Source organism: Ascaphus truei, chromosome 6, assembly GCF_040206685.1.
Source record: "Ascaphus truei isolate aAscTru1 chromosome 6, aAscTru1.hap1, whole genome shotgun sequence".
In the NCBI taxonomy this organism is placed as follows: Eukaryota; Metazoa; Chordata; class Amphibia; order Anura; family Ascaphidae; genus Ascaphus; species Ascaphus truei.
Genome location: NC_134488.1, coordinates 116166388 through 116290155, shown reverse-complemented (window position 1 = coordinate 116290155; position 123768 = coordinate 116166388). Strand labels below are relative to the sequence as shown.

At 46.3% G+C, this 123768-nt stretch overlaps 3 protein-coding genes and 1 long non-coding RNA gene across 7 annotated transcripts; 3 read left to right on the top strand and 1 right to left on the bottom strand.

Annotated features, from left to right (window-relative positions):
* The first annotated feature begins 2393 nt into the window (after positions 1-2393).
* Positions 2394-45143, top strand: FBXO42 (F-box protein 42). Its single transcript, XM_075605954.1, has 10 exons — positions 2394-2488; positions 4254-4517; positions 6751-6867; positions 8775-8909; positions 36309-36462; positions 37593-37703; positions 39461-39557; positions 41193-41249; positions 42078-42194; positions 43918-45143. Exons 2-10 carry the CDS (start codon positions 4271-4273, stop codon positions 44971-44973), a joined length of 2091 nt encoding a protein of 696 aa, XP_075462069.1. The 5' UTR covers positions 2394-2488; positions 4254-4270; the 3' UTR covers positions 44974-45143.
* Positions 45144-46839: 1696 nt separating this feature from the next.
* LOC142497729 (uncharacterized) lies at positions 46840-57690 on the bottom strand. 2 transcript variants are annotated; one of them, XR_012802310.1, is made up of 3 exons: positions 57662-57690; positions 55088-55319; positions 46840-47225 (listed from the first exon to the last, which is right to left on the bottom strand). It is a non-coding gene; the product is annotated as an uncharacterized LOC142497729 (long non-coding RNA). The 2 variants fall into 2 exon arrangements; XR_012802311.1 differs by having other exon boundaries at positions 55088-55296.
* On the top strand, positions 56714-65543 carry CPLANE2 (ciliogenesis and planar polarity effector complex subunit 2). Its single transcript, XM_075605955.1, has 6 exons — positions 56714-56809; positions 58512-58655; positions 59769-59921; positions 61390-61514; positions 64089-64225; positions 64797-65543. Exons 2-6 carry the CDS (start codon positions 58544-58546, stop codon positions 65029-65031), a joined length of 762 nt encoding a protein of 253 aa, XP_075462070.1. The 5' UTR covers positions 56714-56809; positions 58512-58543; the 3' UTR covers positions 65032-65543.
* A 5258-nt stretch (positions 65544-70801) lies between these two features.
* LOC142497726 (anoctamin-7-like) lies at positions 70802-118844 on the top strand. Of its 3 annotated transcripts, none has more exons than XM_075605949.1 (23): positions 70802-71762; positions 72324-72435; positions 74959-75137; positions 75871-75978; positions 77508-77644; positions 79759-79816; positions 80707-80817; positions 81573-81738; positions 88475-88565; positions 88669-88765; positions 88864-89007; positions 89257-89394; positions 93033-93131; positions 94501-94603; positions 98074-98185; positions 98854-98908; positions 102203-102300; positions 108814-108950; positions 109924-110129; positions 110320-110462; positions 111091-111181; positions 113069-113228; positions 117044-118844. In XM_075605949.1, exons 1-23 carry the CDS (start codon positions 71628-71630, stop codon positions 117076-117078), a joined length of 2715 nt encoding a protein of 904 aa, XP_075462064.1. In that variant the 5' UTR covers positions 70802-71627; the 3' UTR covers positions 117079-118844. The 3 variants fall into 3 exon arrangements, with proteins under 3 accessions (XP_075462064.1, XP_075462065.1, XP_075462068.1); XM_075605950.1 differs by having other exon boundaries at positions 70805-71762; positions 72330-72435; XM_075605953.1 differs by having other exon boundaries at positions 71597-71757; positions 72330-72435.
* Positions 118845-123768: the final 4924 nt, after the last annotated feature.

Sequence of the window (123768 nt, the reverse complement as noted above, 5' to 3'; positions counted from 1 at the left end):
CTTTTCTCACTGCTAATTGCCATCCACTCTCTTTTGCTGTCCTCTGGGACATGCGGAAATGAGCCTCTTTCACATTAGTGCTAAGATTATATGGCACACATCCTTATCCCCAGCTGTGCAATTCACTGTGAATTACAACCCGTCGATTGCTGCCAGAGGAGGCTGTGTCGGAGGTTATTAGTTGGACCGTGTGTGGGAATCGGCACCATGTGATAAATATGAAGTCTGAACACCAGTGCCGGATCACATCATTAGATGTGTCAGCGCATGCAGACCTGGGTGCAGGTGAGTTAGGCGAGTCACAGTGTGTGCTGCTATGAGGGGCTTCTTTGCTGATCCGTTCTGGGATGGGGCTGTAGACTATGTAGATAATCATTGGTAAATCTTTAACGGGACCACATTTTTACATTCTATCTGTCGTCTCTTCCAGTGATTTTGTGTTAAAGTAGAAGCATTTTTGTACTGTGCTGGGCTCTCTGCTAGTTGAGGGTTAATACAAACTTGATTTGCCCCTTTATTAACCCCCTTTAAATCCCGGTGCTCTGCTTTGCAATGCATTACAGGGCCATCTGACAGAAACAGCTCAATTTGAAGGGTGTCTTTAAAAAAAAAAAAAACATTCTTAACCCCTTGATGCTCTTAAACCGTTGCCCCTTCTGGGGATATGTAAGTACAGTAGTTAAAGATGGAAGTTAGAAAATAGTTCCTATGGAAAGGGGCGTCTTGAGTATTGGGATCCACAAGCAATTCTGTTGTTTACGTAAACAAGAACCATTGTTGTCCTTTCCCATGTTGTGGGCTGAATGAGTATCTCTTTGGTAATTTCACTGCTTTTGAAGCAGATGATCCCAGGGTTGAATCACACTCTCTTTCCCTTGAAGAGCTTGCAATCATTGTGTGTGCACATGCTGCGTACACTCTCAGCACTGTAAAAGCAGGAAACATATCGTGCTTTGTGCCCATTTCTTGAGCTGATCAGTCTGTCTGGCCGGGTTGCCTCTAGCAGGTATTTCAAGTCCCTGGCTCCTCAGCAAGAGCAACTGTGCCAGGAGAAATATTTGTGTCTGCTTTTCCCGTCTGGGAGTAAGAGCGTATTCTGTATGTTCAGAGCAGTGAGAGAACTCTATATGGTCATAGAACGATTTGGGGATCTGAAACAGAAGGGGCAGAATTATGGGTTTCAGCTACAATAGCTTGATTCCCAATTTAGTGATGTACCTCTGGAATTCTCTTCCCCTCAATACCCGACTAGCACCCTCTCTATTCACCTTTAAGACACACCTTAAGACACTTGCTTAAAGAAGCATATGAGTAACACTGTGGCTAATACTATACACGTTACATAAAGCTTGGCCCCCTGCAGACGCACTTACCTGAATGCCCTCCTACTGTCTTTGTACGTTCTCCCCACCAATTAGATTGTAAGCTTCTCGGAGCAGGGAGGAGCACTTATTCCCATGATCTGTTATTTGTATTTGTTATTTATATGATTGTCATGGATATTACTGCTGTGAAGCGCTATGTACACTAATGGCGCTATATAAAGACATACATACATGTGACTTTACCCCAACTGTAAGTTTCCTGGCTGCAAAACTGGAGCAAACAACTGCACCATGTTTATCAAAAGCCTCAAATCCCCAAATATCCAATAGGACCATTTTATTTGAAACTGGTGCAGCTTTTTTGCTCTAGTTTTTTCCCCCAATAATTTCTTAGCCAGGACACGGATACATAATTTTACCTAAGGTGGGTGCTGAAGTTGATGGCCTTAAGAAATATACTTAGAAATAGTGTGTGTATACAGTATATATAATGTATATGTTCTCTTTGTAAATTCTTTATACATTTACTTTGATTACTGTAACTTTGGCACTGCATTTTATCCGTATATAAGAATGTGCCTATACATAGCTCTCAGGAAATGCATACTGCCGGTCCTTTAATGTACGTGCTATTTAATCCACATTTGTAAACCTATTAGACCAATCTTATTTGAAAGTTGTCATTTGTGTAGTCAGTGTTTACATAATTGCATCATTTAACACTTTATTGTGTTTTTTGTATTTGTTGCCAAGTTGGATTTCCACTTTATTCATAAAATATCCCCTTTATGGTTTGTGTCTGCAACGCCCCCGTAAATCCCAGGCAGGATGACATGTCTCCCTTCCTGGTCTCGGTATAGTGCAATACATCCAGCTCTGCCATAGGACTGCTCCTGTGTGGGCATCGTATCAGCTGTCCCTAATTTGTATATCCGTTCTCTTGTTGATCACCGCCTCTTTCCCAGGGTTGAAAAGTTGACGTGCCCCAGGCAGATAATGTATTGTTGTTCCATGAAATGGGACAGATCACAAACTCGAGTTTGAGTTTGCTAGGACGTGCAGAGCACTGCTGTGCTGGATATGCAGAATATTAGCATTACTTTTAGCTGTGCAGGAACTGATAATTCAGCAGTGGGAGACATGTTTCTCACCCCTCACCACAAGTAAGTAACGTGTCGGAGATCCTCTGCAAGGAGTATAGTTAAAGCAGTACAGAATGTGAAAATGTTTCACATCTCCAACGTTGAACTGCTTACCCTCATGCCTCTTAATTGCTGTATCATTAGAGAAACGGTGATGCTTCTTGTTAATTACTATTTGGGCGCAACAGTAAGTAAATCAACATTTCAACCACTGCAATTATTCAGGCTGTGGCTACGTTAAGATTTACTTTTAGATGGACTCTAGGGCATCTGGATCTGTATTTAAAAAAAAAGCCTCTTTCATATTGACGTTTCGGGAACAGTACTGGAGATGAGCACCGCTGAGGGCAAGTATTTCTATGAATGAATGGTTTTTCATTTGGTGCTGGGAATGTTTAAAGGTTTGTATGTAAAATTTTGCAGAGAAGTTCCTGTCCCGAAGAGCTTACAGCCAGATCTTTGGTGATTGAGGTACAGGGAGGTTGTGACTAGTTGAATATCACAAGAAGTTGACACTGGGACTCAGTCTTGGTTCAATCACTTCAAAGAAAGTTTTGCACCTTCAGTATCAAGCTGATGTGTTCATGTTCTCGGACAGAGCTGCAAAGCGGTCTCCACAAAACCACTGCACATCCCTAGTTTCCTCTACAGGAAAGCCAGTCACTGGAGCAACTGTGGGTACGGATCTTCTTGATCATACCATTGGTTCATGTATTGCTTCTTCCATTAGCATAGCTGGATCAGGTGTCTGGGGAGAGAGAACATGCCGTGTGATGGGTTCATTTTAACACGTTGGCTGCATTGTAACAAATTGTTTAAAATGCATTGTTGTGGTTTGGAGGATGTTTGGTTTATTCACATCAAGGTGATTGTCGCCTGAAAGAAGTATGTGTGTATTTTAGAATTGATCCCTAGATGAGAAAAAGTGGTGATACAGTTGGACGTATATTATGTAAATGAATGATGCCAGGTGTTGAGCAATTCCATCCTGCAAGTACTAAATATCTGCTTAGACCAGTGGTTTTTCAAACTTTTTTTTTTTTGGTTGAGGAACCCTATAATTATATTGTCAAATTCTGGGTAACCACAACCCTTTCTAATAGCGCGTCTGAGATCCGATGCATTGTATTTGTAGTCTTCTGTGTTTGGTTCAATGTTTTTAATGAACTTGAAATTGCAGGGAAACTTTTAGGGATTTCTAGGGAATCCAAGTGTTCCTAGCAACACCTGTTGAAAAACTGCCTTCGACCAATGTGAAATCTCTTGTGCATGGACTCCCTTCTCCTAATGTTGTATTTTACAGGATATGACTATATTGCATAACTATTCCCGTAAGTTTTGCATTGCATGTTTGCTTGTATTACAATGCTGTGTTCACAGCTGCGCCATATCAAAATAAAGCAGTATCTGTATTTTGAGGAGTTGCTGCTAGATTATAAGGACAGCCCTATGCAAATGATTTCACATGACTAGTATAGATAATTAAGCCACGTTTATCAACATAATCACTGGCATATGTCTAACTGAGGAAAGCGTGCAGCAGCAGTTCTAATGTTAGTTTTAAAACAATTCAACAGCCTCTGCGAAAATTAACTGCAGTTTTAACTCCCTCAAAGCATTGGAACCTGGAGTATGTTGCATACCCTCCTTGCGGGTGGCACGGCATCTTTTGAAGCCATTATTTCTGCCATGTTTCTTTTTATACCCCATGGCCTCTAGAATAACCCAATGTCCTTCTCTTCCCCGCCCCCCCCCCCCCCCCCCCTCTCCAATCATTTATCCTCAGGGAGTCCGTGGGATGCCATGGCCAGCTCTTCTGAGAGTGAAGATGATGCATTCATGGCCATTGATGCAGAAGAAGCGCTAGAAGGAACGATGGAACAGGACGACGAGCTGCATCCTCAGACAGAGCTGGGGCAGACCAGGCATAACCGGTCAATGTCAGAGCTACCGGAGGAGGTTTTGGAATACATCCTGTCTTTCCTGTCTCCATACCAGGAGCACAAGACGGCAGCCTTGGTGTGCAAACAGTGGTACAGGCTCATCAAGGGTAAGTTTATGACTGTGTAATGTAGGCTTTTCAGAAGACTTACTCCTGTTCATGCCAGAGGGGACTAAAGGTTTGCAATGTGTTGCGGCCGCTCTAGCCATGAAGGGACTAGACAGTATCCATTCTAGCACTGTATGCACAATTAGGATGCATGTTTACAATTCTCTGTGGCATGAGAACTATTTTAAACGGAAAGTATTCTGCCAAAGCAATGAGATTAACTTCTCACAGCCATCTTTGGTTTTATTACGCATGCAATACCTTCCCACCTGACATGAAAGTGAAGTAATAGAGCTGATAAGTTTAACGGGATAGAAAGTATCTTAAGAGTGCATGCAACAAGTGGCAGTACGGGTTATCGCACCCATCCCGGGGTTATCCCCCTTACTTGTCTTTATTCTACTTCAAAGAAACAAAAATGCACAAAGATGGGGATTAAAAGCACACAACACTTTTTTTTAAATTTTATTTATTAGGTTTTTGTCTGGTAAATTGACTGGTCCAGAAATTACCCGTGTAATAAAACCTTTTGTAAAATGCCTAATCGCTGTTGTGGCTGTGCATGGATTTGGGATATGGGAAGCGAGGTTTCACATAAAGAAGGCACTTTATGTTGTGGAGGCTCATATGATAAACGTCCATTTTGCAGCCTCCCAACACATACCTATGTAACGGTTTTGTGTTCACTTATACCAGGAGTGGCCAACTCCAGTCCTCAACGGCCACCAACAGATCCGTATTGAAGGATGTCCCTGCTTCAGCACAGGTGGCCCTGTCTTTGACTGAGCCACCATTGCTGAAGCAGGGATATCCCGAATACCTGCCCTGTTGGTGGCACTTGAGGACTGGGGTTGGTTACCACTAACTTATACCAACATGGCCACTGCCTTGATGCCCTATTCCCAAACCTGGGCAAAGCAGCAACACCATGAACAATAACCGTGTGGAAATCTGCTTTGTCTTGCGCTGGTCATTAGAAATGAATCATTTTTGTTGCTATTTCTCTCCAGCTGCATTGAGTGAATCCTTCAGCTTTCCCCCCAAACTGAGTAAATCTGTTTTGTTGCCCAGCTTCTTCCAGTTACCAGACCACATTACTCTGGCACTGGAAGAGTTTGAATATCAGTTTTTCATTTCTTTTTGTCAATGTTGTTTTTGTCCATTAAATATGTTTGTTTTGTGGCTTTAAGCCCATTTTCAGGTTTATTCCCTTTTAAGGCTAAAGTCAAAATAAATGTTGCTCTGTAAGATGGAATGGTTTTATGACCCATTTTTTTTTTTTAGCTGTGGGCTGCTGTGCACGGAGAGAGAGCTCACCTAAAATAAAACCCTGTCATTTTATCCAGAGTGGTGCACGCGCACTGCCTGGAAACAGTACTAAAAATGTTAGCATGAAAAACTACTACTACTATTGGGTGGCTAGAAATGTCTAGAGATATTCACTAGTATTAAAAAGGAGCGGTTCATCCTATAGGTTTATATTTTGTCAGGGGGACCTGGGGCCCACCTGAGCCAAACGCCATTTTTTCACAACTACGGGGCCCCCAGGTTCCCGAGATTCAGGTTGCGTTACTTGTTCCTTATTTTAGTTAAGGATTGAAGCAGGGGGTCTCCGGAGCTGAAGCTCATTAATTTCAGCTCCAGGGAACCCCCTGCTTCAAAAGATACTTGCCTCCGTAGCGGGTGCTGGTATCTCTGCAGCGAGGGAACTTGTGTGACTAACGAAATTGCGGCTTAAATGTCCTGCGTCACGCTGGCCAATAGGAAGCCGTGATGTCATCCCTTTCTGCTTCCCATTGGCCCACGTGTCCTGGACATTTAAACTTCACATATACCGGCACCCCCCTGCAAAGGCAAACATCTCTGGAAGCAGGGGGTCTGCGTAGCTGAAATGTATGGGGTTCAGATCCGTAGACCCCCTGCTTCAATTCCAAAAACAAAAAGCAAGAAATGCCCCCTGTATTGCTGCTTTAAATTAGAGCGATAAAATCTCCCTCCACATGAACCAAATGAAGGTTCATTGGATTGCTCCTTTTAAGAAGTGTTCACTATTAAAGTATATTTCTTCCAGACTGTGAGATGTTTCCTTCTCACTGCTAGGGGATCTGCGGCACATGTCAGCGCAATGCATAGCACAACTCACTGGCATGGAGTGGATTCAATGGGGGGAAGTTCTGGTCCTGTGGTAAGACATTTTGTTCTTTGTTAATTTACACCTCTCTCGTTCCTCCAGGTGTTGCCCATCAGTGCTACCATGGTTTTATCAAGGCAGTCCAAGATGGGAACATCCAGTGGGAGAGCCGAACCTACCCCTACCCAGGGACGCCCATCACTCAGCGCTTCTCTCACAGTATGTACTGCGTGCGTCCTCCCCTCTAATCCAGAGGAATAGTAACAATGGGAACTGAAATAAGGACACCACAAGATAAGAAAGAATCCTTGTCACAATCGTGACCGTGTACACAGCACATAGTTTCAGGCACAGGTCCCTGCTTGTGGAGCTGGCAATCTACTTTTGGTGTCCAAGACGCAGTGTGATATATTAATTTGTCGAAAGAGCAGGCTCTGGGATTTAAATATGGTTTACCAGGCACTGACATTACTATTTAATAGTTTTTTTTAATGCATATTTTTCAGTGGTTGCTCTTGAAATGAGAAATGTGATTATTAGAGACAGAATGATCAGAACGCAAAAATGCAACCCTGTATTTCCCCATTGTCTCTTGGCATACAGTGCTTCCACTGTAGCCAGGGATTCTGGGTAATAACATGCAAATGAGCCCAGTGTGTCGCTCTTTACTACTTATCCATTTTAACATGGAGCCCAATAAGCTTCTGCCTGCCGCATTACACAGCTGTTCAGCACAGCCTGGGTTAAATAAGTGCATAACCAGTAACCCTGCTATTTGGGTCTCATCAGTACGAGGTTGATTGTTGGCTATGCAACGGGAAGCTGGTACGTGGATAGAACAAGACATTAAAGTTATGGTGGGTAAGAAAAGTGACAAACTCTCCACCGTAGAGGGTACAGCAAATGAGAAGCAAATATAGAACTCGAATTCCTTAATGGGGCAATCGGAGAGAGTGGAAGGCTCAACTAATAGTCTCAAATGGTCTCGAGGGCAGCACTAGCAGGAGCATTGTTGCTTCTTATAAGGTCACTGGGTGGATGAGCTGTGCTTTCTATCGGTGTGAGGTCACTGGGTGGATGAGCTGTGCTTTCTATCGGTGTGAGGTCACTGGGTGGGCTGGAAGGAAGGGAAATGAGTTATAGATGGCAAGCTGCATCGGTCAAAGTCAAGTTCATTCTCCCCATGACTGGGGCCTGACTACAAATAAATCGTCTGGGTGTCAGCGGCTGTTGTCTCACAAGACACCAATTCCCTTTTCGCATGCAGATTCGCTTTATACCTATTGTTGTTTATACTTCAAATGCTACCATGTGTTTATTACTCAAATATATTACAATCATAACATAATTCACCAGATCTGTTTGATCCACTACTTTCTCCTGGGGTCCAACAGGAATCATTTGTTTTTGTTTCCTTATGTTTCTGTGGGAAGAGCGCGGAATCAAAAACAGACACCACAATGTGCACAATGGGTTAAAATACGTTTCATCTAGTCCAGGCGTGGCCAACTCCAGTCATCAAGGGCCACCAACAGGTCAGCTTTTAAGGAAATCCCTGCTTCAGCACAGGTGGCTCAGTCAACAACTGAGCCACCTGTGCTGAAGCAGGGATGCCCTTAAAAGCTGACCTGTTAGTTGCCCTTGAGGACTGGAGTTGACCACCCCATGTCTATTCATAGAAAAGCGAGATGTTACCTGCTAGATATGTTTCAAGCAGAGAACCTACCGGAAGGTTGGATTGCAGTTTGTGGTTTTGCACTTAATGAACCAGCATGACAGTTGGTCAAAATAATTTTATACATGACCTTTTTTGAACTAGAAATGCTTAACTTTCTGAAAGTCATGGTTCAAAAGTTTAACAAATAAGAATTTGTTCCTATTTAGGGTTTTACAGATTTGCATAAATGTACAATATTTATATCTAGTGATTATGTACATTAAGGTTTACATGGGCAGAACTGAAACTAAAATGTACCTACAGTTCACATCCTTTTTCCGGGGTTTGGGAATTAAATCACAATGAATTTCGAGTATATGATTCTGGCTTAGCAAACAGTTTATCAGTAAGTTTCTGCTACCTGTGCAGCAATCGGAAAATGAGGTTCCACTTCCTGTTTCCTGTTCAGGTGCATGCTATTATGACTCCAACCAGTCCATGTACGTGTTTGGCGGCTGCACACAGAGTAGCTGTAATGCTGCATTCAATGACCTGTGGAGACTCGACCTCAACAGCAAAGAGTGGATCCGACCTCTAGCCTCAGGTGAGCTCACACTTTTTACGTCTGTATGGTGTAGAGAAAAAGGCTCTTTGCAATGACCATTTTGTGAAGTAGCAATTAGTTTGAAATCACCTGAAAATGAATGTGGTGCAGTAAAAGGTAATTGTGAATGATCTTAGCCCTACTACTTATTATTTTTTAATTTGTTTTATTGGAGAAAAGGGCCATCTTCACCTGATGACTCTTAATGGCACATAATTAATTACCTCTTATCTCCTCCTCCTCTTGCCCCCCCCCTCCCTGCCACCCAAACAGCAAGAGATAAATCCCTGCTGCGGAGATGGCCTCTGGGTCTAATTATTTCTGAAAGGTAATTGTGGGACCCCATAATTCACATGTCGAACGTCAGACAGAGTCCCTGTTGTAGCAGCCTTATAAGTTCAAGTCTCTAATTAGAAGAGGGACTTTGGGATCTGGATAGGTGGGAAGATTCCCTTCCTATCCAAAAATGAAGCTGCAATCATTAGAAATGTAACTATCTTCTCTGTATGTATTAATCACGTTCATATCGGTGGAGAGTTGCCTTTGTTGTTGTTCTGCAGAAGTACCTACGGTACTGCTTGATCTCTCACGATACGCTAGCTCCTATTCCAGTAACTGTGTGTAGAAGTATGCGACAGCAGAGCAGTGGTGGTTTCAACTTTTTTGTGGTTAAGGAACACTATAACTATATTGTGACATTCTGAGGAACCCCAAACCTCTAATAGCGCGTCTGAGATCAGATGTATTATAAGTAATCCCAACCCTCTCTAATAGCGCGTCTGAGGTCAGATGCATTGTAAGGAACCCCAACCCTCTCTAATAGCGCGTCTGAGATCAGATGCATTGTAAGGAACCCCAACCCTCTCTAATAGCGCGTCTGAGATCAGATGCATTGTAAATTCTTCTGTATTTGATACAATTTTAAAATGACCTGAATATTGCAGGGAACCCTTTAGGGATGCCCGGGGAACCCCTGTTGAAAAACACAGCAGTAGAGCGTTAATCTTTTGCAACCTGACTCTTTAAATGGGAGATTGCGCACAAAGTGTTACTAAGACGGTGCAACATTTACAGCATAAGGTTTATCTGGAAAGACTACAAAACCTTAGAAGCAATCCAAGTCATCAGATTATTTTTTATATAAATATATAGCATTGAAGCAAGGGGTCTCCAGACCTGAACCCCATTAATTTCCACTCCGGGGACCCCCTGCTTTCAGATATACTTGCCTCTGAATTAGGTGCTGGTAGCTGCTTTCCTCGGCCGCCAGGGTTCACAATATGTCCACAGTTGAAACTTTTCGCGTCCTGCGGGCCAATAGGAAACCGCAACGTCATCGGTGCGGCTGCCTCTTGGCCCACGTGAGGCGGGAGTGTTGAACTTTAAAGCCCCGCTTGCTCAGCCAGAGCGGCTACAGGCACCTACTTCGGAGGGAAGTATCTCCGGAAGTACGGGATCCCCGGAACTGAAAATAATGGGGTTCAGCTGCGGAAGCTCCCTGCTTCAATGCTATATAAAACAAATCTGGAAACAAATTGTCTTACATAGTTACATAGTTACATAGTTACATAGTAGATGAGGTTGAAAAAAGACTTCCGTCCATCAAGTTCAACCTATGCTAAATTTAGACAACAGATACTTTATCCTATATCTATACTTCCTTATTGATTCAGAGGAAGGCAAACAAAAAACCCCAGTGTCATATCATCCAATGATATCTCATAAGGGGAAAAATACATTCCTTCCTGACTCCAAGAATTGGCAATCAGATTACTCCCTGGATCAATATCCTTCCCATGTTTGCTTATTTGGTATATCCATGTATACGCGTCCTTTCTAAAAAGATGTCCAACCTTTTTTGAACAAATTTATTGTATCTGCCATCACAGTCTCCATGGGTAATGAATTCCACATTTTAACTGCCCTTACTGTAAAGAACCCTTTCCTTTGTTGCTGGTGAAATCTCCTTTCCTCCAGCTTAAAGGGATGACCCTGTGGTCTTACTAATGCTTTGTAAAAGGACATAATTATGTTTACTTCCGTTCCATCCATTGCCCGTTTAATGCAAGATAAGATTTGTTTGCCTTTGCAGCTACTGCATGACTTTGGGCACTATTGCTAAGCCTGCTGTCTACAAGCACTCCTAAATCCTTCTCCAAGGATTCCCCCAATTTATCCCCATTTAACTTGTAATTGCCTGCTTTATTCTTGTTTCCCAAATGCATAACCGTACATTTATCTGTATTAAACCTCATCTGCCATTTACCTGCTCAAGCTTCCAGTCTCTCCAAGTCCTTCTGGAGAGAAATTACATCCTGCTCTGATTTTACGATCTTATACAATTTAGTATCAGCAATGATGAAGACTTTGCTCTCGATGCCAACCTCAAGGTCATTAATAAACAAGTTAAAAAGCAGTAGTCTCAGTACTGATCCCTGAGGTACTCCATTCACGACCTTAGCCCAACCTGAAAAAGTTCCATTTATGACAACCCTCTGTCTATCCTCCAACCAGTTTTCAATCCAGGTGCATATATTTTTACTGAGTCCAATTTGCTTTATTTTGTGCACCAACCTCGTGTGGAACTGTATCAAAAGCCTTTGCAAAATCTAAGTAGACCACATAACTGCATTACCCTGATCTAAATTTCTACTTACCACCTCAAAGAAACTAATAAGGTTAGTTTAGCATGATCTATCCTTCATAAATCTATGCTGACCATTACTAATTTTGTTTTCCATTAGGTATTCCTGAATATTATCCTGTATTAAACCTTCAAGTAGTTTCCCCACTATTGATGTCAGGCTTACAGGTCTGTAATTTCCCGGTTGTGATCTAGCTCTCTTTTTAAAATATAGGCACCACATCTGCTTTACGCCAATCTTGTGGTACTGAGCCTGTGGAAATGGAGTCATTGAATATTAAATGTAATGGTTTGGCTATTACTGAACTTAACTCCTTGAGAACTCTTGGATGTATGCCATCGGGGCCAGGTGCACTAGGCCGTGCTTATAGTGCCGGCAACGCTGACGCCACACTGCGGTTGCTGGAAAAATCAAATTGAAGTGACTTCCAGCGATCGCGATAAGCAGTTGCGTCGCTCCTACTATAAGCGCATGTGACGGCGTCAATACATGTGTTTTGACCCAACGTCGCTGTCGCCAGCACTGTAAGCGCAGCCTTATTTACTTTAATTTTTTCAAGCTGCCTATGAACTTCTTTCTCAGTTAACCAATTGTTCATTACTATGGAGGTTGTGGCTTCCTCCTGCGGCACTACTATTGAACTTGATTCTTCCCTGGTAAACACAGAGGCAAAGAATTTGTTTAATCCCTCAGCTTTTCCCTTATCTCCAATATTCTGCCTGCCCATCTCACACTGAAAGGGTCCTATATTTTCTTTTCTCATTTTTTGTTATTAATGTACTTCAATAACTTTTTAGGGTTGATCTTACTTTCTTTTGCAATCCTTTTTTCATTATCCATTTTTGCTAATTTGATTGCCCTTTTGCAAATTTTGTTACATTCCTTATAATTCTGATACGATGTCTCCGTCCCTTCTGACTTAAAGACTCTAATCGCCTTCCTCTTCTTGTCCATTTCCTCCCCTACCTGTTTATTTAGCCAGCTTCCTATGTATTTGACAGAAAGTTGTCTGTTTGGTATAGTGTTTTTTGTGCACACAGTGATATGAATTCTCTAGCTCTCCTGCCACCCTGAGAATGCTCTGCCGGCAGGTATCCCACGGGAGGGGCTCATAGCACAATCCCACCCTTGCTTCTCTATTCAGGGCAGGGGCCTTGCTACAGGCAGGTTTCCCATAGGAAGGTTGGCTCACTCATTCGCTAATCCTCTCTGGAAGGCTGCCTGCAGTGGTGTGTTAGAACATGTGGCTCAGGTAGAACATTCCTGGGAAGTGAGTCACCGTGCTTGGTCAACACACAGCAAGTCGCTCGCTAATGGGTTAGTTTGGGGAGGGATTGTCCACACAGTTGCATTATGAGGTGCATAGAGAGGGACTAGTGACGCTGTATAAGGCCGCGTCCATAGTGTAGGATGCGGCGCAAGCTACGTAGATCGAGCCGAAACAAACACTATAACGCCAATGCATATTTGCATAGCGGTCTTCGCAATACAAATAAGTTTGTATTTCAAGCGCGGCGCCGGGTCACAGTGCGTGGTAGCTAGCGCGTTCCACTATGGACGTGGCCTAAGGTAGTGTAACTTCTGATGTCTCATTGCAATAATCACTGGAGCTGTTCATGAGTGTAGTTCTGTCCTTTGTATCCTAACTCTAGAGCAGGGGTGGCCAACTCCAGTCATCAAGGGGAACCAACGGGTCAGGTTTTCAGGATATCCCTGCTTCAGCAAAGGTGGCAGTCTTCAAGGACTGGAATTGGCCACCATGATATAGTGGGTTATATATTGGTGGTTTTCTTTGACTGTGTGAATACTTATGTCTCCTAATTCCTACCTTCTTTACCCTTTACACCTAATTTTAGCTGTTCTTTGCACTTGTAAGATAGTTAGCAGCGACACTCTTTTATATCCGAATGTCAAGCATATTTATTTGTGTATTTAGATTTATTTCCATGTAGTTCTATGTCACTAATTGAACTGCACTGCATATTTGCTGGTATGTACGAAATAACAATATATAAATACACGTAAGAAATAGGCAAGCAGACCGGTCTTGTTATTCAATAGGGCTTTGTTACATAATTTTACCGGTTTTTATTCTTTGCCTTAAAACATTTAATTACCAATTACATTGACACTGAAATTAATGTATATACTGTTTAATACATACAAGATATTTATTTAAAGTAAGAGACCAAATGAAGACTGCATTTCCACAGGCCAGTACCACAAGATTGGCGTAAAGCAGTTGTGGTGCCTATATTTAAAAAGGGAGCTAGATCACAACCGGGGAGTTAGACCTGTCAGCCTGACATCAATAGTGGGGAAGCTACTTGAAGGTTTAATACGGGATAATATTCAGGAATACCTAATGGATAACAAAATTATTGGTAATAGTCAGCATGGATTTATGAAGGATAGATCATGCCAAACTAACCTTGTTTGTTTCTTTGAGGAGGTAAGTAGGAATTTAGACCAGGGTAATGCAGTTGATGTGATCTACTTAGATTTTGCAAAGGCTTTTGATACGGTTCCACACGAGGTTGGTGCACAAAATAAAGCAAATTGGACTCTCTAATAATATATTCACCTGGATTGAAAACTGGTTGGAGGATAGACAACAGAGGGTTGTAATAAATGGAACTTTTCAAGTTGGGCTAAAGTTGTGAGTGGAGTACCTCAGGGATCGGTACTGGGACCCCTGCTTTTTAACTTGTTTGTTAATGACCTTGAGGTTAGCATAGAGAGCAAAGTCTCCTCCTCTTACCGTGCACCCCAAAACTGGAACAACCTACCGGAGAGACTCACATCCACCACCAGTTTAAGTTCTTTCAAAACTAAGGCTGTCTCACATTTTAATCTGGTCTGTAACTGTTACGTAAGCCTATAATATACATCTTCTCTAACTGTGCATGCAATGTATTGTATATAATGTATACCCTGTTCATTTATGTAACTGTATTTGTAACCATGTATTATTTGTCATATTAACTATGTCAAGGACATACTTGAAAACGAGAGGTAACTCTCAATGTATTACTTCCTGGTAAAACATTTTATAAATAAATAAATAATCTTTGCTGCTGACACTAAATTGAATCAGAGCAACATGTAATTTCTCTCCCGAAGGACTTGAATAGACTGGAAACTTGGGCAGGTAAATGGCAGATGAGGTTTAATACAGATAAATGTAAGGTTATGCATTTGGGAAACCAGAATAAACCTGACCTGTTAGGGGGAGGGGGGCTTGAGGAGTGGAGTTGAGCCCCCCTGTGTTAGACAACCAACCATGTGTGAGATTTTCTGCCACCGCAGCACCTATATTCCATCACATTCACAAGCAGTATTGCTACAGCTTATAACATATTCTATATATTGGTATGTGTACAAATGCACGCAGGTCAGTGTTAAGTTACATGGATCCTATCTACAGGAGCATGCAGAATAATTAATTAATTGCCCATTGAAAAGCACCATATGAACTATGTGAAGGGTTAAGAGCCCAAAGTTTGACATTCCTATCTCATGGTCTCTACTCATTATGCTGGGAATCGGCCTTCCCTGGTTTGGGAAAATGTAAGCCCCATACACACAAATGATTCTTAAATCTTCCCTGGCAAAAGCAGGCTGGCAGCGAGCAGAATGGGCAGGGGCAGCTGTTCTGTTGAGTGAGTTACAAGAGACTGACCGTGTTATTGGGCTAGAAGTATTAAGTGCAGCAAAATGTGAAACGCAAATAGTTTCTCTGTTAGCTCTTGAAGTTGTTTCAGAAAGTAAAGGAAAGTTTCCAGCGCTTCGCAGGACACATGCAGTGAAGGGATCCTCTCACTTCCCAGTCCCCAAACGCATTGTTATGCAGAGTACCCACGCTAGGCCAAAGGGGACAGGCCGCCCCCACTCCTCTAAATGAATGGAATAGGAAGCTTTGTGTTTGTTTCCCCAGCATGATCAGGGTTCCTTTGTGTCTCCTGTCTAGGGGTCTCTGACAGAACTCTACATTGACTGCCATTTAACCCATATACTGACAGAGGGACTGGCGCTAATTCAGAAGCTATCAAATGGAAGGGTCTAAGGCAGGGGCTGCTAAACTCCACTTCTCAAGCCCCCCCAACACTTCGGGATATCCCAGCTTCAGCACAGGTGGCTCAATGAGAGGCTCGTATTCTGAGCCATCTGTGTTGAAGCAGGGATATCCTGAAAATGGGACCTGTTTTGGAGGTGGAGGGAGGGGAGTTGAGCTGGCCTGATCTAAGGGAATGCTGAGAATGTCGCCCTGTTTTCAGTCATGGGAAATGGTGTCCTGCTCCTCCTATTCTCCAGCCTGGAGACTTTAAGCCAGGACATCAGAACAGACATGTTAGGAGTGCATTAATGTTATTGTTTTTTTTTATAGAACTCTGTCCTTGGTACTATTTGGGTATTTTATTGATTTATAGCGTCACAGCACTTTGTGTCAATGCAGGCAAACCTTTTTATTTCTTTTTTGGATAACATGGGGGTAGGGTGTGGGTACAGAAAAAGCAGGATGGAGGGGGGGGGGGTGCAGCCCCATCATAATCAAAACCATAAACAGTGATAATATCTTTAGTATAGTTTTAACAATCTTAATAGTTAGTCAAAAAAAAGGAAAAATAAAACAACCATGGGAGGGAGGGGATGGGGTTTGTGGGGGGATGGGCAAGTGGTCCCTTTGGTAATACAGGTAGTCCTCGCTATCCAACGTTTCACTTTACGAGTGGCATATCCAACACTTTACAATGCAACCCTATGGGCCGTTATCTGACGCCTGAATGCGTTATCCGATGTCTGAATGCGTTATCTGACGCTCACGCCACTGATTAACATGGGACTCACTTTACAACGGTGTCACTATCCAACGCTACTTTCAGAACGGATTCCGTTGGATAACCGAGGACTGCCTGTAGTCCTTTTATTTTTCCTGATTCATTGATTATTTTAATTTTTTGTTTTTAATATATGGTTTCGTTTTATTACTCTCGGACAACTTCTCCATTCCTCGCAAACATTTTAAATTATTTTTAGTATTTTCCAAATAGTTTAAATTTCTAAGTCTTGTAGTGACGCTATGTCTTCTGCAAAAGCACTTAACCAGGGATTCCAGATATTTTTTCAAATTTATCCGTAGTATTATTCATAAATGCTGTCAATGTTTCCATTTCTAAAACATGTTGCACCTTCTCTTTAAGTTGATATGATATGTTAATTAGCTTCCATTAAATTGCTTCCATTGAAGTGCTAATGTGCATCTGGCTGCTGTCAACAGATGTGCGATACATTTGTTTGTGCATTCGGCACATTGGCACTGGTTTCCCTAGGATCAAAATTATGGGGTCATTGGTATTGAAACATCAAACACCCTGGTGATCCTTTTTTTTTTTTAAATATAATTTTCCTCCAGAAGAGAACAACCTTTGGGCAGGTTCAGAATCTATGAAAGTGTTCCTCTACAGCCACAATTTCTCCAGCACAACTGCGCTTGCTCACTTATAAATATGTGCAATCCTATCTGGTGTTAAATACCATCTCATCATAATTTTATCCCTATTTTCTTTGATAATGGTGCAGAGAGATGAACTCGCCACTGCCTCCCGGATCTCTGCCCAATCTTATTTAGAAACCTCTGCTCCTATATCTTTTTCCCATTGAGTCGTGTACAAGTGGGCTTTTTTCATTTTTGTCCCGAGAGCACAGTCTAGAATATATATTTGATATCAACCCTCTTTGGTGCGTTTGTACTGTGCACCTTCCTTCAAATTTGGTTAATTGTGTATCCCCTTGCGGGAAAGATTTTGAAATGATAAAATGCCTGATTTGTGTGTATCTAAAATACTCAGAGTGGAATTATATTTCTTTCGTATTTCTTGAAATGTATATATTTTCCCCTGAAACATAACATCTTTAATCCTAAATATTCCTCTTAAAATCCAAATATTATTCCTACCCGGTATACATCCTGGGGGAAATCCTCATTCCTCCATAGAGGGGTCATAAGTGAGGGGTGTCCCTTTAACCCCCTTTCACTCCTGCCTCCTCCCTCTATGCCTAGGGATCGTGGTGGGGCTGCTGGTGGAAGTGCTGGCTGGGGGGGAAGTGCTGGCTGGCGGATCGTGGTGGGGGCTGCTGGGGGAAGTGCTGCCTGGCGGATCGTGGTGGGGGCTGCTGGGGGAAGTGCTGGCTGGCGGATCGTGGTGGGGGCTGCTGGGGGAAGTGCTGCCTGGCGGATCGTGGTGGGGGCTGCTGGGGGAAGTGCTGCCTGGCGGATCGTGGGGGCTGGGGGGGGGAAGTGCTGGCTGGGGGGGGAAGTGCTGGCTGGGGGGGAAGTGCTGGCTGGCGGATCGTGGTAGAGGCTGCTGGGGGAAGTGCTGGCTGGCGGATCGTGGTGGGGGCTGCTGGGGGAAGTGCTTGCTGGGGGATCGTGCTGGAAGAAGTGCTGGGGCTTCTGGGGGAACGTGCTGGGGCTGCCGGTGCCTCACTCCTGCCTCCTCCCTCGTTCCGATTGGGCGCGGGGCGGCCATTTAAAAAAAAAAATTAACGCGACCCCGGTTATAACGTGGTCTTATCGGGTGGCCCCCGAGGACCGCGTTATAATGGGGTTCAGCTATATTTATATTACACCAGAGCTGATCACGGCCATCTTTAATGGAGCCCCTGGTTGGTTATAGAGCGCTTTAATACCATGTAGTATATTTCCCCTGATTCAAAATTTCTCTAGGGTTGTAAACATATACAACCAGTCCACTTGGTCAAATGCTTTCTCGGCATCCACTGAGATTAGTAGCGTAGGTATTTTTGATATATTTGTTAAATGTGTGAGATTTCTTGCTCTCCTTTATATTATCGGCTGCTTGTCTCCCTAAAATAAATCCCACCTGATCTGGGTTGATTATTCTAGGTAACAGTTTATTTAATCTTATTGCAATAATTTTACTATAAATTTTAATATCGGTTTTGATCAGTGAGAGGTCTATAATTACTACAGCAATTATGACCCCTACCTGGTTTTGGAATCACAGAAATTTGTGCTCTCAACATTGAGGGAGGAATTTTTTTACCCTTCATAAAAGAGTTAAAGTTTTCCCAAAAAAGGTACTAAAAGTGATTTGAGTCCGTCTGGGCCAGGAATTTTTGTATTTGAGTTCCTTAATCACTGCCCACATCTCCTTGTGAAAATCTCTGCATTTAATAAAACACTTGCCTCATCTTTCATAGTTGGTAATTGACATGAGTCTGTGTCTAATTGTTTAAATATATCTGGGTTTTGTTTGTTTATTTTGTAAATTATACAAAGACTAGCTGAGAGACCCGGCGTTGCCCGGGATGTAATTTTGGGGGGCGTACGACAGGGTTAGGCTTCCCCCCACCCTTGACAGCTAGGTGGGTGACTGAGTTGACTGAGTGTGTGGGTGACTGTGTGGGTGGGTGACACTTGACTGAGTGGGTGGGTGGGTTGGTGACTGAGTGGGTGACTTTGGGTGGGTGACTTTGGGTCGGTTTGACTTTGGGTCGGTGGGTGGGTGACTTTGGGTCGGTGGGTGGGTGACTTTGGGTCGGTGGGTGGGTGACTTTGGGTCGGTGGGTGGGTGACTTTGGGTCGGTGGGTGGGTGACTTTGGGTCGGTGGGTGGATGGGTGACTTTGGGTCGGTTTGACTTTGGGTCGGTGGGTGGGTGACTTTGGGTCGGTGGGTGACTTTGGGTCGGTGGTTGGGTGGGTGAGTTGGGTCGGTGGGTGGGTGAGTTGGGTCGGGGGTGGATGACTTTGGGTCGGGGGGTGGGAGACTTTGGGTCGGTGGGTGGGTGACTTTGGGTCGGTGGGTGGGTGGGTGACTCTGGGTTGGTGGGTGGGTGGGTGACTTTGGGTCGGTGGGTGGGTCGGTGACTGGGTGACTTGTTCAGGGTCGGTGACTGGGTGGGTCAGTGACTGGGGTCGGTGACTGGGTGGGTCAGTGAGTGGGTAGGTGGGGTCGGTGAGTGGGTGGGTGGGGTCGGTGAGTGGGTGGGTGGGGTCAGTGACTGGGTGGGTGAGTGAGACTGAATGGGTGGGTGAGTGTGAGACTGAATGGGTGGGTGAGTGTGAGACTGAATGGGTGGGTGAGTGTGAGACTGAATGGGTGGGTGAGTGTGAGACTGAATGGGTGGGTGAGTGTGAGACTGAATGGGTGGGTGAGTGTGAGACTGAATGGGTGAGTGGGTGGGTGACTGACTGGGTGAGTGGGTGACTGACTGGGTGAGTGGGTGACTGACTGGGTGAGTGGGTGACTGACTGGGTGAGTGGGTGACTGACTGGGTGAGTGGGTGAGTGGGTGAGTGGGTGACTGACTGGGTGAGTGGGTGACTGACTGGGTGAGTGGGTGACTGACTGGGTGAGTGGGTGACTGACTGGGTGAGTGGGTGACTGACTGGGTGAGTGGGTGACTGACTGACTGGGTGAGTGGGTGACTGACTGGGTGAGTGAGTGGGTGACTGACTGGGTGAGTGAGTGGGTGACTGACTGGGTGAGTGAGTGGGTGACTGACTGGGTGAGTGGGTGACTGACTGGGTGACTGGGTGACTGAGTGGGTGACTGGGTGACTGACTGACTGGGTGAGTGGGTGACTGACTGGGTGACTGACTGACTGGGTGACTGACTGACTGGGTGACTGACTGACTGGGTGACTGACTGACTGGGTGACTGACTGACTGGGTGACTGACTGACTGGGTGACTGACTGACTGGGTGACTGACTGACTGGGTGACTGACTGACTGGGTGAGTGGGTGACTGACTGACTGGGTGAGTGGGTGACTGACTGACTGGGTGAGTGGGTGACTGACTGACTGGGTGAGTGGGTGACTGACTGACTGGGTGAGTGGGTGACTGACTGACTGGGTGAGTGGGTGACTGACTGACTGGGTGAGTGGGTGACTGACTGACTGGGTGAGTGGGTGACTGACTGACTGGGTGAGTGGGTGACTGACTGACTGGGTGAGTGGGTGACTGACTGACTGGGTGAGTGGGTGACTGACTGACTGGGTGAGTGGGTGACTGACTGACTGAGTGGGTGACTGACTGAGTGGGTGACTGACTGACTGACTGGGTGAGTGGGTGACTGACTGACTGACTGGGTGAGTGGGTGACTGACTGACTGACTGGGTGAGTGGGTGACTGACTGACTGACTGGGTGAGTGGGTGACTGACTGACTGGGTGAGTGGGTGACTGACTGACTGGGTGAGTGGGTGACTGACTGACTGGGTGAGTGGGTGACTGACTGACTGGGTGAGTGGGTGACTGACTGACTGGGTGAGTGGGTGACTGACTTACTGGGTGACTGACTGACTGACTGACTGACTGGGTGAGTGGGTGACTGACTGACTGGGTGAGTGGGTGACTGACTGACTGAGTGGGTGACTGGGTGAGTGGGTGGGTGGGTGACTGACTGGGTGGGTGACTGACTGGGTGGGAGACTGACTGGGTGAGTGGGTGACTGACTGACTGGGTGAGTGGGTGCATGACTGACTGAGTGGGTGACTGGGTGGGTGGGTGACTTACTGGGTGGGAGACTGACTGGGTGAGTGGGTGACTGACTGGGTGACTGACTGGGTGACTGACTGGGTGACTGACTGGGTGACTGACTGGGTGACTGACTGGGTGAGTGGGTGACTGACTGGGTGACTGACTGGGTGACTGACTGGGTGACTGACTGGGTGACTGACTGGGTGGGTGACTTGGGTGGGTGACTGGGTGGGTGGGTGGGTGGGTGACTGACTGGGTGGGTGGGTGGGTGACTTTGACTGACTGGGTGGGTGGGTGACTGGGTGGGTGGGTGGGTGACTGGGTGGGTGACTGACTGGGTGGGTGGGTGACTGACTGGGTGGGTGGGTGACTGACTGGGTGGGTGGGTGGGTGACTGGGTGGGTGGGTGGATGACTGGGTGGGTGACCTTGACGACTGGGTGGGTGGGTGACTGACTGGGTGGGTGGGTGACTGGGTGGGTGGGTGGATGACTGGGTGGGTGACCTTGACTGGGTGGGTGGGTGACTTGACTGAGTGAGTGGGTGACTTGACTGAGTGAGTGTTTGACTTGACTGAGTGAGTGGGTGACTTGAGTGAGTGGGTGGGTGACTTGAGTGAGTGAGTGGGTGGGTGACTGAGTGAGTGAGTGGGTGACTTGAGTGAGTGAGTGGGTGACTTGACTGAGTGAGTGAGTGGGTGACTGAGTTTTTGGGTGACTAAGTGAGTTGGTGGGTGGGTTACTGAGTGGGTGGGTGACTGACTGAGTGGGTGGGTGACTGACTGAGTGGGTGGGTGACTGACTGAGTGGGTGGGTGACTGACTGAGTGGGTGGGTGGGTGACTGAGTGAGTGGGTGGGTGGGTGACTGAGTGAGTGGGTGGGTGACTGGGTGGGTGGGTGACTGGGTGAAAGTGACTGGGTGGGTGTGTGGGTGACTGGGTGGGTGACTGGGTGACAGTGCGTGGGTGGGAGACGGTGGGTGACTTACCTTGACCCCGTGGCATCTGGCTGGGGCAGGAGGTGAGTTCGGGAAGCGGGGGCAAGAGTGGCAGGAGTCCCGCGCCGCGCTTCCCTTCTCCGGTAGCGGCGCACGTGAGGGGGAGTCCCGCGCCGCGCTTCCCCTCTCCGGTAGCGGCGCACGTGAGGGGGAGTCCCGCGCCGCACTTCCCCTCCGTCCGGGCGCCGGCACACGTGAGGGGGAGTCCCGCGCCGCGCTTCCCCTATCCGGTAGCGGCGCACGTGCGGGGGAGAGCAAAAGGCCCGGGCCGTGCATCCCCTCTCCGGTAGCGGCGCACGTGAGGGGGAGAGCAGGAGGCCCGGACCGCGCCGCGAGGGGGGAGGAGCCTGGAGTTTGCTGCTGAGCAGGAGGGCCGCGGCGCACGGTGAGGGTGATGGTGCGGCTGGGGATGTTGCGGAGCGTGGGGATTTGGGTGAGGTGGGGGGAGAGAGTGAGGGGCACCGGGAGAGGAGGGGGGGTGTGTGTGTGGAAGGTGAGCTGCGGTCCAACTGACGGGGGAGAGTGAGGGTGTGTGTCTGTGTGTCTGTGTGTCTGTGTGTCTGTGTGTCTGTGTGTCTGTGTGTCTGTGTGTCTGTGTGTCTGTGTGTCTGTGTGTCTGTGTGTCTGTGTTTTTGCCCATCACTCTGCCTCAGGCCAATGAGAGGTGCGGGGGCGGGCAGGCCAAGGGACCAATGAGATTGCCGCTAGGGACGCAGACATACAGTGCTTTCAGAAATATATAGTAGATGAGAAGTGTGCTATAAGTTCCTCGTCTCTTACTTTTGGGTCAAATGCCGTATCTCCATTTCTCATTTGAATTGATTTAATATTGGAGGAAATGTGGATCTTTCTCAGTTTCTGAGCTAATAGTCGGTCTTCTTTATTACCTTTTTGATAGAACAATTGTTTGGTCCATTTTAAAGCTTTTTCTGCTTTGTTAATTTTCAGAATTCTCAAATCACCCCTTATTTTAAGCAATTTTTGATCGTTTGCACCTGTGGGGTTCTTTTTATAGACACCAGCCCTCTCTAGATCTATTGAACATTTAGTCAGTTTATACTCCTTTCGCTTCTTCAAAGAAGCAGTGGTGCCACGGTAACTTATGACAAGATATAACAAACACCAAATATCTGGGTTGAACTGAACGAGGCTTAGATATAATAAAATATATTTATTCCTTAAGGTGAACACAGCAATATAGTACAATTAACAGGCAAGAAGGTAACACTTACTTAGGGTTGGGGAATGGAGAAGTATCAGCTAGCAATTCTCCAGCAATCCGGTGACATTCAAGGTGAAATCAGAAGAACCAAAACTGTAGGGTTGACACAGTTTATATACCTTTGTAACCCTATTCTTAACATTGAATACAGACTATTGGTGAACAATTATCTGTATCCAATCCCTAACGTGGAAACACAGTTTAACTCATACCCCCCAGCTAGTTAGCCCATGCGTACTGGGACTCTGAGGGTCTTATTTCTGTAGCCCCATAATTAAATCAGGGGCGACGACCAGTCTACCAGATGAAGTATCTGGCAGGATCTTCATTGTTTGTAGGTGTAGATATAACACTTACAAACCACTCCAGTTTGATGCTTCTCCGCCCTCAGGTAAACAATTAGTGGCAGAGTCTTTTGATCAGTACTTGGTTCCTAGACTTTGGGTCGCCCCCCTGACCATTTGCATTCCTTTGTGTGAAGGAGACTGTGCGGGTTTTTATCCCCGCCTTGGAATACAATATTAAAGTTAAAACACAGACATATTAAAATATCCGGTTCCGTTAGGTCCAGCGGGTCCAAACTTTCCAGATCTTAATGCCGGAACTGGGACATCATATGATCCAAGTTTCAGCCTGCTGCGACCTTCAGAACCGGAGATACACAAATACCACTTAAACCGTTTCATACATACCTTAACACAAAATTCTCCGCTGTAAAATAAATCCGTTTGAAACTAAATCCCCATTGTGGTGCAGACACTGACATTATAGTGAAACATGGGAACAGGGGAACATACAGTTTCCTGACATGACAAGGTGAAAACCACATTCCTGGACCGCAGTCCAGTTAACCCCTTGCCTCCCTGGTGAAGTCAGGGGGTGGCCATATGGGGTGCAACCCCTTTAATACCGAGCCAACCCCCCTCTCCCTCTACAAGTGGCAATAAACTTTCCCCTTATACATGCTTTTTGTGCTTCCCAAATTGTTGTGAGTCATTCCCGGTGTATTGTTAATAGAGAAATTCTATTAAATGTGAGTTTATTTCGTTAATTACACCAAGATCTCTCAGAGGGGAGTCTTTAAGCTACCACATATCTCACCCTACTAGGATTGATATCTTTTAGCGTACATGTTACAAGTGCGTGATCAGACCAGGTCATTGGATTGATCTTTGAGTGTCACAGCTGGGGTTAGTGAGTGTTCCATAAAATTTTTTTATCTCACCTTGAGAATACTAGATTAGGTGCTGAGTGAAATGTATAGTCTCTCTCTGTAGGGTGTTGAATCCTCCATATATCCCATAATGCTATATTTATTTATAAAATGTTTTTTTACCAGGAAGTAATACATTGAGTTACCTATCGTTTTCAAGTATGTCCTGGGCATAGTTAATATGACAAATACATGGTTACAAATACAGTTACATAAATGAAATAGGGTATACATTATATACAATACACCGCATGCACAGTTAGAGAAGATGTATATTATAGTCTTATGTAACAGTTACAGACCAGATTAAAATGTGAGACAGCCTTAGTTTTGAAAGAACTTAAACTGGTGGTGGATGTGAGAGTCTCTGGTAGGTTGTTCCAGTTTTGGGGTGCACTGTAAGAGGAGGCGTGGCCGGATACTTTGTTGAACCTTGGGAACATGAACAGTCTTTTGGAGTCTGATCTCAGATAAGTGCTGCATGTGGTAGGGGTGAGGAGCTTGTTCAGATGGGTAGCTTGCCCAGAAAGTATTTGAAGGCAAGACAGGAAAGGTGAACTTTGCGCCTAGACTCGAGTGATGACCAATCTAGTTCTTTGAGCATTTCGCAGTGATGTGTGTTGTAGTTGCATTGGAGAACGAAACGACAAATAGAATTGGAGAGGGTGTCAAGTTTGCCAAGGTGGGTTTGGGGTGCCAAGCCATATACTGTGTCTCCATAGTCAATAATTGGCATTAGCATCTGCTGTGCAATACGCTTTCTGGCCACGAGGCTTAGGGAGGATTTGTTCCTGTAAAGTACACCTAGTTTGGCATAGGTTTTGGATGTCAGGGCATGTGCATCCCAAATGTTAGGTGGGAGTCAAACCATATGCCCAGGTATTTAAAACTAGTAACAGGAGTTAGGGTGGTGGTAGCGTTGGTTCTGATCTGGAGCTCAGTCACTGGAAGCTTTAAAAATTTAGTCTTGGTCCCAAATACCATTGTTAGTCTTGTCAGTGTTTAAAAACAGTTTGTTTTGGGAAATCCAGTTTTCGAGTCTCAAAAAGTCAGACTGAAGTATGTGTTCAAGGTCAGAGAGGCTATGGCTGTGTGCATATAGGATTGTCATCTGCATACGTGTGTATTGAGGCTTCCTTACCAGCTGTGGGAAGATCATTAATGAACACTGAGAAGAGTAGGGGCCCCAGAACAGAGCCTTGCAGGACACCACAGGTGATTGGATTTAGAGTCTGAGATGGACACATGTTGGACACATCTTGTATACATCTTGCTTGATTTGTATCTTTAGGATCTTGCACTTTCAGAGTCCTTTTGGGGGGGTTGGATTTATCTAGCTTTATATCGTAAACTGCATTGAAATCTCCTGTCATAATTATCAAGGGAAGACTCATTAAAAATCTACCTGTTTCTCATTGAGGGCGTTAATGTTAGCCAGTGTGACCATTATGTTTCCCAATTTGCCCCTCAGGAACAAAAACCGACCTTTGTCGGAAGTCGCTTTTCTCAAGAGCAAACGGTACGACCTTCTGACCAGTATTGCCGCGCCTCTTTTGTACACCCGTGTGCATGTGAAGAAACTCGAAGAGAAGACTCTGTCAAAATCTGGGTTGATCCTGTTTCCTTAAATGAGTTTCATGTATAAAAACAACTTCCAACATTTGCTTATTAAAATCTTGCAAAGCTAACTTACTTTTTCTGGGATTGTTTAAAACTTTAACATTTAGCGTACCTAGTTTTAACATATTAAAATGAAACCATATTTCCTAGCCATTTTTGTTATTTTGTATGTGTTCTGGGATTTCGATCTATTGTCCGAATACGCTCTCTTGCCTCGGGTGTATGAGGGAAGGAAAGGGGTAAGAGAAGAAAGTGGGAAAACATATACTTGTATATAACCACATTTACTTAAATGTTTTAAGTTACTTAACCTAAACTACCCCTGTGGAATTTCCGGAGAATAAAGGACAGTAATTTAGCCCTCTGAGACTTCCAAAGGGAAGGGGGTCTGAATGAGGGCGGGGGTTCCCTTTTTTCTCTGTTCTCTAAAAAAGAAAGAGACAGAGAGGGGGTACAGATTGGGAACCCGAACAAAAAAGACAAAAAAAATCAAATACCACCAGAGAGTAACTTTTAGGGAAAGAGTCCTCTTCTTCTCAGGATCAGGGTATTGGATGAGTCGCAGCTGGGGGGCGGCTCTGATGTCACTTCACACCTCCGTATCAGCCGACCTTTCTCGTCTCCTGGGCAGGGAGGAAAAAAGATCCCGTGTGGGGTCAGATATCTAGTCCTTTTCTTCATTCTTTGTGTGAATTCTTCTGTCTGGTAAAACCTTTGGTGACGGACCAGTAGTAATTTTTCAGATACTTTTTGGATACTTTCTCTGTCTTTTTGCTTGTTTCCTTACTGGGTCCTGCCCTGTGTCCAGACGGGTATCCGGGTAGATTTGCTGGGTCACGCGCAGCCGGTGGGGATTTAGATCTTTGTATTAGACCCAGTTTGATTAGTGCTTTTTCTCCTTCCGGATTCTTCCCCACTACTGTTGAACCATTATGCCAGATCACTAGCTTAATGGGGACCCCCACTTATATCTGATTTGGTTGTCCCTCAGCATCTTTGTGACCGGTTGCAGTTCCTTTCTTTTTAGCAGAGTGGAGGGAGCCAAGTCACTGAATATTTGGTTCTGGTGTCCTTCAAATCCTAGTGGCATAATGGCTTCTTTCACCGAATAATAGTGAACCTTCAATAAAACGTCTCATCTTATTGGGGTCATGGTTTAGGACCCAGAGCCTTATGCACTCTGTCTAGTAGCAGTCTCTTCCGTTTAGTCGGGGAGCATGCTCTGGAGTAGTCGTGTGACAAAATCTGTTGGCGCCTCAGGCAATACAGTCTCCGGTATATTTCGTAGTCTCAAATTATTTCGTCTAGTGCAATTTTCTTTATCATCCAGGGCCTCTGTCAGGGTGTTTACATGTAATTTTAGGGCTCGCAGTTCATGCTCAGTGACTGTTTGGGCTGATGTCAGCTCATCAGCTACCCCTTCTAGACAGTCAGTTCTGTCGCCCAGTCCATGCAAATCTCTTCTCAGTTTCGACGCTACTTTGGTCATTTCTGTTTGCATCTTTTGAACCATACATTTCGGTAAGTTGTCAAGATCACCTTTTTGTATTGGGTCTGGTGTTTTCATCCATACCTTCTGCAGCGAACATAAAGAAAAATCAAAGCGCTAAAATGTGAATCCTAAATATACAGTATACAATAATATATTAATATGAAATATTCTGCTGCCTGGGTGAAGTGGGGGATCTCACACCCTCAGAGTGCTAGTAGGAAGGGAGAGGCACCTTGGCGCATGAATATTGATCTGATGATATCTAGAAGCACTGATGGTGTACCAAATGTCCCACAGAATATGCAGTAATAGCCATTTTAAACAATAAACATTTATTAAAAATATATTTAAAAAAATACAATATTGCAATCCAACCTTGGACTCATTGCTACAAGTATCCTCCATCTTTGTAGCACAGAGGGGATATATATCTACTTCTCCACCCTAGTCCAACATTTGGACATATCTGTTTGCGTTTTATATTAAGTTTGTATGTTATTATGCGGGTTGATTAAGCTTAATCAAGATACAGGGTGTATATAGGAGCTATTCAATTGTAATTTTTTTTTTTTTATTATTATTACTTAAAAAATTTTTATTGAGTATTTTCGAACATACAAAATAAGGTAAACACAACATACTACACAAAAGAAAAAGGGGAATACAGTAATACAAATAAATTGGTTGTGAAACAATAGAAAAGAGGGAGGTCGGGAAGGGGGGGGAGGGGTAGCATTTGTACCAATATCTCACTGTATTCAGCAGTTTAAATACCACATGTATCACTCTGTTCAAAGTATTCTAGTCTATATATGGGGATATATATGGGGATATAACTGCATGGCGGAACCAAGAAGGCCAAATATCAGAGAATTGCGAGGTAGAGCCGTTCAGGCTGAGAGTTTTTCCATATAGACTATATGCCAGATTTTGTTGTTTATTTGATTTATGGATGGGGGGGCAGGTTGTTTCCAATTTTTGGCAATTGTACACCATGTAGCGTTTAAAATTTGGGATCTTACTCTAGCTTTTTTTTTGGAGATCTTAGCCATTGGTTTTCCTAGTATTATATATACTGGGTCGTGTGGGACAGAGATTTCTAGTATCTTGTGTATTAAGGAGAACACTTCCGTCCATGTTTGTTGGATTTTGGGGCATGACCAGAATATGTGCAGTATATTCCCCACTTCACCACAACCACGCCAGCACAGAGGGGAAACGCCTGGAAGAAAAGAGTGCAACCTGGCAGGAGTCATATACCATCTAAATATTAACTTGTAAATATTCTCCTTAATTACAACGCATGATGAATTTTTGGAAGCAGCTTCCCAAATGTCTGTCCAGGTATCGAGATCTATACAGACGTTAAGATCCTTTTCCCAGGATACCATATAGTTATCGGGGGTTTGGTTGTTCTTGATAGAGGATAAACTGTAATAAATTCTGGAGATAATGCCCTTTGTGTGGGACTGGTGTAGACACCAGTCCTCATACACAGTTAAAGCGTGGGGTTGACTTGGCTTGTTAATTGATTGGATATAGTGCCTAACCTGGAGAAATCTAAAGAATTCGGAGGAGGGGATATCATGGTTTGTTTGTAGCGAAGCGAATGGTGGGCTTTCCCATGGGTGAGGATATCCTTGACTCTTGTGAGTCCTTTTTGAATCCAGGTATGGGAGTGCGGGTTTCCTGTGTAAAAAGGAAGGGAGGGGTCCGAGAATAGTGGTTGCATAAGGGAAGGGGAATCGGTTAGTTGGAACTTTAGTTTTGAGGGAGTCCTAGAGATTACAGGCAAAGGATATCACCGGGTTCTTGTAGATCTCAGATGGTCTAGACCAGGGGTGGGCAACCCATTTTTCAATGTAGTCACAGGTGTGGCGAATTAGAAGTGAAAATAGCCACACCATGTAAAAATTGAGGTATTATGTTGCGCATGCGAAAATTTTAAACACACACTGTTTGAACAAGTTTATAAATTCTCAGGGCCGTTCTATAGTGTGCGTGTGCGTGCGTGTGTTATAAAATACGTTTGAAATAAAGAAATACTTTAATTATTTATTAACATTATACATGCGTACATACATAAAAACACACACATACAAACACATATACATACATTTCAGCAGCGGTAGCGGCGCAAATTCTTTATTTTCCTCATCCTCTCCCCTGTCGGCCGGTTCCACGCTCACTGCCGTGCGCGCGCGCGGCACCATTATAGAAAGGCTGCTAACCTCAGCCAACTATAACTGCCGCGCGCGCAGCAAGTGCACGCACTATACAACGGCCTTCATACTGCAACCCCCCTCATCCTCCCACCCCCTCCTCTCACCCCCCCTCTTCATCCTCTAACCACCACCACCACTACCCTCCTCATCATCTCCTAACCCCCTCATCATCATAATCTCATTTAACCCCCCCTCATCACCATCTCATTTACCCCCTCCTCATCACCATTTCATTTAACAACCCCTCATCTCCCCCAGCACCCTTTATCTCCCCCAGCACCCTTTATCTCCCCCAGCACCCTTTATCTCCCCCAGCACCCTTTATCTCCCCCAGCACCCTTTATCTCCCCCAGCACCCTTTATCTCCCCCAGCACCCTTTATCTCCCCCAGCACCCTTTATCTCCCCCAGCACCCTTTATCTCCCCCAGCACCCTTTATCTCCCCCAGCACCCTTGATCTCCCCCAGCACCCTTGATCTCCCCCCAGCCCCCTTGATCTCCCCCCAGCCCCCTTGATCTCCCCCCAGCCCCCTTGATCTCCCCCCAGCCCCCTTGATCTCCCCCCAGCCCCCTTGATCTCCCCCCAGCCCCCTTGATCTCCCCCCAGCCCCCTTGATCTCCCCCCAGCCCCCTTGATCTCCCCCCAGCCCCCTTGATCTCCCCCCAGCCCCCTTGATCTCCCCCCAGCCCCCTTGATCTCCCCCCAGCCCCCTTGATCTCCCCCCAGCCCCCTTGATCTCCCCCCAGCCCCCTTGATCTCCCCCCAGCCCCCTTGATCTCCCCCCAGCCCCCTTGATCTCCCCCCAGCTCCCTTGATCTCCCCCCAGCTCCCTTGATCTCCCCCCAGCCCCCTTGATCTCCCCCCAGCCCCCTTGATCTCCCCCCAGCCCCCTTGATCTCCCCCCAGCCCCCTTGATCTCCCCCCAGCCCCCTTGATCTCCCCCCAGCCCCCTTGATCTCCCCCCAGCCCCCTTGATCTCCCCCCAGCCCCCTTGATCTCCCCCCAGCCCCCTTGATCTCCCCCCAGCCCCCTTGATCTCCCCCCAGCCCCCTTGATCTCCCCCCAGCCCCCTTGATCTCCCCCCTGCCCCCTTGATCTCCCCCCTGCCCCCTTGATCTCCCCCCTGCCCCCTTCATCTCCCCCCTGCCCCCTTCATCTCCCCCCTGCCCCCTTCATCTCCCCCCTGCCCCCTTCATCTCCCCCCTGCCCCCTTCATCTCCCCCCTGCCCCCTTCATCTCCCCCCTGCCCCCTTCATCTCCCCCCTGCCCCCTTCATCTCCCCCCTGCCCCCTTCATCTCCCCCCTGCCCCCTTCATCTCCCCCCTGCCCCCTTCATCTCCCCCCTGCCCCCTTCATCTCCCCCCTGCCCCCTTCATCTCCCCCCTGCACCCTTCATCTCCCCCCTGCACCCTTCATCTCCCCCCTGCACCCTTCATCTCCCCCCTGCACCCTTCATCTCCCCCCTGCACCCTTCATCTCCCCCCTGCACCCTTGCGCGTCACAAGTACTGTAGCAGGCTCGGAGGAGAGGGAGCGCGCGCGTCATGCATGTGCTGGAGCGGGCAGGGGTGTGGGAGGGAGGGGAGCGCGTCACACCGCTGGAGTGCACTCCTTTCCTACCAAGGAAGGGGAGGGGGTTTGAGGGGGCCGTCGCAGGCCGCACAGGGAGTCCCGGCAGCCCTGTTCGCCACAGTTTCAGTGCCAATTCGCCACAAGTGGCGAATGGCGACAGGGTTGCCTACCCTGGGTCTAGACTTTTTGTTGAGCCAGAGAAGATTTTTTATTTTACATGGGGAACAAATCAGGTCCTCCATCTCGACCCACCTCCTTTCGGTTGGGTTTGAATGCCAGCTAATGAGTTGCCCTAGCTGTGCGGATCTATAGTAGCTTTGTAAGTTCGGGAGAGCTAAGCCTCCTTCTGATTTGGATTTATAAAGAATATCTCTACGAATTCTGGGTCGCCTATTTTGCCAGACAAACTTCAAAATTTTCTTCTGTATATTATTTAGGTCTTTCTGACAGATTTTAACCGGGAGAGTTTGGAAGAGATAGTCTAGGTAGAATATTCATTTTAATGGTGGTTATTCTCCCAAACCAGGATATTATATATGAATTCCAAGTGGTTAAATCCAATTGTAATTTTTTTTAAATATATTTTTTAATGTTTATTTAAAATTGCTATTACTGCATATTCTGTGGGAAATGTGGTACGCCATCAGTGCTTCTAGATATCAGATCAATATTCATGCGCCAAGGTGTCTCTCTTTTCTTTCTATACCTCCTGCAGCCCCTGCTTCAGCATCTGCTTCAGCCTCTCCCTCTGATCCTGAAGGGGGTCTTGTGCGGCTGCCATCTTGGGAACCCTGTTGATTCCGCAGCGTTCTTTTTATATTATTTATTTATTATTTATTTATATTTCCCTGCCCGGGGATCGGAGGAGCTCCGTGTTAGGCAGCCATCTTGTCGGCCCGCTGCCTTTAGAACAGGGGTTCTTAATTCCAGTCCTCGAGCCCCCCAGACAGGTCAGGTTTTCAGGATATCCCTGCTTCGGCATAGGTGGCTCAAACAGAGGCCTAGTCTTCGACTTCATAGAGACCTGGTGGCAAAAGAGTTTTGTTTTTCTAGTTGTACTGTTTATTTTGGGGAGCAGTCTTACGGTAACACCATTGCCTTTTAAAACCTGTGAACTTGGTGTGAATCCCAGTGTTGAATCTTTGTGCTCTTTTTCGAATCTCTTGAAGCACCTCGGGCATGGTACATTACGTTGGAAGCTTTGTAAGGCAGGTGACTTATCTGAAGAAACGGGAGTGCATTGCAGAGCTACATAGAGATCTTATATTCCAGACCGCTGGACCTGCCTTGTAGAGCTGTTTGACTTGTAGATTTGGACATTGGGTTGTGTACAGGTTTGAGGATTGACTAGTGGAGTGGGTTGGAAGAATATTCCTTCCCTTCACAACCAGGCTTTTCAGAGTCTCCCTGCTCACTCCCCACTCTGTCTGAGAACATTCCCTGGAGTGCCCCAGTCTGACTGGATCTCGACCCCGCCTCCTCCCTGCATTGTGTAAAGTCTCCTTATCGGTGTGATTCGAGGCAGTTCCCAGGCTGGTGGTACAGACCAGGATCTCGGGAATGTTCTAATCTCTGGGTAAACAATCCTTGTGATTGCTGGGAAACAGGAGGCAAATTGCCCCAATTTGAGGGTTTTTTTGTGCGTGCGTGTAACTATGAATTGAGGCATGAGATGTATGGGCTAAATGACTTTAAATATAACATGACCTCTTGTCTAACGTTATCCTTTCTGTCCCCACCAAACTACTGCCAACTAATGTCCACCCTGCCCTTCACAGCTCCTGATATTCCAGTACTGGTGATTTGCATCAACAGTCCTGCCACTGTACCTCAGTCCTCCTCTTCTTCTCCTCTGTCATATTATTACTTCCATACACTTGAGATACAGTACAGCTCTGCACGATTGCAGCACATCCAGTCATTCCGTTGGTAGTGTATTCCCCCCACCAACCCTGCCACTTACCACCCTGCAATCCTCCTCCTATAACAACTGAAAGCTTTCTTCTTTGAATTCCATTACAGACCCTTTACCCCACCGCTGTCGTGCTGCATCTCAACCAAGACCCGTAGCCCCTACTATTAAACCATTAATCTGCACACACTCTGATGTGCTACTGCACATCCACCCGACCTTGCATTGCTCCAAGTATTTCCAGTACTGTCCCTACCAAACCTCTCTGCTTAAGTCTAAGGCCCCGGTAACTCAGCTGCAACGCGCGCCCGCGAGATTGGCGGCGCGTGCAGCCGATTACCTGGTCTGCAGGGAGCTGCAGGAAGAGAGACCGGGGGGGAGTGACGGGGGCGCGGCCATGACGTCACCCGGCAGGTTCGCGCTCATTGGCTCAACCGCCGGGGGGCGTGCCGTATCGCTCGACGCGAGTCTTGCTCTCAATTCTATTGAGAGCAGGAGCAGCTCTCGCCCCAGCGCTGCGGCCCCCCCCCTCGCAGCGGGCCCGGCGCCATTGAGGGGAGGGCTCACGTCCCTGCAGCGTCCGCCACAGCGGAAGCTGTAGTAGGCAGCGGGGTCAAGCCCTTAGGCACAAGGAGGTAAAAGGACTTTCTCCGGGTTTACAATGAACTACCATGGGCATTCAAACACACTGCTTTACCACAAGGCCATGTCTCCAAGGTATCTCATGCCCTCGCAAGCACTTATAGCTGCACCTCCATCCAGGACACATTCATATTGTCTCCTCTCTAAAGGATCTGTATTTTTTTTTTAATGCTTGTTGGATGCCCTAGGTCTGCATTGTATTTCCCAATGGGTGTGAGGTTCAGCAGGGAGGCACGGACAGCATGACAAATGACTGCTGCTTTTAACCTCAGGGCATATTTAGATTGTCGCTGCCTGAGAGTCCCCCAGGACCTGCCAGGAATTTTTCCCACTGTGTGCTGGCATCGGTTCACCAGGAAAACTCAGTAGAGCATTACTGCCTCTCTTCCTAAAGGGTTTAACCTATTGGTGGATTGTCCTGGGACACTACTCCATGTGGCCATGAGAAAAGTGTGTTAACTTTTCCCTGGAATGAATGAGATACTTTATTATCTTTTCCGTGCGCAGGTCAGGCACTCTTCAGTTGTCCAGCTTTACAACTTTGTAAGAAAATAATCTATATTTCATGAAGAAACCTGTGAGATTTCAAATGCTCTTCGCGTGACAATTTCATCTATTAAAAACCTATTGGTCTATTAACATGTGCAGTGCCTGTGAAATGGATTGCAGGCCCCTCTAACATGGATGGTGTTTTTATATCCTATGGCAAATCTACACATCCAGGACCAATATGGCTTCTTTGTGCTTTTGCTGGTAAAATATTAGGCCGTGTCCTGTTCTGCTTTAAGAAATGAACATTTGGGCTTCATCCTAACGAAGAGCTATTTCAGGGATCACTAGGACCCTATGTCAGCTTCCCATGCAGTGCACTAGCTTGGGGGCTGTTGGAGGCCAATTCTACTATATATCTGCAGAAGCAGCCGACCGGGCCATTGAAGTAAATGGGGAATTTCGTTTGAAAATGGGACCCCATGTTCCGAAGCGGCAGATCTAGAATAGGCCAATTAGTGTCTTTTGTATGCCCCGTGCACCCAAGTGCCCTACACTAAAGGATACAATGTAAAGAATTGAAAACCTAATTCACTGTTGGAAAAGATTCAGTATTTTGTTTTTGCTGGAATCTGTATTTGTGGATGGTCCCGGCATTTGCTGAGCTTTTCATTGAAACAATTGTTAAAATGAGTTTGCCAAGTTTCGTTTGACAGCAGTACGAAATGAATGTCCTGATGTGTGCTGTGTCCATAGGACCTCTTCAATGGTAACTTGTCATTCCTTCCTTTTTATTTTTTATTGTGCAACTCGCTGAAACTCTTAATTTTCTTACTTGCATCCATGTACAATTTGACCATTGTTAATATTCCAATTTGGTTTTTAGATCCATGTTACTACTTCGCTCCAGTCCTTAAAATCGCTTCTTGAGACTGATATTTTCAATCTGCTGTTTCATATTGTGCGAAGTGGTCTTGATTGCTTTACCTCGTGTACTTAAATTCAAGAAAGGGGCTGTCAAAAAAATAAAAAACACACACACTGAAGTTTAAAAAGAGCGGTTCTGCAGGATTTGATCTGTTTTTGTGTGTTTTTGGTTTGTTTAGCATGGATCAGTAATTAACCATTTTGGTTTGTTTTCTTAAGAGTAGCAGCCACTATTATGGTTCACATTTCGTATTGCCCTACGGACATGAGATTGTTCTGCTAGTAAGTCGGTAAATGGCTTTCTTCCTAAACCGTTATCTTTTGAATACACCTAGCTTTTGGCGACGGCTCCGTACCTGTTACAGCAGGAGACCGTTTTTTCTTATTCTGCACTCTTTACTGGGTGAAAATGCGTTGGTGAAAATGCGTTGGTGAAAATGCGTTGGAGCGACTGTTTAGTTCGATATTACCAATGCTCCATCAAATATATATGAACCCCTTTTGTCGTCTGTAGATATTCCCTGAACTACAGAAACCAGACATTCTGCAATGGAAGAGGGGTGCAAAGTCTGAGCCGTGTGCTCACTCGGTAGCCAAAATGAGTGGTGGGACTTGAAAATTAAGCTTTCCTTTTGTCATCAGTTTAGATTGGTTCCCAGCACCATTTAGTTTCTGTAGAGTTACTTTTCTTCTGGTTCCTCCATGCCAGTACAAACCAGTGTGGGGGTCAAACGCTCCTCAAATCAGGATGCACCATTCCTGTATGACGCCTCCCATCTCCTTGCCACCACACCTGACCATCTAGCAAACCAATGAAAATAAAAACGGACAAGCAAAGCAGACCAATCTAGAATGAATTCCTCCTGTGATCCGGTTTTCAGAGTCGTGCAAGTTCTACTTCACCCCGTGACAGGTCCATTTTTTTTTCTGATATTCCAGGTTCCTATCCGTCCCCCAAGGCTGGCGCCACACTTGTTGTGTACAAGGAGTTGCTGGTGCTGTTTGGAGGCTGGACCCGCCCCAGCCCTTACCCCCTACATCAACCCGAGCGCTTCTTTGATGAAATACACACTTATTCACCTTCCAAGAACTGGTAAGAGACAAAAGAAGGGACATATTGCATATATTATCCCTCACTAGTGTTACACACGTCCATACATAATGAGCAACCTTGGTCAACCTGATTCTAAAAACACACAGGAGTCTGTCTTAAAGCCAGATATCCTAGTTCACAGGCCTGTCATATAACAACCAGGAAAGAGCCTCCTATTACGTTATTGGTGTGAGCTGCTTGATCAGCACTATGTCCAGGGAGACCTGTTGTAGAGCAAATGAGGTCAAATCTCTCACGGGGTTATCTGTTTTTTGTTTTTTTTTAAATCCGGTTTTGCACAATGCGAGCGAGAACCCTTTCCCATCGTGTTATGGTCTTGCAGCACCCCAAAATATAAGTTTACAAACTGCCATTATTTTGCCTTTCCCATGCTGATCACATACTTTATTGGGTAGCCTCCATTTTATGTGAATCCCCTTTATCCCTTTGATTGGTAAAGCGTTCCTGATCCCTCTGGCTGCAAATGGGTCAATTGCAGTAATTTGTAATGGCTTCATAACAAGCCCAGTAATGAAAGCAGCATGCATTTGTCCTCTTGGGATACTTGTGGTTGTTTGTTTTATTTTTATTTTTTACCCCTTGCACTCGTCACCCTGTCACGAATGCAAATATCAAATTTGTATATGTCTACATCGCTGTCAAGTCTCTGATTCCATGTTTCTTATCTTGGGGTGGCATACGATAGTCCCGCCACCCTGGCAATCCATAAACCTCTTTCAGAGAATGATTTGAAAAATCTTTTGTTTGTCAGAGTCTGTCTGGTAGAACATATGCCCTTATTTCTAGAAAATATCCGTTTTTACCACTCGGCCTGCAAAAGGTGTTGACATATCATAAACCCTCTCTGTGTACTTTTTGCAACCAATTTCAATCAAGCCCCTTTGAAGCGCCCACAGATTCATGACAGGCCAAACCCCAAATATTGTATTTTCAACTTCAAACTGTAACTCATTAACACCTGAAGCACCAGAGGGATTAAAATACCTAACCTCATGATATCATGACATGCCATTAGACTTTTGTGTGCAAAATTTGCAAAGCAACTTTAAAACCTATTGCCGAGAGTAGCATCTGGGGTGAAACACCTCCTGTGCCTTTTTCTCTTCTAGGTGGAACTGTATAGTGACGACTCACGGACCTCCTCCTATGGCAGGACACTCGTCCTGTGTCATTGGGGATAAAATGATCGTCTTCGGAGGCTCTTTGGGTTCTCGGCAAATGTGAGTAAACTTTGTACTGTTCTCGCCCACTGCTTTTGTTTAATTGTTTGTCTTTGTTTTTTCCTGAAGGAAATTCATAAAGGCACGGTCCCAAATTGACATACTAGCAGTGGCATGTTTGTTTGGTTAAAACTTAATGAGATCTGATAGATATATGTATTGTCTCTTTAAGGAGTATCCTGCCGGTGCTTGTTTAACTTGTAACAGACATACTAGCTCAGGGGTGACCAACTGCAGTGCTCCGGAGCTACCAACCGGTCAGGTTTTCAGGATATCCCTGCTGGTGGCTCAGTAGAAGACTGAGCCACTGATTGTGCCACCTGTGCTGGAACAGGAATATCCTGAAAACCTGACCTGTTGGTAGCTCTTGAGGACTGCAGTTGGCCACCCTTGCACTAGGGCAGGGGTGGGGAACCTTTTTTCTGCCAAGGGCCATTTGGATATTTATAACATCGTTCGCGGGCCATACAGACACAGACAGGCAGGCACACGGCAGGCACAAAGCAGGCATGTAGGCACACAGAACTCTGCCCCCCTACCTCTGGTAGTTGCTGCGGATGCTGGGGTAAGTGCGGGGGGAACTGCTGGAGAATCATGGGGGAAGTGCGGGGAATGCTGCGGGGGATGTACGGTGGCTGCTGGGGGATTGCTGGGGCTAGTACGGTGGCTGCTGGGGATCGGGTAGGGCTGCCGGCGCCTCACACCACCTCCTCCCAATTGGGCGCGCGGCGGCCATTTTGTTTTTTTAAATTAGCACGACCCTGGTTATAGCAGTTGCCTTAGCAGGGCCAGACCAAATGATTTCGAGGGCCTTACCAAATGATTTCGAGGGCCTTATACGGCTCTCGGGCCTGACGTTCCCCACCCCTGCACTAGGGTGGGTTCACAGCCCCCATTGCATGCTTCTGTTCCCTGCTCCGGGCTTCTCCTGTCCCATTTTCCTAGTTGATATCAAAGATAGAATGTGCATAAATATGTTGAAAGTCCAAAGCCACAAAAGAAAAGTCTTTGGTGACCAAAGCACTTGCACATATCGTCACCACAATAAACGTCTATTGTGTTTGTGCTTTGCTTCCTCTACACGTAATGATGGATGTGTAACTGATGCTACATGAGCAGATTGCACACGGGGAGTGTACCACGCTTGCATGCATCTATTAGATGTCTTTTTGATGCATATAGTTTGAGCAGATATTTAATCTTCTGTGTGCATACAATTCGATCAACAGGGTGGAGAAAGGTACTTTAAAATTCATCATCTTGCAGAATACACACTGTAATTTGAAACCAAAGGAAACCTTTTAACACGTTAAACAATAGTTAAAATACACAATGTTTAGTAAGTCTACTGATAAAATAATTCACTACACGTTCAGAAGATAATAGGCAATAAGTCTTCACCTCTGTTGGTTATTGGGCTTGGCAGATCTCCTCTGTCATTGAAGGACAGAATGTCCGGTCTTTGGGTACCCATTACCCATCAGATAATACTCTTGGAAAGATGCACCATTCCGTGCTTAAACAGCCCTGTTGGGGGTACATATTTTACAGTACGCCACAACCCCCCTCCCAAAAATTTTTTTTTTTTTTAGTTCAACAAGACAGTGTTTATCTGCCCAGTTATGATGTAACTTTATTACATTCATATCTAACTTGGTGTCACTTTTTTTGTGTTTGGACTTTTGCAGGCCTTGTTTAGCATGGTAACAACCATTTATATATATATTTTCCCCTTTTCTCGTGCGTCTTCCCTGCAGGAGTAATGACGTCTGGGCGCTGGATCTGGAGCACTGGTCATGGTCCAAGCCCAATATTACCGGGCCGTGCCCTCACCCCCGAGGAGGCCAATCGCAGGTAACTGCTTTGCTTGCAATTTATTGATAAATAAGCTTTGAATGGGGAAGAGCTGATGGAGCGCCTCATCCTCCTAGTTTGGCCATCTTCCTACTTGCTGTAAACCCGTAGACCAGGGGTGGCCAACTCCAGTTCTCAAGGGCTACCAACAGGTCAGGTTTTCAGGCTATACCTGCTTCAGCACAGGTGGCTTAGTCATAGACTGCGCCATTAATTGAATCACCTGTACTGACGCAGGGATATCCTGAAGACCTGTTGGTGGCGTCCGAGATATCTCATGAGTGCTACTTAAACTTAAAACAAAGCATCCCTTTAGAAAGCATGAACATGTTTGCTAAAAGGTTACAACAACACTGTGTTTTTGCCAGTGGGAGCCTTCAAATGCAGCATAGAAGGTATTCTGCGCCATAATTAGGGCTTGGGAGAGATGCTGAGGGGTGCTGTCTGTATCCGGCCTGATACTCCAGGGGTAGTGGTGTACTAAAAGCTATTTTAAAAATCACTAGAAAAATAAGAGGTGCAAAATGCCTTGATTATTTTTTTTTTTTTCCCCCTCAAGAAATGGAGCCCAACTCGCAAGTAAAAACAAACAGTGAAGGAGAAAGAGGCGTGGTAAGAAACCGTCTGCACTTAGAATATAGTTGGGAAAGTTGCATATTTTAGCATTATACAAGTCCAAAAAAAAAAAAACTACAGGGATCACAATGTAACTGCAATAGTACAATATAATATAAGAAATCCTCCGTTTCAGGATACAGCCCTTTTTTCGAGAGAAAATATGATTGCCACTTGCTAATGGGTAGTATCCCGAAATGTTGTTTCTCAGGTGTTGGCCCTTTTTTGTATTTTTAGACGTCACTATTTATACTGTTACATTGTGTTTTCTGCACTTTTTTTTTTGACTTGTGTAATATGAAAATATACAATTTTTGCAAACTACATGCTGAATGCAGACTGGTTTTGTATATCAGGCCCAGTGATGATCTAATCTTCTAAAGTTGGGGAGAGTAGAATAAAAGACACTGTTACAGCAAGGTGTACAGACGGTTATATGTACAGCATGTAAATTAGCATTTGTTTATTCTCCTGTTTATGCCGAGTAACCTCCAGCTAGTCCCCCGAATTACAAAAGCACACTGTCTTGAAGCCATATATCCTAATTCACCGGCCTGTGATGTTTATTTTTATTTATCATGTTCAGGATACACAGCCCTTTCTATTGAATGGCAGGGTGCTTTCATTAATTTGTATTTTCAATATGTTGCTTCTTGGAAAAGATTATTTTACTGAAAGACCCAAAGTGAGTATGGTCGTCCGGCACTGTTTCCACACATCATGCAGTAACGTCTGTCACTGCTGTTCACTCGTCTCCTAAGAAGTTTACCCACTAGTCCAGGAGTGACCAACTCCAGTCCTCAAGGGCCACCAGGAGGTTAGGTCCACTACTGAGCCACTGATTGAGCCACCTGTGCTGAATCATGGATATCCTTAAAACCTGACCTGCTGGTGGCCCTTAAAGACTGGAGTTGAGGCCCCCTGCTCTTGTCTGTCTTCTCTGTAACTGTAGGCAGACTTCCCCTCCATCTCTCCCCCTTCCCAGGGGATTTTCTAATGCTTTGTTTCTCCATCTTCCAGATTGTGATAGATCATGAGACCATTCTTATCTTGGGTGGCTGTGGGGGACCAAATGCTGTAAGTGCAAGTTTGGGATATTAGGGTTGTGTTGTTTTTTTTTAACTTTATCTTTCGTATATTCTAGTAATAAGTGTACCTGCACTTTTAATGTTTCTGCATATCCCATACAACTTGGGAACGCCATTTCCAAGTGCCGGGAACTCGCCCAGTACCCACCTTGTAATGCTTCAGATTATGCTGTGGAAACAATGTTTCCGTGAAGCTGTCCCCTTAGTCATTTACAGGACTTGGGAGATACTGAAAGGGGCAAGAGCCTGCTCTTCAAATAGCTGTCCATGAAATGGTATGGAGGACTGGCAACCATGTACAGTTTGATACCGCAACTAGTTGATCTACTGCAAAAGAACTGTATAGACCAGAGGTGGCCAGCTTCGGTCATCAAGGGCCATTAACAGGCTATGTTTTCAGGATATCCCTGCCTCAGACCAGCTGGCTGTCATTCTCCCTGAGCCACCTGTGCTGAAGCAGGGATATTCTGAAACAATGGCCTGTTGGTGGCCCTTGAGGACTGGAGTTGGCCACCTCTGGTGTAGACGCTTGTGAGATTTCTGCTGTATAATGCAGATTTAACCTCAAACAATACAGAAAAGTAGCACTGGGGACACGAGCTACCAATAATAATCCCCTTTTCAAAGTCTGCAGCGCCTGTTGGGTTATCCATTCCTGTATTGTGATAACGAGCCTCTAAATGCCAGGGTTTTAACCCCAAAATGATGCCTCATTTGCCACTTGAAGTTTTAGCTACTGTCACTTTCTGATGACTGAGGGGATCTGTTTAGCACAGGAATGTTAATGGCTCTGCTTGTCTGCCCTTTGTACTTGCAGCTGTTTAAGGACGCCTGGTTGCTGCACATGCAATGTAATCCTTGGACCTGGCAACAGCTGAAGGTGGAGAATGAGGAGCACGGAGCCCCCGAACTCTGGTGTCACCCAGCCTGCAGGGTAAGATTGCTTGGCCTTGCAGATAAGACAGTCTGTAGCAGGGGGGTGGCCAACTCCGGTCCTCAAGGACCACCAACAGGTTCACTGATTGAGCCACCTGTGCGGAAGCAGGGATAGCCCTAATAACTGGCCTCTTGGTGGCTCTTGAGGGCTTTCCTTGGCCACTCCTGGTCTACAGCATGTTGCGGTGTGGAAGTCCTTAGTAAGAAATGTTCCATGTAAGCTATTGTTAATCATGCAGTTGTGCAGTTTTCAAATCATTCCCTGTAGTTTTAAACCCACAAAGTCCTGCAGCTGCCCACTAACTTTACATATTTTAAAAAAAATCACTATTTTACCTCCCTCGTGTCCTGAAATCTTGGCGTCTTTGAGTGCACAAACCTACTATTGTATTAAATCTTTGTCACTCAGTCGTTCTGTTTTCTGTGGCCGCTGCTCACCCACAACTCCTCCTACTTTTACGAAACTTGTCATTGCTGTTTTTGAAGAAATTGTGATGAGAATTTTTTTTCCCCAAGGCCTTTGAGAACAGCAAACCTTTTCACCTTTGTTGGAAATCCTCTGTAACTTGGTGCCTGTGAGTCTGGAATTAATGAAGCGTTTATCCGACTAATAAAATCCACATTAGTGTCAATCATGTGGTATCTGTTCTGCTTTTCAGAGTTTGCTGTCAGGTGTAGATTTGTAGTTTTACCGCAATGGCTGTGCGGGTCCTGGAGAAGTGTAGTCTATTAGCACATTGTGGCTTTTTAGGGAGACGCCATGAGAGGTTTCTCAAATTATAGTGTTCACGGCTTTCCAAAAATCCCCTCTGGTCTCCTGTTGTCAGTATATGGCAAGAAAAGACCTGTGGGGTTTCAAAGGCTCTGTACACTTTCATTTCATTCATGCAGAATGTGTTTCCCTAAAAGACATCACAGGCCTATATGTGGAAACCCTTTAAACCAGTCCTCAAGGGCCACCAACAGGTTAGGTTTTCAGGATATCCCAGCTTCAGCACAGGTGGCTGTCAAAGAATGAGCCACCTGTGATGAAGCACGGACCGACTGAGCCTCCTATGCTGAAGCAGGGATATCCTGAAGACCTGTTAGCGGCCCTTGAAGACTGGAGTTGGCCACCCTTGCTTTACACCAGTGTTTCCCAACTCCAGTCCTCAGGGAACCCCAACAGGTCAGGTCTTAAGGATATCCCTGCTCCAGCACAGGTGGCTCAGTCAAAATGACTGAGCCGCTGATTGACCACCTGTGCTGGAGCAGGGATAGCCTTAACCTGACCTGCTGGGGTTCCCTGAGGACTGGAGTTGGGAAACACAGCTTTACACCAATGTATTAAGCACCAATGTATAAAACCAACAACATAAATAGTAGACAGTGTATTTCAACACTTCACTGCAGCTCCAATATGCTGTGCCTAGTAGGATTTCACATATAAATAACTTCCCCTTATAAGGAATACAGTATTTCATGTTGGCAGGAGCTGTTTAGTTTTGAGATGTATGAAGGCTAGTTTAGCGTTCAAATCCCTGATCATTTCCAATTCCTCTGAGAGGAAGCAGTTAAGATAATTTGTCTCGGTATGAATGTTAAGACTCTAAACCAAAAAGTGCTTGTGGCACAAAGTGACAAAGTGTACAGTTAAATGTGCAAATAAACCCAGTGATAAATGGCACTGAAATACACAAAATACTGTTAATGTTAAGACTGCCTGTTTCTCTCTTTTGAAGGTGGGACAATGTGTGGTGGTGTTCAGCCAGGCACCCAGTGGCCGTGCTCCACTCAGCCCCAGCATGAACTCTCGTCCCTCTCCAATTAGCGCAACGCCCCCATCTCTGGCTCCTGAGACTCGGGAGTACCGCTCCCACTCGCCCGTCATAGCCCCAGATGAAGCCCCCTGCGTCAACGGTCGCTGGGGAACTCTGCGTCCCCGGTCTCAGAGACAGACCACGTGTGGGTCCCGCGAGGGCAGCCTGTCCCCGTCACGTGGCGACACCCTGTCTCCTGTCCTTAACGGAGGCAACATATCTCCCGCAGCAGCTCTGGACAGCCCCCTTCAGGTTGTTTCACCCCCTGCTGCCGAAGGTTGTGATCCAAAAGCAGTTAACCCACTGCCTGGCCGCAGGGGCTCGCTGCCGGAACAGAAAGACTTGTGCCTCGAGGCTTCGGCTTGCACATGGGAAAGGAAACCCGACTTGGAGATAGACTCTGCAAGTAGGAATGCGCCAGAGCAGACCAATGGAGTACACTCCCCCCCACACATCATTACCACCCTTTCTGAAGCCGTATCACCGGGAGCGCTTCGACGGGGACTGGAGGCTGTCAAAGCTTTGACAACTTCTCCACCCTCTTCATCGCATGGTGGGGCTGCCCAGTTAAGTCCTCCCACACTCACCTCTCCCAGCTCGCCCAGCAGCGTAGCCGAAGCTGCAGCTGGCCGTCCAGCACCGGCCCAGGCCGAAGGACACTCCCTGCCCCCCATTGCCCGTCGTTTAGCACACCACCCTCCTCAGTCACTTAATGTGGGCAAACCGCTGTACCAGAGCATGAACTGCAAACCCATGCAAATGTACGCCTTGGACATTCACAGTACCCGGGAAAGGGGGCGCGTCAAGTGGAAGGTCTTCAGCAACAGCTCCGTGGTGGGTCCCCCTGAAACCAGCCTCCACACGGTGGTGCAGGGCCGGGGGGAGCTCATCATATTCGGGGGGCTCATGGACAAGAAACAAAACGTCAAGTACTACCCCAAAACCAACGCCTTGTATTTCGTACGAGCAAAGAGATAATGAGATGAAGGAACCAAACACAGAGACCCTCACCTTTAAAAACCATCTGACCAGTCCCCGATTCTCCCTTTCTGGTTTCCTTTTTACCTGTTTTACATTACTCTGCCCCTTGTGTTTTTAGCCCTGGATGTGGGATATGAAGCAAGAAATAAAAGCACCGTTCTGATAAACAGGCCGAGGCCTTTTAGTTTTCCCAAGTTTATAGACCTGATTTAACCACCTTTCTGCCACCGGTGCCTGCAACGTCCGTGCAATGATGGCAGAGGGTATCCCCCTCTGTTCCACAATACTTTGCAGTCCCTTACAGCAGCAGAGTGGTTAAAAAGCTGACCCTACAGGCAATACGCACCATGTTTACAATGTAGCCTTAATCTTAACTATGTGTACACTTACGGGTTTATAAAATGATTGAGATATTCTCTCCTTGGTCGACAGGAGAGAGGAGGCATCATTGGGTATGTTACTATAAAAACATACCAATGTGTAAGGTGCACCACTACGGTGGCGTGATGGGTTTCAGACTAATCCAATGTGTATTCATTCTGGCTTCTGTAGAACAAAAAAGGAATATCTCAATCATTGTATTTTAAATGTCAGTGTTTGCCTGAAGCGTATATATACATTAACATTGTATGCTACATTCCAGAACAGGGGTATCCAGCCTTTAAATTTGCTGAGCCAGATAGTTGCCTTGAAGGAATATAGTAATATGTTATTTTGGGCCTCAAAAGCCTTTTTTTGAGAATGGCTGGTCCTTTTTTTTTAATACATTAAAAATTGCCTTCCTCGCCTTATTCCTTCCATCCTGCAGCAGAGATTAAGCAAAACTTTATTTTTTTTTTTTTTTTTTTCCTTCTCCCAAATACTGATCATAAATGCTAACCGGTCTAGGCTGTTTTGCCGTGACCAAATCTCAGCTGGTGTTTAATCGCTGCCGGCCACTTTGTCGTTGAGGTAAGTCCCTAACCTTTACCTCTTACCCTAAAAACCTGAACCCTGTATCCTAAAACCCTTACCCTAGTCCCCTACCCTAAAAACCTAGCCCGTTACCCTAAAATCCCTATCCTTAACACCCTGCTCGCTTAACTTACCTTGGAGAAGCGGGCGGCTGAGCGTTGCAGTGCTGCGGCGGAGGGTCTCTGCGGCCGAACGCCAGTGGAGACTTTGGTCGTGGCAAATGTCCGATTCCGATGCCAACGGAGTAGACCTTTTATTACATCTCGTAATTTAATACAAATAATATAAAGTTCTCCGCTCTCCATAAGTGTTTAGTTGTACTCAAGCATATATCGCAGATATGAAAAGATAGGAAGAAGTTGGTAGGTCACAAATGTACTTAAGGGCAGGGGTCCCCGACTCCAGTCCTCAATACCCCCTCTCCAACAGGTCAGGTTTTTAGGATATCCCAGCTTCAGCACAGGTGACTCGAGCCACTTTGACTGAGCGTCTGAGCCATCTGTGCTGAAGCAGGGATATCCTGAACCTTATCTGTTGGGGGGGGGGGTGTCTTGAGGACAAGTTGGTCACCCCCTGTTTCAGGGTATTGCCCTTTAGGAGATTTTAAAAGGGGCAATAAGCTAAAACATTTTTTAGATTTTTGCTTCTTTAGAAAACAATGCATACAGATGAATCTTGACCAGTAAAGTATGTTTAAGCACATCTTGTATCATATTATGGGGTGCAGAGTGCTTTATATGTTTTGGATGTCTTTAATCCCTCATGCGCTTGCCTCTCTTCTTTGAATTACACACGAGCTGTCATGGCGGTTACGTTAAGCTATTTGCGTCTAACAGTGCCTAAATCAGCACCACACTAACTGACAAAATTAAAAGATTAAGAACCGTAGTGTTTCAAAGTCATGGTCTGCATCAGTTCTTTCATTATTTAATGGTTTGGGTTAAGATAGTCATGGTGACGACAAAACTCGGACGTCGGACAACGTCTGCATTTAACTCTGCTGGTGGAAAAAATGCCTTGAATGTCATCAGGTGTGGAGTCGTGAACTTTGGAAACCTCTGTGGCAGGAGGAGAGTCCCAAAAAAACATGAAAGATGGGTCGTGTTCTAAACAGGATTTTTTTTTTTTTAACAATGGTTTTGCTTTCTAAATTTTTTTTTAAAAAAAGGAACAAAAAGTGCAATGTGGAGAGCCCGAGAGGGGTGGACCTGGAGGATATCTTGTATAGAGATTCCCACAGGAACTGCGCTACTGTCACTATCCCATTATCTGCAAACACGCTGCTGCCGCCAAACCTGGGATGGAAAAAGGAGATGACCAACTGTTATCTGTTTTGTTAGTGAGGTATCATACTTGTGTGAAGCCAGTCCCGCCCCCCCCTCTCCCCCCCCCCCCCCCCGAGCAGAAGGGAAGTACGGGTTATGTCCGTATTCAATATGCTGTAAAAATGCCACGTCATGGAATCTCTCCATTCATTTTATTGCAGTTCAGAGCTTCCGTGATACGGAAATGTCTTCACAGTATGTTGAAAGGGTATCTGCCTTCCAGCTGGGTCACAGACTATTGACACAGGATCAGGATTGTACTTTTTCACACCAGACATTTAAATTGGTCTAAAAAGCCGTTTTCTAGATTATAGACTACAAGCTTTTAAAATGTTCTCTCTATAAAACATAAGTGTGTGTATTTATATACACACATGCATATAAAGGCAGCTATTAATCCATTGTCATTTACTTATGTTTGAGGTGACACTTTAAAAAGACTAGCCTGTTGTAGATAAGAATTAGGCTTAATAAGTGATGTTATTTGAGAGCTTGCAGAACACACAACTGGTAATTTACATGCCAACGACTACTTGCATGCATCAATTTGAGATGCTCTTGGCAACAGGCGTATCCAGCCTTTCACATGTACACGACTCGCTCATTCAGGACAATAATGCATCATTTGTTACTTAGGCTTTATTAAAGTTGGGTTACCATCAAACAGTTGTATATGTCCCCCCAATGGTAGATTAATTCAGTTGCCAGACTGCTAAATGCCCAGATCCATGAAGAGGTGTGAAGGTTTAACACACACCAGTTCCCATTCATATAAAAGGGAGTAAGGATGTGCTAAAGCGTTGCATCCTTTTGTGGATATGGGCCAAAGATGTTTATCTGAGATACATTGCAATCTCTAAATATTAATGCCAAGGATGGTAGTTATATACTGTAAATACTGTCTCAGAAGTTGTTACATGTATGTATATATTTATATAGCGCCATTAATGTACATAGCGCTTCACAGCAGTAATACACCTGACAATCATATGTATTATTTATAACACATAAAGGGAAGGGCTTCAGACATAAAAGTAACATTTAGGAAAAGATGTCCCTGCTCCGAAGGGCTTACAATCTAATTACACGGTTGTATAAGGGCGGATGTAGCGTCCCATAATCTGCACTAAACTCAGTAGACCGTGGCACTGTGGCAGACGTCAGCTGATTGTGTGCATTTTTATGGGAAATCATGGCAGACCTGTCAACCTCTTGGCACCCAAGTCATTTAGCTTTTGTGGGTTCTCGACCAAAACTGACATTTTTATGGTACAGACTTCTACCAGTGAGACAAGTTTATGGGACTAGCGATACTAAACAAATCAGCGATACTAAACAAATCAGCGATTCTAAACAAATCAGTCAGCTGTCATTGATTAATCGTCCCTTCTATAAAGTTATAATTAACCTAGTAGTTCTATAAAATGTTGACTTAAACTAGTGACATTTCTCCGGTTATTGGGGGGAAACTGAAAATAAATTACGTGCTAAATACAGTATCTGCATAATTGTTGCTGTCCAAGGTGCTGGGATTCCTGTATTCATTTCAATGTGAAAGAAGCCTAAGGCTACGGCCCCAGTCACTGCTTGCACGTGCGCACCTGATGGCGCATACACCAGTTTAAGCTGCGGTCAAAGGGCAGCGATGGGACGCACGTCTCGAGTAGAGCAGGGGGAGGCGTGGCGGGGGTGCGGTCATGACATTAATGCGGCTGGTTCGCCCTCATTGGCTGAACCGCCACCGTGACGTGGCCAACCCTCGGCTGCTGTGCCAAAAGACAAAAAGCTTGTCTTTTGGCAAAGGCGATGGCGCTTTGTGTGTGCACACACGCCGACTGGGACCTCCCCCATAGAGGGCTGTACTTTGTGTGCGGCATGCCAGCACGCGCGGCCACCGGGGACGAAGCCTAACCCCTTTTTCTAAATTAGAAAAATTAGTCTTTTAGTAGGGTAGATGAAGATAAAGTAACTTCCATGTTTAATTCAAGCACCCATCTTCCAAAAAAGGAGACTGTTTCTTACCCAAGGGCTGTGGTGGATTTATTTTGCCTATTATTAGCGTGTGTGTTTTTCACAAAATCACATTCATTATTGGATTGTTCACTGTTTGGACAACTATACAGTGGCTGTACAATCTGTCATTGGATTGAGGGGGGGAGGTGTGTGTACGTTCATGTTTATTATTGTCACTGGTCACTGTGCTCTGGGAATGCCACCTTAGACCTTTTTGATTCATCACTCCAGCAGATGCCTTTAACTTAACATAATTAGCTTTGGGATGTTATCCCCTTTGGAGAGACCTGGGATGCTTATAATATATAGAGCATGGTCTATATCTGAATCATGTATCTGCCGTTTTTTCCTACTCTTCAAGAGGAAGCCCATCTCAGGACGTAAATTAACTAATGCCAGTGTCCTGTTTAAAGGAGCAAATCACCCAAACTAACCTCCACAGCAGAACTGCACTATTTTCAGCTCTGCCCCTAGGGGATTTAAATGGCTATGCCTCAACAGATCATGTTGCTGCTTCTTATTGGCCTGAGATTTGGCAGCCATTTTGTTTTCCCTGAGGGAGATTTAACACCTAGTACTTTCACTTGTAAGTACCTAAGGGAACTGGAGATTCCCCAGAGCTGAAAATAGCTCGTTTTGACTAAAGGGGGACCATTTGTTCCCAACCATCTGCAATTGATCGCTATTTAACTTGTACTTAGACAACACCCTGTTTAGAAAAACCATCTGTTTTAATGTCCCTCACGTGCTAATTAAGTTGCCTGGGCTGTACTTAATTCTGGTGAGATTTTAGAGCTATATAAGGCAAGTTCTATAGTGCCGGGCATGCGGAATTTCAGTTGGCTGACATTAGTCAGCCTTTCTATAGAAGGGCCGCGCGTGCGCACGGCAGGGAGAGGGGAGCCGACAGACAGCGACGAAGATGAAGAAATTCATATTTTCGCGCCGCTACCTGCGCGTGCGTGCGTGTCAAGGATTGTAAAACAAAAAACAAAAATATTTATTAAACTTTTTTTTTTCTTTAAAAAAAAATCTATCTAGGACTTACTTTCACTCACACAACCCATGCACACACATATACTCACATATACACTAACCTGCAGCTCCCAGCTCTATATACATTAAAAGCATGTGGCACGTGCACGCACGTTCGCATAGGAACGCACGGCCGCGTGCTGTATAGAAACAGTCATGGGCTGCAATGCTGTTGAGTAGCCCGTTTAAGTAGCAAGCATAGTGGGATTTAAAAGGGAGTTCAAAAGGAGTGAACAACATCTACTGGCCCTGATTCCTGTATTTGATCTACGCTGGAAAGGAGGAAATTATCTACTTCAGATTGCACATCTCTGCTGTGATGCCACCTCTACTATTTATATATGCTATGACCTTACTTCTTTTCAAATTATGCACTTCCTTCTACCAGCCTCATTATGTCTCCAACTCTATTCATATATCTCCATCTCTCCTCTCTTTGCCAGTTCTCAGTTCAAATGAACTACTTTCTTACCTGTGCCCTCTGACACTACACAGCTGTACACCTTGCACTAAAACACACCCCTACAAATCAGCCTCAAACATTCTCTTTCTATCCATGCTTCTCCTCTTTGCTTCTGGGGATATCTCTCCCAATCCTGGCCCCTGCCTTATTTCTACATGCTCTCGTCCTCGCCTGCCAAATGCAACTTCTACTGCATCTGGTGTCAACCCCTCTAACTTCATACCCATCCCCTGCCACCCTCTTTCCTGTGCACTTTGGAATGCTTGCTCCCTCTCCAACAAGCTCCTCTCTATGCATTACTTCTTTCTCTCACTCTGCTCCTCTTTGCTATAACAGACCTGGCTAACTCAGTCTGACTCTGTAAGCTGCCCTCTCTTATGGTGGCCTTTCTCCCACACTCTGCGCCCTGATGGCAGGGGTGGAGACATGGGGCTCCTCTCTCTGCCGTTACCGAACCCTTCCTATTCCTCCCTCTTGCTTTTCCCTCCTTTTGAGGCTCACACTGTCCAGATCTTCTCTCCCTGTCCATGTGGTGGTCATCTATCGCCACCTACCTCTACTCATACCCCTTCTGTCTTTCTCACTTTGAATCCTGGCTCTTTCTTTCTCTCCTCAGACTCCCCTGTTCTTCTCCTTGGTGACTTCAACTGCCACATTGATGACCCCTCTCTCCCTTGGACTTCCCACTTTCTCTAACCTCTTCCTTTGGCCTTCAACAGTGGACTGCAGCCAGCACAGACTAGGATGGCCACTATCTAGACCTGGTTTTCACTAAAAACTTCTCTCTCTGATTTCTCCATTTCCCCCTTTCCTCACTCTGACCATCGCCTTGTCTCATTTTCTCTCTCTCGCTTTTCTTCTCCATCTCCCCCTTGTTTCTGCAGAATCCTGCGCTCTATTAACCTACCAGCATTTGATTCCACTTTACGCTCCTTCCTCTCCTCCCTCTCCTCCCTCAGTTCTGCTCCAGACCCTGACAACCTGGTCAGGAACTACAACTCTGCCTTATCCTCCTCTCTTGATCTACATGCCCCGCTTTCTCTCTGCCGTCCTCTCCCTCCTAACCACAGACCCTGGCTAAATTCCCACACGCGCATGCTGCGTTCCTCTGGATTCTCGCAGTCTTCCTTCACTACAAATTTATGCTGTCCTGTTTCAACTCTGCCCTCAGGCTAAACAAACCTACTTTTCTTTACTAATCAACACGCAGAAGTCTAACCCACGCTGACTCTTTGTCTTTGACTCTCTACTCAGACCACCCTCTGCTGCCTCCTCTTCTTCCGCCATCTCACCTCAGGACTTTGATGACTATTTTAAGGAAAAGGTGGAATCCATAAGTCAGAACATCCCCTCTGTTTCCTCCTCCCATCCCACACAGCTTCCTAACTCTCCTCCTGCCTTCCTTGACTCTTTTTCCACTGTCTCGTAGCAGGATGTGTCACTGCTGATCTCTTCTTCATCTACCACTTGCCCTCTTGACCCCATTCCCGCCCATCTCCTAAAACCTCTTGCTCCTACTATAATCCCTACGCTCAATAGAAGAGAGAAATGGTAGAGCACAACCGGAAAGATTTTTTTTTTGGATAATTCCGGTTGTGCTCTACCATTTCTCTCTTCTATTGCATTCTATCTTCACGGACGGAGGCACACCTTGAAGGTCTGATGGGAACAACATGGACGCTGCTGCAGATTCGTGAGTTTTTCCTGCCTGCTACATGGTTATATCATTCTATTAAGGGATCAGGGTATCTATTGGGGTGATTATTAGCTCTTGGGTTCCTGGATAAATTGAGTGCCATCTATGCTGGCTTACCAACTAGGATACCACACCCAGTACCCTCCCTACAATCAAGATACATCCCAGACGTCGTACAGGATTTACCATCATTATTTCATCATACCATGACTGTATACGGTTCTTAGCACCACACATTATATTCCCAATCCCTACGCTCACACAGATTTTTAACTCTTACCTCTACTCTGGTACCTTTCCCTCCTTCAAACATGCAACAGTTATACCATTACTCAAAAACAGCAAGCTTGACCCTACCTGTCTTTCTAACTATAGACCTGTCTCCCTCCTGCCTTTTGCCTCTAAACTCCTTGAACGTCTTGTATTCTCTTATTTGCTCCATTTTCTCAACACCTATTCTCTCCTAGACCCTCTACAATCTGGCTTCCGCACTGCTCACTCCACTGAAACAGCCCTCACTAAAATAACTAATGACCTCCATGCTGCCAAAGACAGAGGTCATTACACTCTGCTCATACTACTTGACCTCTGCAGCATTTAATATCGTGGAACACTCTCTTCTCTTTCACATTCTCCATATTCTTGGTATTTGTAACAAAGCTCTATCCTGGATTTCCTCCTACCTCTCCCATCGTACTTTCAGTGTCTCTTTTGCTAACACCGCCTCCTCCTCTATCGATCTCTCTGTGGGGGTACCCAAGGGCTCTGTCCTGGGACCTCTTCTCTTTTCTCTGTACACACTTTCTCTAGGTGACCTAATCGCATCCCTTGGGTTTAAATATCACCTCTATGCTGACGACATACATTTACTTTTCAACCCCTGACCTTACACCTGCTGTACAGACCAAAGTTTCTGAATGTCTCTCTGCGTTATCATCCTGGATGGCCCACCACCGACTTAAACTTAACATGTCAAAAACAGAGCTCCTTATACTTCCTCCAAAACCTGGCCTTACTACCTCCTTCCACATTACTGTTGGTAGTATTATTATATATGTGTGCTCATTTGCATGTCATTTCCCAGAATCCCTTGCTGCAGTGGACGTGCTGTATGCTGGGTGATAATGGGGAAAGGCGGGGTTACAGACCTGCCTAAGACATGCAGATCAGCATACAGTTGTATTTGCATATTTGCTTTCCTGTGGAGGGTTTTTGTCACTTTTTTTACTCACCATAACTTAACTCAGTATTATGGTATAGCCTATCCCATAGCCTCTTTGCATACCCAGTTAAAATCAACCCCACACTGATGAGACCCATTAAGGTCGAAACAGCTGTCTGTGGGTGATTTTCTGGGTATGCACCTTAACCCTGGCTGTGCTCAAAGCTGTGACCATGCAGCAAGCTTAAGCCTATAGGGAACCATGTTAAAAATGTTTTTTGAGGCATAAAGTGACACTGTGTGCTCATTAGCATGTCATTTCCCAGAATCCCTTGCTGCAGTGGACGTGCTGTATGCTGGGTGATAATGGGGAAAGGCGGGGTTGCAGACCTGCCTAAGACATGCAGATGAGCATACAGTTATATTTGCATATTTGCTTTCCTGTGGAGGGTTTTGTCACTTTTTTTAATCACCATAACTTAACTCAGTATTATGGTATAGCTTATCCCATAGCCTCTTTGCATACCCAGTTAAATTCAACCCCACACTGATGAGACCCATTAAGGTCGAAACAGCTGTCTGTGGGTGATTTTCTGGGTATGCACCTTAACCCTGGCTGTGCTCAAAGCTGTGACCATGCAGCAAGCTTAAGCCTATAGGGAACCATGTTAAAAATGGTTTTTGAGGCATAAAGTGACACTGTGTGCTCATTTGCATGTCATTTCCCAGAATCCCTTGCTGCAGTGGGCGTGCTGTATGCTGGGTGATAATGGGGAAAGGCGGGGTTGCAGACCTACCTAAGACATGCAGATGAGCATACAGTTGTATTTGCATATATATATATATATATATATATATATATATAGCGCTGAAAGAATAACACAAACTAAAAAACAAACAAATACACTTAGAAAATGCACAAAGGTCCTAATAGAAACCTCAGAGTGTAGGGGATAATATAAATCTAATAGAAACACACTACTCATACGGCCATGTGTGAGCACACATCTGGTAAAGGTGTCTTTCTGGGGTCCTCAGCTCAGTGTCTTTGTCCTGGAACCATGTGTGAAGTGAGCATGAAAAGTCAAAGTGGCTGAGGCATCTCTTACTCACTAACTGCTCAAAGATATGTAAATCCTGCTACTGCTGCTACAACTAGAGTTGCCAGGACTACGCTGCCTTTACAGAGAAAGCATAAATCGTCCTTAGAACAAGTCTGACTGCTGTGTGTCCTCAGGTTTGGTATAGACCTAGCTAGGAATAGAGAGAAGCATTTCATACCCTCCAATATTTCACAGATCAAAATAGGTAGGTCTACATCTATAATACCACCACACCCCTCAAATAATCCAGCCCCTCCTTGACCCCCACATCCCTTATGTACCCTACATCCCTCATAAAGGCTCCACACCCCACTTTATATGCCCGCCTCAAACCCTTAACCCACTACTAAAATAACCCACATTATTTGGCAGCCGCTCCTTCCACGTTACAGGGGCAGCAGGCTGAACTGGCAAAGGAGGGATCCATGCGCAGAACACATCGTGGAGGGTTCAGGGATCACGGTGGTTTGCTGCCACCGCCTGTGTCCATGGGCCAATCAGAATCTGGCTACGTTGATAGGCTGTCTGTGTATTGAGACCGTCTGTTCCGATGAAGCAACGAACGCCATCTTCCCTTAGAAAATTAGCATTTCTAGAATGATGCATCGTACATAATTTTTTTTGTTAAAATGGTTTACCAGGAAGGAATACATTGGGAGTTACCTCTCGTTTTCAAGTATTTCCTGGGCACAGTTATAATGACAAATACATGGTTACAAATACAGTTACAATAAGTGACATGGGTTATACATTACAAAACAATATATTGTATATGGGAAGATATTGCATGAGCAGTTAAAGATAAGATGTCATAGGCGGATGTACCAGTTACAGGCCTGATTAAAATGTGAGACAGCCTTAGTTTTGAAAGAATTTAGACTGGTGGCGGCTTTGAGAGTCTTCGGTAGATTGTTCCAGTTGTGAGGTGCACGGTAACAGGAGGAGCGGCTGGATACTTTGTTGAACATATATATGTCACAGAGCCCTTAGAGTGCCGGCCCTTATTAAGTTGAGGGTATGTCTTGGGGCACTAAAAGGGTTAATGGAAAAGGTGTGATTTTTTTTTTTTTTATCAGTGATCCTAAAAATCAATGAGACTGACCCCAAATCATTGGGAGTTGACAGACCTGTGTCTCACTGGCAGCTGTTTTGATGGTGCTGGCACAAAGTCATTTTGAACTCTATGACCACAAGGAATACTTGCCTAATTTTTCCTTTCAATTCACCTACAGTATATGCATTCGTCATAGATTATGTTGTACCAAATCATTTGAGGCAGGAAGAATTAGGGGTAGAAAGTACCAATATGTTTTAATTTACATACCCAGGGTAACACTATTGTTTTATTTACACTTTCCTTTTAGAGAAAAGGGCATTTATTTTACGAAGACTATCCCCACGATTGCTTTTATGGTGGACTTTAACAATAACCATGTTATTAACTTCTAAAAACAAAACAAAAAAAAACAACCTGTATGGGACATCAACCTCAAAGGCAGACATGTCAACTCTCACCGATTTATAGCACCAGCGGTCTCATAGGCCGCAGTTGAGTCTCGTTGTCACAAACTAGCACTTTTTACCATTACAATTCAATGTTTTGGGCCACAGCTCCCAAGTCTCACTGATAATGCTCTTGGAGGTTGACATTCCTGCAAAGTCAGTGAGATTTCAGAGTGCTGGTATTTTAATAGAAAGCTCCTGCATTCAGCCAGACCCCACTGAATGCTATGAGACCTCTGGGGATAAGCATAAGGTGACTGATGACTCCAGATCAGGGAGAGGAGGCAGGTTTGAAGTAACTCCCGCTACTACTGGGTGGGGTCACTCTGAAAAGTTACAGGTTCTCTGCGCGTAATGAACAAACTGGGAAACCAACGGAGTACAGCCATGTTCTGTTCATGATTGAACAAATCGAACGCGGCGTGCCAGCACAGGCTAATTTTTATGTCCCTCCACGCCACCGTACACACTGTCACCATGGTGATCGCAGTCACGAAGGGTAGAGGCGGAAGTGCGTGCAGGCTGAGAGCATGGAGGAATTTAAAGGACCGGAGACATGGAAGGTGCTAGGTATATCCTGTACGTATCTATGTAGCAAACCCACCATAACCTAAATAATGTGTAGGAAGATGTCATTAGCCGCCGGGTATTATAATGTTAGTTAAGAGCCGATGCACAGGAATAATGTTTGTTTTGACCAATTTTAGAACTGCAAACCCCTGGGTATTCTGCGTGCTAAACATAACATTTATTGTGTCATTATAGGAAATATTGCAATATTCCACATTCATACCGGTTAGCTGTGAATGAAATTTTTTTTTAAAGTTGAAAACTTAGTATAAATGTTAAACAGTCGGGTTAAAAGTCGGGTTAAAAGATAAAATAAAAATGGATAACAATAAATTGGAAAAAATAACATCTTGTGTACGACAAATTTACAATTTTGCTAACATTTTTGATCATGAAAGTTTATTAAAAATATTAGAATTTAATTGTAATTACATTTTGGAATGACCAAAGGGATGTTTTGGACTTATAATAGACTTGTTCCACCCCTCCCTCCTGTAGAGAATAAATGTATCCCCCGCCCTCTCCTTGTCAGTTGCCCTCCCCCTTCTTTCACACCACAATCACCCCCCTCTAGTCTCCCCCTCTCCCCATGTATTTCTCTGTCCCCTCTGCTAAACTCTCCCCCTATCTCTTGCTCTCCCCCACTTCCTCCACCTCTTACACCCCCTCCTCCACTATCACTCAATGACCCACCTCACACTCAATCCTGCTCCTTCAATTCCCCCCCTCTCATACTCATTCCCTCCACACACACACATTTCCACACAACCACCCCCCAATACACACAATGTAATAACACCCCCACAATACCACACTCCACACAATACACATATAGTACCTCCCTCAATACCACACACACACCTTGGATTGGAGAAGTTTGGCCCAGCTTCCAAAGAGAGAGGCTGGCAGCAGCTGGAAAGGACCCGGCAGCCAGAAGCAAAAGTTGGTCCTGACCTCTGACCGGGCCCAACTTCCAGCTCCACCAGGCCATATCCGCCGCAGCCACCAGGCACAGGATAGGCTCTCATCCCATCAGCAGCCCTGCGTCTGACTAACCTGTCTCTCTCCCATCCTCTCTGTGTTTCCCTGCTGTCTCCCCACAGAGCCTGCTCCGGTCAGTGACGTAGGGTGCCCTAATATGGACAAATCCACGTCACTGCGAGCCAGCTCCTGTTGGGGAGAGACACAGGGAGGCAGAGAGGCAGGTTAGTTCTCTTTAGTTTTATATCTCCAATAATTCATACCGGTGCGTAGTACCGGCACTTGTTGTTTTACCGATACTGCGGACAGGACCAGCCTTCTTTCAGCACTGGTTAGTTATGATCACAGCGCAATCACAGAGCTAAGCAACTCTCGGCTGATGAAAAAATTATGTAACTGATTTTTCATTGGGTCACAATCCAGAGCTGCTAAGTGCTATGATGAGCAGTAATTTACTGCAAAACTAAAGCATAAACCCTGCACCAAATGTATCAAAGAAACAAAAATCCAATTGTAACCTATGAATTTCTTTTTTTCTTTGCATTTGTTGTTTGAATTTTGCAGCCTTAAGTTTTTGATACGTAGCCCCCCAATTGTCATTCACTTGTCTTCTCACTATTTCACTGTGTGGTCTGTTTAACCTAAATGTGTTTGTTCAGTGCCTATTTGCTGTGTGTCTTTATTCTCTCCGTACATATTCTGGCATTTCTATTTTTCCCCTGTTCTTTAGATGTGTAAGATAGATCAACAGACTGTGGGGCGATGGCAGCTTTTCCAAAACCAGAGTCCTGGATGGTTCCTGACTGGCATCAGTCCTCCGAAGGCAAGGAATATCTGGGCTGCATCCTGCGCAGGAAGAAAAGGAAGTTCTTTGGTAAATCTTTCCAGCTGCTCCTGTTTTTATAATTCCACAGCCGTATCCAAATGTGATTCTACCTGTATCATAGAACCATTGCATGAAGCTCAAGTATGTCCTGGGCACAGAGTTATGATGATACATGGTTATGTTAAATGAACAGAGGTTAAACAGTCAATTCACGGACATTTCATGGACAGATAGAGTTGTAAAATTGGGTTCAGGGGATAAAAGGGCTGGTGAGTTTCAGATTGAAATACAGCAATTTTAACATCAACAAACATCAGTGAGGAGCAGCAAACGGCTCACACCCTTTGGCTGCACCAAAGGCTGTCCGCCTTTGGAGTGACGCAGATGTAGACTGAGGGGTTCCGGTTGAATGCAGCTGTATGTATGTAAATTAACCTTGGAAAAAGCAGTGTTTCCAAAGTAGAAAGAGAAGGATACGTTTATACTTTTATTCGGGATAATGATGAGCCACAGTCTAAAAATAAGAATTCAAATTTATCATCTTTTATTTCTTCCCAAGCCATTTTCTGTGATACTCCAGAAACATTCCAACAGTCAGAAATGGAAGTGGGTTCTTGGCAGGGAAGTGGATACATAATATTGGTTATTATAGCGATACATTTACACCATAGAGTGTAACAGGATGAGGCTGGCATTGATCACACAAGCTGCTGTGATCAAAACCATCGCTGCTACCTTGACACTGCTTCTCCTTTCAGACATGTTGTTTATAATGATGGCTTTGTTTGAATAATTAACTGAAGTAATTTAATATTGAGCCATTCACTGCCAGTGGACTTGCAGGTCATTAGCTATGCTGGGTTTTATTTTCATGCTGAACCTGGTAGAACAGGGGTGGGCAACTCCAGTCCTCATGGGCTACAAACAGGTCAGGATTTCAGGATATCCCTGCTTCAGCAGAGGTGGCACAATCAGCCCCTGCTTCAGCATAGTTGGCTCAATATTTGACTGAGCTTCTGATTGAGCTACCTGGGCTGAAGCTAGGATATCCTGAAAACCCGACCTGTTGGTGGCCCTTGAGGACTGGAGTTGCCCACCTACTATAGTAAAACATAACATTACTTTCCTGATACCTGCCCCTATCCTCGTCCCCACCCACAGGTCAGATAGAGCGGCCTGTACTCTCCCCACAGCTGCCGGCTGATATTGCCAGCTACAAGATTTTTGTCTGCGGGAAAAGCGGGGTCGGTAAAACAGCCCTCGTTGCTAAACTGGCGGGGCTGGAAGTTCCCAGCATGCATCACGAGACTACAGGTGAGCCTCAGTGTATTAATCTGAGAGTTAATAGAGATTACATTGCAATACGGAACTTCTTTTTCTTTTAGTTGAAACATATTTAAGAGTAAACCTTTCTACTCGTTCGGAGTGAGAAGCTCCACATTTCCATTGGAAACTGCAACACTGACCATCTCATTTGCCGAAGAGTCCAAGTCCAAAATTGCATATGTTTAACCAACGCAGAGCCAAGGACGGCTTATCATGAGTCCTTTAGTATCCAAAATACGCAATTTAAACCAAGTTGAACCAATTAGTGCATGGAATGTATAAGCACACGGAGTATTAAGGTTGGGATAGTCCAGACATTTCTTTTTTTCCATGATATTTGTGGCCAACAATGTTCCCTCCTGATTCTTGTTAGTTGACGTTCGACCAGGGATGCCCAACTTCAGTCCTCAAGCTCCCCCCCCCCCCCAACAGGTCATGTTTTCAGGATATCCCTGCTTCAGCACAGGTGGCTCAATCAGTCCCTGCTTCAGCACAGGTGGCTCAATCAGTCCCTGCTTTAGCATAGGTGGCTCAGTCTTTGACTGAGCTTCTGATTGAGCCACCTGTGCCTGAAGCTGGGATATACTGAAAACCTGACCTGTTGGAGGGGCTTGAGGACTGGAGTTGAGCACCCTTGGATTAGACTGTATTTGGCACATTGCCTCAGAGTCATCAACGCGTGATCCGCTTAATTACGCCCGAATCCCCGATATCGGCTATTAAAGTCGATCGCAGTTATTGCTGATTCGGGCGTGAGATCGCGGTGTGATGACTCCGGGGCATTGAGTGGGGGTATTTTTTATTTATTTATTTTGCAGCGTGTTACATTTTATTTATTCTTTGGTGGGAAAAGATTTAACAAACAAGTCGTTTCCCTCTTTACAAAGTGTATTGTGATAAAACCCAGCAACCAGCTAGAGAGAGGGGAGATAACATCACGGCGTACGCTGCTGCGCGATCAAAGTGCAGTCTGGGAATTGTCAATCCTAATCGTAAAGAGAAACAATGAAACATCTTCCATGTCATCGTTTTTAAAAAAGCTGATGTTTTCTCTTTGTGAAAATAATACTTTGGTCTCCATTGTATGTATGTACTACTGTATGTATGTATGTACTACTGTATGTATGTATGTACTTATGTATGTATGTACTACTGTATGTATGTATGTACTACTGTATGTATGTACTACTGTATGTATGTACTACTGTATGTATGTATGTACTACTGTATGTATGTATGTACTACTGTATGTATGTATGTACTACTGTATGTATGTATGTACTACTGTATGTATGTATGTATATGATTTTGAGATAGGGAAGTAAGAAAAATACGCTGAACTTTGTTTGTTTTTTCCTGAAAATATGTAATTTTTTTTTAAGGATTACCCCTTACATGAGCTTTCTCACCCAGCTCTCTCTCGTACCAAACCCTGCACTCTCTTTCCTTGCTCCAGGCATCCAGACCACCTGTGTGTATTGGCCGGTCCGCCCCAGGGACAGCGACCGTCCTGTCATCTTCAGGTTCCAGTTCTGGGACTGTGGAGAGCCTGCTCTAAAGAAGTTTGATCACGTTCTGCCTGTAAATATCAAGAGGGAGAGACCCGATTGGGATGTTTGAAAGGAGATAGATAGTACTAAGAAATGTACTTTAAAAGAATCGTCCCCTGTTCTTTTTGTTACAGAATCAAAACCGAGCTGAACCGCGCTATTCTTAGTTCTGGGGACTCCCTGGTTCCTGAGATATTTACCTTTTTAAGTGCCGGTGTTTCTGGTCCATTGTGGGAAATCAATATGGCCGCCATCCAAGCCTCACTCCCATGGACCAATAGAAAGCTGAGATGTCTTTAGAGCATGACCTTGTAGCTTCCTATTGGTTAATCCCAGCAGACCCCTTTTTTTACTTTCATTTTACAAGCACACAAAAAGGTTGGTCCCAAGAGGATTGCTTTAGACCAGGGGGGCGCAAACGTTTTTCCCTGCGCCCCCCTGCCGATGTCCTCCTCTCCGCGCACCCCCCTCCCTCCTCCTCCTGACCTTGATTCCTGGCATCTGGACGTCATAACGTGGCGTCACATGACCACGGTGCGTTGCCATGGCGATGAGTCTCCAGATGCCGGCTGAATCAAGGTAAGTAGATTTACAGAGGCCCTGCAGCTCACCCGACACTTAATTTAAGTGCCTTCGGGAAGCGCGCGGGGCCTCTGTAAACCCCGAGCCCCCCACCGGTAATCTCGTGCCCCCCACTTTGCGCACCACTGCTGTAGACTATTCCACAAGGGAATCAGGATTCGGGGGTCCATTGTGAGAATGAAGAATGTTCAGTGTGTGTTTGTTTATAACCGGGCGCTGGAGGATGACAGTATAACCGGGCGCTGGAGGATGACAGTATAACCGGGCGCTGGAGGATGACAGTGTAACCGGGCACTGGAGGATGACAGTGTAACCGGGCACTGGAGGATGACAGTGTAACCGGGCACTGGAGGATGACAGTGTAACCGGGCGCTGGAGGATGACAGTGTAACCGGGCGCTGGAGGATGACAGTATAACCGGGCGCTGGAGGATGACAGTATAACCGGGCGCTGGAGGATGACAGTGTAACCGGGCGCTGGAGGATGACAGTGTAACCGGGCACTGGAGGATGACAGTGTAACCGGGCGCTGGAGGATGACAGTGTAACCGGGCACTGGAGGATGACAGTGTAACCGGGCGCTGGAGGATGACAGTGTAACCGGGCGCTGGAGGATGACAGTATAACCGGGCGCTGGAGGGTGACAGTATAACCGGGCGCAGGAGGATGACAGTATAACCGGGCGCTGGAGGATGACAGTATAACCGGGCGCTGGAGGATGACAGTATAACCGGGCGCTGGAGGATGACAGTATAACCGGGCGCAGGAGGATGACAGTATAACCGGGCGCTGGAGGATGACAGTATAACCGGGCACTGGAGGATGACAGTATAACCGGGCGCTGGAGGATGACAGTGTAACCGGGCACTGGAGGATGACAGTATAACCGGGCGCTGGAGGATGACAGTATAACCGGGCGCTGGAGGATGACAGTATAACCGGGCGCTGGAGGATGACAGTATAACCAGGCGCTGGAGGATGACAGTATAACCGGGCGCTGGAGGATGACAGTATAACCGGGTGCTGGAGGATGACAGTATAACCGGGCGCTGGAGGATGACAGTGTAACCGGGCGCTGGAGGATGACAGTATAACCGGGCGCTGGAGGATGACAGTATAACCGGGCACTGGAGGATGACAGTACAACCGGGCGCTGGAGGATGACAGTATAACCGGGCGCTGGAGGATGACAGTATAACCGGGCGCTGGAGGATGACAGTACAACCGGGCGCTGGAGGATGACAGTAGATCAAAAGTGCTCGTTTTTGTGGTTAATTAGGTATTGGGACAGAGCAAATCCTTGCTAGAATCCATCTTCGTTGTAGTTTTTCTTCTGTCCTACAACTTATCTGGGTTGTTTTTTTTAAAGGGTAATCGGGGAAGATGCACATGACATGTGCACCCCCTTTAAAGGAGCAATGAAAGAGTTTTTTGTTTTGTTTCACACAGGATTGAAGCAGGGGGTCCCTGCAGCTTAACCCCATTAATTTCCGCTCCGAGGACCCATTGTTTCCCCGGGATACTTACCTCCTGAGGTGCAGGAGGTAGCCACTCCGGCTGGGCTAGCTGGGGTTTATAGCCCCTGCGTTATGCGTGCCAATAGGATGCCGTAGCTGGCTTCCTATTGGCCCGCAGTGCGCGGGAGCTTTGAAAATGCCAGCTAGCAACCGGCACCCCTTACAGAGGTATCTCCAGAAGCAGGGGGTCCTGAATTTAATGGGGGTTCAGCTCCAGAGACTCCCTGCTTGAACCTGAAATAGAAATAATACGATATGTGTCACAGTGATGGTTTTCTAGTTTATATAACAAGCCAAAATGTAGACTGGTCCAGTTTCCTGAGATCAGTCTGCCGTGCTTATAATACACAAAAGCCTGACTAACATTTAACTGCTTCAGTTCTAGACGAGTCTGCAACACATGTCGTGCCCCGGTGCCAGGGGAGAGGTTAGTGAAAGCGGAAAATTCCCCGCAGGTGGCATTATTAATGCGGTTTGTATGAAAGCGTTTTGTCTTGTGTGCCCCAGGACTGCAAAGAAAAAGCAGACGCCGTCCTCTTCCTCTTCTCCTTCACTGACCGCTCATCATTTGAGGACGTACCTGCCCTGATGTCCCGGACACTCGGTCAGGACGAGGACTTGGCACGGATTGTCGTTGGTACCAAGTATCCTGCCAATAAGGCCCACTGCATATGTCAAGTTGTTTAGCTGTACACACACACACACACTCTACTACCTGAAGTGCTCACTCCCTTCTGGAATCCAGCCTACACTTAGTAATATGTGTACACCCTACACTCAGCTGATTTATGTCTTCCATTTTCTATCTCAAGCATGAAGGATTGTTAAAGGTACATTCTCTCACTTAGAAAGGTCTGAGTGTATTTAGGGGGGGGGGGGGGAGCTTTTAAAAAAAAAAAAAAACCCACACACATTTACTTTTCTTTTAATAAGGTTATCGGGGTTGCACCTCTAAAAGCCCCAGAGTGTTTGAAGCTTGTCGGTGGAGCCTGGCGCATACGGAGATTAAGATAGCTGCTTTATAAAGTCTCCTGGCTGCAACATTGGGATAAAACCAGTGCAGAAGATACACGCACACCCCTGAGCCTTCCATTCAAATGTGTAAAGCAAAGAAACGAGACAGGAACTGTTATTTTTATCTGCAGGTTGATGTCAACATTTTCTATATGTAGTGCTTTAGTATTTCCCTCCAGCATTCCTTAACCCCCTGGACAGGCTTGATCAGTACATGCACGCAGATGTTACAGAGCAGGACCTGCTTGAGTTTCAGCGGACGTGGCGCCTGCCCGTGATGCGTGTGAGGAATGTGAATGGTCCCCGGCTGGTTGATGGACGCAGCCTGGACGGGCGAGCTGCAATTGCAGAGAGTGCTCCTGTGCTGAATGGGTTGGCAGAACACCTGTGGCACAGAGACTGTGTTGCTGCAGGGCTCACTGTCAGCGCTGAATGATTGCAGGCCTCACTGCACTCACTAACTGACTGTCCTTCTTTATTGTGTACAGATTCTATGCCAGTGTTTTTCAAACAGGGTTCCTGGGAGCGCTTGGGTTCCCCGGGCATCCCTAAAGGGTTCCCTGTAATTTTCAGGTAATTTTAAAATTGTACCAAATACAGAAGAATTTACAATGCATCTGATCTCAAACGTGCTATTAGAGAGGGTTGGGGTTCCTTACAATGCATCTGATCTCAGACGCGCTATTAGAGAGGGTTGGGGTTCCTTACAATGCATCTGATCTCAGACGCGCTATTAGAGAGGGTTGGGGTTCCTTACAATGCATCTGATCTCAGACACGCTATTAGAGAGGGTTGGGGTTCCTTACAATGCATCTGATCTCAGACGCGCTATTGGAGAGGGTTGGGGTTCCTTACAATGCGTGAAAACACACAAAAACACCTTGCTCACCATACGAAAGAGATGTTGTTTAACGGTGCATAGGGAAAGTAGTTAGCAAAACACAGATAAGTGACCAGAAGGGGTCACTAGAAGTCCCTATAAGTTGCACTCATTACATAATATAATATACATAAAGTACCAGTTTAATAACTAGTACCACTAGATTGAAAATATTACGGACCAAATGGGAAATTCCCACACAACCTAAACTATAGCACAACAGAAAAATATACAATTGTATTACACACTAAAATAGGACGAAATGCATAAAATGACAACTAAATTACAGAAAACTAAAAAGATCCCCTAGTGGGCGAGACGGAAAATATATGGTGAATATAGGTGCTAGTTTCAACCTATGCTCATAGCCCCATAGAAATATATGGAGACAGGGTCCAAAGTATACTAACGCAGCTAAATAACCTCACCTTAGTACCCAGAGGGCTAAACTTAATTACCACACTCCCACTAGGCATAACACCCCCTCCCTCTGAGAAGAGCATTGATCGCGCAAAACGATCGTCGGGTCTAGTGACGTCATTACATTGACGGTCACGTGGGACGCGACGGAACATACACGCAGCTCCTTCTATTGATATACACTGAAGAACGCTGCATACACAGGACTCCTACCATATTGCTGTTCCTGCAGCATCATATACCAGGTTGTATATTTCCTGCTTCATTGCAGGCTACCTACATCTTTTACAGCCGGTTAAACCCATTAACATCTATGTGTTAAAACTGTGGATATATGTTTAGCTTACTATACACCTAGCCTACTGTATCCACTTTATACTATCATGATAGTGGTTACTATTTCTGGTGTGACATATTAATGTTTTTCTTGGGTATGCTTTATTTTTAGCACTGTGGGACTATCCTGTGTTTTAATGCTGCTACTCTGCATTATGTTATGGTGAGGTTATTTAGCTGCGTTAGTATACTTTGGACCCTGTCTCCATATATTTCTATGGGGCTATGAGTATAGTTTGAAACTAGCACCTATATTCACCATATATTTTCCTTCTCGCCCACTAGGGGATCTTTTTAGTTTTCTGTAATTTAGTTGTCATTTTATGCATTTCGTCCTATTTTAGTGTGTAATACAATTGTATATTTTTCTGTTGTGCTATAGTTTAGGTTGTGTGGGAATTTCCCATTTGGTCCGTAATATTTTCAATCTAGTGGTACTAGTTATTAAACTGGTACTTTATGTATATTATATTATGTAATGAGTGCAACTTATAAGGACTTCTAGTGACCCCTTCTGGTCACTTATCTGTGTTTTGCTTCCTTACAATGCACCTGATCTCAGACGCGCTATTAGAGAGGGTTGGGGTTCCTCAGAATTTCACAATATAATTATAGGGTTCCTTAACAAAAAAGGTTGGAAACCACTGTTCTCTGCGCTCACTGACTAAGGCTTTGGTCCGGCGGCGTGTGCGGCCGCGGGCCACCAGCCCCTTTCCTCCAGTCTGGAGGTCCCCGCTGGCTCCTGCAGACTTGGCTGACTGCGTGCTGTGACGCGTCAGTCAGCCGATGCTGCAAGCTCCTAGTGATTTGCAGCTCTGACGCGTCACGTGGTGCGGCAGTCAGCCAATGAGGTAAGGAGGGGAGGGAAGGAGCTGTGTGAGGGAGGCGGCCCGTTGAGCTGTGTGTGGCCGGCTTCTTTCGGGAGGAGGGAGCTTCCTACGTATGGCTGCGATTCTTTAATGTGGGAAGCCTGAAACGCTGGAAGAAGAAAAAAAAGACGTGGTCTGGCCATAAAATACAGTACAGGGTCACTTTTATGTAAGTTTGCCAAAAGGGACAAAAACCAGGACAATTTCAAACTGTGACACAGGATAGAAGCATATAAAAAAAATCTTTGTTCCTCCTCCATTGTGCTGTCATGTTACTTAGCTTTATAGACATTGCAAACAGGAGCACCCGACCTCTTTGTTTCCACCTGGCCCACCTAATTAATTAAGCGAGGAAGTTACCTTACATTTTTCTGTGCTATTAGCTTTTAGATGTGGAGTCCGCTCCCTCTCACTACAGACCGCAGATAGCGGTCAAGTGCCTCTCCACGCGCCGCCTGTCTGCAGTGCGGGCACGTGGTCTGAGGCAGTGGGTCCTTAGCCTAATGTAGGGACCACTGCAATCACCAATGTGTTAGTCCTGTGATCATCCCCTGAATGAGCAGGAGAGGGCAGCATAGAACAACTGTGACATTAGGACCACTTTCCTTTTGCTCAAGGTTTTAAGCCTGAACTTGTTTGAAGTAACAAGGCTCTGTGTTATTGGACATGCTGTTTCTCATCTTAAGCAGCTTATTTATGATATACTAGTAACTGGTATTTCCTTTCAGTTGCGATGAGTTTCAGGGGGGTCATTCTATATTGTCTTGAAGCAGATGAGCAAAACCTTTTGACTTGATTGGGGGTTTTCAGGTCGATCTTTGGACAATATAGAATGACCCCTTTAGATCAATGTCGGCAGTTCATGGGGTAGCATTGGGGCGACGCTTGCTAGCATGTGCAGGGATACTGTACTCGCCTTGTTTTGGAATCGGACACAAACAGGAAATTAAAAAAAAAAGCCTTTGAAGTTGCACTCATCTCGCACCCCTCTTCCACATGAAAGCAAGAATCACTGTGGAAATTATGACCATACCTATTAAGACCATTTATGCAATCAGTGTGCATTTAAACAGTGAAAATGAGGATGCCAGTCCCAGTTAGTACACTGGATTTGACGGAAGACTTGATTACTTGATTGGTGCTAATATGATTTATTTTTTGGTAATAAGCCCGTATTTGCTTCTCTTCCTGATTTAGTTTTTAAAAAAATGAAATAGTTTTACACCTTTTTAATATATTTGTGGCATCAGCGTGGCAATGACAGTCATGCGCCAGTGCTCACGTGTCCCAGAAGTCAGGAGCGGAACAGGAAATGCTCCTCTTGCCCTCGGACCGTAGACTTGGTTCCCAGAAAGCTGCGGTCTAGTGACAAATGAACATGAGGGCACCGAAAGGGTTAAAAAGGACCAGTCAAATCCAAAATACATTACTGTGTTTTTCACTGTGAAAACAATAAAGTTGTCAAATAAATGTGTCTTGTTCAACAAATTGGTTTTCCTTACCATTGTGAAACTATTTTGTAGTGTTCTGTGTTGGAGGAATATTGAAGTAACAAAGAAAAACTCGTTTGCTGGGTTTTAAAGATGTTTTCCGGGTATTCTGTAAACGGTTTAACAACTTTGTCCTGATCACTGCGATTTTTAGCATTTTTGCAGCACGATTTTGACCCGAGATGCGTGAAGCCGGCCTGCCAGTAATAATCAAATGGAACCTTTACTGGGCGCACCCATTTCAAGGTCAGCCACGTGAACGCCAGGCCACCCATTCATTCGGACTGAGAATGGGGTGATTTTCACTAGTTGAACTGCCTGGAAGCACAATGCCAACCCCGCTAAACTAGAGTTACTATCGCACCCCTCCAAAGAGAGAGATATATTGGCTGAATAATTGTGTTTTTGAGAAAGGCTGTGCCCGTCTCTTCACTGGATTTTGTATAAGTATTTGCCTGAACGGCTGCAGGCTGCCCCCTGATGAGAGTACAGGACAGATATACATAGGGACTTTGCAAGTATTATAGGAGTGCCTAAGATTTTTCTGTTTTGTCTATGGCCGAAGTCATCAACCTTTGTGGTCAAAATTTACTGGTTGTGATATTAAAATTGCGATGCGGTAATTAACGCCACTGATTTAATAGGAGTTAATTACTGCACGTGATGAAGTTGGGCAGGATAATATAAGATTCCCCTGCCCAATTGCATCTAGGGTTGCCAGGTGGCTTCTCTAAAAATACAGGACACAATGGTGCTTTCATACGAGACGCACATACACACCTCTCTCCGCTCCATGCTGTTTCCTCCTCCTTGGCCCCACCCCAAGGCTCCTGACACCTGATTGATTGCTGCTTGGTAATGCAGCCAATCAGGGTGGAGGAATCTGCCCAGCCCCCTAGCAACAGCCCTGCTCTCCCTGCTCTGGAAATTCCTGTACGCCACTGGTTTTGTAACCGTTATTACCATCCCTTTGGCTCAGATCCACAAAACGGTGCTAACCTTTTCTACGCCTTTACGCTCATTCAAGTGAATGAGCTGAGCCGTGCTAAAGCTTAGCACCGTTTAGTAAATCTGGGCCCTTGATGGCTTAGGATACCAATATATACTACAGGCACCAAAGGTGTTAATACCTTCCTAACTACATCACATGGTTAGGTGGTTACGCCTCCTGGTGGAGGTTGGTAGGGGGTTAACCCCTTGTTGGCTTTAACGGTTAGTAAGGCATCACAGTGCAACGCCTTAATAATCTCTTGGGTAGTGTAGTGTGGTAAAAATATTAACCTCTTAGTAGCCGTTAGTGGTTAGCAGGCAGGGGAAGTAACTGGTCACTTGGGCGACTAAGAGGGTTAATACATTGTGAAATGTTTGTTCTACATCCTCACCTATTTGTTATTTGAGCCGGGGGGGGGAATAAATGCATATTTTGTGCCATGAATATCACATTTTTGGGGCCTATTGCAGTTCGCCGACTAGGCCAATGTCTTGAATTTGGAAAGGAGTGGAAACGGTACTCCACTCTCCATCAGTTTTAAGGTGACGTCACCCGTCGCCGTCGCCACCGGCGAAAGTTATATCACGTGAGGCACCAGCCCTTGAAAAATAAAATGTTGCCGGCTACCAGTTTTCGCTCCGTCGCTCCGTCGCGTTGTCGCCATCGCGCTTACTATAAGCGGCGGCGGCAGCATTGCATTTGTTTTCAGGCGACGTCGCCGGCACTATAAGCGCGGCCTAATGTACAGAGGCTGCAGGGTGCAGAGAAGAGCATGTTAGGTGGTTGTTATCACTGCGTGCCTCCCACGTGGCCATTTTGCACAGCACCTCATCAATAATTATGCTTGTCCCCACTTCCCCGGTGTGGCAGGTGGTAACCCTGTCATTAAATTATTCAGTGCTGGAAGCACCAAAGACTGCAAACAATCAGATACATCTCTTAGAATAATAATAGTGAGTGTACTCATCCCACTCTCATGGTACCAGCATGAGGGCAAAGGAATGGTTTAGGGGGACCCATAAAAAGGACCCTAAAGAGGTTGCATTGCTTTGAGATTCCTTACTACAAAGTATACTAGTGACTTCAGTGCGTGGGAGTCACTGAGCAGTGCACACAGGTAAATGCCCCAGCTCACTACAGCACCTGTAACTAATACATTTTCCTAGCTGTGACCCTCATTTTCCTGCCTCTCTGCCCTGCATGCTGCTGTCATGTGAATAGGAGAGAGGTGGGGGAGCTGGCCTCCTCATAACAGGAGAATCCTCTCTGCTGACTTGCTGAGCTCGCCTCCTCCAGTGGTGCTGGGAATACTCACAGCTACTGTACCACTACAGCAGCAATTACTGTGCTGTCTGCACTCTCAACCCTCTCCCCTTCCCTCCCGAGACAAGACTGCAGCAGAAGCACTGCTGCTAATTCTGCCATTGCAGGAGCAGAGGTGACACAGATACCTCTCTGCTCGGCACAAAGCAGACCACCTCCTGCTCTCCCACCACAAGCAACCCTCCCCCACCTCCCCTACATCTCTTCAACTGCATCACTCTCCCTTAACTCTCACTGGGTTTCTCCACCTGCCCTCCTCCTCCTCTCTCTTTGGCCACCTCCCTCCTCTCTCTTTCCCTCTGTTTCCTTCCCTGCATTTCTCCTAGTGCTTCATCCCTCTTTCACATCTGTCCTTTTCCCTGCATCCCTTTAGCTATATCCATCCCTCTTTCACATCTGTCCTTTTCCCTGCATCCCTTTAGCTATATCCATATCTCTTTCACATCTGTCCTTTTCCCTGCATCCCTTTAGCTATATCCATCCCTCTTTCAGTTGCTGTTTCTCCCTCTTTCTCTTTCTCACACTCCCTTCTCTTCCTCTTCTCTGCGTTTTTTCCCTACCCTTCTCCCCCCATTCTCTCCCTTGCATACCTTTTCCCACATTTCTCCCCACCCCTTGGCTTTGTGTCGCCTCTCTGTTTCTCCCCCCCTGTGTCTGTCTCTCTGTCCCCACCTCCCCTGCCCTCAGTCTCTTTCACCCGGGCATGTAGCAGAGTTGGGAGAGATGTTCCGGAGGAAGCTTTCCGACTGGTCGGACCTTGACACCAGTTCTCTTGTAGACCTGGAGAGGAGAGGATCGGAGCTCCTTGGAGACTCTCCTGGCTCTGTCCCAAATGGAGGAGTTGGTGCCACCGGTTACGTGAGAACCCTGCACTTACACTCTCTAGAGCAGGAGAGAAATGGCAGTGTAGCATTAGGCCGTAATGGCTTGTTCCACCATCAAGGGGCATCATATGCTGCAGAATGCTGTATTTATTCTACTTATTAATTATGTATTATTAATACGAATAATGTGTCAATGTCAATGATCGCGTTTGTGCCTTTTTCACTGATTAATACCGCTTTATGCCGAGTAAAAAAGTGTTTACATTCAAACGTTTGGGTACCGAAAGCAAATTTGATATGTTTTAGGTGTTGATGCTCTTGACACTGGGTTTGCTTTTAACCCCTTTCGTGCTAGAGAAACAAAGGTTTAATCATTGTGAAGACTTCGAGCAGCTGAGGGATTAAGAGCTGTGTGATTTCATTCTGTGAAATCTGTTATATAATGCTTCTTATATGTAAATTTCACCTTTTAAATCATGGTGGCACTGAAGCGGTTAAGGGCGCGAGTTTAATTCTGCCCCGGGTGGCTACAATGGCTCACATTCCCTATCACAAGCCTTGGTCTGACTGTGTCTCTCTTCTGCTGCTCGTGGAGATGCAGTACAGAGAGGAAGAGGAGGAGGACGACCCTATATACATCCCATGCACAGACAGCTATGGCCCTGATCCCAGGGGGAACTCCTTCAAGGATGGGAAAACTCGGACAGGTAAGGAGTACCGGGTATCCGTGTGACAACAACCTGGGAAACATTTCTTTCCTTTTACTTCCTCTTTCTTTAATTCTTTCTTTTCATGTTATCACGTGTGTAAACGGTATACATCACACGTGCAAAATGTACACGTCGTACATACATGTGCCATAAGCATCCATGAGCCCAAATCAAGGATACGAGTTCAGTGCCCTCAGCTGCACGTGAGAAAATGCCCCGGGGGTTTATCATACTGGCTAACTACCCTACAATATAAGGCCTCGTCCCAGTGATGGCGACCACGCTCGCGAAGGCGCGCGCAGCCCGAACAAAGAGATGGCCCTCTATAGGGCCGGCCCCAGTCAGTATGTGTGCGCGCGCTTACAAAGCGCGATGACGCGACCGCATGTAGGGAAGACAATCATTTTGTCTTTACGTGCAGCGACGGCGTCACATGGTTGACTGTCAACCAATTATTGTGCAGATTAACCAATGAGAGGGAAGTACTTTTAAACCAATGAGAGCGCTGTGCTGAGGATGTGACATCATCGTCGCACCCCCCTATCCCCCGACACGTCCCATCGCGTCCCCTAGACCACTGATCGTAGCTGAAAACGGGTGCACGCACCAGTGCGCCCGCTCACTGGGGCCATAGCCGTAGGCTGCACTTATAGTGCCAGCGACGCAACGTCAAAACATGCATTGCCGCCATCGCGTGCACTTATAGTAAGCACGGCGTGACGGCTTGGTCGCGATAGCTGGAAGTCATCTCAATTAGATTTTTCCAGCGACCTTAGCCTGCCGTCGCCGTCACTACAAGTGTAGCCTTGGGCTGAGCTCACTCTGCCTAGTACCCGACGTTGTGTGCGCGGTTGCGCACCTCTGTCTGCTGGGCGATGTGTGAACATCCCCAGCGGACTGTGTGAACCGACAGTAGGCGGGACAGGGGAAGACGTCATCCTCTTTTTAGAAAAAAAGAAGATTGTCGCTTTCATTCATTGGCGGGCGAAGTACGTGTGACGCGGCTGCCGCACGAAATCACAAATTCTGGCGTCTCCCTGAGTTGCAGCAGCGCCTGCGCTGTACTTCGCCGCAGGGAGGAGTTTCAAGTCTGAGAACTCCCATTGCCAAACATGAGACGAACGTGCGCGCGCGTCGTGTAGCTAGCAGTGTGAGCGGGGCCTGAGGAAGCCAGGAGCGTGTAAACTGTATGTGGGGAGGTGTTACCAGCTGATGTCAGCAGGCAATGATGTCACGTTTAAACTGTGGTCAAAGGGGCTTAAAAGAAACGGCTCGATGTCTGCTCTCTGGACTTCGTTTTATAACGATTGCATACAATATTGCTGCTATGAAACAGGAAGTCTCTCTAAAATGAATCCATTTTTCTTTGCAAAGAAAGGGGAGCTGTAAGTTTGTAAGTACAAAAGCGGGGGTACCCTGTATGTGGGAATTAAAAAAAGCAGTGCTACCCATTACTGCAATTACACTTTGACCCCATGCGCTACAAATCATTGATATGACCTCACCTATAGTTCTGTGGTCACAATTAGATTGTAAGCTCTTCAGAGCAGGGACTCCTCTTCCGAAATTGTACTTTTATGTCTGAAGCGCTTATTCCCATGATCTGTTATTTGTATTATTTGTTATTTATAGGATAGTCGCGTGTATTACTGCTGTGAAGCTCTATGTACATTAATGGCGTTATATAAATAAAGACATACATACGTTTCTGGAGGCAAACAAACAAAGGAAGGAGAGGTAACCGCACTCCTAATGTTCCAAGGATCCGCAGACCACTTTATTAATATTCAAAAGAGACAAATAGTGGCACAATGTTTCGTGGGTGAAAGATTAACCCTTCCTCGGGTGCACCTAAGGAAAGCTGAATCTTTTACCCTGAAAGGTTGTGCCACGATTTGCCTCTTTGATATTGATAAAGTGGTCTGCGGGTCCTTGGAACATTAGGAGTGCGGCTACCTCTCCTTCCTTGATACTTTGACGTTTTGGGGAATCTTGCCACAAAGATGCCACGCACCACTGAATACTTTTTTTTTTTAACCCCGGGAGTGCAAGGCAAGTACAAATGTTTGTATTCATACCTGGAGGCCGCATCTCCTGAATCCCTGTTGACAATATAGAAATGATCCCACTTATTGGCACCTGAAAAACCTTGGGGTGAGACTACGGGAACGGTGTGTACCAACCCCCGGGAACAATGGGCAATGAGGAATAAGATGGAGACAATAGCATAACTTTTTTTGTTTTGAGGTACTTTAAAAAGTAGCAGTACTGTGCCCCAACTCCCGGGCCGAGAAATGGAAAGGGATGAACTGGTCCGCAAAGTTGCATCTATACAAAATAATGAAGCCAACGAAAGTGTTCTCTTTATTTTTTAATTGCTGGTTTTTTTTTTTAACCCCATAGCTGCCAGGTGGGGTTGGTAAATGAATGTATTCCAGGTCCCTCTGGCAGGGAAAGGGTTCACAGGCCGTTTCTTTTCCCATCTCTCCCCATCACGTGGCCCCGGGCGCCTCTGTGCAGACTTTGTGCTGGTTTGGGAGGAGAAGCTGCAGTCCTCAAAGAAACACAGGGCAAAGGCGGCAGCTCGGGGGCAGGACTCCAAGGGAGCGCAGGGGAGAGTGAAGGGGCGAGGGGCGTATGACAGTTTCAGGAGACGCTTCCACCGTAACCTGCTGAAAGCTGGACTGCTGTGTGAGAAGGTGAGACAGAATTATGTAGTGCTGTGAGCTGTGAGCTGTGAGCTGTGTGTGTGTGTGTGTGTGTGTGTGTGTGTGTGTGTGTGTGTGTGTGTGTGTGTGTGTGTGTGTGTGTGTGTGTGTGTGTGTGTGTGTGTGTGTGTGTGTGTGTGTGTGTGTGTGTGGTTTATCCCACGGCTGCTTTGCGGAAGTATGTGTAATATTATGCAATGGACTGCCCATTGGTCGAATTAGCTGTAGTCAAATTAGTGGTAATGAGATTTAATTTAAAAAAAAAAAGATCAGCATATATCAAACACTGGGGCACAGCACTTTTGGAAAGATTAAACAATATCAAAACTGTAAAAACTGTGCTTCTAAAATAAATCCCTTTTTTTAGTTAAAAAGAAAAGGTTTGGAAATAAAAAAGCAGTGATACTTTGTGTATAAAAATAAAGAAGTGGTGACGCTGTGTGACACTGATACATACCCTTCAACCACTGTCTGTACCCCTCTCTGTGCCCTGTGTGATTGTGTTTAGTTGTATTGCTCTCAATCGGCTATCTTATGGTATGTTACTGTGTTGCTGTGTTACTGCGTGTGTTGTTATCACTTTGTGGCAGTTGTGTTGTTGTGTGTCACATGCGTGGTTGTGTCTTGTTGCATTGCAGTCTGTGGTGTGCTGTCCTTGGGGGACTCTTTCTTGTACTGTGTGTTAACACACTTGTGTCCCACATCTTCCTTCTGTGTCCTGCAGGAGCAGACTCGGAGCGAGCGGAGGAGCTTACACTATCTGAAGCTCAGTGCCCCGTGGGACATCCTGGTGTATTATGCAGAGGAGCTGTGTATGAGAGCACCACTTCAGGTCTGCTCCTCACCTGGGCTCTAACGGCCGGGGATTGCAGGGAATACTCTTTCTGTCCTCGCTAATCAACTTCTCACAACCCCCCAGGCTAGGGGCCACATCTGGAATTTGGGGTCAGGGGGTCTATGGGAGGCAAATTAGTGCTGACATCTTATGATATGCAAACGTTTTTCCCAGATTGCTGGATAGCTGCAGATTTGGCTCTAAGGTAGGGTTGCCAGACCTCCCGTGTCTACGGGTTTGTCCCTTATTTCATTGACTTGTCCCGGAAAGGTCTGTCGGAACACATAATTGACCCGTATTTTAGTGCCTTGGCCGGAACTTAGTTACTGTAAGGAAATAAGTCATAGAAATGTAATATTTCTACTTGAGTGTAATACTTACTTTTTCCGATAGAGGTCGCTGAATTAAATGATTAAAATAATACATTTAGCACACTGCCTGGTCTTCTCACAATACTGTAACACCCGCCCCTATAGGGGTTACTCAGTGTGTGTCTTTCCCCCCCTGCCGGCAGCAGAGGTGATCAAAAAATCCAAGGATATAGCGGTCCAGCCGCAGGTACCATTCAGCTCCAAGCGTTTGCAGATCCATTCATCCCTGATGATGACGTCGCACTTTCTTACTGGATTTTGGCGTCCTGTATTATACAAACGTAAATGTGGCAACACAGGGACTATTCGGAAAATGGGGGTTGTAGAGCAAAAACAGCAGATAAGACTATTACACAGACCAAAAATATAGATTTTGCATAATTTTACGGGCCATATTTACTAAGAAGTGCTACTTCATAAGACCTCGTCCATGCTGGAAAATACTCCACGGCCCATGCACTTGAACAGGCCATTAACGCCCATCTTTATTAGGTCCTGCTGGAAGGTGTCTTGTGGCGTAACGCTGCTGCTTAGTTCATGTGGCGCACTATGGATCTGTACCTCAAACATGTTAGCATGACGGATCAGCCAGAACTGCATTAGGGCCAGGTGGGAAGATGTCCACAAAGCCACTTCCAGCCCTTTGTAAACTGAATCCTTTCTGCAACATCTGTCCCCAGAGTACACATTTTATTGTACTAACTGGTCATTTTTGGTGTGTACATATCTGTAAAGCGTTGTTGTCTTTACCCTGCTCAATGTAGGAGAAACAGTTGTGGGTTTAAATGTTGATGAGTCTATAACAAGGATGGCCAACTCCAGTTCTCAAGAGCTACCGACAGGTCAGGTTTTCAGGATATCTCTGCTTCAGCACAGGTGGCTCAATCAGTGGCTCAGTCGAAGACTGAGCCACTGATTGAGCCACCTGTGCTGAAGCAGGGATATCCTGAAAACCTGACCTGTCGGTAGCTCTTGAGGGATGGAGTTGGCTACCCCTGGTCTACAACATTGTGGTCCTGTGGTCCAGAACCTCTCCAATCCCGCAGCTGTCTGTTGTGAGGGCAAACCACAGTCGCACTGTAAACAAGATGGGACAAGCCCGTACTGTTTGTTATTTGCCTTTTTTGTAGTTATTCTCCCCTTCATCTCACGCAGGCCCAGCCAAACCCAGACACCAACACATCCGACAGGGTGCTCCGGAAACTGCACATCCCCAACCCCATGTACCATCATGTCCCCAACAAATCCCTGGATTATTACACCTGCGCCTTCCGCAGGTCCAAGATGCAGAGGTGAGATGCGAGACATACACCATGGCACAGACTGCTACATAAACTGGGTAGAAGAAGTCTGGTGCTACCAGACAGCCATCCATTCAGTACGATACTTTATATATGAGAAAATGCGGTACCTCCATAAGTCCAGTATACCATATCAACAGCAGGTATAGGGAGACTAGTGTCCTGTCGGTATACACAAGCAGCAATTACTGACACAAAGAGTAATATCCCACCCACTAGTATAATAGCAATAGCAACAACATGAACAGAACTCACTATTGTGGAGATCTGGATCAGTCCTGGGAGGTCCAATGATGTGCATGCATAAAGGGAAGGCAGCAAGATAAGTAGAGAAAGACGGAGCACTATCCGATTAAAAGAAGGATCCAGAGGGGGCTCACTCATAAAAAATTGTAGACTTTATTGGACCATACAAAAGACCGCTAACGAGGCAGCACAACACAACGCGTTTCGCGCATATAGCGTTTCATCATGGTGTGTAAACTGCTATATAAAACTGCTATATAAACTGATGTACAGAGGGGCTCTATGTATAAAGAAAGTTTGCCCATTAAGCTAGAGACCATTTGAATAGGTGTGAACGTCTGAGCTACTTTGCACTTATTGTGTCCTGCTTGGTGAGTGGTATACATAGAGCAACTGGAAGAGTCTCTCTCTATCTTACTTTATTATAATCAATGCTGGTTACTGATCAGTAAATGGGGATACAAAACCAGGACTGGATTATTTATTTATAAAAAATGTGTTACCAGGAAGTAATACATTGAGAGTTACCTCTCGTTTTCAAGTATGTCCTGGGCACAGAGTTATAACAATACATGGTTACATTAAAAGAACAGGAGGTTATACAGTCACTTCACAGACATTTCATGGACAGTTAGAGTTGGAAAATTGGGTACAGGGGATAAAGGGCTGGTGAGTTTCAGATTGAAACAGAGAAGCTTTAACATTATCAAACATCAGCAAAAGGCTCACACCCTTTAGCTGCCCTTCGGCTGTACACCTTTGGGACGGCGAAGATGTACACTGAAAAGGCTCAGATTAAATGCAGCTGTGAATACAAAGTTCTTTGGATGATATGACAAAGCAGACACGGAGTTAGTTGGTAGGGCTATCAGAATAACATTGTAGGAACTCATGCATTATATTGTAAATGAAAGGAGGATTTTAATGCATATTCAGTTAAAACAATGTACTTAAAGCGGCAATTCAAGCTGCCGTTTTTTCTCCATTTCTTTTTTTTTGATTTTCCATTATTTGTGTACATTGGATTGAAGCAGGGGGTCTCCGGAGCTGAGCCCCATTAATTTCAGCTCTGCGGACCCCCTGCTTCCAGAGATACTTACCTCCGTAGGGGGTGCCAGTAGCCGCTCTGGCTTCCCAGCTGGGATTCAGTTAATGGTGGAGTTTCAAAGCTCCCGCACCCTGCGGGCCAATAGGAAGCCGTGACATCATCCGATGTGTGGCTTCCTATTGGCCGGCGTGACGCGGGAGCTTTAAACTTTGCCAAGATACCGGCACCCCAATCAGAGGTAAGTATCTTGGGAAGCCGGGGGTCCCCGAAGCTGAAATTAATGGAGTTCAGTTCCAGGGAGACCCCCTGCTTCAAATTTATGTAGAAAAAAAAAAAAAAAGGCAGCTCGGTTTGCTCATTTAATTATCAACTTTTACAGCAAAGTTTTCTTATCACCGCAAACTTTCGTTTTTAGAAAATGATATACGTATTTTATTTTAACGTGTACCATGCAGAGAAGGGACAGCCAACTCCAGTCCTCGAGCCACTAACAGGCCATGTTTTCAGGATATCCCTGCTTCAGCACAGGTGGCTCCATCAGTGGCTCAGTCTTAGCTACTGATGGAGCCACCTGTGCTGAAGCAGGGATATCCTGAACGCCTGGCCTGTTGGTGGCCCTTGGGGACTGCGTTTGAGACCCCTGCACTAGAATTTTTGCTGGAACAGTAACAGGACAGGGGTAGATCCTAGCTTATAAACATAATTTCTCTGAGAAATATCCTTGACCTAACTCTCCCAGTAGTTCCTCACGCTGGGGGAGAGGGATATGAAAGGATATGTGCAGGTTATGTGTCTTTTTCTGTGATTACAGATTTCTAGGCAGCGAGTGTCACGCCACTTATTTCACCAACACCCAGCGGAGCAGAATTGTAAGTGCATCTTTCTGTTGCCAATGATTCAGTTCCACTGATTCCATTTGGCATTGGCTTGAATTCTAAAAACCTAAATGTTAAAGCAGCAGTCCAAGCTGCCGTTTAAAAAAAATGAATCCCTTTAATATGTGCATCAATACAATCCACACAATGACAAGTAATTAGATACGTTGCCGATCGGTCCGTTCTCCTGTGATCGATCGGCAAAGATTCGGCTCTGGGGTTCACTAAATGGCGGTCAGTGCAGCAGAAGAGTGCAAAGATGCAAAGTTCTGTGGGGAAGATCATGTGACCAGGCAGTCGCTAGATACAATTGGTGCACTGCTAGAGAGAGGGCAGGACTCAAAAAGGGGTGTGCCAGCGCCTGTTGCAGAAGAGAAAGGGGATGTGACTTTCTAAATGGTTGCTATAGAAACAAAAAAATGCTTGTTACATTATAATACATTAAAAATGTCATTCAGAGTTGTTTAAAAAAAATGTTACAATTATTTTCTCATAGTACAGAACTGATTTCTTAAAAAAAAAACACATATGTAGGATATTGCTTGGTCTGCAGCTTTAAGAATGGGGACTTTAACACAAGTTTCTTAGACATAAAAGGTTAACATCAGCTCATAACAATCTGTTTAACAACCTGCGTTACCAGAACGGACAGCCATCTCTTATATACAAAACATACACAATTTCCACTCCTTGTCACCCACCGCAGGGCCCTTTTTACACACTGTACTAGTGTATGCTAATGTTGTAATGTTATTGTTACATTCATACTCCCCTTGTGCTGCGCGGTGACATCATTGTAAACAACAACGCGAGGCTCAGTCCCTGGCGCCTCTGCCGTGCGTCCTGACCGCGTCTCCGTCTCGTCCCTCTGCTCTCGCTCTCAGCTGTATGAGATCCTCTCGCGCACGGTGTACGGGAAGCGGAAACATGCCGAGGTTGGCGTCGAGCGGCTGCTGAAAGAAGGGGTTTACACTGCCGCCTTCCCTTTGCATGAGGTGAGATCCACCAATCGCACATGTTCAATGCGGTCACATGATCTGGCGCTGGCCCGCCAGCCTCTCCTTATAATAAAACCCCACAGATCTGTCTGTCATTAGGCGGGGCAGTGTTGGGGGCTGTTATATTCTTTTTGCGAAATGTGATGCGAATCTGACATCATCTCAAAGTTGAGTGACATAAATACAGTATTTTTCCATTTAGCTGCAGCGGAGCATCGTGAAATTGGAGTCTAGCAGGACTAGTGAGATCAGGACTAGTGGGCAACGCCAGTCCTCTAGGGCCACCGTGGCTCTGGTTCAGGATATCCCTGCTTCAGCACAGGTGGCTCAGTCGAAGACTGAGCCACTGATTGAGCCATCTGTGCTGAAGCAGGCATATCCCTAATACCTGGCCTGTTAGTGACTCTTGACCCTGACTGGCGTTGGCCACCCCTGCACTAGCGGAATCCTACAAGTATCCCCTTTTTATGTACACCGTTGTGACACATACTACATTGCAGCCCCCGTTCAATATGCTCTACATCAGGGGTGGCCAACTCCAGTCCTCAAGAGCCACCAACAGGTCAGGTTTTAAAGGATAACCCTGCTTCAGCACAGATGGCTCAGTCAGTCTTCATGTTTATGTGAGTGGGCAGTTAGGAATTCACCTGCAGCGGAGGAAATGGCACAGTAGGAATTCCTTAGTGGCAGTGACGGGAGAACGCGCCGCTCTGCGCTTTCCTCCCGCAGTCTCTCTGTTGCCCTTCTAACAGGGTCCCTACGAGATGCCAGAGTACGAGGTACCTCCTGAGAGCCTGAACCCTCGGCAGGTCCTATACCAATACTGGGGACGCTGGTCGCAATGGTACAAGTATCAGCCACTGGACCACATCCGCGAGTACTTCGGGGAGAAAGTGGCCATATACTTTGCCTGGCTGGGTAAGTCTTCCTTAAACTCCATCCTGTTACCATCACCAGCCTCTGGTAACGCCGTCACTGCCATACGCAGACAAGGGGTAACCTAGAGAGTATGAAGAACAAGGTGGTTCTGGCACAGCAGCCAAAAAGTGGGTCCCAAACAATTGATATTAAAAATAATTCTTTATTAGTCCATCTAAAAAAGTGGAGGCACTAACCCTCCTACGCGTTTCGTGCTCCAAAAAAAACCTAGAGTATCCTGAGAGAATGCTAAGCATAGCGGAGCTTGCCCCCGATACTGAAGAGGGTCATATCTAACTCATCAAGAGGGTTTTTGGATGCAGCAGCTTCCTCTATAATAAATATAATTCAAGAGCAAATCTTCAGCAAAACTGTTAGTATGTTAGTGATGGAAGCGCATCGAGATTCAGTACTCAACCCTCCGATCTCCATAACAGCCCAAACCTCCCTTCTTTCTCACGGCTGTCCTACAGAAGCCAGCGAAATGAGGAATGACTCCCAGGGAACTCCGGTCATCACAATTAAAATGTGTCTGCCGTCTGACCCCCAAGTACATGTAATGCTCATGTACATTTCATTGTCTAGAGCAGGAGTGGCCAACTCCAGTCCTCAAGGGCCACCAACAGCTCAGGTTTAAAAGATATCCCTGCTTCAGCACTGGTGGCTCAGTCTTCGACTTCCCTCTATCAACTCCATGCTGGGCCTTTCCTCAAGCTTCCTAACCCGGGATGCAGCCACATAATGGGATATATGCGCTAAGGCATCAGCCAACTAAGCGTCAGCTTAGCGTCCCAGCCAGCAGAGGGGCCCCTGGTGATTGTTAGACATTATTTTTACCATTAACATTGATGGGCCGATGTAGCACAGTGTCCCGGCTGTGAAACCTGAGCAATATGAAGCACCAGATTTATTAAAGAAAAATGTGGTTATTTATCCAAGTCTCATGACTGCAAAAAAAAACTCTGTACCATAGGAAATAGTATTAGTTTCAATAGGAAAGTTTTTCCTGCGATAAATCAAGTGCAGATATCTGCCTCTGTCTGCAGTCAGGGGTCTTTAATAAATAGAGCTGTAAACTGGTGTGTGTGTCATACCAGTTGTGGGGTGTATGTATGTATGTATGTATGTCTTTATTTGTATAGCGCCATAAATGTACATAGCGCTTCACAGTAGTAATACATGTCATATAAATAACAAATATAAATAACAGATCATGGGAATAAGTGCTTCAGACATACTGTTAAAGTAACATTAAGGAAGGAGTCCCTGCTCCGAGGAGCTTACAATCTAATTGGTAGGTAGGGAGAACGTACAGAGACAGTAGGAGGGAATACTAGTAAGTGCGTCTGCAGGGGGCCAAGCTTTGTGTCATGTGTCCATGATTATCCAGTGCTACTCATATGCTTCTTTAAGCAGATGTGTCTTAAGGTGGGTCTTAAAGGTGGATAGCGAGGGGGCTAGTCGGGTATTGAGGGGAAGGGCATTCCAGAGGTGTGGGGCAGTCAGTGAGAAAGGTTTAAGGTGGGAGAGAGCTTTAGATACAAAGGGGGTAGAAAGAAGACATCCTTGAGAAGAACGCAAGAGTCGTGATGGTGTATAGTGAGAAATTAGGGCTGAGATGTAAGGAGGGGCAGAAGAATGTAAAGCTTTAAAAGTGAGCAGTAGAATTGAGTGTGAGATACGCGATTTAATCGGAAGCCAGGAGAGGGATTTCAGGAGGGGAGATGCGGAGACAGATTTAGGAAAGAGTAGAGTGATTCTGGCAGCAGTGTTTAGGATAGATTGTAGGGGAGACAGGTGAGAGGCAGGAAGGCCGGGCAGCAGGAGGTTGCAGTAATCGAGACGTGAGAGAATGAGGGCCTGAGTCAGAGTTTTAGCAGTTGAGTAACAGAGGAAAGGGCGTATCTTTGTGATATTGCGGAGGAAAAAGCGACAAGTTTTAGAAACGTTTTGAATATGAGAGGAGAATGAGAGAGAGGAATCAAGTGTGACCCCTAGGCAGCGTGCTTGGGCTACTGGGTGAATGATCGTATTTCCAAAAGCAATGTGGAAGGATGTAGTAGGGCCAGGTTTGGGAGGTAGTATAAGGAGCTCTGTTTTTGCCATGTTAAGTTTCAGTCGGCGGATGGCCATCCAGGATGATATTCCAGAGAGGCATTCAGAAACTTTGGTCTGTATAGCAGGTGTAAGGTCAGGGGTTGAAAGGTAAATTTGTGTGTCGTCAGCATAGAGGTGATATTTAAACCCAAAAGATGTGATTAGGTCACCTAGAGAGAGTGTGTAGAGAGGAAAGAGAAGGGGTCCCAGGACAGAGCCCTGGGGTACCCCCACAGAGAGATCAATAGAGGAGGAGGAGGTGTTAGCAAAAGAGACACTGAAGGTACGATGGGAGAGGTAAGAGGAGATCCAGGATAAAGCTTTGTTCCGAATACCAAGAGTATGGAGAATGTGAAGGAGAAGAGGGTGGTCCACGGTGTCGAATGCTGCAGAGAGGTCGAGTAATATGAGCAGAGTGTAATGACCTCTGTCTTTGGCAGCGTGGAGGTCGTCAGTTATTTTAGTGAGGGCTGTTTCAGTAGAGTGAGCAGTGCGGAAGCCAGATTGTAGAGGGTCTAGTACAGAATAGGTGTTGAGAAAGTGTAGCAATCGAGAGAATACAAGACGTTCAAGGAGTTTGGAGGCAAAAGGCAAGAGGGTCGATAGTTAGAAGGACAGGTAGGGTCAAGCTTGCTGTTTTTGAGTAATGGTATAACGGTTGCATGCTTGAAGGATGAAGGAAAGGTACCAGAGTAGAGGGAAGAGTTAAAAATCTGTGTGAGCATAGGGATTATAGAAGGAGCAAGAGGTTTTAGGAGATGGGAGGGAATGGGATCAAGAGGGCAAGTGGTAGAGGGAGAAGAGGAGATCAGCAGTGATACATCCTCCTCCGAGATAGCAGAAAAAGAGTCAAGAAAGACAGGAGGAGAGTTGGGAAGCATTGTGGGATGGGAGGAGGCAACAGATGGGATGTTCTGCCGTATGGACTCCACCTTTTTCTTAAAAAAGGTTCGTGAGGGCACTAGTCCCAGTGTTCAGGGCTCAGAACAAGCAGAACTGGATGTATCAATAGGCTTGATTGAAGTTAGGGTAGTCAAAGTTATGAAGGCTGTGTGAGACTCAATGTATGGTGCCTATATGTAACATGGTATCATGTGTGGAATCATTTATAAGTCTCTGTGAGCAGCTGACTGTCCATACATATATACCATGACCGGACTGTCAGCTAAACTCACAGGACAAATATCAACCTTGGCAATAAAGCAATAACAGCAACCAACAGAGTACTCACAAATGCAGCAGCTTAGTCCCCATGTAGAGCGTGCATCACGCTGGAAATAGCAAGATGAAGGTAGTCCGTGGAATCCGGAAGCGGAGCACAGCAACGGTGAAACAAAAAGGAGCTGCAGTCTACTATGAAGATTAAAAACCTTTTATTGTGAGGAGGTGGGGGGGTCAGAACCAACTCTGACGCGTTTCGGGACGAATCCTTTTGACAAAGGGATTCGTCCCGAAACGCGTCAGAGTTGGTTCTGACCCCCCCACCTCCTCACAATAAAAGGTTTTTAATCTTCATAGTAGACTGCAGCTCCTTTTTGTTTCACCGTTGCTGTGCTCCGCTTCCGGATTCCACGGACTACCTTCATTTTTCTTAAAAAAGTCAGCAAAGTCCTGAGGTGAGATGGAGGAAGAAGAGGAGGCAGCTGAGGGTGGTCTGAGTAGAGAGTCAAAGACAGAAAAGAGACGGCGTGGGTTAGACTTGTGTGTGTTGATTAGTGATGAAAAGTAGGTTTGTTTAGCCTGAAAGAGGGCAGAGTTGAAACAGGATAGCATAAATTTGTAGTGAATGAAGTCTGCGAGCGTATGAGATTTCCTCCAGAGGCGTTCAGAGGAACGAGTGGAGGAACGCAGCATGCGTGTGTGGGAGTTTAGCCAGGGTCTGGGGTTAGAAGGGCGAGGACGGCAGAGAGAAAGTGGGGCATGAAGATCAAGAGAGGAAGATAAGGCAGAGTTGTAGTTCCTGACCAGGTTGTCAGGGTCTGAAGCAGAACTGAGAGAGGAGAGGGAGGAGCGTAAAGTGGAATCAAGAGCTGGTAGGTTAATAGAGCGCAGGTTTCTGCAAAAACGAGGGCGAGATGGAGATGGAGATGGAGAGAAGCGAGAGAGAGAAAATGAGATGAGGTGATGGTCGGAGAGAGGAAAAGGGGAAATGGAGAAGTCGGAGAGAGAGAAGTTTTTAGTGAAAACCAGGTCTAAGTAGTGGCCATCCTTGTGGGTGCTGGCTGCAGTCCACTGTTGAAGGCCAAGAGAAGAGGTTAGAGAAAGAAAGCGGGAAGCCCAGGGGAGAGAGGGGTCATCAATGTGGCAATTGAAGTCCCCAAGGAGAAGAACAGGGGAGTCTGAGGAGAGAAAGAAAGAGAGCCAGGATTCAAAGTGAGAGAGAAAGGCAGAAGGGGTATGAGTAGAGGTAGGTGGGCGATAGATGACCGCCACATGGACCGGGAGAGGAGAGAAGATCTGGACTGTGTGAGCCTCGAAGGAGGGAAAAGCAAGAGAGGGAGGAATAGGAAGGGTTCTGTAACGGCAGAGAGAGGAGAGCAGGAGCCCCACGCCTCCACCCCTGCCATCAGGGCGTGGAGTGTGGGAGAAGGAAAGGCCACCATTGGAGAGGGCAGCTTCCAGAGCAGAGTCAGACTGAGGGCCTCATGCAGAGAGCAGCGCTATTTAGAATTGGAGAGGGGAATAAAATTTAGCTTTATTGGAGAGTTTTTTTCTCCATATGCAGAAAGGGCATAAAACTGCATTTAGAATCCTTTCTGCATATGGAGAGTTTCAACCAGCGCTATGAGCGCTATAAGCGCTGTTGAAACTAGTAGGAAAGAAATCGTTTTTTTTTTTTTTTCCCTCTCCACCGGCCGCGGAGCGCCAGCTGCTTGGTGGAGAGGAAAAATGTTGAAAATCGCGCCATTTTTTTGGCGCGAACAGCCACTAGATGGCGTTCGCGGCTCTCTGCATACGGCCGTTTTAAACACTGGAGAGATTAGGATCTCTCCAGCCGCGCGGCGAGTTTGAAGAAAAAAAAAAAAAATATGGCGCTTTTTTTAAAACTTTCTATTATCTGCCTTTCTCAAGGCAGAATTCGCCAAAACATGCCGCTTTCCCTGTTAGCGCTGCTCTCTGCATGAGGCCCTATGTGAGCCAGGTCTCAGTTATAGCAAAGAGAAGCAGGGAGTGAGAGAGAAAGAAGTCATGCACAGAGAGGAACTTGTTAGAGAGGGAGCGAGCATTCCAAAGGGCACAGGAGAAAGGGAGAGAGGAGGGAGGGTGGCAGGGGATGGGTATGAGGTTGGAGGGGTTTACACCAGAAGGAGTAGAAGTTGCATGTGGAAGGCGAGGACGAGAGCAACTAGAAATAAGGCAGGGACCAGGATTGGGAGAGATATCCCCAGAAGCAAGGAGGAGAAGCATGGACAGAAAGAGGATGTGTGAGGATGATTTGTAGGTGTGTGTTTTAGTGCAGGGTGCATAGCTGTGTGGTGACAGAGGGCGCAGGTAAGAGAGTAGTTCATGTGAACTGAGAAGTGGTGAAGTAAGGAGAGATGGTGAAATATGAATAGAGTTAGAGACATGATGAGGCTGGTGGAAGGAAGTGCATAATTTGATAATAAGTGAGGTTACAGCAAATATAAAAAGTAAAGGCAGCATCACAGCAATAGTAATGTGTTGAGATGTGCAGTGTGGGATGATAACCTCCTTTCCAGCGTAGTTCAAATGCAGGAATCAGAAGCAGTAGATTGTGTCCACTTTTTCCACTTCTTTTTGAACTTCCTTTTTTAAACTTCCATACTACTTTAAAGAATTCTACTTTAAAGCATTTCTGCTTAAGAGCAAAGGCTGCAGGCAGCAATGGCTGTTGTAAGTTAACTTATATACATTTAGAAAGTCACCTGGTTGGTACAACAAACTTAATTAGCACATGTGAGGGTAGTTAAACCAAATTGTTTTTCTAAGGTGGGTGTTGCCTTGCACAAGTGTGAAAGATGAATTAAATTAAGGCAATAGGGGGATGATTTCCATACAGACAATTTGAGATGTTTTTACCTAAATTGAACTAAAATGAGCTAAATAGACAGCAGGGTATGAGGATTGCAGGACACACAGACAATTTGAGATGTATATATATATCTATATATTGTCGTAGAGGTAAAAGTCATTAACTACATTCTTTGAGTACTGAGGAAAAGGCGATTAAATGTTCTTTTGACATTATTTCAAAATCACACTTAATGACTGAGCCACTGAGTGAGCCACCTGTGCTGAAGCAGGGATATCTTTTAAACCTGACTTCGTGGTGGCCCTTGAGGACTGGAGTTGTCCGCCCCTGATGTAAAGTTTCTGATTTGTATACAATTTGTGACAATGACGACATTACAATGTTAGAATGACTTTTCCTGGATGTAAAAGAGAACGCATGGAGATGAGGAATAGGGGGGTCACATGTTGGGGTTTCCTTTTGCCTCGTAACACATGCAATGCCAGAGGGGACTATCAACGCATTGCTAAACAATTTGTTTCTCCAGCCCCGCTGGCATGGGAAGGATTACCAGCTCAGTCCTCTGCAAATACTATTAAGAAGGAAGGATTGTTAGAGCAATCCTATCTTTTTCCATGTCCCCCCCTGTAACATCCTCTCTTACAGGGTTTTACACAACCTGGCTGCTTCCCGCTGCTATTGTTGGAACCTTTGTCTTTATCTCGGGCCTCCTAACGATGGGGAGCAACATGCCAGCGTGAGTGTGTGTGAGCTGTCAAGACTTTGTATCCCAGAGCGGTTCAGTTCTTTCAGTGAAAGGCGGTGACTGGTAATGGCGGATTGTTCATTCTGCCCTATAGGCAGGAGATCTGTCAGAGTGACCAGCAGTACCTGATGTGCCCTCTGTGCGATACTTGTGACACTTGGTACATCTCCGAGATTTGCCCTATGGCTAAGGTAGGTGGTATCTGTGTGTCCTGACTGCTCCCTGAGGTCTCCATCGGACCATTGTTGAAGTGAGTGACCTCCTCTTCCTTTGTGTCTCCCCTCTACAGGTGGGGTATCTGTTTGATCACCCCGGGACCGTGTTCTTCAGTATTTTCATGTCCTTCTGGGCAGTGACCTTCCTTGAGTACTGGAAGAGAAAGAACGCAACTCTGGCTCATCACTGGGACTGTATGGACTTCAAGGAGGAGGAGGTGAGACCGTGTCTATCTCTCTCTCTCTGTATATATGTTACATTCATGTTTGTACGTGTGTATATACACATTTATAACATTTATATGATTTCCTGTTTCTAGACTTCACTCTACCACTGCCGAGGTCAGGGGGTACTCATTAAGATGAAATGTTTATGCAATTGCCTGCCATTTTATAGGCCCTGTTTATACAATAGGAGTATTTAGAAGTCCACGGCTCCTGTCACATACCTGTCTGCCTCTCCCTAGGAGCGCCCCCGCCCTGAATTTGCTGCTATGGCGCCCCAGATGGAGCAGAACCCGGTCACAGGAGTGAAGGAGCCGTACTTCCCTGAGCGAGATCGTCTGTCCCGAATCCTCACTGGCTCCATGGTTATTGTTATCATGGTGAGGCACTTCCCTCTATCAACTCCATGCTGGGCCTTTCCTCGAGCTTCCTAACCCGGGATACTCATTTGAGCAGGAGTCACGGTGTCCTTTCTCCCAACAGTAGGTGTGGATTAGTCTGTGTGAGACGTTGACCTCTGCTATGCACGGTTGAGTCCATTTCTTAATATGGACATGGGCATACACATTGCCACACCGGTGCATTGTAGTTGGTATGTATGAGTGTTTACCCTCTTCACCAGTTGTGTAGCTTATATCCAGGGGCTGTCCCTGCTGTTCTTACAGTGTTCGCACAGTACCTAGCGGTAGAGCCCATTCATTAATATGGGCCCAGGCATACTTACTAGCCACACCGCATCTCTGGTACCTGTACGCTAGCACCTCCTTAGCTGAGTCACCACTGTGCAGTGGTCAGCTGCGCGTTAGGACCCCCGGCAGTGTTGGTAGCTATACACACAACTGCAGTCTCTGCACACTCTTACATTAATACATTCTGTACTGGCATATTACCGGTATTGGTACGGTCTGGTGCCCCCACAGGGTATATACCTGGTACCAATCTGAGGGCATAGAAACCCTTCTGTAGCTCTGTGTTATACAGCCATTGTGGTTAATCCATCTCCACAGGCTGCTATACGACTCACCATTCCTCTGTCTGCACCTATACTGTTTCAGAGACACCTGAGCGAGGGCCAGCTGCATATCAGCCCCCTCTGAAGCATTGATTTCATTCCACTCAATTGTTTCGTTTTAAATATAATCCAGAGTGCATCAAGCACTCGACATAGGATTCCACTGTGTGTGTCCATCATTTGGATTTTAACCCCCAATTCTTTTAACTCGATGACCATTAAACATTTATTTTAAATCAATTCACATAACATTCAGATTAGGGAACTGAGTGCTTCAAGTGGGTTTCTTGCTCTCTTTACATACCTAACCCGGGATGCAGCCACATAATGGCATCTCTCTGCTAGAGGGGACGAATATATGCGCTAAAGCATCAGCCAACTAAGCGTCAGCTTAGCGTCCCAGCCAGCAGAGGGGCCCCTGGTGATTGTTAGGGCCTCATGCAGTAAGCGGCGCAAAGTCACTTGTCGCCCGTTTTGCGCCACGATTCAGTAAGCCCCGAAAACTTGTCGAAAAGCAAAAAAAACCACCAAGTTTGATGGCGGTTTTTTTTCCCGCCATCGGCGCAGCGAAAAGGCACTTTGCGCCGCATCTAGTCATGTTTTGAAACCCGCTCAATTCTAGTAGTGGCGAGTAGCTTTGCGCCGCTACTCGCCACTCTAGAATTGAGATTTTCACGGCAATCCGTCTCGGCCCAAAAAGTTGGCAAGTTGCTGGGGAGAGGCTGCGGATGTGCAGCGGAATGGCACTTAGAAAAAATCAGGCCTTTTTCCTGGCTGGAATTGATGCTGGGGGTCCCCGGAGCTGATACCCATTAATACCAGCACCGGAGCCCCCCGGCATGCATCCGAGGCTGGAAAAATGCATTTAAAGGCCACTTCATTACCATAGCGGCTACTCGCTAAGGCAATGAAGGGGTTAACCTGCCTTGCCAGGTTTATTGTGGGTAGCGGGGGTGGGTGAAGTGGATATTTGGCCCTTGGTGGCTGGTTAGGGCTTGTGGGGGGGTTGCGGGTGGACTTAACCCCTTCATTACCTTAGTGGTTAATACCGCTACGGTCATGAAGGGGTTAAGCCCTCCCGCTACCCACCCGCAAGCCCTAAACAACCACCGTTGGGGCTAATACCCCCTTCACCCACCCCCACTACCCACAATAAAAAAAATACACACACAACAGCCCCACAATAAATATATATATTACACCAACATCCCCTATACCCCCCTAACATACAGTACATACAGTATATGAACAGCAATGATACTATAGGCCGGCGGTGGCCCTCGGGTGTTACCCGTAGGTGTCCCCGCGGGCCTGCAGTACCAATTCAGTGCCCCCCAAAAATAATTACAAAACACAAATAAAAAAAATACACCACTCCCCCTAACACATACAGTCTAGTAATGTGCAAAATTACTATTATCCACAAATGGATAATAGTGCATTTGCCCATTTAAAATACATAAAGAACAATAAATACATTCAATACATATTGCACTCACCCTGTCCGGCTGCCACGATGAAGGCCATCCTCATCTTCATCACCGTCCATGCCCCCTCCGATGCTGCAAAACATAAACAAGAATAACAAAAGCCAATGTAATGTCCCCTAACCCCTTAATCACCATAGCGGTTATTAACCGCTACAGTCATTAAGGGGTTAACCCACCCTCACCCACCACTTGGGAGGCCTAAATACTCTCCCCCACTACCCAGGCGGGAGGCCTACCCACATACTCTTGGGGCCAATACCCCCTTCCCCCACCCCCAGTACCCACAATAAAAACAATACACAGCCCCACAATAAACATCATTATATTTATTAAATATATAACTCACTCCCTGTGCCCCGCCATAAATACATGATTTATTATTTTACATACAGGGTTAATAGCCCAGGCCCACGGGAGTCCCCGGTGGGCCTGACGGGTGTCCGTAGACCTCACAGTTGCCCAGCACCAGGTTTCAAACAGGGTCTGGAGGCCTACGGGTGGTCCCTGCCAGGCGCTGTGATCCACCAGGTGGTCTCCGCGGGTCACCGTGGGCCACAATGGGGTCTCCACGGGTAGGCCCGCGGCTGTCTGGGGGGCCCCAGGTCAGACCCACAGGTGTCTGAGGGGCCTCAGGTGGTTCCTACGGGGGTCTGGTGGCCCACGGGTTATCCCTGCGGGTCCGCGGTGCCCCCACAGATGGGGCAATCGGTTCTTCCCCGCAGGTGTCCCCCGTGGACACGCCAGCCGTTTACCCATGAGAAGCCCGAGGAGACCTCAGGTGGTCTCCAAAGGTCCCCGCAGACCAAAAGGAACCAACCCTGTATGTAAAAAAAATAAACCTGTCCTATCCATTTAAATACATAAATACACCCCTATCACCCCCCCACACACACACATACAGTACAGTAATGTGCAAAATAACTATTATCCAGATATGGATAATAGATTATTTGCCCATTATGAAACACAAAACATGCATAAATAAAAACATGAAATGTTAATCTTAAAATCCCCACATTGCATCTTACAATTAAACCAGCAGCTAGACAAATGTATATCAAATGTCACACAATTGCATTGAGTGTGTACATGATGCAATTAATGTGTGCATCATGTAACACTATGCAAAATCAATTACAAAATAAAATACACTATGCCAGCCACTATACATACAATGCCAGCCACAAATTCAAATAGAAACTAAGCAAGTAAACATAAATACATTTACCATCAATCAATCAATTTCCTAAATCAATTACAATACAATCCCAATCAATTATACAATTCACTATTCAATTCCTAAATACAAACCAATGAGAAAATAATTATAATTCAAAGTAACAGCAGCGCTGCGGGCAGGAGGGCACTGACCTTTTCCTTATAGTGATGATGATAATGTAAAATACTCTTGCCCTGGTCTGTACAGGTAGCCCTTTTTTTGGAGGAAGGATGTGGAGGACCCCCGCCTTGTCTAAAGGTCACGTTTGTGTCCCTGACCCTTATTCTCTCGTGACAGCTGTGCGTGGTGATGATTTTCCTGGTCTCGGTGATCATGTATCGTGGCATTGTGAGCATGATGATGTACCACACGGGCAACAGCATCCTCATGACTCAGGTAAATCTGACCTCACCTGTTCAGGTAACCTCCAACTCCACACCTGTCCACTGGAGGTGAACGGAGAAGCTCACGTTCACCCACTAGTGCATCTTTACTCTCCTCCGTATAATGGGCCACTTGAATTAAAGCCCCTTTTAACCCCTTCCCTGCCGGAGGAGCCTTTTGTCCCCCCCCAAGTTTTCCTTTTGTCCTCCGGGTTTTACTGCATCTGGATTACTAGCGCTATGCCTTTTTGAGTGTGCAGATGCACCTAACAGAACCAGTTTGTCTTTGCTTTGATCTGCACCAGGTGTAAGAGGCTTGTGAATAAAGTGTCTCACAGGGGAAGCAGAATAGAGGAGGGAGGCTCAGGTAATTACCATTTGACCAATAATACAGCTTCTCTCCGCATACTGATTGACTGTGTGACAGGTCGCAGCGGCTTCAGGCTGCCAGTATAATGATCATTCTTATTAGCGTTATTGTGCATATATATATATGCAGTATATTAGGCAGATGGCACTCATATAAGGCTAGAAGACAGGTGCTTGTGCCATAGATAGAGTATAAATAGAGGCTCCTTACCAGGCAGACCAAGAATCCTAGGACCACGTAGCAAGGAAGAGACCGCACACTCTGTATCAATCCAAAGAGATATGTTGTAAAAAACTGGCACAATCACCGACGTTTCGGTCCTGCAAGCGGGACCTTTATTCTCCATCATGGGGTGTTACATTCAGTTATCTGTATATCCATTTCCCTGTGAGCTTCTTCTATTCTGCTTATACTGCTTATGTGTTTGCAACCTATAGACCTGCAGGACACCCTTAGATTTAGACTTTTTTGTATTTATTCCCCGCAATGTGCTGTTATATATTCTTCCTATAAAGTGTGCACTTGCCCATACGTGCTCTATTGGAGTGCCTACTGTCTTCTGCTTGTGTGTTTTTGTGTATGTGTGTATATATATATATATATATATATATATATATATATATACATACATTTACAAACAGATCATTTGTTGGAGGAGATTATTGCAGGTCAGCTATGGTGGAATTTTTCAAGCAAATGGGAGTAAACAAAATGGCGGCCCCAGCCACATCATTTGATGCATCCGTAAATAATATTGGCATCAATGACTCCCCCCTAGCTCATCCTACAGCTGCTCCACAACACGATGCGCAAGTCGCTCTAGCAACCACAAGCCACACATTGTGTGTTCAAAATGTCCACATGAATAGCTTGATACATAGCCCTCTTTTATATTTCCTCCAAATGTTTCTTATCTCCAGGAGAAGTGTGAGTGGCTCGGGCCCATCTGAATATCGCACACGTTTCCCAGATGTCCGGGGTGGCTATTTTCACTTGTGTTTTTTGTTTGCAGGCGGGGAATATTGCGAACATCAGCAGCACGATGGTGAATCTGGTGCTTATTCTGCTGATGAGCCAAGTCTATACCTCGCTGGCCGAGAAGCTGACCCGCTGGGGTGAGGCCGCACAACACTCTCACACATTCGCAGGAACTTGAGCATGTCTGGTGGGGTAAAAAGCCATAATAAAGGCACCGTTGACCAAAAAAAAAGCCCCTTGGCACAAAACTGGTTAAAAAACTGCAACATTTTACTAAACTAATTCAACTAATATTAGGAAACTCAGAAAAATAACCCGCCCAGCGTCTCTGGCTTAAAAATGGCCCAAAAGTTGCCGTCTCCATGACATTCCCGTGCTGAAATCTGACAAAGAGAAACGTCACGATATTTTATTACTAAAACCCTAATTTAGTAAAACTTTGAGAACCACTTGTTCCGTTGTTACTGTCACACGTGTTTAAGTACTGGTTTTATCCTCGGCGGGTTAGCTGGGAGGCTGCTCCGTGTGGCAGGTATTATTACTCTCTGTTGTGAAGAAGTACTTCCACTCAACTCCCCCTCACTTCAAAACACCAACCTTTGATCTTGTGTTGGATCTATTGGGAGACAAGCTTCCTGCTTGTAACCTGTTTCTCCCCAGGGAATATTAGCAAGTCTAACTCCAGTGTACCTTCCGTCATTCCTCTCTGTGTCTCGGATATAGATTTAAAGTCCTTATGTTTTTCTGAAGAAGGTAAACTCTACAGCAGTAGAGGCCAACTTCAGTCCTCAAAGCCCACCAACAGTACAACTTTTAAGGATATCCCTGCTTCAGCACAGATGGCTGAATTAGTGGCTCTGTCAAAGACTAAGCCACTGATTGAACCAATGACTACTTGAGCCACCAGTGCTGAAGCAGGGATATCCTTAAAACCTTGACCTGTTGGCTACCCCTGGTCTACACCATTGTGCCAGCATTTGTATAGTGCAGGTACATGCTGTTACCAGTATTCCACCTCCAGAAACGAATTCAGTAGCATCTAAACTAATCTGGACTTATACTCCTGTAGGACAGTAGTGTTTAACCTTTTAATTCCTGCACTGCAAGGGGTGAAGAACCACTACCATAACATTATTTTCTGATTCCATTGAGCCACTGCCTCACTGTGCGATGCACTTTTTACCGTTACTGTATTAAGGTGCATTGTATTTGTATAAAAATACACCATCCTGTGCCATTCATGATAAGTGCATGTAGCATTGCTGTATCACACATGTATACCTTTTCTAAATCATTTTCTTAAATCCTTTTTCTATAATAAAGATTTAGTAGGACTCCATTGAACATAGTGTGAAAAACACTAGTATATCATATACTCATGCTGTCTATTTCACACACTGAACCTCTTGAGTTGCATACTCCTCAAGTAAATGATATCCAGTGGTTTTCAACCTTTTTTGGTCAAGGAACCCTATAATTATATTGTGAAATTCTGCAGAACCCCAACCCTCTCTAATAGCTCGTCTGAGACAAGATGCATTGTAAGGAACCCCAACCCTCTCTAATAGCGTGTCTGAGATGAGATACATTGTAAGGAACCCCAACCCTCTGTAATAGCGCGTCTGAGATGCATTGTAAGGAACCCCAACCCTCTCTCATAGAGCATCTGAGATCAGATACATTGTAGATTCTGCATTTTGTACGATTTTCAAATGACCTGTAAATTACAGGGAACCCTTTAAGGATGCCTGGGGAACCCAAGCGTTCCTAGTGGGAAAACACTGCCCTGGTCACTGTTTACTTGTGTGTGACTGCCATTCCTACCCCTGCACAGACTTTGCAACATTACATTGATTGTATGTCATATTACCTCCAGTTGTCTCAGTTTACCTTACTGTAATTAGGTAACAATGTGACACTGTTTCTGTTCCTGCCATGCAGAACTGAGTGCCAGAAAAGTGCAGCAAGCTATGCAACTCAAAGCTTCTGAAGTCGAATTGTCAAGCAGTTTGGAAATGCAAGACACAATATGATTATGAATTATTACTGTACTGTATAGTGTGTGCAGAGCTCTGACAGTGTAACAAAAATAATAGGCCAGATTAGCAGAAATTAATACCTTCCTTACAAGAATCCAATCCAAAGCTACCATTCCATATGCTGTGAAGCAATCTTCCCCGTGCTGGGATGGAGCAGAAACCTTGCCAAGCAATGGGAAGAGGCTCTTGTCCAGAATATTGAAATAAATCTCAGAGTTAGGTTAGGCGCTTTCCTGAGTCAGTGAGAGTATCTTATAATGTCTAAGAAAACAGCGCTTTTTCTGCGCTTCTCCCATTGGGCTAGCAATAAATGGGGAAATAAATATACATAGTGCAACCTAAGGCCGCGCTTATAGTGCCGGCGATGCGACATCACCGAAAATAAAAGCATTGCCGCCGCTATAGACAAAGCGACGGAGCGAAAACTGGTAGCCAGATTTGATTTTTCAAGGGCTATCGCATCATGTGACAGCCCTTGAACCAATCAAATTGCTGGAATTACGCGCCGACGACGCCCGGCAAAATATAACTTTCGCCGGTGGTGACGGCGATGGGTGACGTCACACGTCGTGTCGCCGTCACCATCGACGGCACTATAGGCACGGCCTAAGTCTGTAAGACAAAGGAGACTTTTGGACCTTACACAGAGAAGCGCAGTGATTTATATATATTTATCTTGTAATGTCTGGCCATAGAGGTTAGTCAATAGTTCAAGTGACTTAAAAAAAAAGTAGTTGTACTGTGCCTGGTTTAAAAAAAATGATGTGTATTTATTCAAAAGTAGGGCAAAGCTGTTTAAAGTTTAAGATACAAGCAATAAACTGAGTGAGTAGCTCAGTGGTAATGATGACAGTGGGTGCCATCATTAAGTGGGAGTACCCAGGTTCCAACCCCATTGTTAGCTCTCCTTGTGATCTTGGGTAAGTCACTTTATCTCCCTTTGCCTCAGGCACCAACGGCAGATTCTAAGCTCTTCGGGCGAAGGAAACATTGTGTCTGCCAGCTTCTATGTAGAGCCCTGTGTACATTTTACAAGGGACACATTCACCATGTGCTGGAGAAAGGCTTTCTAACGTAAATCCCCTTTCCTTTAAAAAAAAGGTGATCTTACCAGCGAGCACTGTCCCACTGTAAAAAAAAATATATATAAATGGAGGTGTTTAGTATATAAAACTCCAAGCATTTGTACCGTGCTGTTTAATTTGTATAGGGTGCTGGAATCCTATGCCGTAAACTGGATATAAAGGCAGCATTATATAAAAAATACAATATTAACATGTATGTCAGTGATACATGTAGCATGTATATTCTCGGTGATGCTGGTCAATGTAAAGCTCACCTGTAGATTTTAGAAGTCCCTAAGTCAGTGTTTGCCAAACCTCTCCTTGTGACCCCCGACCACACTAGGTTTTGGGAATAACCAATGCAATTGTATCCAGGTGAATGCACTTTTCTTTGTTGCAACCTAATAGAATGTTAGAGGGTTGTCTCTGAAACCTGGTGTGGTCATGAGGAGAGGCCTGGAAGTCACTGCCCTGAGGCCATGCCTTGTCCTTGTGTCCCCGCAGAGATGCACCGCACGCAGTCCTTGCACGAAGACGCCTTCACCTTCAAAGTCTTCATCTTCCAGTTTGTGAACTTCTATTCCTCACCCTTCTACGTGGCCTTCTTCAAAGGCAGGTGAGATGGGGGTGTTTCGAACTGTCCACAGAGGAGAGAGAGAGAGAGAGCGTGGCCCCAGGGCTCAGGGCTTTTAGCTGATAAGTGCTATCCCAGTTGGCAACACAAAGGGAAAGAACTCATCCATGTAACACTTGCTCTTGCATTCTTAAGGGATGTTTAATCTTTTCTGATGTGTTTAACAGCTTTGGCGGGGTAAGCCCTTACTGTGAACAGCACAACAACAAATAACACATTTACTGCTTGGGTTTAAATGCTGGCTGCAGACTTATACCTACCAGGCGCACTAATGTGGCAGTATTTCCCTGCTGGAGAATGAAGTCTGTTCTCAAGATGTAAAAGGGATAAACAGTGGCTTAAAATAACAGTGGGTCTGTGCCTAATTTCAGCAAATGTTAAAGTACCTGCTAAACCAGGGGTGGGCCACTCCAGGCCACAACAGGTCAGGTTTTCGGGATATCCCTGCTTCAGCACACTAATTGAGCCACCTGTGCTGAAGCAGGGATATCCTTAAAACCTGACCCGTTGGTGGCCCTTGACTGGAGTGGCCATACCCCTGGTACAGTGGGTACCCGTAGGGAGAGATAACATAGTATAAGACTAGAAAGTTAGCAGTGTAACCTGCAGAGGGCGTATGCTCAGCCTCTCTCTCTCCCCATCCCCTGCAGGTTTGTTGGCTATCCCGGGCAGTATGGAAAGCTGTTGGGTATGAGGAATGAGGATGTGAGTATTATTATGTATAGAAGCAATGGGGTGACTTGTTCCATGTAAGTAGCAGCATATTGCAGTCAGCAGGATGCAGGGACGGTGAGGTTATGTATCACACGGTTGTGGTGCGAGGAGTTTCTGTTGCATCAGGATATGAAGACGCCATATGCAAGTTCCCATTGATTTCAATGGGATCCCTTGTCTTTGATAAATATGGTGCTACTTTTCGCACGGCTTTTGCCCCAGATTTGCAGCCAGAAGACTTTACCCCACATGGTTTGAGTCTTGCATATCTTCGTAGACGGGGGGGATACACTGATCTCTTCTTCCGGCGATTACACACATATATATATAAATATATATATATCAGGACATAATAACAATCATCTGTTCCTTAGCAGGTCTTAAAATTAGGTAAATACAACCTCAGATGAACAACAACACATGACATATTACACCGTGTCATGATTTATTTAACAAAAATAAAGCCAAAATGGAGAAGTTATGTGTGAAAAACTAAGAACACCCTTACTGCTTCCATAGGAATTAAGATGCTAAGTAGCAGACAGGTGCTGCTAATCAAATGCCCTTGATTAATTGATCATCAGCAAGTGTGACCACCTCTATAAAAGCCGAAGTTTTAGCAATTTGCTGGTCTGGAACATTCAGGTGTGTGTTAACACAATGCCAAGGAGGAAAGACATCAGCAATAATCTTAGAGAAGCAATTGTTGCTGCCCATCAATCTGGGAAGGATTATAAGGCCATTTCCAAACAATTTAAAGTCCATCATTCTACAGTGAGAAAGATTATTCAAAAGTGGAAAATATTCAAGACAGTTGCCAATCTTCCCAGGAGTGGACATCCCAGCAAATTCACCCCAAGGTCAGACCGTGCAATGCTCAGAGAAATTGCAAAAAACCCAAGAGTTACATCTCAGACTCTACAGGCCTCAGTTAGCATGTTAAATGTTAAAGTTCATGACAGTACAATTAGAAAAAGACTGAACAAGTATGGTTTGTTTGGATGGGTTGCCAGGAGAAAGCCTCTTCTCTCTAAAAAGAACATGGCAGTACGGCTTAGGTTTGCAAAGTTGCATCTGAAAAAAACCACAAGACTTCTGGAACAATGTCCTTTGGACAGACGAGACCAAAGTGGAGATGTTTGGCCATAATGCAAAGCGCCACGTTTTGCGAAAACCAAACACAGCATATCAGCACAAACACCTCATACCAACTGTCAAGCACGGTGGTGGAGAGGTGATGATTTGGGCTTGTTTTGTAGCCACAGGACCTGGGAACCTTGTAGTCATTGAGTCAACCATGAACTCCTCTATATACCAAAGTATTCTAGAGTCAAATGTGAGGCCATCTGTCTGACAGCTAAAGCTTGGCCGAAATTGGGTCATGCAACAGGATAATGATCCCAAGCACACCAGCAAATCTACAACAGAATGGCTGAAAAAGAAAAGAATCGAGGTGTTGCAATGGCCCAGTCAAACTCCAGATCTCAACCTGATTGAAATGCTGTGGCTGGACCTTAAGAGAGCTGTGCATAAACAAATGCCCACAAACCTCAATGAACTGAAGCAACGTTGTAAAGAAGAGTGGGCCAAAATTCCTCCACAACGATGTGAGGGACTGATAAAGTCATACAGGAAACGATTACTTCAAGTTATTGCTGCTAAAGGTGGCTGAAAGCTATTGAATCATAAGGTATACTTAGTTTTTCACACATGGCTTCTCCATTTTGGCTTTATTTGTGTTAAATAAATCATGACACGGTGTAATATGTCACGTGTTGTTGTTTAAGGAACAGATGATTGTTATTATGTTCTGATATGTAAAACCAAATATTCAAAGAGGGTGTACTTTCTTTTTCACACAACTGTATATATATATACCCCGATATAAGATGATTGTGTAATTTTTATATATATATATATATATATATATGCAAATATAACTGTATGCTCATCTGCATGTCTTAGGCAGGTCTGCAACCCCGCCTTTCCCCATTATCACCCAGCATACAGCACTTCCACTGCAGCAAGGGATTCTGGGAAATGACATGCAAATGAGCACACAGTGTCACTTTTTGCCTCAATAACCATTTTTAACATGGTTCCCTATAGGTTTTCTGGGTATGCACCTTAACCCTGGCTGTGCTCAAAGCTGTGACCATGCAGCAAGCTTAAGCCTATAGGGAACCATGTTAAAAATGGTTATTGAGGCAAAAAGTGACACTGTGTGCTCATTTGCATGTCATTTCCCAGAATCCCTTGCTGCAGTGGAAGTGCTGTATGCTGGGTGATAATGGGGAAAGGCGGGGTTGCAGACCTGCCTAAGACATGCAGATGAGCATACAGTTATATTTGCATATTTGCTTTCCTGTGGAGGGTTTTTGTCACTTTTTTTACTCACCATAACTTAACTCAGTATTATGGTTTATATATATATATATATATATAATATATATATATATATATATATATATATATATATATATATATATATATTGATCAGGTGTACAGTGATAAATTAAATGCAAAACACCAAGTGAACAATAAGATCAGGGGACTGCTCCACATGACAAACAGGTAAGCGTCCAGGTATGTAAATGATCAGAGACCGGCATCCAAAGGCAGCAAATCGCAGAGACAGTCCTGACAGGGGCAGTGAGAAGCCCCTATCTCCACTGCGCAAACCTGCACCGGGGTCCAGAGGTAGCGAATCACCAAGATAGTCTTATCAGGGGCAGTGAATAGCTCTCCTCTCCACTGTACAACCGGGATGACCCCTGATGAAGTCACATGGTAGTGACGAAACGCGTAGGGCTTTCAAGAGACACTGACGTCATCACGTCTGATCGCGAGAGAGGTAGACCCGCTGCCGGTTGTACAGTGGAGAGGAGAGCTATTCACTGCCCCTGATAAGACTATCTTGGTGATTCGCTACCTCTGGACCCCGCTGCAGGTTTGCGCAGTGGAGATAGGGGCTTCTCACTGCCCCTGTCAGGACTGTCTCTGCGATTTGCTGCCTTTGGATGCCGGTCTCTGATCATTTACATACCTGGACGCTTACCTGTTTGTCCTGTGGAGCAGTCCCCTGATGTCCGGCTGATGCCACCTGGTGATTATATCACACCCCAATGCTTTTAACCCTGTGATGTTTGTGAGTGGATTTTAGCACTCCTACTTGTATATTAAATCACCACACCTTTATGCGCTGTGGAGCGTTGCACTTTTATATATATAGATATATAGTGTGAGGTGAGTTGTTGTGTGACCGTTCCCCTCTCTCACTGCCAGTGTGGGCCCGGTGGGTGCCTCATAGAACTCGCCCAGCAGCTCTTCATTATCATGGTGGGAAAACAGATTGTCAGCAATATCCAGGAGTTCGTCATCCCGTAAGTTCCCTGTGTATATGTTTGCAGGATAAGGGTCATTTATGTTAAAAACAGATGTAACCTTTGTGTGTGCGTGTGTGTGCGTTTGTGCGTGTGTGTGCGTGCAACACACGTATAATGAGTGTGTTTGCAGCACAAGAACTATGTGTAACCCCTATGGGTAATTTGTGTATACATGTGTCTGTGTAATGTGTAATTTGTGCATGTGCAGCACACAAGGGGGTCTGTTTACTGAAGTCTCACGCCTGCAAAACGTGGGCAAAACCAGTGCAAGAATCAGCACCAGATTTAGCACTGGAATCATAATGAAAGCAATTTGAGTTTTTCCTTTAGTACACTTGGCGCTGTCCGTTTGGTTTTGCCCCGGTTTTAAAGCTGGGAGACTTTAGTAGATTACCCCCATGGTTGTGTATGTATAACTAATCCACGTGGTGTGTGCTGTAAGACCGGGATTGTGTGTGGATATAGTTACATAGAAGATTGCATTTATTATATGATGGTATTGTATGTATGAGGAGTTATCCATGCTACAGCTTTAGAAACGGTCTGATAATCCTTTCTGTGTCTGTATATGTGTCCCCTCTCTCTCCCTGTGTCTGTATCTGTGTCCCCTCTCTCCCTGTATTTGTATGCGTCCCCTCTCCCTGTGTCTGTATCTGTGTCCCCTGTGTCTGTACATGTGTCCCCTCCCTCTCTCCCTGTGTCTTTATATGTGTCCCCTCCCTACCTGTGTCTGTATATGTGTCCCCTCCCTGTGTCTGTATATGTGTCCCCTCTCTCCCTGTGTCTTTATATGTGTCCCCTCCCTACCTGTGTCTGTATATGTGTCCCCTCCCTGTGTCTGTATACTGTATGTGTCCCCTCTCTCTCTGTATATGTGTCCCCTCCCTCCCTGTGTCTGTATATGTGTCCCCTCCCTCCCTGTGTCTGTATATGTGTCCCCTCCCTCCCTGTGTCTGTATATGTGTCCCCTCCCTCCCTGTGTCTGTATATGGCCCCTCCCTCCCTGTGTCTGTATACAGTATGTGTCCCCTCCCTCCTTGTGTCTGTATATGTGTCCCCTCCCTCCCTGTGTCTTTATATGTGTCCCCTCCCTCCCTGTGTCTGTATATGTGTCCCCTCCCTCCGTGTGACTGTATATGTGTCCCCTCCCTCCCTGTGTCTGTATATGTGTCCCCTCCCTCCCTGTGTCTGTATGTGTCCCCTCCCTCCCTGTGTCTGTATGTGTCCCCTCCCTCCCTGTGTCTGTATATGTGTCCCCTCCCTCCTTGTGTCTGTATATGTGTCCCCTCTCTCCCTGTGTCTGTATGTGTCCCCTCTCTCCCTGTGTCTGTATATGTGTCCCCTCCCCCTATATACATGTGCTCCCTCCCACTATATATGTGTCCCCTCTCCATGTATATGTGCCCCCTCTCCCTGTGTCTGTATGTGTCCCCTCTCCCTGTGTCTGTATATGTGTCCCCTCTCCCTGTATATGTGTCCCCTCTCCCTGTATATGTGTCCCCTCTCCCTGTATATGTGTCCCCTCTCCCTGTATATGTGCCCCCTCTCTCTGTATATGTGCCCCCTCTCTCTGTATATGTGCCCCCTCTCCCTGTATATGTCCCCCCCATCTCTCCCTGTATACACGTGCCCCCGCTCCCTGTATATGTCCCCCCCTGTCTCCCTCTAATCCCAGTGTGCAGGAGTCCATGATCTGCACACTGCCTTTGTTGTAGGGGAAAGGATTCCCTCCTAGCAGCAGCTGGTGAGATACGAGCCTCCCGAACAAAGCCGCTGCCGGCAAAAAGCGGCGCTAGTCGCGGCTACCTGCCCCCGGCGGCAGATTTTTCCGGAAACTTGATTGACTGATGACAATCCTTCGTGTTACCCTACTAATGCTAAAGTAAAACACCGATCTTATTATCTACTTAACCTACAATTAGACACGTCCTATCTTGTTCTGAGGCTTTCATGAATCGCTAGGTTCCTATGTGTGTCTCGGGTGAACTCCAGGATGTCCTATAACTGTATGAACACTTATTTGGGATGTTCCCTAGGAGCCACCAGACTTCCTGTGTTGGCCCCCGGTTCGAGCCTAGAATAAAGACACCAATTGCCTGGTTACTTTAAGAAAACATTGCACCCTACAGGCTAGCAGCAGTGGGAGGGTGGGGTGGCCGCTGTTGCTAGCTGGGAATCCCTCTCCCTAGAACAAAGGATGTGTGCAGATCTCAGGTTCCTGCACACTGGGTTGTGTTTATTGGGAGCCTGCCCCCTAGCACCAGCGTGTGGGAGAATATTCCTCACCTGGTGGATGCCTTAGGCTGAGTCCATGGAGGGGGAAGCCGCGCTCCTCCGCACCGACGCTGAGGCTCGGTCAGGAGCGATTCCATGGACTGGCAAGCGAGTCGGCGTGCGCGATCGGGAGGCGGGGCTGTGACGTCGCTGGGACAATAACCCGCGAAGCGCCAACGTCACGGCGTCGACGTCATGGCGCTGCTTCGCGCTGATTGGGTGTTTTCAGCCGACAGCGCGCTGAGAAACAGTTTCGGCTGTCGGCTGAAAATCCCAGCTCCTCAGCACGCCTGCGGACGCTCGCGGGAGCCCCCTCTAAAGACATCCTCGTTGAGGATGACGGGGCTCGGCGCGGAGCGTCCGCACGGCTCAGCGGGGCATCCCCCTCTATGGACGTGGCCTTACTTGGCAAACTGAAACATTACTGATTCAGAAAGTCTCCAGTAATGTTTCTCGTATGTACGAGTGGAGGCTCAGCGAGTCGCACGCATGATAATTGGTAATTAAACTCCTAGTGCTCCTGCCTCAGGCCCTCTAATAGAACACCCTTTAAATTGTGAGATATCTATGCCAGATTGGGTCATACCCGAGAGCTTCCAGCCCTGAATGGTGTGAATGTTAGCTGGTCTAAAGGGTTTCCTTGAAGTTATTAGCAACGGGGTAATGTCATGTCTTAAATTTGAGGTTCTGTCCAGGTAGCCTGAAATGCAGTGGGGAATACAAAGGGAAGGGTCTTTTGTGCCCCTACCAAAATCTAATTCTACTGGGGATTTGTCTATAATGCATGCTTTTGTTCTCTCCTTAAGGCTGCGTCCATGGTTACTGATTGCGTGCTGAGGCGCGCGGAGGCTGAGGGAAAGCGGGTGCTTTCCCTGGCCTTAGACCGCACGCCGTCCGGGGGGCATGTCGGGGGCGGGCCAGTGACGTCACGGAGCTGGTCCGCTCTCATTGCGGCTGCAGGGGCTAAGTGCCGAGCGTAAGCGCGCCTCAGCTGCGCTGACCATGTCCGAGGCCTAAGAATGATGGGAAATCCCACTGGAGTTTCTACTAACCAGGGATCTGAGATATGAACCAGAGACTTCTACCCCCTAACTGCAAATGTAAGGGCTAGAAGTGATGCCAACTTTAGGATAAATGTCTCAGACCTATAGAGTTATTGTCCAGAGATGACAGAAGGACCAACAGGGGGTTGATGTCCCAAGTGGAACAGATTTCGGGCATTACAGGCCTTGATAATGACGCCCCTCTTAGTAGGCCGAGATATCGTGTTTGTGAGTGTAGGCCCAGTACTAGGCTGCCGAAGGCCTCGGATGTAGTAGGCACGAGCGTGCGACGGAGCGCATGGCGTCGCACGCGACTATATGAGAAGCGATTCGTAGCCTGTAGGATTCCTAAGACGTGCGCGGTGGTGACTTCAAGTGAGCTGTTCGCCCTTATTGGCTGAAGCGCGCACGTGACCCGGCCGTTGCGTGACAAAATCTGTATATGTGTCCCCTCCCTCCCTGTGTCTGTATATATGTCCCCTCTCTCCCTGTGTCTGTATATATGTCCCCACTCTCCCTGTGTCTGTATATATGTCCCCTCTCTCCCTGTGTCTGTATATGTGTCCCTTCCCTCCCTGTGTCTGTATATATGTCCCCACTCTCCCTGTGTCTGTATATATGTCCCCTCTCTCCCTGTGTCTGTATATGTGTCCACTCACTCCCTGTGTCTGTATATATGTCCCCACTCTCCCTGTGTCTGTATATGTGTCCCCTCCCTCCCTGTGTCTGTATCTGTGTCCCCTCACTCCCTGTGTCTGTATATGTGTCCCCTCACTCCCTGTGTCTGTATATGTGTCCCCTCACTCCCTGTGTCTGTATATGTGTCCCCTCACTCCCTGTGTCTGTATCTGTGTCCCCTCCCTCCCTGTGTCTGTATCTGTGTCCCCTCCCTCCCTGTGTCTGTATCTGTGTCCCCTCCCTCCCTGTGTCTGTATCTGTGTCCCCTCACTCCCTGTGTCTGTATCTGTGTCCCCTCACTCCCTGTGTCTGTATCTGTGTCCCCTCTCTCCCTGTGTCTGTATATGTGTCCCCTCCCTCCCTGTGTCTGTATATGTGTCCCCTCTCTCCCTGTGTCTGTATATGTGTCCCCTCTCTCCCTGTGTCTGTATATGTGTCCCCTCCCTCCCTGTGTCTGTATCTGTGTCCCCTCCCTCCCTGTGTCTGTATGTGTCCCCTCTCTCCCTGTGTCTGTATATGTGTCCCCTCTCTCCCTGTGTCTGTATATGTGTCCCCTCTCTCCCTGTGTCTGTATATGTGTCCCCTCTCTCCCTGTGTCTGTTTATGTGTCCCCTCTCTCCGTGTCTGTATATGTGTCCACTCACTCCCTGTGTCTGTATATGTGTCCACTCCCTGTGTCTGTATATGTGTCCCCTCTCTCCCTGTGTCTGTATATGTCCCCTCACTCCCTGTGTCTGTATATGTCCCCTCACTCCCTGTGTCTGTATATGTGTCCCCTCACTCCCTGTGTCTGTATATATGTCCCCTCACTCCCTGTGTCTGTATCTGTGTCCCCTCTCTCCCTGTGTCTGTATATATGTCCCCTCTCTCCCTGTGTCTGTATATGTGTCCCCTCTCTCCGTGTCTGTATATGTGTCCCCTCTCTCCCTGTGTCTGTATCTGTGTCCCCTCTCTCCCTGTGTCTGTGTCCCCTCTCTCCCTGTGTCTGTATATGTGTCCCCTCTCTCCCTGTGTCTGTATCTGTGTCCCCTCGCTCCCTGTGTCTGTATCTGTGTCCCCTCACTCCCTGTGTCTGTATCTGTGTCCCCTCTCTCCCTGTGTCTGTATATATTTCCCCACTCTCCCTGTGTCTGTGTCCCCTCTCTCCCTGTGTCTGTATATGTGTCCACTCACTCCCTGTGTCTGTATATGTGTCCCCTCTCTCCCTGTGTCTGTATATGTGTCCACTCACTCCCTGTGTCTGTATCTGTGTCCCCTCTCTCCCTGTGTCTGTGTCCCCTCTCTCCCTGTGTCTGTATCTGTGTCCCCTCACTCCCTGTGTATGTGTCCCCTCTCTCCCTGTGTCTGTATCTGTGTCCCCTCGCTCCCTGTGTCTGTATCTGTGTCCCCTCACTCCCTGTGTCTGTATCTGTGTCCCCTCTCTCCCTGTGTCTGTATATATGTCCCCACTCTCCCTGTGTCTGTGTCCCCTCACTCCCTGTGTCTGTATATGTGTCCCCTCTCTCCCTGTGTCTGTATATATGTCCCCTCTCTCCCTGTGTCTGTATGTGTCCCCTCCCTCCCTGTGTCTGTATATGTGTCCCCTCACTCCCTGTGTCTGTATATGTGACCACTCACTCCCTGTGTCTGTATATGTGTCCCCTCTCTCCCTGTGTCTGTATATGTGTCCCCTCTCTCCCTGTGTCTGTATATATGTCCCCACTCTCCCTGTGTCTGTGTCCCCTCACTCCCTGTGTCTGTATATGTGTCCCCTCCCTCCCTGTGTCTGTATCTGTGTCCCCTCACTCCCTGTGTCTGTATATGTGACCACTCACTCCCTGTGTCAGTATATGTGTCCACTCACTCCCTGTGTCTGTATATGTGTCCCCTCACTCCCTGTGTCTGTATATGTGACCACTCACTCCCTGTGTCTGTATATGTGTCCCCTCACTCCCTGTGTCTGTATATGTGTCTCCTCTTTCCCTGTGTCTGTATATGTGTCCACTCACTCCCTGTGTCTGTATATGTGTCCACTCACTCCCTTTGTCTGTATATGTGTCCTCTCCGTGTCTGTGTCTGTATGTGTCCCCTCTCTCTCTGTGTCTGTATATGTGCCCCCTCTCTCTCTCTCTCTCTCTCTCTCTCTCTCTCTCTCTCTCTCTCTCTCTCTCTCCCTCTCCCTCTCCCTCTCCCTCTCCCTCTCCCTCTCCCTCTCCCTCTCCCTCTCCCTCTCCCTCTCCCTCTCCCTCTCCCTCTCCCTCTCCCTCTCCCTCTCCCTCTCCCTCTCCCTCTCCCCCCCCCTGTGTCTGTATATGTGCCCCCTCTCTCTGTGTCTGTATATGTGCTCTCTCTCCCCTCCCTCTCCCCCCCCCCTGTGTCTGTATATGTGTCCCCTCTCTCCCTGTGTCTGTATATGTGTCCTCTCTCTCCCTGTGTCTGTATATGTGTCCCCTTGCCCTGTCTGTATATATGTCCCCTCTCACTTACTTGCCTGTACGCGTTTTCTCCTCTCCCTGCTGTCTCCATGTGAGTGTAGGAAGATGAAATCTTGGCGACAGAAGAGACAGTTGGCCAAGGTGCGGGGGACTCAGCTCTCAGAGGAGCCCAAGCGCTGGGAGGATGATTACGAACTGATTGAGTGTGAGGGCCTATTTGAGGAGTATCTGGAGATGGGTGAGTAATAAGCCAGGCGACCATGCTCGTAAGTCCAGGTTGGAGCAACAAAGTTATCGAGGTCTATAAAGTTTGGGTGTGCAAATGATCTCCGAAGAGCTTAGCTTGTGTATAGGAGCTAGTATATTCTATACCTCACACCACTTATGTTAAAGCTGTACGTGTCCCTGGGGCTGGAGGTTTCGGAAATACTGTAGGATTTGAAGTAGTTTAAATACTGTAGAGTGCCAGTTCTCTGTGACTTTGTACCTCTTCTATCAATAGTTAGATTGCAAGTTCTATGGGGCAGTAATTCTTTGTGCTTGTATTATTCTAGAATAGACAGTGCGCTGTATACAGTATTGTGGCTTCTCTTGCAGCGTCTTTTATATTTAAATGTTACGTTATTGTAACTTTCGGGGAATGTTTCAAGGTTGTCTGCTGAAGAACTAATTAAGTGACATTTCACTGTCAGTGTACAGTACTAGTTTTGCCGCACTTGCATCAGTTATCCACCAGCACATGTAGCTCAAACAGAGGCTCAGTCAAAGATTGAGCCACCTGTGCTGAAGCAGGGACTGATTGAGGCACCTGTGCTGAAGCAAGGATATCCTGAAAACCTGTCCTGTTGGGGGGTGGGGAGGGATTGAGGACTTGAGTTGAGCACCCCTGGCTTACACGATGCATAACCCTCTTACCCCAGGATTCACTAAAGTATGTTAGTGCCGGTCGCCAGTAGCACAGCTCACTGAGTTAGCCCCTTGTTTTGGTTTGGCGATATTGGAATGCCACAGCTGTAAACTCCTGATTGGCGTAGGCTTTTACCCAGAATCCCTGGCTGCAGTGGAAGCATTGTATGCTAAGCTATAATGGGGAAAGACAGGGTTGCAGATCTGCCTGAGACACACAAATGCCCCACACGTGGTATTTGTTATTTGCTGTACTACTGCTACAAAGGAGGCACCACACGTCCTCACTGCTGTGCCTGTCTCAGTCCTGCAGTTCGGATTTATCACCATCTTCGTGGCTGCGTTCCCTCTCGCGCCGCTCTTCGCCCTGCTCAACAACTGGGTGGAGATTCGCCTGGACGCCCAGAAGTTTGCGTGCGAGTACCGGAGGCCCGTGGCAGAGCGGGCCCAGCACATCGGAGTCTGGTTTTTCCTCCTTGAAGGTCTGGCCCAGCTTTCTGTCATCGTCAACGTGAGTATATAACCCAAACCCCCCCCTAGACTTGACAGTTCAATGTCAGCCACAGGCTCATGGAACAGGGATACGATTATCCCTGCAACTTGATAGGCTTCAGTGGTTATCGAGTTTAACCCTCGCCCTGCCAGAGAAGTCTGCAAAGAGTGAAAGGGGACAGCTCCATCTCCCTCTCTATCCAACGCAGGCTTTTCTCATCGCCTTCACCTCCGACTTCCTCCCGCGCCTGCTCTATCAGTACGAATACGACAGCAACTTGCACGGATACCTCAACGTCACCCTGTCCTACTCCCCCCACAGCTACGTATCGGCAAACCACACCATGTGCAGGTCAGGGGGGGCGGCAAGGGGTGGGGGAGGGAAACATGGGACCGCAGAGAAACTGGGGGGTGGGTACGCTCCTGTGTTGATAGAGGGACTAGCAACGCATTGTCTGTAGTGCTGGTAACATGCACTGATGTAACGTCTTACAATCTAGTTAACCCCTTTGCTCCCAGAGGAGTCGCCCATGCCACTCCGCAAGAAAGCCTTAACACAGCAAATCTTCTCCCTCCCCCACTTTTCCCTTACATTAATTTACTATACAATGGCCCTAAGCTTCTCTATATCCTGCGGCACGCATAGGCCTTAACTACCCTCTCTGACTTCTAACTTCGTTGCCAAGGGAGAAGTAAATGAATCTCTGACTTACCCTGTGTGCCTCTCTTACTAACGGTTCCCTTATTGATGCCTGGGAGAGGGTATTAGAACTAGTTATTGGAGGGTATTAGTCAGGGGCACTGGTCGTGATCATGATCGCTATTAATGGATGCTAGGGGCTAATAACGCTTTTCTAGGGTTGAGTGTGTGCAGTTATACTCCATATTGCTTTATAGTGCAACAGCTTCATGAGGTGGAGCACATGGACTTCTGCTGGAGCCAAGCGGAGGGTGTAACGTTGGGTACCCTCTCTCTGCAGATATAAAGCTTTCCGTGATGAGAATGGGAGCTACACTCTGTTCTACTGGAAGCTGCTGGCCGTGCGCTTGGGATTTATCATCGCGTTCGAGGTGAGACGCATGCGCAGTCTGCTCACCAGGTCTGCAGAGGCTTGTTCTTTTGGGGGGGACTCTCACTTGTCAGAACATTGTCTCACTAATCCACCGTATCAAAGGCCTTGCAGCTGCAATCAATCGCACTGTCTTTTCACATGATACCTTTTTTTATCGGTTGTATACTGCTCCAGCACTCAAAGGGGTTAATAGGTTAGAACGAGGTTCCTTGATAATGCCTTACGCCTGGAGTTCTCAACCCCCCGTCAACTGAGCCACCTGTGCTGAAGCAGGGGTATCCTGAAAACCTGAGCTGTTGCGGGGAGTCTTGAGGACTGGAGTTGAGATACCCCTGCCTTAAACATCAGACAAGATTTGCACTGATCTGTATGGGTGGGTTTCAGGGGGCTAAATGAGTAACTAAAAGGACAGCAATATAGAAGACTTGGGCGGTTACTGTATTTACTACCAGTTGCAAAACCAGGGAAACCCAGCGCAAAACAAAGCAGAATCTCGCATGCTTTCTATAGGATCCTTTCCTTTGATAACGCATGTGCTGCCCTTATCTTTACTAAGATATTAGGGTGGGTTACAAATGTTTTAAGGCATCAACCACTTATTAAATGTCAGTGTCCTTTATTCTACTTGGTCCTGTATATCAGGGGTGCTCAACTCCAGTCCTCAAACCCCCCAACAAGGTCAGGTTTTTAGGATATTCCTGCTTTAGCACAGGTGGCTCCATCAGTCTCTGCTTCAGCACAGGTGTCTCAATCAGAAGCTGAGTCTTTGACTGAGCTAGGAAGAAATAAAGAATAAAAACGATATGCACATACGCACAAATAAATACACATGATGTTACCTACGGTACTGTATATAACTCCTTGGTGATGTTTTTTCTTACCATAACCCCTCCCCCTATTGTCTCTGCATCAACTTTCCACCCCTATATCTTTATATCCTCCCCCTAAATCTTTCTATCCTCTCCCACCCCCTATATCTCTATATTCTATCCCCCTATATCTCTTTATCCTCTTCTTCCCCTATATCTCTATCCTCTTCCTCCCCTATACCTCTGTATCCTGTTCCCCCTATATCTCTGTATCTTCTTCCTTCCCCTATATCTCTATATCCTCTTCCTCCCCTTTATCCTCTCCCTCCCCCTATATCTCTATATCCTCTTCCTCCCCCTATATCCTCTCCCCCTCCCTATATCTCTATATCCTCTCCTGCCTCCTCCCCCATCTCTCCTGCCTCCCCCCTGTCACTGTCTCTCCTGCCTCCCCCCTGTCACTGTCTCTCCTGCCTCCCCCTGTCTCTGTTTTTCCTACCTTCCCCCATTTGTCTCTCCTACCTCCCCCGTCTGTCTCTCCTGCCTCCTCTCCCCATCTCTCCTCCCTCCCCCCATCTCTGTCTCTCCTCCCTCCCCCACTGTATCTGTCTCTTGTCCCTCCCCCCCATCACTGTCTCACCTGCCTCCCCCCGTCTCTGTCCCTCCTCCCTCCCCCCGCCTCTGTCTCTCCTCACTCCCCCCCCTGTATCTGTCTCACCTCCCTCCCCCCGTCTCTGTCTCACCTCCTTCCCCCCCTGTCTCTGTCTCACCTCCCTCCCCCTCCATCTCTGTCTCTCCTCACTCCCCCCCCCTGTATCTGTCTCACCTGCCTCCCCCGTCTCTGTCTCACCTCCCTCACGTCTCTGTCTCACCTCCCTCCCCCCCGTCTCTGTCTCACCTCCCTCCCCCGTCTCTGTCTCACCTGCCTCCCCCCTGTCTCTGTCTCACCTGCCTCCCCCCTGTCTCTGTCTCACCTGCCTCCCCCCATGTCTCTGTCTCACCTGCCTCCCCCCATGTCTCTGTCTCACCTGCCTCCCCCCTGTCTCTGTCTCACCTGCCCCCCCCCCCCCCCCCAGCACGTGGTGTTTTTCAGCCTGCGCTGCATAGATTGGATGGTCCCTGACATCCCTGAGTCTGTGGAGGTGAAGGTGAAGAGGGAGAGGTTCTTGGCCAAACAGGCGCTGGCCGATAACCAGGATGTGCTGCTGACGGTGAGTCCCGGCTCCACCTCCCCAGGTCAGTGAGTGGCACAATGTGTGTGTATGTGTCTTTGTGTTGTGTACTGTGCTGTGGTTGTGCTCTACCGAGGTGCTGTGTGTGGCATGTGAATGTGTCACAGTGTTGTGTTGTGACTGTGCTTTGTATCATTGTAATGTGCTGTGTATATGGGGCATGTGAACGGGTTGTATCATAGTGCTGTGCTGTGACTGTGTGGAGTGTCAAGCTGTTGTATCACATTGTGTTGTGTGTGTTGTATCATAGTGCTGTGACTGTGTGTGGTGTGTCAAGCTGTTGTATCATATTATGTTGTGTGTGTTGTATCATAGTTTTGGAACTGTGTGTGGTGTGTCAAGCTGTTGTGTCACATTGTGAGTTGTGTCAAAGTGCTGTGCCATCTCATAGTGCTGTGTTAGTTGTTGGACAGGTACTGCAGAGTATCAGTAGTATAGCTGTAGGTGGGTAGATTCCATCTAGCAATATTCAACAGCTAGATAAGATACAGGTTCCTAACCGCTACATTACTCCGTTTCCAAACGTAACTTAAATATGTATACGAGTGGGGTGCATTAAAGACACTGTACAGACACTCCCCTATATTGTGCTGGGTCCTGGTACGGACCGTTACTCCCTGGTAACCTGCATCCTTATAAACAGAGAAGGGGGGGTGAGGGGGGGTGAAAGTCAGGCTGTAATGTATCCCCTATATTACTGGGTTCCATGACTATAAACATGGCTGACTACGGTCACTTTGATTATGATCTGGACTTGAAACAGAAAAGATTAATTTCCCATGAGAGCAGTTTCATGTCTTCCACAGGTCCACTAACCGACTTCCTTCACCATTGTTCTGTTATACAGGGTTTAAGCTGCAGGCAAGGATTCTGGGTAGTAACATGTAAATGGTAAGGGCCGCCTACTGGGGGAGGAGGGCCGGGGCAGCTGTCCCAGGCCTGGCGGCAGAAGGGGGGGACCTGGTTGGCCCAACTTCCACTATCGGCTGCCTGGGTGGCCCTCAATCTGGCTGCTCCCTGACAGGTATGAAGGAGTCCCACCCTATCCTGAAACACCCTCTCAAAAACTTGTTGGGCCTGCCTACCCCCTCCCGCTCAACAGCTCAGGTCAAGACTAGTCCCGGGCCCTGGGCAAGCTGGCGGCACCCAGTGGCTGTAACACTTTAGCTGGCTGGATTAAGCAGCGTATAAAGCAAAGCTTGGGTTAAGGAGGGTGCAGAATCAGTGGGACCCACTCAAACACGTGACAATGGGGCGAAGGAAACCAGTTTGTGGGCCGGTGTAAGACATGCAAACAAACACACTCATAAGTGTGTCAAAGGCTTTTCTTTTTTCATCTAGGCAAAACAAATTCCCCTGGCTGCAAAACGGGGGTAAAACAAGTGCTAAAAAACAGCAACATATTAATCAAAGAAAAGGAATCATATTGAAAGCAATGGGAGTTTTTCCTTTGCACTGGTTTTTGCAGCCATGAGACTTTAGTGAACACCCTCAGTCCTCCGCTTCACCCTGATCTACGGACCTGGTCATCCAGTCCAACAAATCAGATCTGTCTAACATCATCTGTCTCATTCTCCCCTATGTATCAAGGCAAAAGTGATATAATACGGGGGCAACACTATTGCACCAAGTGTATCCCGGATAAAAATCAATTGTTTTTAATGTTGTTTTTTTTTTAATACATATGCCATTGTTTTGCTCCAGAATTGCACCACTTTTGCCTTGATACATATGTCCCAATATGTGCTGTTCTGGATACGGTTTCTTTCCCCCCCCCCCTCCCAATTCTGAAGTTAAGTTCAAAACATATTAGTTGTTAGGCTCTTCCAGTGGTGTAAAGTGCTGCCCCCTTCCCAGCCCCCTGGAGCCGCCGCACCTGTCAGCAGTGGCTCATTGAACAGGTCCGTCCGTGTAATCGCCTCCCTCCGCTCTTGCATTATGCTTGGACATATGCCACATGGCCCCATCGCCTTATCTGCTTTCAGTTGGGAAAGTTCATTCGAGACGCTCTCCTCTATACATGGACGTGTCTCTATGTCCTTGTTCTATTTATAGAGCTGCTATCAGTTGTGACCGCGTCTCGACCTCTCGATCATCCCTAAATACGGAGCACAAATAATGTTTCAGGATGTCCATTTCTACCTGCAATCCCTCTGCACATTACCCGGCTCTGCGTTCATTTGTCCATCTTTCTCCCTCATTCTAATGCAGAGCTGGCTAACTCCGGTCCACAAGGGCCACCAACAGGCCAGGTTTTGAGGATAGTCTTGCGGCAACACAGGTGGCTCAATCAGTATTGAGCCGCCTTTGCTGAAGCAGTGACATCCTGAAAACCAGACCGGCTGGTGGCCCTTTAGGGCCCGTGAGTTGGCCTCCAAACAGTATATACGTTACTGCTTTAGAAATCTCTTGCATTTCCAGGCCAAATCTTTCTCAGAGGAGTTTTTTGTCCCCCACATCTCGGCCCATGTAACCGTTCCTGATGTCTGGAGGATGGAAGGAGTTAATATGTAGTTTTAGCACAAATAAGAGGAACATACGTGAAAGTAAGGCGGAGGACTTTGTGCAGGAAACAGATTTATACACACATTTGAAGGAGCGTAGGCTCTCCCCCCCCCCAAAAAACTGTTTTTGCCGCTGGGTGGGAAGCAGGGGGTCCCCCGCATTCACGTCAGCTCCGGGACACCCTGCTCACCGCGATACATACCTGTGTGGTGGGCGCCGGTAACAGCTCCACAGGTTTAAATGTCTAGGTCATGTGGGCCAATAGGAAGCAGCAAGGGATGACATCACGGCTTCCTATTGGCCTGTGGGACATTTAAACCCCCATTATGATAGCCCCAACAAGCCTAGCCGGAGCTGCTACCAGCATCCCCTACGGAGGTAAAATATCTCGGAAAGCAAGGTGTCCCCGGAGCGGAAATCAATGTGGTTCAGCACCGGAGACCCCCCGTTTCAAACCAGGAGTGCTGCTTTCAAACCCTGCTATGTAACCAAATAATCCTACTGCTTTCCTTCAGCTCATGAATCTGGTCCGGCTTTTCGTCTCCATACTTTCCTGAGTAGCCCCAAATGCCTCCCCTAAAATATTAGGCTCTAGTGCATTAGATACAGGGCGGTAAAGTGATGAACTCATGGTCATATCATGGAGACAAACACCTACTACAATTGTATAATCTATAGGGCTTTTAAAAGGAAACCTTTTTCAGTATAGGGTTGGTTAGCACTGCTGCAGTCTCCGACCCTTCCGTTTGCTGGGAATCCAAACATTTCATCACTTGCTTTCCAAATTCCATGATGGTGTTGCATTCCTGCCACCCAGCAATGGAGTTGTGACGTGAGCTCCGATTCCTGCACATAGCTTCCTGCAGATCTCGCCGACATTATTGCAACCCGCGTCGCGCTGCAGCAGGGAGGCACACTGCGCGCCAGTAGGAGAAGCGGCCATTGTTTTGAATCAGCCGCGTCGCGAGAAGTGGGCAGGGCTATCACGCTACAGGAGCGCGTCATGAGTTACAACAACGTTGGGTTTTATCTGTCGCACTCGTCCCCAAGTTGGTAACCATCAAGTAATAGGCTTATACGTTCTGCTGGGGGTTTTAGAAGTAGATATTAAAGAAATGTCCTGCCCGCTTACATTTGGAGGATAATTGACCACTTATAAGTCTGATGACCCCCCGCTGGCTAGCTGAGTTCTTACAATTCTATTCTGCAGAGAACCACCTGGACAAGAACATTAAGCAATCTGTTTAGGGTCTTCTAGATCTTCCACACTTGAGGTCCTCTAACCTGTCACATTTCATTTTCCTTCCCGAACAGCAAGTAGTCTTTCATCCTGCGACATGATCTTTTGATCCCTTGGAGTGGCACCGAGGAGCTCGGTGAAAGCAGCTTTGAAGCAGTCAGCCGAAGGCAGAAGAGCGAGGTGGCATTAGAATCGCCCAAGAACAGAACATGTCCCCTGTGATCAGAAGCTGCGCTGTACGCAAGACACATAGGAACAGAGGGTTGAGATCCATGAAATCATGTTTTACATGGGGCATGGGTGATCGAAAATAGCACGACTACACTACACCCCTTTTTATGTCCTCCTCTTGGGGCAAAAAAGCACGCCAGTAGTTGGTCTTCTTTCAATTGAGATGACCTCCCCCACTAATACTGATTCTAATGTCCTGCACGAGTTTGGCAGAGTCAGATCCTAACCTAGTTCCAGCTTTAAAAAGGACGTTCATTAAAGCACTTTAATTAAAAATCCTGTTTAATTGTAAGCGTAAATTAAAAGCACAAGCACGTTGAAGAGTGGGGGAGACATTAGCTCCTCAGCTGGTGGAAGTTTATTTGGAGCCAGTAATAACTGTTCTGGTTTTGTCCTTGAACACAGCACAAGGTGATAGAGCTTATGATGCAGGGGTCAGTAAAGAGAATAATAGTGTATTAATATTACTGTGTCACAGAGTATCTGTGTGACCTGCGTAGCACAAATATGAATGTTGTTTTATCACTTAGTAACCAGCATGTCACTGCTTGACACAAAATAGCAGCATGAAAACGCGTTGCTAAGTTGTTGTGTGTCCAACTCTATACCTATTTTTCTTACCTTTCAAATGGATTCAAATATACAATTTTTCAGCCCTTTCCCACTTGCCGATGCTTAAAATGTAACACAAATGACAGAATATAATATTAGATTGTAAGCTCTTCGGGGCAGGGACTCCTTTACCTGTCTACTTTTATGTCTGAAGCGCTTATTTTTATTATGTCACGTGTGTTACTGCTGTGATGCGCTATGTACATGGATGGCGCTATATCAATAAAGATATACATACATACCCATAACACTGTTGGATTGCATGCTAAGTGCGGGCACGTAGAGGGAAGGTTGTCAATTCCAACTCAATAGAAATGTCCGTACATTTTGATCCCATTTTTTGTGGGCCATTAATGTGACGAGAGGAAGACAGGAGAGATGAATTCTCAGCATATCCTAGCTACTTATCAACAACGTCTCAAACTCTACTGCAAGACGTGGTCTGTACTGCAGAGCAGGAGATACAGCGAAATAAAGACTGTGATGGCAGATACAATGGATTTGTTCAAAAAGGTTGGACATCTTTTTACAAAGGAAATGTATACAGGGATATACCAAATAAGTAAACATGGGAAGGATGTAGATCCAGGGATTAATCCGATTTGCCAATTCTTGGGAGTCAGGAAGGAATTAATTTTTCCCCTTAATGGGGTTTTTTGTTTGCCTTCCTCTGGATCAATAAGTAAGTATAGATATAGGATAAAGTATCTGTTATCTAAATTTAGCATAGGTTGAGTTGATGAACGTACGTCTTTTTTCAACCTTATCTACTTTGTAGCTATGTAAAGGCCTTAGCTGAACCCAATCCTTCTCCACGGTTAAAATGGCCATTCTTTTGGACGCTGGGAAGAACCGTGGACACGAGGCAATGTTTTAGAGGTATCGGAAAAATGAGGTATATACATTGTATCGACGTGGCTGTAGAAAAACGGTTTTCAAGAAGTTCTACCTCTGCTTAGCGCTGAGGCTTACACACAATGTATGCTAGAGAAAACCACAAAGCCTTTCTAAAATAAAACGCTTTCTTTCAAAGTAATGTACGTTTGTAAATAGAAAAGCAATGGTACTCTTGGTTTGTAAGTTAAAAAGTGCTGGTCCACACTTCAACCCCTGGGGCTGCGAGTGCTTCTGTGGGAAAGCTTCCTCCGGTGAGTCTTACTCATCTGAAGCGGATTTCAGCCATGGGAACCCTGTCACACTCACCATCAATAACCTCGTTAGTGGGGTCTCACGCATAGAACTTACATGTATTTTGTTCACCGATCCTGTACAAACCACCCACCTCTACTCCAAATAAGAGACGTGTACATTATTTCACATGGGTGTTGTGTTCGGTTTTTATTTTGTGTGTGTGTGTGTGTACACTGCCTGAAAGTACCCGGCGTTGCTCAGAAATTCTAACAGACCAACATCATCCCTCCCCCGGTCCTCTCACCACTCCCCCTTCCTCTCACCCACCCCCCTCAACTCTTACCCTCTCATAGCTATCCGTTAATCCCTTATTATGTCCCCGCTCCTTTCTGCCTCTCTCCTTCCCCAGCATTCTTACTTTCTCCTCACGTGCCAACTGACTTTCTTTCTTTGTCTGCAGTCTGTGTAAACTTTACAACGATGTGACTCTCCTTATCTGCCACCAGGCTATGTGCATTATGTCACCAGATACACAGTACATAGCCAAACAACTTTCCAAAGTATATAGTACATTTGTATATGTTCATGTAGTTGGCCACTCATGCAATTACAGATAGATACTCACCCATGTGCACGAGAAACAAATCAATTAACAATAAAAAGTATGACTAGCAGCATGCTCAGGGACTTCCTGAATTGAGACTCTAAAGGTCATACTGTAATTTATGACTTGGTGTTAATAATTATAATAATTGAGATTAGAACTAGACTATTGTAAATAATACTATGCCTATTCCTGCAAGCTTTAATGTCTATTAATATACATTTCCATCCACACTACCCATCGCCTCCTCATCCCGGAAACACAAGGTACAGCACTTGGTCCCTGTTCAGTAGCTTCTTTGTCAGGGAGGCTTTAAGCTCCCCTTAGGATGCTATGAAATGCTTCTAACCTTGGCCAGAAGCGCCGGTGCAACAGGTGCAATACAGAGACTTCCAACCTCAATGGGACCTTTCCCCTGATGGACACATGGCCCTTATAAATTCTGTGGGTGAGGTGCTTGAACCGGGACCCCCATTCCCGAGATCGGACACTTATCCTGAACACATCTGTACTGTATGTTGTGATTACAAGACAGCTGCATGCAGTGTATGGGGTAACATGAAACTCCTGCGTATAAAAGTGCCAGTTATTCATTTCCCGCACGCTCTGCACGCCAGGGGCTCCCCCTCCAGCTGTGCAGGATCCTTGGATCCAGATGTGAGACGTTAGCAAACAACTCTCGCCCACTCCTCAGCCATTGCACAGCTGATATAGCTACCTGAAGATCAGCGAGTGTACCAACGCCCTGTGCGATCCCCCCCATCTTAACCCCTTGGGAAGCAGAGGGGCCGGCTAGAAATGGCAACATGTTCCTTATCTGTATAGGCTAGCAGGGGGGGCTCAACTCCAGTCCTCAAGACCCCCCCAACAGGTCAGGTTTGCAGAAACTCCCAGCTTTAGCACAGGTGGTCCATCAGTGATTAAGCCACCTGTGCTGAAGCTGGGATATCCTTAAAACCTGACCTGCTGAGGGGGTCTTGAGGACTGGAGTTGAGCCCCCCTTCTGTATACTGTCAATGTAATGTCTAATGTCCATATCACAATTACAAGATGGCGGAGTCGCTCCGCGGCAATGCCAGTACCTTAGAAGTGCGTGAATTCCGTTCCAACCCCAGAGATACGGTATCTGGATTTTAAAACAAACTCTAGATCTTTTAATCATTGTGTCAAAGATCTTTGGACTTTATTTGGAGAAAAATGCTTGGGAGCCCATATCGTGTGACCGCAGATTCCTAAATATAAATGTAGCCGTACCCCAGGTGCGCAAATGAAAATGTTTTGGCACGCCATGCCTGGGATACCATTACATTTCGGATAATTAATACTCTTGTCGCCGAGCTCCAGCAGCGAAGAGGTTAAAAAACCACATGCATCTGTATCGTTCTCTCCAACAGAGCTCAGATCAAAAGCATGTTATACGGGTTTTAAAGCGGCCCGCCGGAGGAAAAGCAGGGGGGTCTCCGGAGCTGAACCGCGTTGATTTCAACTCCGGGGACCCCCTGCTTCCCGCGATACTGATCTCCGTAGTGGGTGCCGGGGGATCTCTCGCAGTTTAAAGCTTTCGGGTCACGTGGGCCAATAGGAAGCCGCAAAGAATGACATCACGGCTTCCTGGTGGCCTGTCTGGACATATAAGCCGCCATTTTTATAGCCTCCAACCAGCCCAGCTGCTACCAGCACTCCCTCTGGAGGTAAGTATCTCAGGAAGCAGAGGGTCCCCGGAGCAGAAATGAACACGGTTCAGCACAGGAGACCCCCTGCTTCAACCTTATTTGGGGAAAAAAACAACTAACAAACAGTGTGTTTCCAGGAGTGCCTCGTTAAAAGCAGCGCTCCGCAGCGCGTCCTGGCAGTGAAGCGGTTACTGTCAGTGAGGCTGTGCTCTGGCCAGCTTATCTTATAAAGAATGTGAGCTTCATACACACATCGTGCTGTGACCCTCAGCGGATCTCTTATAATGAGAGGGTGTCAGATGTGTTCTGAGGGGGAGGCGGGGAACAAAAGAGAGAGGAGGGCCAAACGGAAGGTCTCGTGGGCTCCCCTGCAGCTAGTGCGCCAGCACCACCCCGCCTTTCAGCTTCCACGCCGCATGCACCCAGCACCCTTATACTGTCCCACCACGTCGAGAGCGTTTCCTTATGCTACTCCCTGCAGCACCCTTATATTAGGTCAGGAGTGGGCAACTCCAGTCCTGAAGGGCTACCCACAGATTTGCAGGATATCCCTGCTTCAGCACAGGTGGTGCAGTCTTCAACTGAGCCACTGATTGAGCCACCTGTGCTGAAGCAGAGATATCCTTAAAACCTGACCTGATATCCTTAATGCTGCCCTTGTACACTGCCGACACACTTAATTGCAGTGCGGCCAGATCCGCAAGCCGGGAGATTTCCCGGCTTGCTAGTGGCCGCCCCTCGGCGTGCCGCGCCACGCGTCTTCGGGAGCCTGCGCCCCCTGCACGCGCGTCCAGGGCTCCCCGAGGGAGCCCTGGTGTCCCGCGATGTGGGGGACGGCGGCAGGGGGTTCCGAGGGACCCGGCGGACCCGGCAGCGGTAGGGAGAGCGCCCTGATCGGAGGGCGCTCTTCCGCTGCTTCGGCGCGCGCCCGTCACCCTCGGGCGCGCGCCAGGCTACTGCTGCGGCCAAGAACGGGCAAATGCTCGAATAAACTTGGCCGCAGCAGTACATCTTTTTCATTAGGGCTTCAAATTACCACCCATTTTTTACGGAGTATCCTGAATTTGTAGGGAATGTCCTTTGTCCCAACTCAAAATGCTCTAGCAATATAAAGTCTGGAATCTGCGGGCAACTTGGGTGGTTACGATCTTGGCTGGCGAGCGGGATGGGGGCATACAGTAGGGGAGCAAAATATTAAACTGCGTCAAATGACCGGACCTCAGCATCTGCGTCAAAAGTAACACACTTTTAAATCGGCAATTGTCTTACACAGAACATTAGTCCCAGCACAGGAGTCTACACCAACTCAAAACTGGTGCATTTGTAGACAGTAAGAAAAAGTAAAGGCAGAATTTGATACATCCAATTAAATGGGAATTGTCCAATTCCTCTCTAATGCCTAGAACCACTGTCAAAGCTGACACAAGTTACCCTGACACATTGTTCCATGTTCAGAATGAATTTGCTATTTTTGAGCTTAATGCAAGGCCTAAGCAGCAGAGTGTGACGGGGCCGCTGTGTGACAGCCCTTACTGCAGTGCTCTCATCATTCTCCTGTATGCTAAAATGTCAGTATGTGTAGACGGCAACATGTTGGCTATTTGAATAGTGCTATATAAAATGAAATAATTTTTTGACTCAACCAAGTACAATATACTGTATGGGTGGAAAAGATACATGTATAGTGTGTGCCTGTGTGGCGTTCATGTGTGTGTATTTACATGTGACTGTTGTATGCAAGCGAACTGTGAGCATGAATGTGTGAATATTGTGTGTGTGTGTGTGTGTGTGTGTGTGACAACACTCACACATACAAGTGTACAGTACACGTGCATGTGTGAGTGTACAAGTGGATGTGTGAGTGTTGGTAGTATGTGTGTGTGTTCACGTGTATGTACTGGTGTGTTGTTAGTATGTGCGTGTGTGGGTCTTGGTAGTATGTGTGTGTGTTGGTAGTATGTGTGTACACCTGTATATGTGAGTGTTGGTAGTATGTGTGTACACGTGTATGTTTGAGTGTTGGTAGTATGCGTGTGTGTTGGTAGTATGTATGTACATGTGTATGTGTGAGTATTGGTAGTATGTGTGTGTGTTGGTAGTATGTGTGTACACCTGTATGTGTGAGTGTTGGTAGTATGTGTGTACACGTGTATGTGTGAGTGTGGTAGTATGTGTGTGTTGGTAGTATGTGTGTACACGTGTATGTGTGAGTGTTGGTAGTATGTGTGTGTTGGTAGTGTGTGTGTACACCTGTATGTGTGTGTTGGTCGTATGTGTGTGTTGGTAGTATGTGTGTACACCTGTATGTGTGTGTTGGTAGTATGTGTGTACACCTGTATATGTGAGTGTTGGTAGTATGTGTGTGTGTTGGTAGTATGTGTACACGTGTATGTTTGAGTGTTGGTAGTATGTGTGTGTGTTGGTAGTATGTGTACACGTGTATGTTTGAGTGTTGGTAGTATGTGTGTGTGTTGGTAGTATGTGTGTACACGTGTATGTGTGAGTGTTGGTAGTATGTGTGTGTTGGTAGTGTGTGTGTACACCTGTA

Coding starts and splice junctions, on each gene's coding strand:
- FBXO42 (XM_075605954.1), top strand. CDS start 4,271: ATGGCCAGCTCTTCTGAGAGTGAAGATGATGCATTCATGGCCATTGAT. Junction 4,518..6,750: donor GTGGTACAGGCTCATCAAGG/GTAAGTTTATGA, acceptor TCGTTCCTCCAG/GTGTTGCCCATCAGTGCTAC. Junction 42,195..43,917: donor GGTGTCACCCAGCCTGCAGG/GTAAGATTGCTT, acceptor TCTCTTTTGAAG/GTGGGACAATGTGTGGTGGT.
- CPLANE2 (XM_075605955.1), top strand. CDS start 58,544: ATGGCAGCTTTTCCAAAACCAGAGTCCTGGATGGTTCCTGACTGGCAT. Junction 58,656..59,768: donor GAAGAAAAGGAAGTTCTTTG/GTAAATCTTTCC, acceptor CCCCACCCACAG/GTCAGATAGAGCGGCCTGTA. Junction 64,226..64,796: donor CGGATTGTCGTTGGTACCAA/GTATCCTGCCAA, acceptor CCCCCTGGACAG/GCTTGATCAGTACATGCACG.
- LOC142497726 (XM_075605949.1), top strand. CDS start 71,628: ATGTTCCGGAGGAAGCTTTCCGACTGGTCGGACCTTGACACCAGTTCT. Junction 89,395..93,032: donor CCATGGTTATTGTTATCATG/GTGAGGCACTTC, acceptor CTCTCGTGACAG/CTGTGCGTGGTGATGATTTT. Junction 108,951..109,923: donor TGAGGAGTATCTGGAGATGG/GTGAGTAATAAG, acceptor TGCCTGTCTCAG/TCCTGCAGTTCGGATTTATC.